General features: G+C 43.4%; 7 protein-coding genes across 9 annotated transcripts; 4 read left to right on the forward strand and 3 right to left on the reverse strand.

Annotated features, from left to right (window-relative positions):
• Positions 1–8,702: 8,702 nt before the first annotated feature.
• LOC311131635 (thrombospondin-4-like) lies at positions 8,703–29,475 on the reverse strand. The gene is made up of 19 exons (XM_084164723.1): positions 29,252–29,475; positions 27,677–27,750; positions 26,926–26,977; positions 25,715–25,860; positions 24,421–24,558; positions 20,846–20,923; positions 20,567–20,719; positions 20,245–20,349; positions 20,016–20,123; positions 19,743–19,902; positions 19,547–19,665; positions 19,378–19,430; positions 18,927–19,120; positions 18,627–18,805; positions 18,100–18,148; positions 17,797–17,993; positions 16,473–16,645; positions 15,429–15,568; positions 8,703–8,934 (listed from the first exon to the last, which is right to left on the reverse strand). Exons 1-19 carry the CDS (start codon positions 29,316–29,318, stop codon positions 8,876–8,878), a joined length of 2,244 nt encoding a protein of 747 aa, XP_084020849.1. The 5' UTR covers positions 29,319–29,475; the 3' UTR covers positions 8,703–8,875.
• A 2,720-nt stretch (positions 29,476–32,195) lies between these two features.
• LOC311131414 (trimeric intracellular cation channel type A) lies at positions 32,196–47,966 on the reverse strand. 2 transcript variants are annotated; one of them, XM_084164383.1, is made up of 6 exons: positions 47,639–47,966; positions 39,664–39,820; positions 39,230–39,414; positions 39,005–39,092; positions 38,469–38,586; positions 32,196–33,014 (listed from the first exon to the last, which is right to left on the reverse strand). In XM_084164383.1, exons 2-6 carry the CDS (start codon positions 39,768–39,770, stop codon positions 32,808–32,810), a joined length of 705 nt encoding a protein of 234 aa, XP_084020509.1. In that variant the 5' UTR covers positions 39,771–39,820; positions 47,639–47,966; the 3' UTR covers positions 32,196–32,807. The 2 variants fall into 2 exon arrangements, with proteins under 2 accessions (XP_084020509.1, XP_084020508.1); XM_084164382.1 differs by lacking the exon at positions 47,639–47,966 and adding an exon at positions 41,898–42,131.
• LOC311131013 (small integral membrane protein 7-like) lies at positions 42,461–45,512 on the forward strand (the record flags this gene model as incomplete). The annotated part of the gene is made up of 5 exons (XM_084163843.1): positions 42,461–43,400; positions 43,906–44,805; positions 44,940–45,000; positions 45,279–45,367; positions 45,500–45,512. The coding sequence occupies exons 2-5, from the start codon at positions 44,774–44,776 to the stop codon at positions 45,510–45,512; spliced, it is 195 nt and encodes a 64-aa protein (XP_084019969.1). The 5' UTR covers positions 42,461–43,400; positions 43,906–44,773.
• LOC311131412 (mediator of RNA polymerase II transcription subunit 26-like) lies at positions 46,688–56,163 on the forward strand. Of its 2 annotated transcripts, none has more exons than XM_084164379.1 (3): positions 46,688–47,032; positions 54,319–54,396; positions 54,495–56,163. In XM_084164379.1, exons 1-3 carry the CDS (start codon positions 46,961–46,963, stop codon positions 56,157–56,159), a joined length of 1,815 nt encoding a protein of 604 aa, XP_084020505.1. In that variant the 5' UTR covers positions 46,688–46,960; the 3' UTR covers positions 56,160–56,163. The 2 variants fall into 2 exon arrangements, with proteins under 2 accessions (XP_084020505.1, XP_084020506.1); XM_084164380.1 differs by having other exon boundaries at positions 54,322–54,396.
• A 928-nt stretch (positions 56,164–57,091) lies between these two features.
• Positions 57,092–67,763, forward strand: LOC311131413 (solute carrier family 35 member E1-like). Its single transcript, XM_084164381.1, has 6 exons — positions 57,092–58,642; positions 59,902–59,972; positions 61,812–61,949; positions 63,514–63,639; positions 64,053–64,298; positions 64,995–67,763. The coding sequence occupies exons 1-6, from the start codon at positions 58,315–58,317 to the stop codon at positions 65,229–65,231; spliced, it is 1,146 nt and encodes a 381-aa protein (XP_084020507.1). The 5' UTR covers positions 57,092–58,314; the 3' UTR covers positions 65,232–67,763.
• A 13,510-nt stretch (positions 67,764–81,273) lies between these two features.
• LOC311130726 (prostaglandin E2 receptor EP4 subtype-like) lies at positions 81,274–82,423 on the reverse strand (the record flags this gene model as incomplete). The annotated part of the gene is made up of 2 exons (XM_084163515.1): positions 81,274–81,549; positions 81,641–82,423. 2 exons carry the CDS (start codon positions 82,421–82,423, stop codon positions 81,274–81,276), a joined length of 1,059 nt encoding a protein of 352 aa, XP_084019641.1.
• A 43,520-nt stretch (positions 82,424–125,943) lies between these two features.
• Positions 125,944–132,235, forward strand: LOC311131014 (uncharacterized protein; the record flags this gene model as incomplete). The annotated part of the gene is made up of 13 exons (XM_084163844.1): positions 125,944–126,541; positions 126,903–126,999; positions 127,150–127,247; positions 127,495–127,529; positions 127,680–127,705; positions 128,162–128,297; positions 128,568–128,730; positions 128,883–129,048; positions 129,710–129,773; positions 129,940–130,102; positions 130,342–130,375; positions 130,526–130,566; positions 132,228–132,235. 13 exons carry the CDS (start codon positions 125,944–125,946, stop codon positions 132,233–132,235), a joined length of 1,629 nt encoding a protein of 542 aa, XP_084019970.1.
• Between the last annotated feature and the right edge of the window lie 11,944 nt (positions 132,236–144,179).

Raw genomic sequence — 144,179 nt, forward strand, 5'->3', positions numbered from 1 at the left:
AAATCTCTGGAAGACTGAAACAGGTTTCCCTCAAGAATTTCCCTGTATTTAGCGCCATCCATCATTCCTTCATTCCATTCCCAGTCCCTGCCGATGAAAACCATCCAACAGCATGATGCTGCCACCACCATGCTTCACTGTGGGGATGGTGTTCTCGGGGTGATGAGAGGTGTTGGGTTTGCGCCAGACATAGCGTTTTCCTTGATGGCCAAAAAGCTCAATTTTAGTCTCATCTGACCAGAGTACCTTCTTCCATATGTTTGGGGCGTCTCCCACATGCCTTTTGGCGAACACCATACGTGTTTGCTTATTTTTTCCTTTAAGCAATGGCTTTTTTCTGGCCACTCTTCCGTAAAGCCCAGCTCTGTGGAGTGTACGGCTTAAAGTGGTCTTATGGACAGATACTCCAATCTCCGCTGTGGAGCTTTGCAGCTCCTTCAGGGTTATCTTTGGTCTCTTTGTTGCCTCTGATTAATGCCCTCCTTGCCTGGTCTGTGAGTTTTGGTGGGCGGACCTCTCTTGGCAAGTTTGTTGTGGTGCCATATTCTTTCAATTTTTTAATAATGGATTTAATGGTGCTCCGTGGGATGTTCAAAGTTTTGTATATTTTTGTTATAATCCAACCCTGATCTGTACTTCTCCACAACGTTGTCCCTGACCTGTTCAGAGAGCTCCTTGGTCTTCATGGTGCCGCTTGCTTGGTGGTGCCCCTTGCTTAGTGGTGTGCAGACTCTGGGACCTTTCAGAACAGGTGTCTGTGTATGTATGTGTATATATATATATATATATATATATATGAGACACACACACACACACACACACACACACACACAGTGGGGAAAAAAAGTATTTAGTCAGCCACCAATTGTGCAAGTTCTCCCACTTAAAAAGATGAGAGAGGCCTGTAATTTTCATCATAGGTACACGTCAACTATGACAGACAAAATGAGAAAAGAAAATCCAGAAAATCACATTGTAGGATTTTTAATGAATTTATTTGCAAATTATGGTGGAAAATAAGTATTTGGTCAATAACAAAAGTTTCTCAATACTTTGTTATATACCCTTTGTTGGCAATGACACAGGTCAAACGTTTTCTGTAAGTCTTCACAAGGTTTTCACACACTGTTGCTGGTATTTTGGCCCATTCCTCCATGCAGATCTCCTCTAGAGCAGTGATGTTTTGGGGCTGTCGCTGGGCAACACGGACTTTCAACTCCCTCCAAAGATTTTCTATGGGGTTGAGATCTGGAGACTGGCAAGGCCACTCCAGGACCTTGAAATGCTTCTTACGAAGCCACTCCTTCGTTGCCCGGGCGGTGTATTTGGGATCATTGTCATGCTGAAAGACCCAGCCACGTTTCATCTTCAATGCCCTTGCTGATGGAAGGAGGTTTTCACTCAAAATCTAATTTTTTTCATTTCACTTCACCAATTTGGACTATTTTGTGTATGTCCATTACATGAACTCCAAATAAAAATCCATTTAAATTACAGGTTGTAATGCAACAAAATAGGAAAAACGCCAAGGGGATGAATACTTTTGCAAGGCACTGTGTGTGTATATATGTATGTGTATGTATATATGTGTGTATGTATATATGCGTTTGGGGTCACTTAGAAATGTCCTTGTTTTTGAAAGAAAAGCAATTTTGTTGTCCATTAATATAACATAAAATTGATCAGAAATACAGTGTAGACATTGTTAATGTTGTAAATGGTTATTGTAGCTGGAAACGGCTGATTTTTAATGGAATATCTACATAGGCATACAGAGGCCCATTATCAGCAACCATCAGTCCTGTGTTACAATGGCATGTTGTGTTTGCTAATCCAAGTTTATCATTTTAAAAGGCTAATTGATCATTAGAAAACCCTTTTGCAATTATGTTAGCACAGCTGAAAACTGTTGTGCTGATTAAAGAAGCAATAAAACTGGCCTTCTTGAGACTAGTTGAGTATCTGGAGCATCAGCAATTGTGGGTTCGATTACAGGCTCAAAATGGCCAGAAACAAATAACTTTCTTCTGAAACTCGTCAGTCTTATCTCAGACTGCCCATCTTAATCTTTTATTGTTATTGGCCAGTCTGAGATATGGCTTTTTCTTTGCAACTCTGCCTAGAAGGTCAGCATCCCGGAGTCGCCTCTTCACTGTTGACGTTGAGAATGGTGTTTTGCGGGTACTATTGAATTAAGCTGCTAGTTGAGGACCTGTAAGGCGTCTGTTTCTCAAACTAGACACTAATGTATTTGTCCTCTTGCTCAGTTGTGCACCGTGGCCTCCCACTCCTCTTTCTATTCTGGTTAGAGCCAGTTTACGCTGTTCTGTGAAGGGAGTAGTACACAGCGTTGTACGAGGTCTTCAGTTTCTTGCAATTTCTCGCATGGAATAGCCTTCATTTCTCAGAACAAGAATAGACTGACGAGTTTCAGAAGAAAGTTATTTGTTTCTGGCAATTTTGAGCCTGTAATCGAACCCACAATTGCTGATGCTCCAGATACTCAACTAGTCTCAAGAAGGCCAGTTTTATTGCTTCTTTAATCAGCACAACAGTTTTCAGCTGTGCTAACATAATTGCAAAAGGGTTTTCTAATGATCAATTAGCCTTTTAAAATGATAAACTTGGATTAGCAAACACAACGTGCCATTGGAAGACAGGACGGATGGTTGCTGATAATGGGCCTCTGTACGCCTATGTAGATATGCCATTAAAAAGCAGCTGTTTCCAGCTACAATAGCCATTTACAACATTAACAATGTCTACACTGTATTTCTGATCAAATTTATGTTCTTTTAGTGGACAACAAAATTGCTTTTCTTTCAAAAACAAGGACATTTCTAAGTGACCCCAAACTTTTAAACGGTAGTGTGTGTGTATGTATATCTATCTATGTACAGTGGGGAGAACAAGTATTTGATACACTGCCGATTTTGCAGGTTTTCCTACTTACAAAGCATGTAGAGGTCTGTAATTTTTATCATAGGTACACTTCAACTGTGAGAGACGGAATCTAAAACAAAAATCCAGAAAATCACATTGTATGATTTTTAAGTAATTCATTTGCATTTTATTGCATGACATAAGTATTTGATATATCAGAAAAGCATAACTTAATATTTGGTACAGAAACCTTTGTTTGCAATTACAGAGATCATACGTTTCCTGTAGGTCTTGACCAGGTTTGCACACACTGCAGCAGGGATTTTGGCCCACTCCTCCATACAGCCCTTCTCCAGATCCTTCAGGTTTCGGGGCCTTTCGCGGGGCAATACGGACTTTCAGCTCCCTCCAAAGATTTTCTATTGGGTTCAGGTCTGGAGACTGGCTAGGCCACTCCAGGACCTTGAGATGCTTCTTACGGAGCCACTCCTTAGTTGCCCTGGCTGTGTGTTTCGGGTCGTTGTCATGCTGGAAGACCCAGCCATGACCCATCTTCAATGCTCTTACTGAGGGAAGGAGGTTGTTGGCCAAGATCTCGCGATACATGGCCCCATCCATCCTCCCCTCAATACGGTGCAGTCGTCCTGTCCCCTTTGCAGAAAAGCATCCCCACAGAATGATGTTTCCACCTCCATGCTTCACGGTTGGGATGGTGTTCTTGGGGTTGTACTCATCCTTCTTCTTCCTCCAAACACGGCGAGTGGAGTTTAGACCAAAAAGCTCTATTTTTGTCTCATCAGACCACATGACCTTCTCCCATTCCTCCTCTGGATCATCCAGATGGTCATTGGCAAACTTCAGACGGGCCTGGACATGCGCTGGCTTGAGCAGGGGGACCTTGCGTGCGCTGCAGGATTTTAATCCATGACGGCGTAGTGTGTTACTAATGGTTTTCTTTGAGACTGTGGTCCCAGCTCTCTTCAGGTCATTGACCAGGTCCTGCCGTGTAGTTCTGGGCTGATCCCTCACGTTCCTCATGATCATTGATGCCCCACGAGTTGAGATCTTGCATGGAGCCCCAGACCGAGGGTGATTGACCGTCATCTTGAACTTCTTCCATTTTCTAATAATTGCGCCAACAGTTGTTGCCTTCTCACCAAGCTGCTTGCCTATTGTCCTGTAGCCCATCCCAGCCTTGTGCAGGTCTACCATTTTATCCCTGATGTCCTAACACAGCTCTCTGGTCTTGGCCATTGTGGAGAGGTTGGAGTCTGTTTGATTGAGTGTGTGGACAGGTATCTTTTATACAGGTAACGAGTTCAAATAGGTGCAGTTAATACAGGTAATGAGTGGAGAACAGGAGGGCTTCTTAAAGAAAAACTAACAGGTCTGTGAGAGCCGGAATTCTTATTGGTTGGTAGGTGATCAAATACTTATGTCATGCAAATTAATTACTTAAAAATCATACAATGGGATTTTCTGGATTTTTGTTTTAGATTCCGTCTCTCACAGTTGAAGTGTACCTATGATAAAAATGACAGACCTCTACATGCTTTGTAAGTAGGAAAACCTGAAAAATCTTCAGTGTATCAAATACTTGTTCTCCCCACTGTATATATGTGTATATATGTATGTATATGCATAGTTCTACAAAAAACTTCACTTTATTTGAGCCAAACTGCAATACACAAGTATGATACTTAGTGCCATTCAGATTAATTATCTACAAACAAATGTTTTTGTGTTCATTTTTCTTTGTCAGAACATTTTGTACATCCTGTACATAGGCTATAGCTGAAACAAATTGACTGCATGTCAAAAATGAAAGTGAACCTCAGAAAAAGGCCTTCATTTGCTAAGAAGGTTTGATTTAAATAATGCTCTACAATGTAAAAACAGTGAAACGCCCAGTCAAAAAGGATGCATGTGTCAATCTTTCCTAATAATTCACTTAAACGGTTTACTTTTCAGAGGACTGTGTTACCTCCATTTCTGCATAATGCTCATTGCTGAAATAAGAATGTATTTGTGTAACATTGTCTTGGAATTTGTCTGTTTCACTGAATGACATGAACCAAAAGCATTTTAATTGAGTCCCTTTTCCCACCATCCACTTCTTATTCAGTTGAATTGGCTGTTACTTGCTTTAGCACCTCACTGTGTGTGAGTCAAATTGGCAGTTGTTCCTATAATGCGAACCTGTTGAGAATCCCGTCTTCATAACACATCAGATGCCAAGTGTTCTGTAGTTAAGTAGTAGTTCACTCCAAAGTCTGTCTGAAGATTTCAGACCTCAAAGTTGTCTAATGTTGAGATGAATCTGTTTCAAAATGCGGGCTCATGAGTTTGTGAGACAACTTACGGGAATTTCCTGATCCAGGAAGAGTTATAGCCTAATCAAAAACAATGGCAACAAATCCTCCAACTCTAACCGGCTTCCTTGCAGGTTAACTAAACTTGTATCCTGAACTTGTAAATTCACATCCTTGTCACATTCTCCTACAAGGATGACATCAACATGATGGATGTGGATAAAATCCCAATAGTTTGTGATTATAGCATGTATACTGTATTTAGTTTGATGCACTGATAAACTTTCTGTCATCAAATGACCACCCAAATTACTGGGCTTCAAGTGTAAACTGAAAGCCAAAGATTACAACCATGATGGAATAAGACAGTACGCATCGTTTCCATTCATTTAAGACTGAAGCGTACCCTGAATATCTGGATCTACAGAACATAAGGCCTGGGGATGGACTCATTTTGACATAAGACCACTTTTGAAATATAAAAACTTCTGTTGATTTTGGAGTGAACTGACACTTTAACGATCTGGCAAGAGTAATACGTTTCACTAGCTACTTAAAAATTGCACTTATACAGTTGCGATCAAATATATTGACACCCTTGAACGATTCATTATTTATTCTCAAATAAGCTGAGATTGAAAAAACTGTTTGTGTTCACACGTGTATTTGTTTTAGAACTTAAAATTCTAATTAGTTTGGTTGGAGGCAAGTGATTCTTGTCTACGTTGTAATTTATCTCACCTGTGGTAAGTTGCAACCATTCAACCTGTTTTTAAAAGAGAAAACAGAACATTCTGCTCCATTGTAAAGTGCAAGGGTGCCAATATATTAGACTGCAACTGTACTCTGTATTGGCAGTAAAACTTGACTTGACTGTCAAGAGAGCTTACTGTCAGTTGCATGACATGACTGATGTTATAAGCAGTCCCTATTGTTGATGCTGGTTTATTGCAAATGATTCAACACTATCATGTTGACTTCAGCAGTATAAATATGAACTATGGCTAGCTAGCTAACATAAATTGAAGCATGTGTCATCATGACTGCCAAATGAAGTCTAATCTGATATCAGTTACTGTGACTGCATAAAACATATTTTAAGTGAGGTTTATGACAAACGTGTTTATATTATGTGTTGTTCTTATTCTGTTGCTTTTGCACTTTATTTGTGGCCAGCTGCCTTGTGAATGTGAACAGTGACTGTTCTGTCAATGCTGACTGTTGTACCCTAGAAAGCATATTCTCTTTTTTTTTAGCCTGTAACAATTTGGAAGCATATTGCTTATTTTGTAATGCAACACCAGAAAGGGCTTATTCCAATGCAGCTTGTTTTCCCATCATGTTAAAAAGGAATAGCACTCAGAATGTATACTTATTTGTCAATAGATGTACTATCCTGCTCTGCATATGCATGGGAAATGGCAATCAAATAACGTGAAGTGGACTCCTGTTTTGACAGTAATTATTGCAATACACTGACTGAAGTGAGCATGAAAGGAATTCAGCCTTGTGGGAATTGGTGAGCAGTATCTTGATTCTCACTAAGCTTACTGTCACTGCCAGAGTACCTGTCACCATAAATTCTCTAAACTAAAGGAACTTTCACTCATGTGAATGAAAGGGATAATTATATTTTCTGTCCCATAATTTAAATGGATTAATATGAATCTAAATAATTTCCTCCTCTAGAACAGTGCAGTTGAAGTTGGGTACCCTAAAATGCCACTTTTGGCAAGTATTCCAGTTCGTAATGTAAAGAAAATCTCTTCTTATAGGAATTCCCTGGTCAGCTTTAAGTGGGTATCACATTATATTTAACCATTGTCCTGTAAATCATGTTCTGAGATGTATAATAATTATTTGTTGCTATGTGAAACTCCTTTATGTGATCCCTTTGTAAGATGAAACCTGAATGTGGGAGGCATCTTTTCTCTGTACATAGTCTCGATTTGCAGAATATATCAATTAAAACTGTCCAATGTCATTTTCACCAAGGTTTACTAAGTGTGGACATGCATGACGTTTGAACTATATATATTTTATTGTCCTTGTTATGTTATATTTTGTCATCTGTATTTCTGTATGTGTTTTTAAAAGATTATTTTGAATACCTGTGCATGTTTGTGATTTCAGTCCCAAACTTTTGTTCAGTATTCAAAGCAGTTGCTCATGACTTCACAGTTTCTGTCTAGTTAGTAGTGAGGAGAAAGTGTAAAGCATTCCATTTTTCATTACAGCTTTGACCTAAAGGTAAGTCCTATATATTCAGTATATGCTAAAGCCGAGAACAGTTGTGTAGTTCAACATTTATTCCTAGGGCACTCTTAACAGTTGTAATTGATCACATGTAATCTAATGCATATCCCCCCCAAAAAGGTTATAGTCCCCTCACAATGTAATACACATTTTCTGGCCACACCCTGATTATTCAAAACACATACAGCTATCTTCACATTTCTATATTGTTGACAGAGTAGTAGTACACATAAAAAAGAAAAGTCCCCTGAGAACTGGAATTATTGGGGAGCGAATGTCAGACAGGAAAATGCTGTCATTGCTGGTGGTGACCAATATGGCAGCCTCCATTTTGCTGAGTCACATCTCACAGGGTCCTTCTAAAAATGGCACACTATTCAATATGGGCCCGATTCCGACCCGAGTTAAGTGTGCTTAAATGGAACGTTATTCCCTTTTTATGCACTTTTCTCTCTATGCGTATTCTGACCTTGAACTTAAGCATGACAATAGCATGCTATTCACCTGCTATTCGTTTTGGGTGGAGATCGAATAAATGATGGTGTGGCGATAGATACGCCGTATTCTGACCATGACTTAATTCCCTAATAATTCTACCACTTTTATACATGAGGAAACAATGAATGAGGTCTAGCGAACCTACCGGTTCCAAGTTGAAAAAGCATCTACTTTATTTTTTCCGGTAGAAATAACACCATTCTCAATGCACTGTAGTTTACAACTTGATAAGCGCTAGTTAAATTAGTAATCTGTCTGGATAAGGGAACTGTAAATATAAATTACACTTGTTTTAGATATAATTTACCTTCCAATTGCTGCAGACAAGTGTGAAACCAGTCATATGGCAGCAAACGGAAGCATATCAACTTTCCCAAAGTATTTGTACAGCCTTTTAACTTGCAGAGATGGGCACTCTCGAATGTCTTAATTATAGGCTACCTCGACTTTCTGTTTCCTATTTCTATCATGTTAAATATTAGCCACTATCAGTATCGACCGTCAGTAAGCTTAATAACAACACATATTCAACTGCCAATTTACTGTTAGTTCCCTTCAGTTGGTACAGCCTACATTATCATTCCATTTAATTACCTTGTTTTGTTCACCTGCATTTGCTTCCTCTGTAAACGCTGTCATGGCCATCATTAGTAACAGTTGACAATATAAAAAAAAGACGTAGGCTAATTCAAAGGTACACCATATTTAAAGGGATGGCTTAAGATAAATGTACTGAAACCCCTATTGAGTCCGAATTGGGCCCTATATAGGCTTTAATCAAAAGTAGGGCACTATATAGGAGATAGGGTGCAATTACAAACGCAACCATGCACTGTTCAGCTGGAAGCCATGCGTTCCAGAATGTTGGGGTTGTAGATGGAATGTCCTCCCAGTCTTCGTTTGGGCAGATGTGTGTGCATGCTCTATTAGAACTGCAGCTGAACCTGTTGGACTTGGTAAGAGTCAAAGTCCTCAGGGATTGTATCTAAAGGGAGAGGGAGATATGATAAGTCAATATGGAATCCTTGCATGGCAATAGGCTTACCTACATGAGTCATGTAAGTTAGTTGGTGTCTGTAAAGTACATCCAAATGTCTACAATACAATACCTATCATCCAATGGACCAATACAATTACGCCTCAAACTTCTCTCTCTAAAGCCTCAAACTAGTTGTATGTGTACCAAGAGGTCATTTAAATGCAGTCTACTGTATATACTGTATGCCTTCTGAAAGTATTCATACCCCTTGACTTATTCCACATTTTGTTTTTCAAAATGGATTAGATATTCTTCTCTCTTAGCAAATTTAGTGAAAATGAAATACAATACGGTGCTCCCAATTGAGCTCAGGTGCATCTAATGTCCTTTGATCATCCTTGACGTCGCTACAACTTGATTGGAGTACACCTGTGGCCAATTCAATTGTTTGGACATGATTTAGAAAGAAACACATGTCTATATAAGGTCCCACAGTTGACCATGCATGTCAGAGCAGAAACTGTACCATGAAGTCCAAGGAACTGTCTGTAGATCTCCAAGATTAGGTATATATCTGGAGAAGGGTATAAACATTTCTGGAGTGTTGAAAGTTTCCAAGAGCACAGTGGTCTCCATATGGAACTACCCAGACTGCCTAGAGCTGGCCATCCGACCAAACTCAGCAACCAGGCAAGAAGGACCTTGGTCAGGTAGGTGACCAAGAACCCAATGATCACTCTGACAGAACTACAAAGTTCCTTGGCTGAGATGGGAGAACCTGCCAGAAGGACAACAGTCTCTACAGCACTCAACCAATCTGCGCTTTATGGGAGAGTGGCCAGATGGAAGCCACACATGACAGCATGCTTGGAGTTTGCAAAAAGGCTTGTGAAAGACAGATTATAAGGCAAAAGATTATGTGGTCTGATGAGACAAATCTCTTTGGCCTGAATGCAAAGCGCTATGTCTGGAGAAAACCAGGCACAGCTCATCACCCATCTAACACCATCCCTACCGTGAAGCATGGGGGTGGTAGCATCATGCTATGGGGATGCTTTTCAGCGGCAGGGACTGGGAGACTGGTAAGGATAGCGGGAACAGTGAATGGAGCCAAATACAGGCCAATTCTTGATGAGAGCCCACTTCAGACAGTGGAGTCTCCTCAGAGGAGGACCATCCTCCTCAGTGACTTTCATAAAAATAGTGAAACATTAATAAAGTTATCCTTTTTAGATAAATCTATACTAAATATATTCACGTTTTGCAACAGCACTCTGTAGGGTAGCACCATGGTGTAGCCGGAGGACAGCTAGTGTCCATCCTCCTCTGGGTACATTGACTTCAATACAAAACCTAGGAGGCTCGTGGTTATCACCCCCTTCCATAGACTTACACAGTAATTATGACAACTTCTGGAGGACGTCCTCCAACCTATCAGAGCTCTTGCAGCATGAACTGACATGTTGTCCACCCAATCACAGGATCAGCGAATAAATCTATACTGAACAAAAATATAAACGCAACAATTTCAACGATTTTACTGAGGTACAGTTCATATAGTCAAATCAGTCAATTGAAATTAATTCATTAGGCCCTAATCTATGGATTTCACATGTATGGGCAGGGGGCGCAGCCATCGGTGGGCCTGGGAGGGCACAGGCCAAGCCACCTGGGAGCCAGGCCCACTCACTGGGGAGCCAGGTCCAGCCAATCAGAATGGGTATTTCCCCACAAAGGGGCTTTATTACAGACAGAAATACTCCTCAGTTTCATCAGCTGTCCGGGTGGCTGGTATCAGACGATCCCACAGGTGAAGAAGCCGGATGTGGAGGTCCTGGGCTGGCGTGGTTACACGTGGTCTGCGGTTGTGAGGCCGGTTGGGCGTACTGCCAAATTCTCTAAAACGACGTAGAGAAATGAACATTCAGTTCTCTGGCAACAGCTCTAGTGGACATTCCTGCAGTCTGCATGCCGATTTCACGCTCCCTCAAAACTTGAGACGTCTGTGGCATTGTGTTGGGTGACAAAATTGTTATTATCCCCAGCACAAGGTGGACCTGTGTAATGATCATGCTGTTTAATCAGCTTCTTGATATGCCACACCTGTCAGGTGGATGGATTATCTTGGCAAAAGAGAAATGCTCACTAACAGGGATGTAAACAAATTTGTGCACAAAAGATGAGAAATAAGCTTTTTGTGCATATGGAAAATTTCTAGGATCTTTTATTTCAGTTCATGAAACACTGGACCAACACTACATGTTGCGTTTATATTTTTGTTCAGTATAGTACTGAAATCATAAGCTACAACTAGCTATAAAATGTGGTGAGTAGTTGACTCAAAGAGAGAGAGAATATAGTTGAACAGTTTTGAACAAATTAATTTCTTCAAAAATTAAAGAGAAGCGAGAGCGAGAACTAGCTATGTTTCATATTTTTTTCACTTACAGTGGGGGAAAAAAGTATTTAGTCAGCCACCAATTGTGCAAGTTCTCCCACGTAAAAAGATGAGAGAGGCCTGTAATTTTCATCATAGGGACACGTCAACTATGACAGACAAAATGAGGGAAAAAAATCCAGAAAATCACATTGTAGGATTTTTTATGAATTTGCAAATTATGGTGGAAAATAAGTATTTGGTCAATAACAAAAGTTTCTCAATACTTTGTTATATACTCTTTGTTGGCAATGACACAGGTCAAACGTTTTCTGTAAGTCTTCACAAGGTTTTCACACACTTGCTGGTATTTTGGCCCATTCCTCCATGCAGATCTCCTCTAGAGCAGTGATGTTTTGGGGCTGTCGCTGGGCAACACGGACTTTCAACTCCCTCCAAAGATTTTCTATGGGGTTGAGATCTGGAGACTGGCTAGGCCACTCCAGGACCTTGAAATGCTTCTTACGAAGCCACTCCTTCGTTGCCCGGGCGGTGTGTTTGGGATCATTGTCATGCTGAAAGACCCAGCCACGTTTCATCTTCAATGCCCTTGCTGATGGAAGGAGGTTTTCACTCAAAATCTCACGATACATTGCCCCCATTCAGTCTTTCCTTTACACGGATCAGTCGTCCTGGTCCCTTTTCAGAAAAACAGCCCCAAAGCATGATGTTTCCACCCCCATGCTTCACAGTAGGTATGGTGTTCTTTGGATGCAACTCAGCATTCTTTGTCCTCCAAACACGACGAGTTGAGTTTTTACCAAAAAGTTCTATTTTGGTTTCATCTGACCATATGACATTCTCCCAATCCTCTTCTGGATCATCCAAATGCACTGTAGCAAACTTCAGACGGGCCTGGACATGTACTGGCTTAAGCAGGGGGACACGTCTGGCACTGCAGGATTTGAGTCCCTGGCGGCGTAGTGTGTTACTGATGGTAGGCTTTGTTACTTTGGTCCCAGCTCTCTGCAGGTCATTCACTAGGTCCCCCCGTGTGGTTCTGGGATTTTTGCTCACCGTTCTTGTGATCATTTTGACCCCACGGGGTGAGATCTTGCGTGGAGCCCCAGATCGAGGGAGATTATCAGTGGTCTTGTATGTCTTCCATTTCCTAATAATTGCTCCCACAGTTGATTTCTTCAAACCAAGCTGCTTACCTATTGCAGATTCAGTCTTCCCAGCCTGGTGCAGGTCTACAATTTTGTTTCTGGTGTCCTTTGACAGCTCTTTGGTCTTGGCCATAGTGGAGTTTGGAGTGTGACTGTTTGAGGTTGTGGACAGGTGTCTTTTATACTGATAACAAGTTCAAACAGGTGCCATTAATACAGGTAACGAGTGGAGGACAGAGGAGCCTCTTAAAGAAGAAGTTACAGGTCTGTGAGAGCCAGAAATCTTGCTTGTTTGTAGGTGACCAAATACTTATTTTCCACCATAATTTGCAAATAAATTCATAAAAAATCCTACAATGTGATTTTCTGGAGAAAAATAATCTCAATTTGTCTGTCATAGTTGACGTGTACCTATGATGAAAATTACAGGCCTCTCTCATCTTTTTAAGTGGGAGAACTTGCACAATTGGTGGCTGACTAAATACTTTTTTTCCCCACTGTACTTAGCTAGCGAATGCAGCTAGCTAGTTTAGCCTACTCAAACACCCGGCTGAAACAGAGAGGGATGCTATGTTACCTAGCTTACTATGGCTATCCAACACTAGAACGCTTCCAAGTCAAGGTACGTTTTTGGTTTTATTAATTTATTGCCACCGGGGCCCGCCGGTGTAAATGCTAAACTGCTTGCTAACTGTACACTGTACTGCATGATTGTAGCGGGTTTACTAAAACGTTAGTTCTAGTAGCTACACAACATGGCCAAAAGTATATGGACACACCTTCAAATTAGTGGCTTCAGCTATTTTAGCCACACGCGTTGCTGACAGGTGTATAAAATCTAGCACACATCCATGCAATCTCCATAGTCAAACATTGGCAGTAGAATGGCCCGTACTGAAGAGCTCAGTGAGTTTCAACGTGGCACCGTCATAGGGTGCCACCTTTCCAACAAGTCAGTTAGTCAAACTGTAAATGCTGTTATTGTGAAGTGAAAACGTCTAGGAGCAACAACGGCTCAGCCGCGAAGTGGTAGACCACACAAGCTCACAGAACGGGACCGTTGAGTGCTGAAGCGCGTAAAAATCCTCTATCTTCGGTTGCAGCAATCATTACCGAGTTCCAAACTGCCTCTGGAAGCAATGTCAGCACAAGAACTGTTCGTCAGGAGCTTCATGAAATGGGTTTCCATGGCCGAGCAGCCGCACACAAGCCTAAGATCACCATAAGCAATGCCAAGCATCGGCTGGAGTGGTGTAAAGTTCGCCGCCATTTGGACTCTGGAGCAGGGGAAACACGTTCTCTGGAGTGATGGATCACGCTTCACCATCTGGCAGTCCGACGGACAAATCTGGGAAAACGCTACCTGCCCCAATGCATAGTGCCAACTGTAAAGTTTGGTGGAGGAGGAATAATGGTCTGGGTGGGGCTGTTTTTCATGGTTCGGGCTAGGCCCCTTAGTTCCAGTGAAGGGAAATCTTAATGCTACAGCATACAATGACATTCTAGTCGATTCTGTGCTTCCAACTTTGTGGCAACAGTTTGGGGAAGGCCCTTTCCTGTTTCAGCATGCCCCCTTATACAAAGCGACGTCCATACAGAAATGGTTTGTAGTGATCGGTATGGAAGACAGCTGATGTGTTGTGCACTGATGTCGAAAAGGTGAAAAAAAGCTAAGGGAAAAGGTGAGAGGAGGAGAGCGCGTAGATGCGAGAAGGAATTATCCAACGATCAAAGGGATCAACTGTATTTGCGTGTGATCAGGGGTGTATTCATTCAGCCGATTCTTAAACGGAAAGAAACAGGGATAAACATACCTGAATTTGTTGAATAGAAACTCTCGTTTGCAACTTTTTGACTAATGATTACACCCTAGATCAGCTAGATGCAGGCAGGATTATGCAAGGCAGTATTGAAGGTGTCAATGTCTGTCACTTTGATTACACACATTTCTCTCTATCTGTGCACCTATGTTGTAAACTTTCATTCATAGGCTAGGTTGTAGCAACCTCATGATGGGTATAGGGACAATGTGAGTCATGTAGTAAGTAGCCTAAACCTATTGATGTTACATTGAGCTGGGTGAATGGAATATGAATGACAGTCATCCAATATGCTCTAATAGAAATAAGGCCATGCTAATAAAAAAAGAATCATCCTCCCTCATCTTAAACGGCACCGACCGCCACTGGCTTCAGATTGCAAACGACCTTTGACTAGGGAGAAGATTTACAAGCATACAGCCAAAGCAACGCTGGAATGGCTTCAGAACAAGAATGTGAAAGTCCTTGAGTGGCCCAGCCAAAGCCCAGACTTGAATCCCATTGAGAATCTGTGGAAAGACTTGAAGTTTGCTGTTCACCGCCACTCCCCATCTAACTTAACAGAGCTTGAGAAACTCTGCAAGGAAGAATGGAGGCTGATACAGACATACCCAAGACGACTCAAAGCTGTAATCACCGCCAAAGGTGCTTCTACAGAGTATTGACTGGGGTTTGAATACTTATGTAAATTAAATATTTCTGTATTTCATTTTCAATAATAAATAAAAAAATCTGCAAACATAATTTCACTTCGTCATTATGGGGTATTGTGTGTAGATGGGTGAGGGGGAAAATATATTTAATCAATTTTGAATTCAGGCTGTAACACAACAATATGTGGAATAAGTAAATGGGGTATGAATACTTTCTGAAGGCACTGTAAATGCAGCCACAGTATCACTTCATGACAATGTGAATGGATAGAAGCAGGCACGAAACACAAGTAAATGTAGTTCCTCTTTAGTCAGAGACCAGTATCATCCATTTCTCAATACAGGAATTATATTATCGGGATGCTGCAAGGCAATACTTCCCTAATTGATTCCCTATGGTCCCCACCCTCCTCTACTTCCTGCTTGTTAGAAGGGTATTCTAATAAAGTGGGGTGGGGGGTGGCATTAGTGTGCTGCTCACCATTGCAGCGGTAGCGTAGGTTAGCCCAGATGATGTTCTCTTGGGAGAAGCAGAAGACACCCAGTCTGCCTCCTCTCATGGTGGTGTCTATGATGGTACCTGTGTCTGCCACTATCTGAGGACCCTCATAGAAACGCACCCTGAACATGACACACACATGCATAGATCGAGACCAGTTAGGAACTCCAAAATCTGACAAAGGTTGCAATTACACAGGCAGTTCAATTCTGATCTTTTGCCCAATTATTTGTATTTTCACTAATCTGTGTTAATGCAGCCAATTTAAGACCATCTCAAACCAGAACAGTTGTGTTACGACTGGACGATGTAACCTATTGTGGTAAAGAATACCATATGGATAGTATGATGATGATAGAAAACATTCATGATAGTAATTTCATGTTGTTCAAGTTCAACAGTATGTGGTCACAAAAAGGAAAAATATGAATATCTTATCAAATGTTTTCAGTCCAATCAGTTGTACACAATGCCACAAATTGTAATTTAAAGTTCGAATGCAGCCGTTTTTTTATCTCAATATCAAATAATTTCTGGGTAACAATTAAATAGCTTACTGTGATTGTTTTCTGTTAAAATGGTTAAAAAAATTAACAAAAATAGCTTCTTAGCAAAGAGCAATTTCTCAAGCAAGAATTGAGCTAGGACTGTCTGGGAGTGGTTTGAGTGGGGAGGGGAAAATGGAACATTTGCTTTTATTGGCAGAGAGGATTGGAACTCTTATTGGTCTATTAACTAATTTACCGCATGGTGATGTCACCATGGAAGGCTAAAACTCCCTCCCACCAAAACAGGCGGAAGTTTCAGGCGGTCTTTTCAAAAAGCTCTTACACTAAAAGGGTATTATCATAAATTTCACAGTATTATTCCAACCCCATAGTGTGTAAATATATATAAAATACAGGAAAATCACGTTTTTGACTGCACTGGGCCTTTAATGTATTATGAAAGGAGAAGGTCATTGATGGCAAACTGCACCAAAAGCCATCAGACGCCTATGAGGTGTGTCTGATAGCAGCGTACTACCTTATGTAGCCATCTTGGGGCCTGTGTTGCAAGAACCAGCGGTAGGAAGTCTTGTCCTTCCAGCCCACATTGCGGGCGTCTTTCCACAGCAGCTTCACCTGGTCACTGGTGTCCCCAGTGTGCCACAGGGAGTTGCGTAGATTCTCCCCTGGTCCCGTGTTGGACTTCACAGCCTAGTCGACAACACAATTGTATAGGCAGCACTGTTACAGAACTGTAGATCTCTTCCAATGTATCAATCTGGGCAGGTGTATTAATATTTCAGATAAGAAACTGGAAAATGTATATATTCTCCGTTGAGCTGGTTTTTAGTCCAGGGGTAGACTTAATATTGGTCTAGGAAACTGGCCCTATGAGTATTACCTAGAAAGGGCTAGTCGTGTGTAGGTCAGAGTTGTGGCATGTTTGCATGAATTTGTACAGATGTGTATATAGGAACTTAATTTGATCACCCTGTAGTTGCAGGAATTCAAGGTTTAAAAAGGCTTCTAGAGTTTGTATTTTCCATTTAACATTTTATGCTTGATTTGCCCTAACTAAAAATGTCCATGAATTATAATTGGGAAAAAAAGAAAAATATGCACATCCAATTTATCAGGTGCAAGACCATCTCAAACCCAAATAGTTGTGTTAGACTGGAAGATTTAGCCTATTGTGGTAATGAATACTATATGGATAGTATGATGATAAGACATGAAGCCGGTTTTATCTCTATCAAATCCTTTCTGGGTAACAATTAAGTATCTTACTGTGATTGTTTTCAATTAAAATGGTCAAAAAGGGGAAGAAAATGCTTCTTAGCAAAGAGCAATTTCTCAAGCAATAATTTTGCTAGGACTCTCTGGGAGTGGTTTGAGTGGGGAGGGGAAAACTGAAAATTTGCTATAATTGTAATAGACAAAATAGAAAAATATGCACATCCAAATTATCAGGTGCAGGACAGAAGAACATATCAAAGAAAAAAGGAATGTCCGCAACTCTGGTATGCTCCCATGGTGATTTAATCAGACGCACAAAAACGTTGGGTTTATTGTACGTCTGATTTAAATCACCATAGGAGCATATCGGAGTTGCGGACATTTCTTCACAATTACATTGAACCAACGTGGAATAGACGTTGAATTGACGTCTGTGCCCAGTGGGGTTTTTTCTTCCATTAATTATAATCCACACAATATTTCACATTTCCGATTGCTGCAGGATTATTTTCCTAATGTGAGAACTGGTCAAATTAAGATCCTACATATGTATATTAACATAAGTGACTTTTACTACATGACTAGATAATAGTCATATAAGATGTGCGTATAGGATTTTGTTGTACCTTCAGTTGGATCCCTGGTTCTGCCACAGCTCTGAATGGATTGGCCTGCCAATAGATTTGCTTAACCTGTTTCCACATCACTACATAGAAGGAGGAAGAGTCCTGGTAGCCAAAGATTAACCCTGCATAGTCGTCGTCCGTTACGGTATTCACATGGAAAGTCCCTTCGAAGTCAACGCCGTTGAAAGCTGTGTAACCTTGAAGGAATGGCGTGAGTTTGGGTCAGGATGCGTTTGAGAATGTCACATACAACTTGATTTATTGAATGAATCCAACGTGAGACCGCGTGATTGTTGCTCTTACCAACAGCCAGTCCAGGGTCACTGTTCATAGTTTGGACGATCTCTCTTCCCTGTGGAAAGAGAAACAGAGAAGATTATGGAACTTAAGCAGTTAACATGTCTCTTGCCACTGGGCACACACTGGTTGAATCAACGTTGTTTCCACGTCATTTCATCGAAATTACGTTGAACCAACGTGGAATAGACGTTGAACTGACATCTGTGCCCAGTGGGTTGGCACTGATTTGTATATACTGTAACACCCTTGGACTTATTGTATTAGATGTAATGCATGCATCAATACAGATGTAGGATCTTAATTTGATTACTTTTTTGTTGCTGAGAATTTTCCTGCATAGCAGGAAATGCAAACTTGAAGTGTTTTTGAGTTTTAAAAAGGCTTCTAAAGTTTGCAATTTCCACTTTGACATTTCAAACTTGATTTGACCTAACGAAAAATGTATCAACCCCTACAAAAGTTGCTACAGGATTATTTTCCTGCTATAGCAAACTGGCTTAAATTAAGATCCTACATCTGTATACACATACCTGATCGAGCACCACCCAGTTAGGGTCTATCTGTGCGTCTCCCTCTGGGTCCAGCACCACTGTCTGGTAGGCCCTGAAGTCTGTGAGAGTGACCTCGGCGTTCTCCGGGCACACATCGATGCTGTCAATGATGGTGTCGTTGTCAAAGTCGTTCTCACACACGTTCCCAACACCATCACCTGTAACAAGGAGATTGATGCAATATGTGACTTTTAAGACACCGGATAATATTACTGTCAACATTACACAGATATATTGGATAACTTTTTGGAAACTGGACTGAAAAAGTGCTGAACTCACCGTCAGAGTCCTCCTGCAGAGGGTTGGGGATAAGGCGACAGTTGTCCGGTCCTGGGGGCAGAAGGTCAGGAATACCATCATCATCATCATCATCGTCACACTCGTCCCCCAGGCCGTCCTTGTCCGTGTCCAGCTGGGAGCTGTTGATGACTGCAGGGCAGTTGTCCTGAGAGTCCTGGTGACCGTCACCATCACTGAGAATAGTAGAGAAAAACACAAGGAGACCAAGACCGAGGGGTAGGATTCAGCATTGGAAACCATTTTACAGTTGTCCTCACTGTTGTGGGATTCTGAAAGTTGATGTGTCAAACCAAAGTCATTACATAACATATAAAATAAGGAGTGTTAGGTCATTTTTAGTAATGGCGTACCAATAGATTGGAACACCACGCACAGGTCTACACTGGTTAAAGGCAGGGAGGCAACAAGAAAGCTAGTAACACTCCTATACCTGTCCTTATTGGTGTCACAAGGGTCTCCAATCAAATCGTTGTCCATATCCAACTGTGTCAAACACATAAAATATCACTCGAACATCGATAGTTGTCATTCTGGTACAACATGCCGTAATGATTAGGATGAGTACAAGTACAGCCAAACATGGAAATCAGAAACCAGACCTGGTCAGGGTTTTGAACGTAGGGGCAACTGTCACAAGCATCTCCGACTTTGTCCCCATCTCGATCCTTCTGGTTAGCATTGGGAACCCTTTTGCAGTTGTCCAGATTATTGGGGATTCCTGGAAGTAGGTAACAGTAGTTGACATGTCAATTGACATGAATGACCGATATGGCAGAACTCTACATGCACACTTACTGTCGCCATCAATGTCTTCGTCACATTCATCACCCAGTCTATCAACATCAGTGTCTTTCTGGTCATTGTTTTTGATCATACGGCAGTTGTCGCAGGCGTCTCCAAAGTCATCTTCGTCCACATTTCTTTGGTTGACATTTGGTACCAGCACACAGTTGTCCTACCAAAGAGGCATCAGAGCCTGTCTTTACACTAAGATACAAAATCAGTGAAAAGACCTGTCGTAAACATGACACAGCAAAACATCAGTTGCTGGAGAAAGAGATCAGTAACCTGTGTATTTAGGATTCCATCCCCATCTGCATCCTCATCACAGGCATCTCCTTTGCCATCCTTGTCTGCATCCTCTTGGCCAGAGTTGGGTACTGTTAGACAGTTATCCTAAAAGTAAGTATATAAAGCATATAACAGTGACTTAATTTTCTGCTTTTTTTCCGTTCACATTCAAAATAGTATAGTCATGGATTTTCGTAGTCTTTTCAAGGATATACAAATATATTACCTTGGCACAGTTCCTCTCGGTGCATTCCAGTTTCTCATCAGGGAAGCCATCAATGTCAATATCAGAGCCGCAGAAGTAGCCATTGCCAGCCCATCCCACCCCACACTGTGAATCAGGATAAAGTCAGAGTTATGGACTGTACTGTATTGTATATGGAATGTCAATTAGCATTCAATTCCATTTCAGCTACAGCAGCTGAATCAATAGAGAGCAATCTGCATCCAAAAGAAAGCTATAGACAAAATATGTTAAAGGAGCAGTATACATTTAGGCTGTATTCAAATTCATATTGATCCATTGCAACAGAATTGTATCCAATTACCTGACACACAATTTTCCGATCTCGTTGGACAATGCACTCTCCGCTGGCATGGCAGGGGTTGGGCTGGCCATTACCACACGCTCTCTCAGGCTTACAGCCCTTGCGCTGATCCCCAACATAGCCTGCCTTACAAGGGCCACACTTAAACGAGCCCTGACAACAACACACAGCCACCACAGCAGAAACTTAGTTCCCCCCTCAAAACCTCAGAGAGGAAAGACCTCTGGATTTCCTAATGAGATATATATTTGAGTGGCATCGACTTTTAATGATACTTACAGGTGTGTTCACACAGTTGGAATTTTCCACACAACCGCCATTCTTGGGTCCTTCGCATTCATTGATGTCCTTACAGACCTGGGTAGGATTCAAATACAAAAGAAAGCCCTAATGCATAAATCTTCCATCTTCAAGCAAAACCTTACAAATGCCAGCGAGTCGTTCCATGTCATTTCAGCAAGCCATGACACCCACTATCTCAGATCGTTCTGAAATTGCTTCTGTAGTTACAAACAGATAAGATTGGCATTCCTGAAACATTATTTTGTTGAAATGTAATTTTATCTCAGAAATGTTGCTAATTGATTGCATCTAAATTGGCCATTTTAATTTATAAGATTCAGATAATTCAAATAAATATAGTTCCCAACATCCGATTTGGACCAAACTTCTTCCTACCAAAAAATTGTCAAAAGCCACCCACGGACCCTCTACACCCCATATCAAGCCCACCCCAACAACCAGTATACAGTATCAGTTCTCTGTTTGACAAGTAGTATGAAGCTGCATATTGGCGTATTGCTTCTCCATACTATGTAATGTATTCCCTGTGAATCTGGTGATGTTTTCTTCCCCTGTTCAGATAAATTAGTAATTGAAGTCGCTTGCATTATTTACCATAAAGTAGTGTGAAAGTACCAGGTTTTTACTACTACACTGAACAAAAATATACACGTGACATGTAAAGTGTGGGTCTGAGCTGAAATAAAAGATCCCAGAAATGTTCCATACGCATAAGGGTATTTCTTTCAAATGTTGTGCACAAATTTGTTTACATCCCCGTTAGTGAGCATTTCTCCTTTCCAAGATAGTCCATCCACCTGACAGGTGTGGCATATCAAGAAGCTGATTAAACAGCCCTCATTACACTGGTGCATCTTGTGCTGGGGACAATAAAAGGCCACTCTAAAATGTGCCGTTTTTTCACACAACACAATGCCACAGATGTCTCAAGTTTTGAGGGAGCGTGCAATTGGCATGCTGACTGCAGGAATATCCACCAGAGCTGTAGCCAGAGAATTGAATGTTCATTTCTCTACCAATGTCGTTTTAGAGAATTTGGTGGTACGTCCACCCGGCCTCACAACCGCAGAGCCTGTGTAACCACGCCAGCCCAGGACCTCCAAATCTGGCTTCTTCACCTGCGTGATCGTCTGAGACCAGCCACATGGACAGCTGATGAAACTGCTCAAACTGTCTGAAACCGTCTCAGGGAAGCTCATCTGCGTGGTCATTGTCGTCACCAGGGTCTTGACCTGACTGCAGTTCAACTTCGTAACCGACTTCAGTGGGCAAATGCTCACCTTCGATAGCTACTGGCGCGCTGGAGAAGTGTGCTCTTCACGGATTAATCCCGGTTTCAACTGTACCGGGCAGATGGCAGACAGCGTGTATGGCGTTGTGTGGTTGAACGGTTTGCTGATGTCAATGTTGTGAACAGAGTGCCCCATTGTGGAGGTGGGGTTATGGTATGGGCAGGCATAAGCTACGGACTACGGACCACGAACACAATAGCATTTTATCGATGGCAATTTGAACGCACAGAGATACTGTGACGAGATCCTGAGGCCCATTGTCTTGTCATTCATCTGCTGCCATCACCTCATGTTTCAGCATGATAATGCACAGCTCCATGTCGCAAGGATCTGTACACAATTCCTGGAAGCTGAAAATGTCCCAGTTTTTCCATGGCCTGCATACTCACCAGACATGTCACCGATTGAACATGTTTGGGATGCTCTGGATCGACGTGTACGACAGCGTGTTCCAGTTCTCGCCAATATCCAGCAACTTCACACAGCCATTGAAGAGGAGTGGGACAACATTCCACAGGCCACAATCAACAGCCTGATCAACTCTATGCGAAGGAGATGCGTCGCGCTGCATGACGCAAATGGTGGTCACACCAGATACTGACTAGTTTTCTGATGCATTCCCCTACCTTTTTTGTAAGGTATCTGTGACCAACAGATGCATATCTGTATTCATGTGAAATTCATAGAGTAGGGCCTAATGAATTTATTTCAATTGACAGATTTTCTAATATGAACTGTAACTCAGTCAAATCTTTGAAATTGTTACATGTTGCGTTATTCAGTATAGATGCCACTGTTCCTGCTATACCGCCACACTTTTAAAAAAATCAATTTTGCTGGTCTCTTGTGTTTATCAAATAGATCAGCCCCCCAAAAAGTGTAACCTTGGGTAGAAAACCAATAGATTTGGCTCATGGTTAAAATAAATTGTGTGGTCATCCTCACAACTCAAGCCAATCCTGCATGAAAGTAAATAATTGTGTTGTTCTTTTACGCTTAATATGTGTCCCCTTCAAAAAAGGGCTGGATTAGTTACTGTTAAACCATACCTGGTGAACAAGCAAACCATTGGTTACATCAGTTCAATGTTATGGTCTCTAATGGTCTTCAATAGTAAACGTCCCAAACACACATTTTATAGTGTTTTTACAATTGTAATGGTATTGTATTGCGTTGGGTTCAATGGTGAATGTCACTAATGGTCCTCTGTAGCTCAGCTGGTAGAGCACGGCGCTTGTAACGCCAATGTAGTGGGTTCGATCCCCGGGACCACCCATACACAAAAAATGTATGTACGCATGACTGTAAGTCGCTTTGGATAAAAGCGTCTGCTAAATGGCATATTATTATTATATTATTATTATTATATACTAATCACAATACATTTAGAAATGTTTACTGATCATTTTATTGAAAAACAAAGACTGCCATGCAATTCATTATTTGATTAGGGTTGTCACAACATTTTAATCCCTAGCCCCTTTCTCCATTATAGTTTTGGGCTTGTAGGAAAAGTCTTCATATGAGAATTGCATAGGAATAGCCCTCTCAAAAAGCAGCCACTTGTTGGACTATTCAAGGAGAGTTGGGTAGAAGCATTAGGTTGCTATTAGCACAAACTGAATTGCTTTCATTAAGGACTGGCTTGAATTGTGAGGATGACCACACAATTTTCATAATGAGACAAATCTGTTGGTTTTCTACCCTAGGTTGCAAAGGAAATATCTTTAATAAACACAAGAGACCAGCAAAATTGATAAAAGAGTGTGGCGGAATAGCAGTAGCAGTGGCATCTAGTGGTGAAAACCTGGTACTTTCACACTTCTTTATGGTAAATAATGCAAGTGACTTCAATGACTAATTCCTATGAACGGGGAAAAACCATCACCAGATTCACAGGGAAAACATTTACATAGTATGGAGAAGCAATACTGCAAGCCACAGCTTCACACTACATAGAAAACTGATACTGTTTACTGGTTGTTGTGGTGGGATTGGTGTGGGGGGGTCCGTGGGTGGCTTTTGACCCTAAAATTAGATTTAGTTTAGTCCAAATCGGATGTTGGGTACTATTTTTATTAAATATCTGAATCCTATAAATTAAAATGGCCAATTTGGGTGCAATCAATTAGCTTAATTTCGCAGAGAAAATTATATTTCAACAAAATGTATGTTTCAGGAATGCTAATTGTATCTGTATCTATTGAAACGATTTCAGAACAATCTGAGATGGTGGGTGTCGAAATTCAAAATTGCTACCTGTTTGTTTTTAGTGGCGTAGGAGAGGCCTACACCCTGCACCTGGGGGCCAGTGTAGCCAGTGGGACAGGGGCCACAGCGGAACCCTGGAGAGGTGTTGATGCAGCGCACACCCATGTGGCAGGGCTTCACAACACACTACACACACAGGAGAGAGGGCAGTAGTATCCATGTTCAAATTTGACTGTTCAATAGGTATTTGAATTGGAATATGCCATTGAGATAATCTAACAGTTGATTTAGAGAGCGAATGCCTTTAAAAAGCAACGAATCCCTTTGAAAACGGCCTATGTGGCATCTATATGAGCCAGAAACAGTTATTCTACTGTCAAAATTGACTACAAAGTGTAAATAGGATAATTTTGGTCATAAAGTCAGTCTCATCTAAAACGAAGTTTGGAACATCCGTGCATCACAACGGGTAAATGAAGGTTGGGTTTTGATTTGACAGTGTCCATTTGCCCATTAACATGGGGTGAACAGCTGCTGTTTATCCAATAGCATAGACAGTGAGAAAGACCTACCCTGCAGCTCCGACTTTGTTTACATAAGACAACATGTCGTGCATTTTCTAACTTGAGAAATACTGCACCAAACACCATAGTTAGATGTAAAATTGCACAACTAAAACATCCTCTGCAAAAACATCAAAATTAATTAACTGAAGAAATCTATATCTTAGAATCATTCTGGGGATTTTGAGGAAGTGAAATAGGCTTCCGCGTTTACAGTGTGTCATGAGGGACAAACATCATTAACCAAACGTGGAATCGGTCAGGAAACACCGCCAAGGCTGAAATCTCGTTTTTCTAATGAGCAACAGCAAAACACACATGCCAATCCGGGTGTTCAGTGGCTCTTTAAAAACCAAACAACATACACCACGCATAACAGAAAGACGTGATTGTATACAAATGTAAACAAGGTTTGAAATTATTATGTTTTAGTCAAATTATTAGTTATATCTGTTTGGGCTTTTGCAGTCTAAAAATTATTTGTAAATTATGTTCTGGCCCCCCGTCCATCCGCTCAAGAAGAAAACAGCTTGGTCCACGGGACCCCAAGGAGTGCATGTTTTGGTTTTAGCCCTAGCACTACACAGCTGATTCAAATAATCAACTAATCATCAAGCTTTGAATTTGAATCAGCTGTGTAGTGTTAGGGCAAAAACCAAAACGTGCACCCCTTAAGGTCCCGAGGACCAAGTTTGGGAAACGCTGATACAGTTGATCCCTGCACTACAGAATACTATGTGACATTTTGGGGTGCCTTTTGCTCAAGAGTCCTGTCCTACCTCATCCACATTAGTGCAGTGGGTACCATTGCCCACCATGCCTTCAGGGCAGGGGCCACACTTGATGCCCCCGGCGGTCTCAATGCACTTTACCCCCGGGTGGCAGGGGTTAGGGTCACAGGATGTGCGAGGGGGACCTCGCATGCCTAGGGGGGAGAGGATGATACATCAACCCAGTAGACCTGGAGCACTCTCCTGTACAATGTCTCCATCTTCTGCAGGTTATGAAACATGGCATATTCTATTTGTTTACATTTGCCATTGCAGATCCATTTACCATGACATATTCATACGTTTATGTATGTGCTGGATAGATTTTAAAAAGTACATGAGAGCACAATGGTATGATTAATGTACCATATTTACATGCAATTGAAATAGCAATCATGGTGTTGATATTGATGTCTGTACTATGTGTAATGTACAGTGCCTTCAGAAAGTATTCACACCCCTTGACTTTTTCCACATTTTGTTGTGTTACAGCCTGAATTTAAAATGGATTACATTTACACTACCGGTCAAAGGTTTTAGAACATCTACTCATTCAAGGGTTTTTCTTTATTTTTACTATTTTCTACATTGTAGAATAAAAAAGACATCAAAACTATGAAATAGCACATATGGAATCATGTAGTAACCAAAAAAGTGTTAAACAAATCAAAACATATTTTATATTTGAGATTCTTCAAATAGCCACCCTTTGCCTTGATGACAGCTTTGCACACTCTTGGCATTCTCTCAACCAGCTTCACCTGGAATGCTTTTCCAACAGTCATCAAGGCAAAGGGTGACTACTTTGAAGAATCTCAAATATACACTTTTTTTACTACATGATTCCATATGTGTTATTCCATAGTTTTGATGTCTTCACTATTATTCTACAATGTAGAAAATAGTAAAAAATAAATAAAACCCTGGAATGAGTAGGTGTGTCCAAACTTTTGACTGGTACTGTATGTAAATTAGTCATTTTTTATAAATGTGCAAAAATGTCTAAAAACATGTTTTCACGTTGTCATTATTTGGTATTGTGTGTAGATGGGTGAGAATAAATATATTTAATCAATGTTGAATTCAGACTGTAACACAACAAAATGTGGAATAATATTTTGTGCCTGAAAGAGCTCTAGCTTGATTAATAGATGTTTACACAATGTTTACTGACATCCAACTGGAATATCTATTTCTGCAGGCTGGCCAATGCTACTCACTACAGGCTTTACACTCCATCACTGTGTTCTTCAGGAAAACAAGCTCTTGGATCTGCATGGAGGTACAAACAGTGGTGGAAGAAGTCCCCAATTGTCATACTTGAGTAAAAGTAAAGATACCTCAATAGAAAATGACTCAAGTAAAAGTAAAAGACACCCAGTAAAGTTCTACTTGAGTAAAAGTCTAAAAGTATTTGGTTTAAAATATACTTAAGTATCAAAAGTAAATGTAATTACAAAAATATACTTAAGTATCAAAAGTATCAAATTCCTTATAATAAGCAAATCAGACGGCACCATTTTCTTATTTTTTTTTTAAATTTACGGATAGCCAGAGGCACATTCCAACATCATTTACATACTAAGCATGTGTGTTTAGTAAGTCCGCCAGATCAGAGGCAGTAGGGATGACCAGGGATGTTCTATTGATAAGTGCGTGAATTGTACCATTTTCCTGTCCTGCTAAGCATTCAAAATATACTTTTGGGTGTCAAGGAAAATATATGGAGTAAAAAGTACATTCTTTTCTTTAGGAATGTAGTGAAGTAAAAGTAGTCAAAAATATAAATACTAAAGAAAAGTACAGATACCCAAAAAACTACTTAAGTAGTATTTTCAAGTATTTTTACTTAAGTACTTTACACCACTGGGTACAAATACACTATTAGTTCACATTATACTGCATGGGACCATTTACTGAATCTAACATCCTCAATAAGAGTTGCCCTGTATGTCCAAAACGTGACTTTACCTGTTGCTTCAGCAGTTCTTTAATCTCAGCCAGAGCTTGATTCGTTCCCTTGATCTGATTAATGATTTCCCCATCTGAGTTTGAAAATGAAACATTTCACAATACTTTATTAGCGATGGATGTGCACACAGCTATGGTTGTTTCATACATTAGCAATGGACAGATCATCTTTGAAAACATACTCCCACTTGTATTCCTATTCCAGCACACTCGGTTTCAACCAAAGTCAAAATAACTCAAGTCAGCAGACAGGATATACATTTTAGGTAAATGGAGTGTTACCATTATAGGATGGCAAGATAAACTCTAACTAATGTCAACCCCACCAAAGTCCTCCTCATGTTGAAACTGAACGTCAGGCGGGTCACAAACCTCCTGCTCGTACCTCATTACTCTTCCTGTGACATTGTCTTGGATGCACATCTGTGGCTGACGCAAGTCATCATTATGCAATGAGTTGGGGATGCACTATGCAGATGTCCCTTTATAAAACAACATCATCCACTGCCCATTCATCATCTTTACTACCTGCACTACTATCCCCCTGCCACAGGAGCTGGCATTCCAAGACTATCTGTGGGCCTGAATCACATGCATACATAAATACAGAGACTAAGATGTTGTGGGTTTTGTGCCAAATCGTTTTTTAATACCGCTACAATACCAATTTTCTCAAATATGGGATAATAAAGACTTGATTGAAATTGAATTTCTTATTTTTCACACTCACTGCAACGTGAAAGATATAGAACAGGAGCTTGGAAAGAACAGAGCAGCCACAGCCTGTGGTTTGGTTTAACAGTTGATGGCAAGAATCATGGCATCGTCACTCACTTTAAGTCTTAATTTATGGACTCCTGTGGAAGTTAGATTTACAGGCCCTGGGGTCTGGGCCTTTCCAAGGAAGAGGTGTCCCAGATGAATAGGATGCTGGGATAGCCTGGTGTGATTTAGTCACATTGCCTGACTGACAAGTTGCTCAACAGCATAAACTGCCAATTTGTTTTTCAAAGTGTGAAAGTGAATCAGCCCATTGGCCATGTAGATGATAGGACTGACGAATTCAGTTTAGCAAATTGATGCTGAATTAATTTGTGTTCTATTTCAGGAATATGCTAAATGAAAATAGTTACATTGAATTGGGATGATTGTCAAATAGACTTTGCATTTTAGACTAATATGATTTTACGTGCCATTGACAGGACATTTATTTGACATTTATCATAGGCATAAAAGTGCAGGCTTCAAACAAATATTATCTCACGCCTCTGAAGTTGGTAACACTTTATAATAAAATGTATTAATAAGCATTAATAAACAATTTAGTATTTCATTATTTGTAAACATTTAGATAAATGTATAAGCATTATAAGCATTACAATTCATAAGCATTTATAATAATTTATGAAGCATTTATTATCATTTATAAATGACTTATTCAGGACACTGTTATCAGTGTTACCAGACCCACTTGAAATAACTTTTGAATCTCTCCAAACATTTTTGACATAAAAGTATACATTTTGTGCTATTAAGTTTTTTTCACTAAAGATACTAAAATAATGATAGACATACCTCTCTGACCAGCTACTAGGTCACTGCTCACACTCAGCGAAATCACCAACACCAGGATCCGCAGCATGTTCTCATTTGCCCTTCGACGTCTCTACAGCGACAGACAGGTAAAGGTATATGAAGTCTGGTGCCACTGTGTGAAGTCTGGTGCGGTTCGACCAGGTCCTTCATCCAAATTCTGCCCTCTGTCTTTAAGAAGGATCAGGGAAGGCTCCTGTAGCAGGGTTAGGAGAGTCTGAGAGAGAGTGGGATCTGGCTCTTCTCCTGCCTGCCTTTTATACATGTCTCGTAGAGTGACATCACCTCCACCCAGGAGGTCCTCTGGTAGCCTTCATTTAGGAATGTCCACGTAACATAGAAGCCCATCACTGGCCCAAAAACATGGTCCTCTTAACTTTGTTAATTGATAATGATGATACACACACAATGGTTGTCATTTTCTGGTTGTAAGATGGTTTTCTGACAGAGAAGAAGTAATGTAACCAGATTACAACTAACTTGTCTCTATTACAACCAGGTTAAGATATCTTTGTGACACTTTATTTGGATAGTCCATCTATAAATGCTCTACAGACTATCAGTAACATTTCAACTAACTATCTACTAACCCTAACCCTAGCTCTAACCCTAACCTTATCCTAACCCTAAACTTAACCCTTACCCTAACCCTAGCCTTAACCCACCCTAACTCTTATTCTAAACCTAACCCTAAACGTAACCTTAGCAAGCAGTTGCTTGTCAACAGATAGTTTGTTGATTGTATGACCATCTGTAGAGCATCTATAGATGGAAAATCCAGACTATCCAAATAAAATGTGACCAATATCTCAACCAGTATACACTGAGTGTACAAAACATTAAGAATACCTTCCTAATATTGAGTTGTATAAATACATAGGAAAACAATATTAGGGGAACCAAAATGCAGCACGAACTGAAACTAACCATGCCTCAACTCTTCAATCATCTATCCAATTTGTAAGTCGCTCTGGATAAGCGCGTCTGCTAAATGATGTAAATGTATAATGTTAGAAAATGTACTTGAATGATGAGTATGTTCCTCATCAGGTTGTCTATTGGGTAAACCTCTTGTGTACATCACACCTTTTGTAAAAGGAAAAAGGGATTCAGATCCATTCCAGATTTTGCTTGAACTCTGATTTACCACTGACTGCATGGAAAGCTGAACTCATTTGCGTTGGTGGATTTGTGTGTTGTATGTCTTGTTTGCCAGTAATGGAACCAACAGATGTTGGTTACATTCCAGTGCAGGCACCCCTGAGGCTTTGTGGTGCATGCACCTTGACTGGATTTCATGACTTCCAGTACATTTATCCTAGCTCCCTGCCTAACCCTCAGCATCAGAGAAGCCTCCTCCTGGTCCCTCGCTGGAAAAACAAATCAAGAATCACTGACTTCTGTCTTCGCTACTGGCTTGAACGCTTCGCTGGTCAGAAAGGAAACAAATGACACTACATTTGACTGTCTGTTCGACTCTCCCTACAGTTATCTATCAGAGGGTAAATAAAAATGGATGGCTTGGTGTTGGGTGAGGCTTGTAGGCATCTCTTTCCCAAGATGTTGACGTTTCCTTGTTTTTTTGGACATGGACTTGAAGGTTGGCAGGAAACAAGGTGATGCATGACTTGTTTCCTTGCAAGTCACCTTTTATTGTTGAAATCCAACTCTGGAAAAACATTGCTACTTTCCTTAAACTGTGTGTTTAAAGTCTTAGCCAAGTTGAAGAAACTGAGAGTACACTGAATCTGTCAAGGTGTCCACAATACACTGAGTATACCAAACATTAGGAACACCTTCCTAATATTGAGTTGCACACGGGAAACTGCTGAGCGTGAAAAACCCAGCAGTGTTGCAGTTCTGGACACAAACCGGTGCGCCTGCCACCTACTACCATACCCTGTTCAAATCTTTTGTCTTGCCCATTCACCCTCTGAATGAAGGGTGGATTTAACAAGTGACATCAGTAAGGGGTCATAGCTTTCACCTGGATTCACCTGGTCAGTCTGTCATGGAAAGAGCATGTGTAATGTTTTCTATACTCAGTGAAGCGTCCTTAGTGATTACTTTTGGTTTCAATTGAAAAACAGCATTGTTTATGTATTTGAGATGTGATTGAGGTACATACAAAACAAGCTAGCATTTCTATGAGAAGGGAAAATAAAGGGAATGCTTGTGCTTGGTCAGTGATCTCATCTACTGCTGAGATAGTGGAGGCTGCTGAGGGGAGGACAGCTCATAGTAATGGCTGGAATGGAGTCAATTGAATGGTATCAACCACATGGAAACCACGTTTGATACCATTCCATTGACTCCATTCCAGCCATTATTATGAGCCGTCCTCCCCTCAGCAGCCTCCACTGTCTGAGAGGACTGTAAGGTCAGAGGTCAGGGGTTGTGACCTTCTGTAAAGTTAATTAGTGATGGTTCATTAGCCATACTACAAAGGACAGGAAGTAGGACTAGGGCAAACAAACACAGAGGTAGCTTCAGGTTACAACACAATTTTGAATTCAGTATGACAACCCCTGAAGATGCTTTTGTAATGACACTGCACTTTTGAATATGTTCAACTTCTTCATGGAAAAGTATATCAAGACATGCAACTTTCTCCTTAAATACCTACATCTGTTGTTTCTTTGAAATGGTTACTTGTTAAAAAATGTATTTATTTTATGAACCTTTATTTTGTCAGGGAGTCATTGCATGTGTTGTATGTGGGTACAGTGGCAGTTTGCCCTCATACTATTTGGCTCTGTCTGGTATTGTGACCCTCTCTTTTGTAAACAAAATGAATTGTAATTTTATATTGCACATTTCTGTATGAATGTCCAGCAGCCTCATACTTTCTTTTTTTTACAGTAACCATTAACAACATATAGCAATATCATTGTAAACAACTGAATCAAAAACTCTCACCACATAAGAATTTTGACTTGCCTTTATTAATAAAGGACATTAATCTCACTTGTTTTCTTTGTAAAAAGCAGCCATGTGTTATTCACATTATATTTTTGTCTGATTGATTCTGTTGTCTGATCATCTGATCTAGTGTCAGATTGTGCTTTTGATCCAATTTCTTTACATTACTAAAATAGGTCTGACTGGGTTTAAACCAAAAACATTGATAACTAACAGCAGAAGCACTTGAAACAAAGGCCATCCTAAAACAATCATGTAACTTGCAGTACACTGTTCACCACATGCTGTTGCACACAGTAGCAGAGATGTTCACAGAAGAAAAGTAAATACATAAATAAATAAGTAGATATGTACTGGCTGGGATGATGATTTAAGTGTGAGACTGGTGAGCTATTTACAGAATCCACATACTGTGTAATATGACATAGAAAGCACCATTTGCTTCAATAGAAAGGGCCTCATTTGGTAAACATCAAACTGCACCTTTCCCCAGCAAGGAATGGGAGACTCCATCATGTCTACTGTAAACAGAAGGCTGGACCATGAGGGGAGATCAGATGCATTTTGGGGATGGGGGGACCTTTTTCCCCCCTTCACTGGTGTAGTAGTTTGCATTCTACTCTGCTTTCTTGGACTTCCTCTTGCGGGTGCCTTCGCTGAGCTCCTCCTTGGTTTTGACTGGTGAGACAGGGGCGACGGGGGCAGGGGCAGCATGGTGCTCCTCCTCACCACCTCCAAGAGGGGAGCCAAAGAGCAAGTGGCACACCCAAGACTCGATGAGGACGAAGGGAGACCCATGAGAGTGGCGGGTGGTCAAAATCACCTGAGTGAAATAGAAATCATAAGTGTGAAAATATTTACTTAGTTTGTGTAATTTCTAGTTGAGACAACTAAATTGCCATAGAGTAGGATCACTATCAAGTTTGTTTAATTGCTGATACTAATAGCAAACAATAGGAAGGGAGAGGTATGTAGTACTGTAGTAGGGTCGAGATCAATTCCATTTAAAAATCTGTTCAAAATATTAATCTACATTCAATCCATGAACTGGGTATTGACAATTATTTTCCATAAGGATTTTTGTTAATTAATTTGCACAATTTCTTGAGTGTCACGGATTCTGCCGAGGCTGCTCCTCCTCCTAGTTCGGGCAGGCTTCGGCGTTCGTCGTTCCCGGAGTACTAGCTGCCACCGTTGAATGTTTCTATGTTTGATTGCTTTTGTCTGTCTGTTACACCTGTGTCCGTTTGTGTCTGATTACGTGTTCTATAAGTTGCCTGAGTTGTACTGGTTAGGTTGTGTGTTGTTTTTCTCCTGTCCGTAGTGCTGCGTGTTTTTTCTCTGTTTTGTTGTTTTATTGTTTTATGCATAGTTTGCGTAATGGCTCGCCTCTGTTTTGTTTGAGGCCGATCGTTGTATCTTTGCCTTGTGGTTCACAAGTAAACTTTGTTGGACTAAGCTTCGGTGTCCTGCGCCTGACTCCCACACCACATACACCTCAGCCTTGACAGAACAACACACCAGTATGGAGTCAGCAGGAGCAGCGGCGGCACCCAAGTCGCTGGAGGATCGGATCAGCGACCAAGACACCATGATCCGGCAACTTGGGGCCGCCATGAACGAGGTGTCCAACACTCTGCGCCGGTTGGTTACGGGAGAGGTGCCCACGCCTTCCCACACCATACCATCACCAACGGCCAGTCCTCCTCTCCCAGCACCGGAACCCAGTGGCATTCGGCTCTCGCTCCCGAGGGCATATGATGGTTCTGCAGCCGGGTGTCAGGGGTTCCTCCTGCAGGTGGAACTCTACCTGGCCACCATACACCCAGCGCCCTCGGGATACGAGAGCGTCTCCGCCCTCATCTCCTGTCTATCCGGCAAGGCGTTGGAGTGGGCCAACGCCGAATGGAGGGGAATAGACGCCGCTACCATCACCTACGCGGAGTTCTCCCGCCGCTTCAGGGCTGTCTTCGATCATCCACCTGAGGGGAAGGCGGCGGGGGAGCGTCTGTTCCACCTCCGACAGGGGAAGAGGAGCGCACAGGAGTTCGCCCTGGAGTTCCGGACTCTAGCGGCAGATGCGGGGTGGAATGAGAGGGCCCTCATCGACCATTACCGGTGTAGCCTACGAGAGGACGTTCGTCGTGAGCTGGCCTGCAGGGACACCAACCTATCCTTCGACCAGTTGGTGGACATCTCCATCCGTCTCGACACCCTGCTGGCTACCCGCGGACGTCCCGAGTGGGGGTCGTCCATTCCACCCTCCAGCACCTCCGAGCCGATTCCCATGGAGCTCGGAGGTGCTGGCGCTAGAGAGAGGAGGAGAGAGAACCCGAGGGGGGCCATCCCCTGCACCAACTGTGGCCGTGGAGGACACACCGCGGCCAGGTGCTGGGGAGGGTCTCCTGGGAGAGGGGACGACAGGTCACGCACTGGGGAGTCATTTCAGGTGAGTAGGCGCCCCACTTACCCAGAGCTCTCTGTTGGTCACATGAGTATACCTGTGAGATTTCCACAGGTGGCACCTCATTCCCAGCACAAGGCGCTAGTAGATTCAGGCGCAGCTGGGAATTTTGTTGATCGTGCATTTTGTTATAGGTTAGGAATTCCCCTTCGGCCGGTAGAAGCCCCCTTTCCTGTTCATGCCCTAGACAGCCGGCCGTTGGGGTCGGGGTTGATCAGAGAAGTCACAGCACCACTTAAGATGACGACGCAGGGGGGTCATGAGGAGATCATTCAGTTTTATCTGATTGACTCTCCTGCGTATCCCATGGTGCTGGGGCTTCCCTGGTTAAGCACCCATGATCCTACCATTGCGTGGCAACAGAGGGCTCTTATGGAGTGGTCTGCCCAGTGTGTAGGGAGATGTTTAGGTGTTTCCTTAGGGGCGATTTCGGTGGAGAGTCCGAACCAAGTGCCCGCACTGCGCATTCCCCCTGAATATGAGGATTTAGCACTTGTGTTCAGCAAAACGAGGGCAACACGGCTACCACCTCATAGACAGGGGGATTGTGCGATAGATCTCCAAACAGGAGCGGCACTTCCACGGAGCCGTGTGTATCCCCTGTCTCAAGAGGAGACAGCGGCTATGGAGACTTACATAGCCGAGTCCTTGGCACAGGGATACATACGGTTCTCCACTTCCCCGGTTTCTTCGAGTTTCTTCTTTGTGAAGAAGAAGGACGGGGGTTTGCGCCCGTGTATTGATTACCGTAGTCTCAATCAGATCACGGTTAAGTACAGTTACCCTCTTCCACTGATTGCGACTATGACAGAATCATTACGCGGAGCGCGGTTCTTCACAAAGTTGGATCTCAGGAGCGCGTACAATCTGGTGCGCATTAGGGAGGGGGATGAATGGAAAACAGCATTTAGCACCACCTCGGGTCATTACGAGTATCTCGTCATGCCATACGGGTTAATGAATGCTCCTTCAGTCTTCCAATCCTTTGTTGACGAGATTTTCCGGGACATGCATGGGCAGGGTGTGGTAGTATACATCGACGACATCCTAGTGTACTCTTCTACACGAGCCGAGCATGTAGCCCTGGTGCGCCGAGTGTTGAGGAGACTGTTGGAGCATGACTTGTATGTCAAGGCAGAGAAATGCTTGTTCTTCCAGGAGTCCGTCTCCTTTTTGGGTTATCGGTTGTCCGCGTCTGGTGTGAAGATAGAGGTTGACCGTGTGTCGGCCGTGCGTAATTGGCAAACTCCAACCACTGTAAAAGAGGTGCAGCAGTTTTGGGGTTTTGCTAATTACTACCGGAGGTTTATCCGGGGCTTTGGACAGGTTGCAGCTCCCATTACGTCCCTGCTAAAGGGGGGTCCGGTTCGCTTGCAGTGGTCAGCTGAGGCGGACAGGGCGTTTGTCAAACTGAAAAACCTGTTCACCTCGGCTCCGGTGCTGGCGCATCCGGATCCCTCTTTACCATTCCAAGTAGAGGTAGACGCGTCCGAGGCCGGTATTGGGGCAGTCCTGTCGCAACGGTCCGGCACGCCACCTAAGCTCCGCCCCTGTGCGTTATATTCTAAGAAGCTCAGCTCGGCGGAGCGTAATTATGACGTAGGGGACAGGGAGCTGTTAGCTGTAGTCCAGGCCCTAAAGGTGTGGAGGCATTGGCTTGAGGGGGCTCAACACCCTTTCCTCATTCTGACTGATCACCGTAACCTGGAGTACATCCGGGCAGCTAGGAGATTGAACCCTCGTCAGGCTAGGTGGAACATGTTCCTGACCCGGTTTGTTTTTAAGATCACATACATCCCAGGGTCCCAGAACGGTAAGGCAGACGCCCTGTCCCGGCGGTATGACACAGAGGAGAGGTCCATTGAGCCTACTCCCATACTGCCGGAGTCTTGTCTGGTGGCTCCGGTGGTGTGGGAGGTCGATGCGGAGATCGAGCGGGCACTGCGTACTGACCCTACTCCCCCCGAGTGTCCTGTGGGGCGGACGTACGTTCCGCTCGAGGTTCGTGATCGCCTTATTTATTGGGCTCATACATCACCCTCCTCTGGACATCCAGGTATTGGCCGGACAGTGCACTGCCTTAGCGTGAAATACTGGTGGCCAACGTTAGCTAGGGATGTGAGGGTTTATGTCTCCTCCTGCTCGGTGTGCGCCCAGTGTAAGGCGCCTAGACATTTGCCCAGGGGAAAGTTACATCCCCTGCCCGTTCCACAACGACCATGGTCCCACCTCTCGGTGGATTTTGTGACCGACCTACCCCCCTCCCAGGGGAATACCACCATTTTGGTCGTTGTGGATCAGTTTTCCAAGGCCTGTCGTCTCCTCCCTATGCCGGGTCTCCCTACTGCCCTACAGACCGCTGAGGCCCTATTTACCCACGTGTTCCGGCACTATGGGGTCCCCGAGGATATTGTGTCTGACCGAGGTCCCCAGTTCACCTCCAGAGTCTGGGGGGCGTTCATGGAACGCTTGGGGGTCTCGGTGAGCCTTACCTCGGGGTACCACCCAGAAAGCAATGGGCAGGTTGAACGAGTCAACCAGGATGTGGGTAGGTTTCTGAGGTCCTATTGCCAGGGCCGGCCGGAGGAGTGGTCTAGGTATATCCCCTGGGCAGAGATGGCCCAGAACTCTCTCCGCCACTCCTCCACCAATTTAACACCTTTCCAGTGTGTTTTAGGTTATCAGCCGGTCCTGGCACCATGGCACGAGAGCCAGATCGAGGCCCCTGCGGTGGATGAGTGGATTCGGCGCTCGGAGGAGACGTGGGACGCTGCCCATGTCCATCTGCAGCGGGCCATTCGTCAACAAAAGGCGAGCGCCGATCGCCACCGCAGTGAGGGACCGGTATACGCACCGGGAGATCGAGTCTGGCTCTCGACTCGAAACCTGCCCCTCCGCCTGCCCTGCCGGAAGCTGGGTCGGTGGTTTGTGGGGCCCTTTAAAGTCCTGAGAAGATTGAACGAGGTGTGTTACAGGTTACAACTGCCTATTGAGTACAAGAATATTAACCCCTCGTTCCATGTGTCTCTTCTCAGGCCGGTGGTAGCTGGCCCACTCCAAGAACATGAGATAGGAGAGACCCCTCCGCCCCCTTTGGACATCGAGGGGGCCCCGGCGTACAGGGTCCGGACCATCTTGGACTCGAGGCGCCGGATGAGTGGTCTCCAGTATCTCGTGGAGTGGGAGGGGTACGGTCCGGAGGAACGGTGCTGGGTGCCTAGGAGGGACATCCTAGATCCATCCCTCCTGACGGAGTTCCACCGTGGGCATCCCACGCGCCCGGGTCCGCGTCCTCCTGGCCGTCCCCGAGGCCGGGGTCGGCCAAGGGGGGGGTACTGTCACGGATTCTGCCGAGGCTGCTCCTCCTCCTAGTTCGGGCAGGCTTCGGCGTTCGTCGTCCCCGGAGTACTAGCTGCCACCGTTGAATGTTTCTATGTTTGATTGCTTTTGTCTGTCTGTTACACCCGTGTCCGTTTGTGTCTGATTACGTGTTCTATAAGTTGCCTGAGTTGTACTGGTTAGGTTGTGTGTTGTTTTTCTCCTGTCCGTAGTGCTGCGTGTTTTTTCTCTGTTTTGTTGTTTTATTGTTTTACGCATAGTTTGCGTAATGGCTCGCCTCTGTTTTGTTTGAGGCCGATCGTTGTATCTTTGCCTTGTGGTTCACAAGTAAACTTTGTTGGACTAAGCTTCGGTGTCCTGCGCCTGACTCCCACACCACATACACCTCAGCCTTGACATTGAGTTAAAGCATATTTGCCCAAACCCTGAGTAAATGTTTGATGCACACTCACTAGTATGGACTTCAGCACCTACCTTTATAGTAGCCATGAACAGAGTGAAAAGACAGATGAGGGTGCTCTTGGACACGGGAAGCAAGTGTGCCTCCTGAAGTGTAAACAGAATGGATCCATACAGACTGGCTTTAGTAGGGCTGGAGAGGGAAAATATTATGAAAATCAGACAGTCACAACATTTCTCTTGAAAGAAAATATCCATTGTTATCCATTTGTCAGCTTTAAAAGGATAGTTCAGCCCAATTTACAAATGTATCATATCTTTTAGATACCTAGAGGGTCAATAAATGCATTTGAATGCCTTCAAATCCAGTTGTGTAACTACCTGATACCTTCAGAAGTTGTAGATGTAAATATCAATATCAGATTATTTGCTGTAATAGGAAAACATTGTCTTGCTGTCAAAAACTAGAACTGGGACCTCCTAGGTCGTCCTGAAACAGCTTAGATTTCTAACAACCAGACATTAAAAAATATATATATCCTGCTTGAGGAGGCTGCAACAAATGTCGACAGCTGACATCAACCACAGAGTCGTGACGAAAACCAACTCACAATGACATGTTGAGGATTTCATTGGTCTCAGGCCTCCACACACCACGCAGCAGTTGCTCAAAATTGGAAATGAGAGCCACTCCTGACCCTAGGAGGATGTAAATAGAATGTCTAAATAATTAGGACAAAGGTCTGTATCTCGCTTCTTTACAAAATGGACACTCACAAGGAAGGTCCTACAGGTTGCAGCAGTAGCAAAGGGAAGAAGTGCAGGGAGACACCAACCTTTGACATAGCCGATGATGACCATGATGAGGAAGCCGTTATGGTAGGCATGATGGGCATGGTGCACGCCAGCGGCGATTTTACGAGTGCGGACAACCTCCTTTAAGGCTACCAGCACCAGCTTTACAGGCAGGAATGCCACACATTTGTAGAACAGGTTAAGTGGGCAGAAAAATATGAGGTACCTATTGTTACATTTTTGTGAACGAGAGAGAAACAAAAGAGTACATTTTAATAATGTTGTGGCGGTTTTGTTATTTGACAACAACATTTCTAAATAATTTTGAAATAATTACTATCAATGTTACTCCAAATTCAATTTGGCCTATTTCAACAATCCTAGGCATATACAGACACAGGTTTTGCACTTTCTAAAAAAACACTAAACCAATAATGTATGAAGATAAGCACATTAACCATTTAAACAATCTTACCAAATAATGGAGGCTAGGAGGATGTGGCTGTTGTATTGAAAATAGTCCAGGGGGCAACCGCCGAGCAAAACGTCTGCTAAGATGTAGCTCCCAAAGCAATACAGCATGGCACAGAGCCAAGAGGCCACAGGGCTCTTGCGAGCCACCTCTACTGACCCTGCAGAAGAATCAGGATTTAGATATATTCCCCACATTAAGTCAGATTATACATTGGTAACGCGTTTTAGTAACATTCATTAATAACCCATTATAAATGTTTCATAAATCATTTGAAATATAATACATTCTCATGATTTGTAATGTTTATAATGCTTATAAATGTTTCTGGACAATAGTAAATCTTTTAATTTTTTTAAATAATATTATAATATAATATATAATATGCCATTTAGCAGACGCTTTTATCCAAAGCGACTTACAGTCATTATATTGTCACATTTTTTCATAAACAAAATCCCCACACCAGATACAAACATACACATACGTACAACAACTTACAGACGCACACAAACTTGGAGGTTAGTAAATCATGAAGTATACATTTATTAATAGTTTATCAATTGTTTAATAATGCTTATTCATCAAAGTTATTATAAGTGTTACCGCGCGCGTGTGTACTATTATGTTTTGGTTAGTTCTTCCTTAGCTCTCATCAAATGTATACCAGCAGTTTACTATTACAGCAATGATCCACTCATGTCACTCCCACCATTGAGTGAGTTACTCAAGGGCAAAGTTACAGTACCCACCACACGAGAAAGTCTCTGAATCCTTTTACTCATCCATTACTCAATTATTAATTAACTTGACTCATTTGTGTTACTGGTCACGAGGAAAGAGAAATCAAGTTTTTCACTACAACCAAAGTAATTTTAAAAAGCCAAAGCTACTATAATGAAGTGTTTTAAACATCTATGGATCGTTGTAACATTGTAGAGTAAATCTGGATGTGTGAGTCCCCCTGCTGGGCGCCAGAACTGTCAAGATCTAAAAGAACAGGTGTGATTCTGGGTGTAGGACCAATTAGCTTGCTGTTTGACAGAAAACTGATCCAAAGAAATGCACCCTAAAAATACACGTTGCTCTATTGCTTTTCCTGCCTCACAACGCAACTGGCAGGCCTGACATAAACTTTTACCCTTAACACCCCAGCCCCCAAACTCATTCATGGGGAACCAGGGAACCACTGCTAACATGTGACTCAGAGATTGGTTTACATAGGTCTAGGAACTCATGCGGCTTCTCTGAACCATTACTGGAGAGAAAAAAAAACGTTCCACCTGTCTTTACTAAGATTTTACTAACATTTGGCCAAAGAGGCAAGGTAGGGAATGAGAGTATTTTGATACCAGGTTTTATAGACCACTATCATTTACTTGTAACACAAAAATGTGTCAATGAGTAAGTAATTTCAAACTTATTTCACAATGAACAAATGCAATTTCTTCATTCAGTTTACCTTTATTTGTGTGAACAAGGGAATGCAGAAGGGTACAATAGTGCTGGGATTTTATTAGACATGTTCATTTCGAGGCCAACATCAGTGCTTTTGGCCATATTTTTGGTCTCTAAGAGGCTTGGCTGAAAATATTATTGAGTATTGTAAGCTTCACCTTTGATTAATACAATGTCAATGAGGTCTTACAATAACCATTACAAATGGGCTGTGAACAATCCTACTCCGAAACAGAAGAGACTTTCTGTAGTGTGTAGCTAGCCCACTGACATCTATTTATAGGACATTCTATTTATTGCATGGGGGCCAAAGCTTTGGTATGCAACGGGTCTCATCCGATTTCATACAGGAGACCATTTCTGTTTAAAGGGCTAAATGTTGGGAAATGTGAGGTATTAAAGGAAACTGGATTAATCTAACTCCTGTAGGGGTTTCTTACTTCTTCTCTCAAAGTAGGCCAAGCTGCTGCTGCAAATGTTATTCGTTGGACAAATTAAAATTCCATTCAAGTTATCAAAAGTTTATAATGATTTCCATAGTAGGCCTATGTATAAATTGACAAATTATTACTTGCATAGGTACATGTATCTATTGGTGTTATACTTTTCAGGGGTTGACAACGCATATAGCCTAGGTTATAACCTATTCAACATACCCATCTATTTCAAAGTTGACCTGTATTATATTCAATAGCCTACCTAATTAGAATTATAAATCCATTACAACTATTGATTTCATTTTTTGAACATGAATGTATAGGGAAAAAAATGCCACTAACCTGGTTCATACTTGAGGTAGAGTATGGACACGATGTAATAAGCAAGATCAAAAACGGGAAACATTCCCATTTTTGAGAACGTTTGGGCTACATCGCCCAAATTGAGGACTTCCAACACGTCCATGATTTAAGATTTAACACTACCAAATGTATTTTATGATCACTGCGTAACTAGAACGTTAGTTGTCCGGCGACTCGCCACGAAGCTCCGCGTCTTCACGAGTAAAAAGACTGTGACAGTCAAGCCTTCCTATTAATATACCTCATCTGCACAGCTTTATAATTTGTTCTCGGCCGAGCGTTTTTTCTATGCCAACTGGTCTTATTTGTCAGCTCCCCATGCAACTCGTCCCTACTGTTGAAAAATGACAGGTAGGCTTTTCTTTTTGAGTCCCCAATTTTTATCAGATATGCAGCTATATACATTATTTAATCAAATTTTTTAACGTTAGCTGGCAAAAGAAAGATATTTACGCTTTGCCATAGTGCTCTTTAAATAACACAGACAGAGAGAGAGGGAGAGAGAAAGAGAAGACACGATGCGCATGTCACTATACAGGTTTACGGTTTATTTTACGATAATACGTTTTTATATAGGCCTAAATCGTGGGTTAGGTAGCCTAAATGAATTGGCATTGGAACCCGATGTGAAAAATCGGGTGCAGAATCGTATCTTGACAGGCTAATGGAAACGATTACAGATTAATAATAATATTTGTATTGATTTAGAGACACAATTCCACCTGGCACCTGCATCTGGTAGCCTAAAATAAAGACATTTGCAATAAATCAGGTAGAATAGAATAGGCTTATGATGTATTCTATTCATGGAACCTCGGTCATTTAGTATTGTATTTGTTTAACAAATTGGCCAAATGATGAGAAATGAAGGGGCTGAAACCTCATTTCATTAATCAAAAGCCTCCTCAAGCCTATGGGGTGGCTGGAAGCTTTCCCGTGAATATAGTGCGGAATGTGTTTATTGTGACCAACGGTGCGATAGCTAGTGTAGGCCTACACATTGGCACACGGGCTTCCCCTAGTGGCTAGTAAAACAGATGTTCATAATCGATTAAATTAGGTTACACGTAGATTTATGAAAATGCTGTCAAAATGGTGCTGAATATAAAATAGGAGTCTATAGGCCTATGTCCAAAGCTGATTGTTTCCATTTATTACCCCCTATGTGGGTTGATTATATTTCCATGTGGCTGCCTACCCCTTTCAAAACGTTCTCTCTACTGAACATATCCCATGGGTGTAATCATTAGTCCAAACTGTTGCAAAACGGAACGTTTTACAACTAAAACGAGAGTTTCTATTGGACAAATTCAGGTAGGTCCCTCTCCGTGTTCTTCCGTTTAAGAACGGTTTTGCAACCGAATAGGCGTAATGAATACGCCCCAGGATTTCCCTTCAGCCATTCGACAATTTTTTATGACGTTAGCGGAAGTATAGCGCCTGTGATGTGGACAACATTATCGGGGATCTCTTAATATTCGGGTAATGCTGGCCTTTTTATTATGAAACCAAAGAAAACAACTACGTAATAAAGAGACTAATTATATTTTAACAACGAGGAATGTGACAATAGTGGTCTTTTGTTTCAACCAGCCAGTGTGTAGTTTGATTGTTGTTGTTAGCAAGCTAGCTAATTTCCAGTGTTGGGGAGTAGTGAACTACATGTAGTTCAACTATACTGAACACAAATCAATATAAACGTAACATCTAAAGTGTTGGTCCAATGTTTCATGAGCTTAAATAAAATATCCCAGAAAATGTCCATATGCACAAAAATATTATTTCTCTCAAATTTTGTGCACAAATTTGTTTACATCCCTGTTAGTGAGAATTTCTCCTTTTCCAAGATAATCCATCCACCTGACAAGTGTGGCATATCAATAATCTGATTACACAGCATGATCATTACACAGGTGCACCTTGTGCTGGGGACAATAAAAGGCCACTAATTTTTATTTTTAACCCCAATTTCGATCTTGTCTCATAGCTGCAACTCTCCAATGGACTCGGGAGGTGAAGGTCGAGTCATGCGTCCTCCGAAACATGACCCGCCAAACCGCGCTTCTTAACACCCGCCCGCTTAACCTGGAAGCCAGCCGCGTCAATGTGTCGGAGGAAACACTGTTCACCTGACGACCGAGGTCAGCCTGCAGGCGCCGTGCCTGCCACAAGGAGTTGCTAGAGCGCGATGGCCAAGTAAAGCACCCCCCGGATTACATTTTTTGCCATGTAGTGGTGTAACCAACTACTGGAACTACAATATTATTTTTTGTGCAAAAATATGGGTGAAGTAGGCAAACATTTTCTTTTTTTTTTGGCATCAGACCTGCCTAATTCTCACTTGAAACACTTTTTGTGTGCCTAATTCTCAGTTGTTGTGTTTAATAGGCTAAATCATTCATTCTGTTAACATCTGACTACAGAGTGATCTGTCTTGCAATTTGCAGTCTATGACATTTTAGATTTAGAGATATTTTTTCACCAAGAAGTTTGTGAAAGTATTTTTTTTCAAAGTAACTTTAGTTAAGTAAACTATATTTTTCTTAAGGGTAGCTTTAGTGTAGCTTAACTTCCTCAAGTGTTAAGTAGTTGGCAGCTTGGTAAATTATATTTTCAGAGTAGCTTTCCCAACACTGCTAACTTACCAGCAAAGCCTATGTGTGGCTGAGCAAGCCTAGCTAGTACCTTCTTTGCCAGCTCACTAACGTTAGCGAGCTACAGTAGCCCAGTTTAGACATAACTACCAGCTATCCTCATTGCCACATACCTGACTTGCTTAATGCCAAAGTTGGAGTGCTGTATTAAAAGTGATAATTTCCAACAATTTCTAAGTCATCCTTTTTAGGACCTTACTCATGAATGCTGGTGCTGTGTTAAACTTCAAACTGTGAGTATGATACAATTTTTGTCTTGCCCTGAAGACGTTGTGCCCGGTAACACTAAACAGAGAATATTGCTGGACCACATATTATTTTTACTAGCTCATCAACACAAGACAATCAACACTGTCCTCTATTACAGGAAGAGAAAGGAATCACAAGGAGAATTTGGAGATGATCCTCGTGGACCAACTACAGGTGTGGTGCATTAAAAAAACCTCACCTTAGAAAAGTTCAGAGTGACTATTCATGAAAATTAAAGAAGGGACACTCAAGAGGTCTGCATTGAGATAGATCATCTATTTTTCAAGAACATAGGCTGCAGGCTATGGCTGATGTTACTGCATCGTTTTTACCCCGTCCTCTGAGCATTTGAGTTGGGCTGAAGCACTTATTGGTACGCTGCATTGAATGATGGTGCATGAACACACAATGAAGGTCTCTATAAATCTGAAATGATGCCATAGCATATTTGTTTTAGGTGACAACATCAGAGTTCCTCCTAAGTCTACGCTACTTCCGGATCTTCATTGCCTTATGGAACATATTCATGATGTTTTGCATGATTCTGTAAGTATCTGCCATCTTGTAGAGGCTAATCTACTCGTATTGTCATACTGATATGCTTCTGTGCCTCAAAAGGTATACCATATTGACTATAATGTATTGTGTATTAATTGCCCATGTCTATTACGTTTACAGATTGTTTGGATAGTGATCAACTTCATTGTTGGATTGGGAACCCCTGCAAAAAAAACACAAAATATTCAAATTTTTTGAGTTGAGATTCGTGTCGGATCCTGTGACCTGCGACCATTCTGTGCAATATCTTTGCGCTAGTTAGTTGTACCTGCACCAAAACTACAGTATTTTTCCTTCATAGCTTTTTAAATAGGGAGCCAATTTAGCTATTTTATTTCCATGACTGACCAAAACTGGTTCTCATGGCTCTCTCGTCCCTCTGCAGCAGACATATGGTTAGCAATATGTTTGAAACATCGAATCGCAATAAAATCACAGTATCGAATCGCAATACATATAGAATTGTGAGAATCGCAATACATATTGTATCGGCATCTCAGTATCGTGTTAATATCGAATCATGAGGTCCCTGGCAACTCCCAGCCCTATTGCTGACCTGTTATCTATAGTCCTCCTTTTCTTCAAAACCTTGTGAATAGAATGAGAAAATATTGAAATCCACAACCATTTGATATGTTTGATGTTTGTCTTACATAGGCCTTCTGATGTTAAGAGCAGTCAGACTTCATTTTATCATTGCTTTGTTGCGTACTTTTGTCTATGATCTAGTTTTGTATAATAAACCTTTACTCTAAAATGCACTTGGTGTTTTCATCAGTACCGTTTTCATCTCTTCTTTTCTTTTCCTTTCCTAATTTAGGATTTGAGTAGTGTGTCATCTGATTCAGTGGTTCTCAACCTTATTTGGTTCCTGCACTCAATCACATTGTGCATTGTTTGACACACACTAGCTCATCTGTGTAAACATGTTATAGTTTAAATACAATTAAACAAAATCATAAAACAGTTGTGTATCAAGTCTTGATTCATCAATGAAATTAATAAGCATACGGTATATAGGCTACACAGTACAGTTTTGAAATGTATTAGAATGTATGTGTTGGGCTTCACCATTCATGTTAAATGTATTGAATTAAGACCAATTTAATGTTTCAGCTAAAGTGTTTGGTTACACACCCATAATGTAACAGGATAACCAAGTAATATAACTGGAGACTCACACAAAGAATTTCTGATCAATTCAGTCCGTGGCAGTGCACGTGCAGTCGTGACAACAACGTACGACGTTTCTGTGTTACATTTCCCACGATGCACCAGGAGAGCGTTTGTCAATAGCTCAGTGTTTTGAACAGCAGAGAAACCGATGTTGATAAAGGCCACAGCGTTGGCTGCTGCCGAAGAGGCAGTCGGGCACGAGTATTCGGAAGATCCTCTATCTGGAGATACGTATTCATTACGAAATACATGAATACACTTTCATGGACAAACAAAGCTCCATAGAATATGGGGCTTTATTTACTAGCACATCTCCCGAAAGGTCTGTGAGTGTCTGCAAGTCACCCACCCGTGTCTTCGGAGGATTCTCTCCCCCTGCCAACTGATCCGCACCACTGCCAGGCAATGACAGCGGCCACGGCAACGCCACAGCAGATGAGAGACCGGCTGATGCAGGCCATCGATGGCCAAAGCAATGTGAGTTAATGTTTCCACGTATTTGAAGTGTCTCTGTCCACACTATTGCAATGATCCCCTACTGTGAAATCTCATGACAAACATCGACAGCGAACATTAGCTAGCTAACTAACTTAGCTAACGTCGTTATCTGAGCCAGTGCAGTGGTAGTTAACGACGCGGTAGGTAGCTAGCCAGCCATGTTAACTAATGTTATCTAGCTGGAAGCCTGCCTGTTAGATAAACAAAGTAAATACTAGGAATTTAGTAACTAGGCAACAATAGTTAATTAACTCTGTAGTAGTTAGCTAGCTAACGTACGGTTACATAAACCCACGAGTCTGGACTGACCCCAAACATGTTAACGTATTCTGTTCTCAACCTGTCTGTTGTTCTATGCTAGTTAACTAGCTACCTGCCTGTCATTTAGCTAACTACTGTACCTAACTTTGCTAGCTAAAGTTGACATTCGAAACTTAACCTTATCAAACTAGCTAGTTATTCTGTTGCGTTGCCACTTAGCTAGGACTGTTGTAGCTAACTAAACCAGAGTTCGACTTTGCCATTACTTTAGCTAGGCCCAATCACTGTAGCTAGCTAGCCAGCAAACTGGAAGGATGATCTTACCTCTCAAAACCCAGCACCAACGTCAGCAGTGTTTTGGAAATTAGTAGCCAGCAGATCCGACCCGCTTGCTGGCAGCTGCACTAGTGTCGGACAGGCTTCCTGTGTAGATTATCACAGCGGAGCCGGCGCGAGATATGGATCGGAAAACGTACCTCATCCAGGGATGAGAAATGCGTTGTACTCCGAATTGTGCCATTATCCCAACTGTAACACTGAGAAGATTGAACGCCTACTAGTTTAAGTTTTATCGGAAAACTGTCCTTTTCATCCTCGTGTTAGGTAGAAGAAGCCACAACAGCCATTTTGGAATGGCAGTGTCAGCCAATCAGCTCTTTTGTTGTTCAATGTGAATGCCATTCCATAATGGCTGCTGTGGCTACTGGTTGCTAACATGGGGCCATCTGACACAAAGGCACAACAACTTTCATTATATGTGATTAACAATGTTTTCTCTTGAATTAAATGGCTGAGGCAACCAAAAGTGTTAAACTCTTGAAGAAGTGACGACACAGTACAAGGACACTTGCTTTCCTCCAAGTCTGTTGGTCAAGGTGCACTCTTTCTAGCCTACAGTCTGTACCTGTCATCATAGGCATACTTAGCCCTTGATCATGACTCTCAGTTCCATTACATTACACTAGTGTTGCCAACTCCTCAGTAAGGAAAGTAGCTATTGGCTAGAAGTCGCTAAATGACGTCATCGCCTAATTTGCATAATTGGCCATGTGCATGTAATTGTGATGGACGCTGTAGGAGAGCGGAATAACGTTGTGGGAGAGACAAAAAGTGAGTAAAAAAACACCCTAAATATGTTTAGAACTACAACAAGTCACAGTAAAACATGAACATTTTTAACCATAACATTTAAAACATTTTTTTTGTATACAATCTACATTAACAATCTAAATAGACCAAAAAGAGACAATAGAAAAAACTGTCAATGACAATGTGAGAAAATGATGGTAACTAGTCTTGCCCTAATTCAGGTTGATTGTTTTTTTTTCTTCCAAAACCCCCTCCACACACACACAGGCTGTGCTGGCTCACAGAAAGAGTGGGTCATCGTCATTTTGGTCAAGGCTCTCTATGGCAGGTTCAGCAACTGAGGGAGCTGACTTAAATGAGTAAGCAGCTGATGTGCCAAAAAACTGCAAAACATTATCAGGCAGCTGTTGCTCATAGCAAGCCTCACCAGACAGCTTCAGTCCATATCGAATGTACAGGATGGAGTTAAGGGTCTGCAAGGACATCCGATTTCTAAGTTTGCTTTTTATCACACTCATCTGGCTGAATACTCTCTCGACTTCAGCAATCGAGTGTGGTAAGGACAACAAAGACACAGCAGCCATGGCAAGTTCTTGAAACGGGTTGATATCAGCTGCATCCCTGAACTTCCAAATCTCACTCCAGAAGCATAGTGTGTTTTTTGTCTCATTCCATTTACTAAGATGGATGGCACGCCATTGCTGGACAATCTTGTCTATCTCTGCAGGGGAGTAGCCAAGGAGCTTGGCTATTTTTTTCTATTTCTTATTGTGCTTTAGAGTTTCCTCCACATTGAAAACTGACATGTACTGCAATGCTTCGATGTTGTCCGGCAGTCTCACCCTCAACTCATTAGTGAGGGAGATGGTGAAGGCTACACACCGCTTTCGGACATTGTTTTCATTCTCAGGCGCAAGGTGGAGCTCAGCTGCCTTTGACTCAAAAAGGTAACCAAGGTACGGTTTGGGACTGATTTATCCATCTATTGGCCCTTTGAGTACATCAACATTTGCCAGTGGATTCAGCACCCTGCTGCTCACAGACTTGATCAGGCTAACCAAGCTGTCAAGTAGCTTAAGAGTATCTACTTGCTCTCCCTCAAAAGCCTTGATGGCCAACTGTACCTCACCCAGCACTGACTTCAAAAAAGTCAGATACAATATGTTTTGAGGATCACTGTACATGGAGTATAAAACCTCATCCATGTAGCAGTGTTCACTGGACTTGGTGACTGTGAAATCCAGCCTAACCTCCTCCCACTGGTCTAAAATGCATGAAACTGCAGGTTCAATGGAGAGCCAACGTGTGGCACACACCTTGGTTATCTGTAAAGGTTTCTCCCCACAGTTGGTCTCATATATGGCCTTGTAGGCCTCCCTGCGCTTTGGAGACACTGAAAACCAGTTATAAGTCTCTTGTACCAAGTACTCCACACTACAGGGGATGGTGTCATTGGAAGCATAACTTACAGCAAGCTGCAGAGAGTGGCACACACAGCGAATAAGAACCAGATCTTTGAGGCCATACTCCTCCTTCAGCACTTTATGGACCCCATTGTTAATCCCCGTCATAACAGAGGCATTGTCAGTCCATATCCCCAGGAGTTTCTCTTTTTTAAGACAACACTTTGAGGAAAGCCACAACAGCACAGGCTATAGATTTGGCATCTCCTCCCTCCAACTCAACAAGCCCCAGAAATGTTGATACAATTGTCTGCTTGGTGTCACTAAAGTACCTTATCACAACCCCCAGGTACTTAGAAACACTTACATCCGTGGACTCATCGAGGAGGAGGCTGAAATGCTGGTCACCCACATCTGCGACCAACTTTTTCAGAAAGTATGGTGCTAGGACACCATTAAGGTAGCAGCAGTGGAGTCTGAGAAAACAGCTCTACATGCTTCTCCAATGTGATCACATGCCAGCATGGAACAGTGTTCAGCGATAGCTAATGCCATGGTGGCCTCAGCCTTTTTTGCAGAGTCAATTTTTTAAGCCATAAATGGCAGCCTTTTTTGGGTGGAACTGTTAAGGCTTTGTGTTTTTTTTTACATCACTAAGTAAGGAGTAGAAATCAGCCTTACAATACAGGCAGTATGTCCGTGTATCATCTCCAATAAACGGCTTCAACCAGCCTTTGAATTCAGGGTTTGATTCCCACTTCTTTCTGTATTTTTGAGTGTACAGTTTAGACTGGTACATGATGAGCTAGCCAGCTAGATGTTTAGCTTATGTCACAGAGAGGCACACACACAGTGGACGAGGTGAGTAAGTGACTGAGGCTGTGTGAGTCAAATGCAGTGATTTATTTTAGACAAAGAACATTTTACATTTACATCCCGCCCTGAATGTAAGCCAGGGCGGGATCAGCCAGCGGCGGCTTCCCACATGCGCGATTAATTTGCAGTCTGGACGCGGAGGGGTGAACATCTCCTGCTCTGACTGCAGCTGGGAGGGACTGCTGTGCGAGGACTGGGCTGCCTGTGAGTGCTTTGGGACGGGGGTGGGGCCCACGGCAGCACACGCTGCTCGTTGAGAAGAGTAAGAACGATACGTACTTTCACGTCAGTCTCAAGTCTCCAATAACACCAGAAAAAGTAGCTCGATTTGTCACTAGTCGATGTTTTGAAAATGTGTCGCTAGAATACTCGCTAAATATAGCGACAAAATCGCTAAGTTGGCAACACTGCATTATACGTCATTGGACGAAGGTTTCTTCTGTACGGGGGAGTTTTGTTAAGAGCTCTGACGCTCTGTCTGAACATTAACACACATCACTTGCGTTACGGTATTGGAAGCATAAGGACGTTATCTTTCATATCAGCAAAAGAAGGTTCAATTGATACATACCTTTTTATAGGGTTAGGGTTCCCACACGGCCATATTTCCATGTTACAGCGCTTGTTTACGGAAAACAGACGGAAGACCGAGTGGACTATCTAAGCTAATTAGCTATCAGCGTCTCCAAACACCTGTGTGTAAACGGAAGGCGAACGCCACAAACGTGTTGTCACTGGAAAACACTGTCAGCTGCAACTGTTAAAACCGGTTAAAACAGTGTATAGGAGTGTGTATTTTGAATTTCTGAAATAATTATGTGATATGAGAGGGATTTATGTTTCTAGAACCGTACCTCAATTGAGAATCGATTCACGTTTAGATTGAGTTTTTGGCTTTCAGAGCCAATTCGCCTTTAAACAGAACATCCTTGGAGTATAATGAGTAACGTTAGGCTCCTTTGGTCCATTATTGGGCTAAGGCCCTCCAACTCAACACTGGACCTCGAAGCCAGTTCCACTGCATTCTTTAATTGTTCCCCTCTAATCAGGGACTGATGTGTGCAATTCATTATCAGGTATATCAGAAAACCAGCAGGCACCGGACCTCGTCGGGTAAGAGTTGAGTACCCCTGGGCTAAGGCATACACTGCTGAAAATAACCTTTAATCTCTGCCACTGCTTACAGCATAATTCATTGATCCAATTCAGAGCACAGATTTGATCTGGGTTGTTTTATATAATACCGTATTAACAATTTTAGTTGAACATGAACATATCTGGAACAAACCCCTCTTATTGTTGAGCCAAGTTTGTTGAATAAACCTAGCCTGTCTGTTTTAGTGGATTGGGTTTAGCCTAATGCATTACTGGTTTGAGTAGAATGGTTAACAAATTGCATGTACAGTTGAAGTCGGAAGTTTACATACACTTATGTTGGAGTCATTAAAACTTGTTTTTCAACAACTCCTCAAATTTCTTGTTAACAAACTATAGTTTTGGCAAGTCGGTTAGGACATCTACTTTGTGCATGACACAAGTAATTTTTCCAACAATTGTTTACAGACAGATTATTTCACTTATAATTCACTGTATCACAAATCCAGTGGGTCAGAAGTTTACATACACTAAGTTGACTGTGCCTTTAAACAGCTTGGAAAATTCCAGAAAATGATGTCATGGCTTCAGAAGCTTCTGATAGGCTAATTGACATAATTTGAGTCAATTGGAGGTGTACCTGTGGATGTATTTCAAGGCCTACCTTCAAACTCAGTGCCTCTTTGCTTGACATCATGGGAAAATCAAAAGAAATCAGGCAAGACCTCAGTTTTTTTTTTTTTTTTTTTTGTAGACCTCCACAAGTCTGGTTCATCCTTGGGAGCAATTTCCAAACACCTGAAGGTACCACGTTCATCTGTACAAACAATAGTAGGCAAGTATAAACACCATGAGGCCACGCAGCCGTCATACCGCTCAGGAAGGAGACAGGTTCTGTCTCCTAGAGATTAACGTATTTTGGTGCGAAAAGTGCAAATCAATCCCAGAACAACAGCAAAGGACCTTGTGAAGATGCTGGAGGAAACGGGTACAAAAGTATCTATATCCACAGTAAAACAAGTCCTATATCGACATAACCTGAAAGGCCGCTCAGCAAAGAAGAAGCCACTGCTCCAAAACCGGCATAAAAAAGTCTGATGAAACAAAAATAGAACTGTTTGGCCATAATAACCATTGTTATGTTTGGAGGAAAAAGGGGGTGCCTTGCAAGCCAAAGAACACCATCCCAACTGTGAAGCACGGGGTTGGCAGCATCATGCTGTGGGGGTGCTTTGCTGCAGGAGGGACTGGTTCACTTCACAAAATAGATGGCATCATGAGGAAGGAAAATTGTGGATATATTGAAGCAACATCTCAAGACATCAGTCAGGAAGTTAAAGCTTGGTCGCAAATGGGTCTTCCAAATGGACAATGACCCCAAGCATACTTCCAAAGTTGTGGCAAAATGGCTTAAGGACAACAAAGTCAAGGTATTGGAGTGGCCTTCACAAAGCCCTGACCTCAATCCTATAGAAAATGTGTGGACAGAACTGAAAAAGTGTGTGCGAGCAAGGAGGCCTACAAACCTGACTCAGTTACACCAGCTCTGTCAGGAGAAATGGGCCAAAATTCACCCAACTTATTGTGGGAAGCTTGTGGAAGGCTACCCGAAACGTTTGACCCAAGTTAAACAATTTAAAGGCAATGCTATCAAATATTAATTGAGTGTATGTAAACTTCTGACCCACTGGGAATGTGATGAAAGAAATAAAAGCTGAAATAAATCACTACTATTATTCTGACATTTTCACATTCTTAAAATAAAGTGGTGATCCTAACTGACCTAAGACAGGGAATTTTTACTAGGATTAAATGTCAGGAATTGTGAAAAACTGAGTTTAAATGTATTTGGCTAAGGTGTATGTAAACTTCCAACATCAACTGTATATTCTTAGTTTCTAAATCTCAAACTCGAAACTGCTTTCGGTTTAAGCCCCCGGTATATGATACAGGTGTACATCTGAAAGTGGTGTCTATGCGAGACTAGTGGGCTAAACATCAGTATCTAACTACTCTTGTATATTGTTTTTTGAGAGAAGGGTATGTTATTAAAGCTAAACAAATTGTCAAGGAAAGGGGAACTACCAAGAAGCTATCCAAAGAGGCTCATTCTATAAATAAGTTAGCTAAAGGTATTTGAGTCCTGCTGCCTGCAGACAACATGACCTGTTGGCGAAAGTTATTTATATTCATACCGTCGGTACCCATAGGTCAGTAAGTGGCTGTAGTGTGAACCATACATCCATTGAACCGTTAGGCCTATTCATGTAAACCACTGACTATGGCTGTCAGTGTGGGTTTTTTAATCCAATGGTTCAATTATTTGAATGTATTGTTCTGAGTGAAGAGAATTCATGCTCAGAGCCTTGGTTTTATCTGCAAAACAGAAGTGGCGTAATTGAAGTTCATATTCTACAATCTGGCCCCTACCAGATTTGATTGAATTGTTGTATACACTCATCTGTCATTATAAATTAATTGAGTTTCTCTGACCATTTGTCTCTTTCATAGTTTTAACATGATTTGTTCTTTACTCTCCAGCAGATCTGCAACATGGTGGCTGTAATGGATGTCATTTCCTATTTGGAGAAATATCCAATCACCAAAGAAGCACTTGAGGTAGGTAATGCTGGGGACAAAAATGGATATGTCAGCTCTTGGAAATATGTTGCCAAGAGGGTGTTGTACTAAAAAAAAACTTCCTGTTCTTCTTCAAGGAAACCCGCCTTGGCAAGCTGATCAACGACGTAAGGAAAAAGACAAAGGATGAGGATCTTGCCAAGCGTGCAAAGAAGCTCCTGCGCACCTGGCAGAAGCTGATTGAGCCTGGGCAGAGTGAGGCACGGTCCAAGGGGCATAGAGGGCCGCCAGGCGCTGTCAACGGTGGTACCAATCCCTGCCGGACGGATGTCTCCCCTCCAGCTGCCATCCCGCCTTCGGATAAAACGGTTTCGGAGCTCAAGAGTAGAAATGACTTCAACAACTGTTACTCCCCTAAAGCGGAAAAGTCAGGCAACAGAAAATGCAAGGGGGAGCAGAGGGATGGACAGCACTTACCAGCGAAAATCTCTAAAAAAACTGCCAATGAAAGAACACGAAACTCACGGCTGCCAATAAATGGAATTGGGGCCAGCCCCAAGGCTTTTACGGACACACTTGATGCTCATGCACATCCAAAATCAGACAATGATAGTGCTGATCATCTTGACAACGACAGACTCAACAAAATTCCCATCAACGCCGTCAAACCTCACCCTAGCTCACCGGGACTTGCCAAACCTCCAAGCACTTCCGCATTGCTCAAAACAGCTGTGTTGCAACAGCAAGCTAAAATGGACCTGGCTGCCTCAGGAAGGGGGCCGCATCAGCCCAAAAGCCCACATAGCAACTCGTATAGTCCCAGAAGTACGAAACAGGACGTGGTTGTTAAACTGTCTGCGCCCAAAGCAACAACTCTACTGAGCACGGCTCAGAGCCCCACGGTTATGGACAGCTCTGGACTTGGGCCCTCTCCTTTGCCTTCTCCACAGCCTTTAACCTCATGTATCCAGGGTTCCCTCACTGTAGGGCCTCCGTCTGCAGAGTCCGCCCTTCATCAGGACGGACCGGCAGACGTGGACCAACGCCTTCAGCACAGTACCATGAGACCTGACTCTCTGCACAACTCAAAAGCCACGTCACACAGCGAGGTGAAGGCGGAGGGCTATGGTGCTGCCACTAGCACAGTGAGAAAGAGGAGGAACAAATACAGGTCCAGAGACTATACAGTGAACTTGGGTGGGCAGCCCACGGAAGAGAGCACAAAACCATGTAGATTAAAAGACCGTAGACTTACGTTTGACCCTGTAACAGGGCAGATCAAATCCTGGACCCACAAAGAGTCTTACCCGGAACGGGAGGCTACAGTGTGGCCGGTCACGCCAGAACCTCCTCGGACAGAACTGCTGAAGCAGAATCAATATGCACAGAATCCCCCTGTTAATCCCAGTCCCTTCCAACAGACCAACTGGACAGAGCTGTCGAGGAACGAAATCATTCAGTCCTACCTTAACCGTCAAAGCAATGTGCTCACATCGTCTGGGGCTCAAACCTCCGGGGCACACTTTTTCATGAATGAGTACTTGAAACATGAGGAACATCATATCAAAGAGGCCAGAAAAACACACGTGCTTGTACCAAATATCCCTGACATGGATTTACCAGGGGTGAGCCGAGAGGTCACAAACAAGGACCTCAACAGAATACACAAAGAGCACTGGCCTGGGGTGAACGGTTGCTATGACACCAAGGACAACTGGTATGATTGGACAGAGTGCATATCCTTAGACCCACATGGGGATGAGAGTAAGCTGAACATCCTGCCATATGTCTGCCTAGACTGAGAGTTTAATGAGCTGTGGTTTCAGAATTAAGAGGGATATATAGCTCCTTCCTTTGCTCCCTCCTTGAGGGTTGTGTAAAGTCGGCGTGCAAAAAGGCACTTGTCGGTAGGAGAACCTGCTCACTCCCTTGCAGAGTTGGTGTAAGAGAGGCCTTGCTAATTGTGCTGTCTATAAAAAGCAATAGCTGATCAGTGTTCGATGGGAGACAGCTCAGCTGTAGCATCACTGAAGTTCTTTGAGTGGAAGAGTTCCATGCATTGTCTGCAAAATGCAAAGAGTTTAAGGTGCCCAGTAACTTTAAGGAACCTGTTTGGCAGGTACAAGCTGGCAAAGAGAATGAAATGTGTGGTTATGTCATGTATGCATTTATTTATCTCGACTTATTCTCTTTATTTTGTTAGTTACATAAATGTGCAAAAAAACTTTCATCGAAGTCACTTATTCAATCAGTTCTGCTTGTCAGATATGGTAAACCTGTGCTTCGCACATTCTCACAAAAATGGTTGGTTAACGCAGTAGCAGCATTCCATACCACCATACAACTAGAACGGTTCTTGTCTGACCACCAACTTATCTTAATGTACTGGGAAACAATCTGCAAAATTACACAAAAATTAGTTAATAGCATTTTCTTTGCCTTTTTTCCCTCTTGTTTCTAGGTTGTAAAATATGAATTCTAATGGCAAACCAGATTATGCTAAAACATTGCAACTTTGTACTGTGAGGAAAAACAGAAAAATAAATTGTTTATATGCTGGAAATATACTTGTTACCATTCCTTTAGATATTGTTTGCCTTATGGAAACCAATGTGTTTCCTAAAATGGAGCCTTAGTGAATGTATAGAAATGTGCCTTTTGTGTTCAGTTGAATGCAGAAGAGAACATATTTGATACTTAGTCATTTTAAATGGACACATTGATACAGTGTGTTAATAAATAAATACAAATGCATAAATTGTGAATGTCTTTCTCCCTTTCAGTGGAACAGTGTGCCTCAGGACACACTTTCTAATATGTCCTGAGATGTTTGCAACAAGATGAGAGCCTCAGCAGTGGCTTGACTTTTACCCTCAACATCCACATTTTAAGTAGATAAATGAGTGCTCTTTTGAGCCCATCTTTCTAAAAGTAGTTTACAACATACCTGTGACTAAATATAATATTTAATGCGCTATCCAGATGATACATTTTGATAATTTCCCTGGTATATAACGCCCTCTGGTGTTAATTAGGAGCCACTATCGCTCAGCACTTCGCAGGTGGAAATGTTTATGTTGGGGCCCATAAACTCTTTATGTGCCAAATAATTATTCTGAAATATGTTAAATAGAAAAATGGATTTCCCTTAACAGTCAATGTGAATAGATTCCAGTATTCAGCAACTAACTACGACAACACAATCGAATGAATTGAAAGAAGTTAAACAAGTTCATAATTCTTTCAGTCGCCAGGTACACAGCTATTGATCTACAAAATATGATAAAACGTGAAAGAGTTTAATGGCGCATGGTAAATATGTCTATGAGCCGTATAGTTTAAATATTTAAATTATGAGGGACCTCTGCTGTAAAGGGGGGGGGGAGTGACGCAATCAGCAAATGCCGTGTTCACATGCTAGTTGGAACTAGGAAACTCCGACTTGCTATCTGGTTGTAGTTATACACGTGCTGCGTTCAAAAAGATAGCAAGTCGGACATTTCAGAGTTTCCTAGTTCCGACTAGCACGTGAAAACGGCATATATTCTTAGTGTTGTACGTAGCAGAGCCATATATATGACTCTGGTACGTAGTAGCTGCAGAGACGGAAGAGGAAGCGAGATATCGCATTCGCTGTTTCAATGAAAGTCATGTAGACCAGTCCCAGTTGCTATTGCATCGGTGTCTATGGGAGACACACCCAGTTAAGTAGACCGGAACTTAATTTTTTTGTCCAATGGTAAACGGCCTGAGTGAACTGTCTTCATTTATCCACCATCTTTGGTAGCTGCTCCACGTCTCACTGCTGGCCTTGCTACACTGCCGCCGGTGACTCCGAACTGGAAGATAAATAAACGGCCTGAGTGAACTGTCTTCATTTATCCACCATCTTTGGTAGCTGCTCCACGTCTCACTGCTGGCCTTGCGACACTGCCGCCGGTGACTCCGAACTGGAAGATGGCTGCGGTGGAACGTCCCCCAGTCAAGGAAGGGGTCCGGATAGCTTTACTCTGTTTCTGTTGGTACACTGTTAGTTCGGGAGGCAACGTCGTTAACAAAATTATTCTAAATGGATTCCCTTATCCTGTCACCGTTTCGCTCTTTCATATACTCTCAATCGTCGTCTTCCTTCCTACGTTGTTGAAGGCATGGGGAGTCCCCAAAACAGAAGTACCAACTAGATACTACAAATGGTATATTCTCCCTTTAGCTTTTGGGAAATACTTCGCTTCTGTGTCGGCCCACTTCAGTATATGGAAGGTACCTGTTTCCTACGCACACACTGGTAAGAATTGCACGAGCTCTGAATCAGGCTACAGTAGCTGGCTCAGAATCATTGGTTGACGTTTTAACTAACGGAATGTTAGCTAGTTAGCTCGCAACAGTAGCACATTTTTAAATACATTAGTTTGCTAGCAACGACATTAATTGGTATCTTGTGCACGTAATTTTGGCAAGCTTTGTTTAGGTCACTTTACGATTAGCCGAGGAGCTTGCGTCTCCCCTTACCAACATACTGGGGTTGTTTGAATACCTTTTTGTTTGGGGGAGGGGCCAACCTTACCAAGTAGCCTACCTCAACTCCTTCACGGAGTTGAGTGTAGACTAGAGTTTTTGAAAGGAACCTCCTACTCCTTCGAGTCGCTATGCGTCGATACTTAAAAAAATGTACATTCTTAATCCCTTACCTTGTACCTATGTTTGTCCTCTGTTGTTGCGTGCCTTTCTTTGTTCGCTTAAATTCATGCTTTTTAATTAAACGTTAATCAAATACAACCACCGACTGTTTCCTCATTGCTGTTACTTTAAGATGGCAACTCGGCGCGAATGCGCATGTGCCAATTGAATCTCAACAAGGAAACAGTCGGAGCGTCACCTTTCCTGACTTGGTCGTCACTAGTTGCCACAAAGTCATAAACCCAGCCTATTTTTACAATTTCTCTATATAAAATCGGATTTTAAACCTAACCTGAACTTTAGCCACACTGCTAACCTTATGCCTAACCTTAAATTAAGAACAAAAAGCAAATGTTTGTGTTCATGAATTTCTAACCAATTTTGACTTTGTGGCTGTGGTCACTAGTGGAAACCTGACAGCTCAGAAACTTGCCCCTGGCAACATTTAATGTCAATCCCTTTGTATTATACTATTCACTTCGTAATTAGCTAGGTACCTAATGTATGATGTAAGCCCTTATAAAGTTTAACTGTAACTCATTGCTGTCTTACCTCAATAACTGGCACGTACAGCTAGGGTTGATGGCGCAGGGTCATACGGTTATGATGCGATATGCAAGTTCCACGTTTTGTGTTGACCAGGGGTGTGTCTGTGACGCACAAGACACAATGAGACTTAAACTCTAGGTGTGTTGCACAATCGCATGGGCCCTAAGTCTTTAAACCACTGTATCTCAAAAGTCATGCTCCTTACCTTTTGTAACCTATGCTCGTCCAACTCAAGCCCTTGCCCTCAATTCAAGCACTGAACAGGATCCTTTTATATTTTTTCCAATCTCACATTCTTTGTTTCTTTTCACTCCACAGTCAAAGCCACAATGCCAATATGGGTTGTGTTGTTATCAAGGATTATCATGAAGGAGAAGCAAACAACAAAAGTGAGTAACTCCGAGAATTGATAGTGTACAAGCTGCTTTCGAATATATTTTGTCCAAGCAATGATGATGTGGCACAATGTGACCCTGTCTGTTGGCTCATATTACTGCCAGCCTTGCAGGTGTATTTACAGGTAGCAGCTTTGAGGCAGGAAAAAGTGCATCCTGTTAACACTGTAGGGGCCATAGTAGTGTTGCACAATAAAAAAGCTGTTTACAGTGCATTCGGAAAGTATTCAGACCTCTTGACTTTTTGCACATTTTGTTACGTTACAGCCTTATTCTAAAATTGATTACATTATTTTTTCCCTCATCAATCTACACACAATACCCCATAATGACAAAGCGAAAACAGGTTTCTATAAATTTTTGAAAATGTCTTACAAATAAAAAAACGCCTTATTTACATAAGTATTCAGAACCTTTGCTATGAGACTAGAAATTAAGCTCAGGTCCATCCTGTTTCCATTGATCATCCTTGAGATGTTGCTAGAACTTCATTGGAGTCCACCTGTGGTCAAGCCATGAGGTCGAAGGAATTGTCCATAGAGCTCCCAGACAGGATTTTGTCGAGGCACAGATCTGGGGAATGGTACCAAAAATGTTCTGCAGCATAGAAGGTCCCCAAGAACACAGTGGCCTCCATCATTCTTAAAGGGAAGAAGTTTGGAACCACAGACTCTTCCTAGCGCTGGCCGCCCGGCCAAACTGAGCAATCGGGGGAGAAGTGCCTTGGTCAGGGAGGTGACCAAGAACCCGATGGTCACTCTGACAAAGCACCAGAATTCCTCTTTGGAGATGGGAGAACCTTCCAGAAGGACAACCATCTCTGCAGCACTCCACCAATCAGGCCTTTATGGTAATAAATAAAGGTTAAATAAAATGGTAGAGTGGCCAGACAGAAGCCACTCCTCAGTAAAAGGCACATGCCAGCCCCCTTGGAGTTTGCCAAAAGGCACCTAAAGGACTCTCAGACCATGAGAAACAAGATTCTCTGGTCTGATGAAACCAAGCACCATCCCTACGTTGAAGCATGGTGGTGGCAGCATCATGCTTTGGGGATGTTTTTCAGCGGCAGGGACTTGGAGACTAGTCAGGATCGAGGGAAAGATGAACGGAGCGAAGTACAGAGAGATCCTTGATGAAAACGTGCTCCAGAGCGCTCAGGACCTCACACTGGGGCGAAGGTTCACCTTCCAACAGGGCAACGACCCTAAGCACACAGCCAAGACAACGCAGGAGTGTCTTCGGGACAAGTCTCTGAATGTCCTTGAGTGGCCCAGCCAGAGTCCGGACGAAAATAGCTGTGCAGCGACGCTCCCCATCCAACCTGACAGAGATTGAGAGGATCTGCAGAGAAGAATGGGAGAAACTCCCCAAATACAGGTGTGCCAAGCTTGTAGTGTCATACCCAAGAAGACTCGAGGCTATAATCGCTGCCAAAGGTGCGTCAACAAAGTACTGAGTAAAGAGTCTGAATACTTATGTAAATGTGATATTTCCATTTTTTTTTTTTTTTATACATTTGCTAAAATGTCTAAAAACCTGTTTTTGATTTGTCATTATGGGGTATTGTGTGTAGATTGATGAGGAAAAAAATAACAAGTTAATCCATTTTAGAATAAGGCTGTAACGTAATACAATGTGGAAAATGTCAAGGGGTCTGAATACTTTCCGAATGCACTGTGTGCCACAGTCATTTAGAGGTTGTGTTCAATGTGACAATGTCCCACAAACAAATTAGCAAAACAACTGCATGTGTATGGATGGTAATTGTTTCAACCATACTTTTTGACTTTGGCCTACTTTCTCTTTTGCACTCTTGTCCCGTGCCTGTCTCAGGTGTACGTAGCTCTCATCCCCATCATCGGAGGAGTGCTTCTGGCCACAATGACAGAGATGTCCTTTGATGTGTCTGGGTTAGTCAGTGCCCTGGCCGCCACACTCTGCTTCTCTCTGCAAAATATATTTTCCAAAAAGGTACGTCTTACCAGTCTGCACCCTTTTGAAAAGGACTATTGTTTGTGTTTTATTAGATGATGGATACAAGTATAGCTGGAGAGCACTTTTGTACTTATGTGTTTGAATGAAGTATGTGTTTGAGCAGAGGTTGTAGAATAAGTTCAAGATGCTTTCCTTTTAATAGAATACTGTATTATTTGAAGGAATTAATCTTGCACCCTGTAAAAGCACTCCTTGCAATATTCAATTGCACACATAGTAGACATCACTCATACTAAACATGAAAACACTCAAAAAAACTCAAGGGCAAGGCCTATTAGTATGAAGCCTTGTTAATCCTTGCAATGCATTTGCTCAGTACATACTGTAGATGTGCTGTGTCATCTCTCCTGCATTTCCCTGCTGTTTTGAGTGGCCTCCCTTAAACCAATATTTGAGGAGGACATGCACTCAACGGCCAGTTTATTAGGTACATCACCCGTTCACGGAAATTGATCTCTTCTACAGACGGGAGTCAGGTGGCCGTGGCTTGCTATATAAAGCAAGCATCGAGGCATTCAGTTACTGTTCGATTGAACATCAGAATGGGCAAAATGAGAGACCTAAGGGACTTTGAGGGTGGTATGATCATCGGTGCCAGACGCGCCGGATCCAGTATCTCTGAAACGGCCGCCCTCCTGGGCTTTTCATGCACGACAGTGTCATCTAGGATTTACAGAGAATGGTGCGACAAACAAAACATCCAGTCAGCGGCAGTCCTGTGGGCGAAAACAGCTCGTTGATGAGAGGTTGAAGGAGAATCGTGCAAGCTAACAGGTGAGCCACAAACAGACTAATAATGGCGCAGTACAACAGCGGTGTGCAGAACGGCATCTCGGAATGCACAACTCGTCAATCCTTGTCACGGATGGGCTATTGCAGCAGACGACCACACCGGGTTCCAGTCCTATCAGCTAAAATCAAGAAGGAAGCGGCTCCAGTGGGCACGCGATCACCAACACTGGACAATTGAGGAGTGGAAAAACATAGCCTGGAACATGACAGCGAGTTCAGTTTACTTGATTGGCCTGCGCAGTCCACAGACCTCAACCCAATAGGGCATCTCTCGGATGAAATGGAACAGGCTGTTCGCAGCATGAACTAGATGGGTGTACCTAATAAACTGGTCGGTGAGTGTATTTACCCCATTGCACATTACTCTGTGACATGTTATGAATGACTTTTGATATTACTAACCCTGCAGTCAAATTACTGTGTAATAATTTGTAGTGTTAGACTTAAACAAGCATGTCTTGTTAATTACCAACTGTGATTAGTTACCTGTCTCATGCTTGTTGATGAAGATTTATCCAACGTATGCATCAAATTGTATGCGTAGACTTGACAGAAATAGTAGGTGAATGTTGAACTTTTGTTGCACACACATCCATTAACAATTTTGAATTACATAATGGAAAAAGTTGGACTGCATAATTTATTACGCAGAATTGATGTTGGTCTGATCGAGGCGTAAGGTCAACACAACAGTTGTTTTCTGCCTAAGAAATGACAAGGCCATGAATGAATATGCATTTATTTTTAGGTGCTGCGGGACACGAGGATCCACCACCTGAGACTTCTCAACATACTGGGCTTCAATGCAGTTTTCTTCATGGTGCCTACGTGGGTTCTGGTGGACCTCTCCTCATTCTTGGTTGAGGGGGATTTTGTGAGTTAAAAAAGGATAGGATACGTTCTTCAGTTTCGTAAAGTGTATGCGCAGGTTCATACATTACACGTCAAATAATGTGCTCTAATTGTTGTCTGGCTTATAAGATAGTGTTTATTCTACTGCTGCTGGAGTGTGTGTCCGTCTTCTATCCACATGATATATTCACTGTACACGTCTACAGGATGTCACACAGTTTGTACCATACATTTGTTATCTACTTCCTTTTCCTAATCCTCAATTTAACTTCACACACAACAGAATCGCTAGTATCCGGTTGCCTTTTATTCAATTGTCACATTGAGACTACAACCTGGATACATTCTATTTTCCTAGAAAGTCATCACTAAACCCATTGTTCTCTCCAGAAATCCAAGTAATAATTTCCTCCCTCCTCTGCATAACCCCTCCAGACAGGCATGTCTGAATGGACCGGCACCTTCCTTTTACTCCTCGTCAGTGGCTTTTGTAACTTTGCCCAGAACGTCATCGCTTTCAGCGTCCTCAACCTGGTCAGCCCGCTGAGCTACGCTGTGGCAAACGCCACCAAGAGGATCATGGTCATCAGCATATCGCTCCTGATGCTGCGCAACCCAGTTAGCTCCACCAACATCATGGGCATGATGACGGCCATTGTGGGCGTCTTCCTGTACAACAAGGTGACTCCCTCTGACACGCTTACATTAACTTTTTTGACATTTATCCAGTCAATACAATCACTCCATTCACCTAAGATGGGTAAACCAATCACATATCACAATTATTGCAATGTAAACCTTGAATATAGTCGCTATCTGCTAAATCAGTGCTACTAAGAAAGAAGTGCAAGTGTGAAGGACTCTTTGCGTCTCCCATTTATGCATCTGCATGCTTAATGCTGAGTTTGATTTAATTGTTCATCTATTTCATGAACTTAGTTGAATTATTAGTTGGAAATGTTCAGATACTATTGTACTATGTGGCGCGAAGTCTGTAGAGCTATGTATTTTTTTTGGTCATCCCAGATGCAAATTTAATAAATACCCAAAATACTACGGGTACACTCCTCACACCTTGCAATTTTGATATTTAAACTCACTCAACTGTCTTACAATGTGTTAAAAGACAACCAAACGTGCAATTGTGCTTGTTGCTGCCATGGTGCTTGCCCTGCGCTGCATGGGGGGGAATAGGTTTCTAACAGTGGTTCTGTAAGATGCTCTGAATTCCTCCCCCACTGAAGAAAGTTTACATGCAACTTTATAACTACATAGAACTTTGTGAAATCACACAGTGGTAATTTACATCAGTGTGTATTTTTGTCATCCTTTGTTATGTGCTACGCTAAGCTATTCCCTTCTCTTCACTGCCAACAGGCGAAATATGATTCCAATAAGGAAGCTAAGAAGAAGCTGCTGCCTTCCTCCAAGCAGGACACGATGTCCTTCGACAATTTGGGACTGGACAAGACGCAGCCCAATGGTTCAGTGCCTTTCTCCCAAGGTTCAGACATTCAGTATGGTCGAAGCAATGTGCTGACCGACCACTTCCAGTACAGCCGGCAGGCCTACACAATGAACTACGGCGCCTCCAACCACCAGTATGTGGTTTAGGCTGGTGGATGCCTCCATGGACATATTGTATTTGTTTCCCGCAGTGTTCTTAAACCACCTCCAACAGAAAGGAAGGCACGTGCTGTCGTATTGGCGGGAGAGGGAAGTATCAATCGTGAGTTGGCCAGCGTTTTGTCCCAAACATTTTCTCTAACATATTTTCTTCACCTCTGCGTGTTTGATTTATTTTGATATGAACACTTAAAGATAGTTCAGTCAAAATCAAAGTTTGTCAGATGTTTTCAAACCTTAAAAGCCATCTGACGTCGAGATGAGCCCATGTCAACTATTGTAGATCAAGCTGTATGTCTCAATCATAAATTAATGAGAAAGATTGGCACCATCTAATTTCATAATTTTTAATGGTGTCAATATTTCCAGTTGAGGTGTACCATTGGATCTACACAAGATGGCTTGGAACATGGACTCCTCTGGCATGTTGATTTTGGAGTGAAGTTAAATATGCAGTCCAGGATCTGAAGCACATATTATATGAATTGAGAACGTTTTTTTGCTGGACGGAACTTATCATACGAAATAGTTGACATGGTGCACAATTTCCGAGGACGCATTTTGGCTCGTGATCACTACTTTCAAAACTACTGGCTGAAATTATACAAAAGGTCTGGAGCATCACTTTAACTATCAGTTTTTTGTTTGAGGTTTGCTTGCTGAGGAAGGGATGTTGCTGTATTCTTTTTACTGTGGAAGCTTGCTAATGTGGTAATAATTGTTACTGTAGCCACAATGACGTAGGTTCAAATAAATCGAATATAACTTTTACTTTATATCAAAGACCATGAAATGTTTTGCATAAATTACCATGACCATAATGCTTTGTGAATCAGGCTTGCCCTCAGTTATATTGACCCCACTTTTATTATAGAAGACCTGAGAATTTTACACTGTTTTGTGTTTTTTTGTGGAGATTGGCAACATTTGGTCCTATACATGTAAAAACGTTTGCCCAGAAGACATTTTCTCATTGGTCTTTAACTAGTGATTGAGGCATGGCATGAAAATGTATGTAAACGATCGTAGTTACAGATAAATTGAGAATCATTCATTCTGTGGTTCCATATTTACATTTTAGTAATTTAATCAATTCATATCTGATCTGGTAATAGCTTTGTGATATGGGGTTACATGGTCAAGTAACTGAAATGCACCTAGTTTTATGTGGCAGACCTACTTGGATCACGTATGTTAGCTCTAACTGTATTTATAGCATGTTCAGTGACTAACGTATATTTGACAGCAACAAACTACATGTTAAGATTTAGAAACAGCATTTTTGCTGTTTACCATAAATACAAATAATAGTATTTATTTGAATATCTTCTCCTACGGTATGTGCTGAATAGCACGTAGTTCTGGTTGGCTGCACAGAGACGATCCATGTGGATTTACACATTTGTGGAACTGTGTATGGATGAGCTTGTGTGGAATTCTCAGGTAGTTCCAAGCATATTTCATTTAGTGAAACTCCCATATCATTTAGTTCAGTAGGTTTGGTCTGTTTTACGTAATGAAATTCATACTGGTGTGGGGATTAGGCAATGGGGATTTTAGTACATTTATGTCTGTTATCTACATGTCCTCATTAATTAGAGTTTTGAATTTACATATCATCTATTGGATAGTGTTACAAAGTAAACAATAATTTGTAGAAATCCAATGACAGTGGATAACTTGAATATTAGGGTTTGATTTCACCTTGGCTTATAAAGTAAGCCAATGTTTATTTGTGGATGGAAGATCAAATGTTGGAGCTGCGATGGATTCTACTAAATCCCATTTGTCACCTTTAACATAAGATGTTATGAAGAGCTGTGCGTGGTAAACTTTGAGCCCATTGTTGTATTATTTTCCAACTTATTTTTTTACTGTGCTGACATTCTGTTAAACTGTCAAGGTTTCCTCTTAAATCTATGGTTGAGTTTGTCACTTCCTGATGCGAGGTGCCAAATGAAAGGAGCTACGTGGCTCAAGTCAACGTTTATTGGTCGCTTACACCCTTTTCACAGGTGCAGCGAAATGCTTATGTTTCTGGCTCCAACAGTGCAGCAATATCTAGCAATACAATAACAATACACACAAAAAGAAGGATTTTGACTCGTCTTAAAATACTTGTTTGACGCAGTAGCACGGAGTGATGGAATCTGATGTGCATTATGTATGTTTAATGTAAAGCCTAATATTTGTCTGTACAGTAAGCTAAATAACATTTTGAACATGAGATTTAGAGAAACTATTTTAGTTAAATCTGGGAGGGCATTTGAGGTTATGACGTTATTTACTGGAATGTACATTTGGATGTGTGGGGGTTTGCTTTGTAAAAGTTGTATAAATTCACATTTTCCTGTTTTAAAGGATCTTGAAAAACAATTTTTACTGAACCAATGTTTATAGATTTTTATGGTGTCTAGGTACAGAAAAGTGTACATAAGTGCAACCGTGCACAGTCTTGTCTGCTTACGTTTAGTAAATACTATTTTAAATGTCAAAAAAATAAATGCATTGTGAAATGAATGTATGACTTTCACTGACTTGGGACAGGTGGGTGCTTACATTGGTAAAGGATAAAGATGAGTCCCAAATCTCAAATATATTACTATAACTTATAAGTACTATTGTTGACAATAATCAGGACTAGTATGAACTTTAACTCAGCTCTACAGCCTATCCAATGTAAAGTTCTCAATATTTCCCTTCCATTTCTTACTTTCAGGCATGGCATGGGTATTTGAAGATTGCTTGGATGAGGACAATAGAGTACCACCGAGTCATAATACCAATAACACCTAGCGGTGAAACAAGGAAATGGTTCAAACCATTTTTCCACCATTCATTTTCCCCATAGGGGATTTTAGAAACACTTAAAATAAAAGTTGTGTTTTGTATAGGCTTACCCTGGCGTGACATTTTGATAACCGTGTAAATCTCTCTAGGACAAGGTGACTTTTATCAATATATTTACCTGTATTTACCCCCCCCAAAAAATGAAACGCTAATTAGCTGCTAACGTGGTTATCATAAAGAACTACAAATGCCATGATGATCTGGATGAGATTGCAGAATCAAGGCAAAGGAAAACATCTCTGGATTAACTATCTGGTTAGCTAAATTTAGTAATGAATAAATTGGCTAAATGTCTTTAAATTGACCATTCTGTGAATGGTCTTGTGCAAGTTTTAAATTGACACAATACTTGTTAGAAAAGGTGTCGGCTAGAGATGATGTGCGAGCTTGCAGGGATTTGTAGTCTTGCATGATGTCCACTTTGATGCTAATTAGCATTTTCGAATCTGAGAGTAAATAGACAACGACTATATTGATAAAAGTAATCTTGTCCGAGTGAGATTTACATGGTTATCAAAACGTCACGCTAGGGTAAGCCTACACGAAACACAGTCCTTATTTTAAGTTTCAAAAATTACATATGGGAAAAATAAATGATGGGGAAATGATTTGAACCATTTCCCTGTTTGACCGCTAGGTTTTATGGGTATTACGACACCTCCACTGTGGGGCTCTAAAGGGCTTCGTATTGGTGGAAATAGTGTCACCTTGCCTTCTGATGTCCAATGTTTACAGTGCCATAGGGGCTAGGACACGAGTTAAACTCATTCCACAGAGGGCCAAGTGTCTGCAGGTTTTCGCTCCTCCCTTGTACTTGATTGATGAATTAAGGTCACTAATTAGTAAAGAACTCCCCTCACCTGGTTGTCTAGGTTTTAATTTAAAGGAAAAACCAAAAACCTGCAGACACTAGGCCCTCCAAAGAAGGAGTTTGACACCCCTGAGCTAGGGCTATGGACTTTCCCTCACATTTGTCTAACAAACTATTACACAAAGACTTGGGCTGCTTCCATATGGAAAATTAATATATGGCCTTATATATCAAAGAACGTGACATATATTTTAAAATATATATAAACGTGACATACATTTTAAAATATGATCATATATTTTAATAACATAAATTTCGCACCCCCATACAAAAAATAATAACATGGATATGTATTTACATCATGCAAAATGTACTCGGAACATTAGGTTTTTTTGTTCATTGCATTTATTGCAGAATTATTTTTTTTTACATGGCATGTATTTAAAAACCATACATACAGTGGGGGAAAAAAGTATTTAATCAGCCACCAATTGTGCAAGTTCTCCCACTTAAAAAGATGAGAGAGGCCTGTAATTTTCATCATAGGTACACGTCAACTATGACAGACAAAATGAGAAAAGAAAATCCAGAAAATCACATTGTAGGATTTTTAATGATTTTATTTGCAAATTATGGTGGAAAATAAGTATTTGGTCAATAACAAAAGTTTCTCAATACTTTGTTATATACCCTTTGTTGGCAATGACACAGGTCAAACGTTTTCTGTAAGTCTTCACACACTGTTGCTGGTATTTTGGCCCATTCCTCCATGCAGATCTCCTCTAGAGCAGTGATGTTTTGGGGCTGTCGCTGGGCAACACGGACTTTCAACTCCCTCCAAAGATTTTCTATGGGGTTGAGATTTGGAGACTGGCTAGGCCACTCCAGGACCTTGAAATGCTTCTTACGAAGCCTCTCCTTCATTGCCCGGGCGGTGTGTTTGGGATCATTGTCATGCTGAAAGACCCAGCCACGTTTCATCTTCAATGCCCTTGCTGATGGAAGGAGGTTTTCAATCAAAATCTCACGATACATGGCCCCATTCATTCTTTCCTTTACACGGATCAGTCGTCCTGGTCCCTTTGCAGAAAAACAGCCCCAAAGCATGATGTTTCCACCCCCATGCTTCACAGTAGGTATGGTGTTCTTTGGATGCAACTCAGCATTCTTTGTCCTCCAAACACGACGAGTTGAGTTTTTACCAAAAAGTTATATTTTGTTTTCATCTGACCATATGACATTCTCCCAATCCTCTTCTGAATCATCCAAATGCACTCTAGCAAACTTCAGACGGGCCTGGACATGTACTGGCTTAAGCAGGGGGACACGTCTGGCACTGCAGGATTTGAGTCCCTCGCGGCGTAGTGTGTTACTGATGGTAGGCTTTGTTACTTTGGTCCCAGCTCTCTGCAGGTCATTCACTAGGTCCCCCCGTGTGGTTCTGGGATTTTTGCTCACCGTTCTTGTGATCATTTTGACCCCACGGGGTGAGATCTTGCGTGGAGCCCCAGATCGAGGGAGATTATCAGTGGTCTTGTATGTCTTCCATTTCCTAATAATTGCTCCCACAGTTGATTTCTTCAAACCAAGCTGCTTACCTATTGCAGATTCAGTCTTCCCAGCCTGGTGCAGGTCAAACAGGTGCCATTAGTTCAAACAGGTGCCATTAATACAGGTAACGAGTGGAGGACAGAGGAGCCTCTTAAAGAAGAAGTTACAGGTCTGTGAGAGCCAGAAATCTTGCTTGTTTGTAGGTGACCAAATACTTATTTTCCACCATAATTTGCAAATAAATTTGTCTGTCATAGTTGACATGTACCTATGATGAAAATTACAGGCCTCTCTCATCTTTTTAAGTGGGAGAACTTGCACAATTGGTGGCTGACTAAATACTTTTTTCCCCCACTGTAAATCTCACACGTAGGGATTCATTATTTCTAATTGCATTTGGCAACATTATGACTACTTTATTGTTTCTTGTTGCTACTGTAGATGATACTTGCCATCTCATTTTGAGATTAGATTGAGATGGCGTAGATAACTATTGTAGGTTTAGAATTTGTTTATGTACAAGTTTTGAAAACGCACAGAAACCTATCTAAGTATGAATGTTTATTTTCATACACTATAGTTGTGGTTGCCCATAAGGTTATGGCATCACATTGTATTTCTAATCAATGACTGTATATGGTTGTAACCCACTATTATTTTGGGCTGAGTCCTCCAAGGATTTCCATTGGGAATCATTTATGCGTATTTCCATCAGCCCTCCCCTTAACAACTCTAACTGTTTCTCCTTCTGTCTCCTTTTTCTTTGTTCTGTTAAACAGGTGTACACAAGCATATTATCTATAGAAAATGTTAGAGGAAATGGTTGTCTGAGTGATACTTACCTTTTATGTTGAAATTGTAAAGTTTAAATGTGTAAATTGATCGAGTGAAACCGTTAGCGATCTTGACATAGAGATGACTGTGCTAAGCTAGCCCATAGAATAACACAAGAAAAAATGGCGCCAGCTAATATTCTGGTTTGAACTTATTGATTTATAGCTGAGGTATTGTGGTTTCTTTTCTACTCCGTTTATATTTTCTAGGCCCTGACATCTCCCCATCCAAGTGTTATATATTACAGAGTTGTATTTGTTTAGCAAAACTGTATACGCTAACGCTAAGCTAACTGCTCTAATGCTAGCCTGTCAATCCTATAGGGTTGCTATTAGCTTAGCAGCTACCGTTACCTGGCTCAGTATTGAGATGGCTGCACTGGTTTATGGTTAATTTAGCTATGAAGGTTAAAACAGGCTTCCTTATATGTGTATTTATTTGTATTGAAACAGTACATGATTGTTAACTTTTATATCATCTGAGGTTAAGATAAACACTGAGAAGGTATATTTTTAAATACAAGTCAATGTTTTAGCTAGCATGATTATTTTAAATACATAGGATGTACTATGTTACTGTACTTACAGTACTTTCTAGTTTTTTACAGCATCTGATTGAATTATTCATGTTTTGCAGATCGAAATTCACCCAGTTTCGAACGTTACGGTCCCAAAGAACGTCTGGAGGGCGACCATGCAAACAGGCCAACAGTTCCACTGCGATGGCAAGAGCGCTGTTGGGTGCTTTTGATGTTGACATGTTGCTGAATAGCAACCTGAGAGGTATGTACAGAGATTGTATAGACCGTAGAATTATAATTACTTGAAGGGGGAATAGGCCCTTAGATCATGGCTAGAAGGTCCTTAGGGGTGGGGGATGAGCTTTCTCAGGCTCAATATAATTTTGTTGCCAAGTTTGAAGATCCAATCACATTGGGTCATTTTTGGAGGGTTTCTATTTCAGAATGCACATATTAGGATAACAGGTAACCGGAGATACCTCGTCTGTGAAAAGAGGCTAGTTGCTGTTCATCCAAACTAACACTATTTCGGATGAGAATGTCCGTTCTACTCATTCTAATTCTATGGGGCAATGGCTGCGGTATAGTATGTACACTGCTGAAACAAATAAAGGGAACACTTAAACAACACATCCTAGATCTGAATGAATGAAATAATCTTATTAAATACTTTTTTCTTTACATAGTTGAATGTGCTGACAACAAAATCACACAAAAATTATCAATGGAAATCAAATGTATCAACCCATGGAGGTCTGGATCTGGAGTCACCCTCAATATTAAAGTGGAAAACCACACTACAGGCTGATCCAACTTTGATGTAATGTCCTTAAAACAAGTCAAAATGAGGCTCAGTAGTGTGTGTGGCCTCCACGTGCCTGTATGACCTCCCTACAATGCCTGGGCATGCTCCTGATGAGGTGGCGGATGGTCTCCTGAGGGATCTCCTCCCAGACCTGGACTAAAGCATCCGCCAACTCCTGGACAGTCTGTGGTGCAACGTGGCGTTGGTGGATGGAGCGAGACATGATGTCCCAGATGTGCTCAATTGGATTCAGGTCTGGGGAACGGGCGGGCCAGTCCATAGCATCAATGCCTTCCTCTTGCAGGAACTGCTGACGCACTCCAGCCACATGAGGTCTAGCATTGTCTTGCATTAGGAGGAACCCAGGGCCAACCGCACCAGCATATGGTCTCACAAGGGGTCTGAGGATCTCATCTCGGTACCTAATGGCAGTCAGGCTACCTCTGGCGAGCACATGGAGGGCTGTGCGGCCCCCCAAAGAAATGCCACCCCACACCATGACTGACCCACCGCCAAACCGGTCATGCTGGAGGATGTTGCAGGCAGCAGAACGTTCTCCACGGCGTCTCCAGACTCTGTCACATCTGTCACATGTGCTCAGTGTGAACCTGCTTTCATCTGTGAAGAGCACAGGGCGCCAGTGGCGAATTTGCCAATCTTGGTGTTCTCTGGCAAATGCCAAACGTCCTGCACGGTGTTGGGCTGTAAGCACAACCCCCACCTGTGGACGTCGGGCCCTCATACCACCCTCATGGAGTCTGTTTCTGACCGTTTGAGCAGACACATGCACATTTGTGGCCTGCTGGAGGTCATTTTGCAGGGCTCTGGCAGTGCTCCTCCTGCTCCTCCTTGCACAAAGGCGGAGGTAGCGGTCCTGTTGCTGGGTTGTTGCCCTCCTACGGCCTCCTCCACGTCTCCTGATGTACTGGCCTGTCTCCTGGTAGCGCCTCCATGCTCTGGACACTACGCTGACAGACACAGCAAACCTTCTTGCCACAGCTCGCATTGATGTGCCATCCTGGATGAGCTGCACTACCTGAGCCACTTGTGTGGGTTGTAGACTCCGTCTCATGCTACCACTAGAGTGCAAGCACCGCCAGCATTCAAAAGTGACCAAAACATCAGCCAGGAAGCATAGGAACTGAGAAGTGGTCTGTGGTCACCACCTGCAAAACCAGTCCTTTATTGGGGGTGTCTTGCTAATTGCCTATAATTTCCACCTGTTGTCTATTCCATTTGCACAGCATGTGAAATGTATTGTCAATCAGTGTTGCTTCCTAAGTGGACAGTTTGATTTCACAGAAGTGTGATTGACTTGGAGTTACATTGTGTTGTTTAAGTGTTCCCTTTATTTTTTTGAGCAGTGTATATGAAAGTATTATCTGTAGCGTTGTACAGCTAAGCCAGAGTCATTATCTTTAGACCTAACTCAAATTTAAATATCTGTCTGTGTCATTATGATTTTGGATAATTATTTATGACACATTTAACTTATTTCATTTGAACAATTCTAGATGGCAAAACCCTAAGGGGAGAAGATGGGGAGAGAAAAGACAGATTGGATCCTGAAAAAGTGACCGCAATAACTGGTGAGTAGGTTTTTGTTCATTGATTGCAAATAGGCATTTAACAGTGTGCGGGTATTGTCATGATATACTGTATATATAAAAAAGAATATGATTTATAAATGACTCATGGCAGAAAGAATGGTGAATATTATTCCAGTCACTGACATGGCTTAAAGGGATACTGCGATATTTCAAGATTTAGGTTGCTTTTCTATTTACCCAGAGTCATACGAACTCATGGAAACCATTTTTATGTCTCTGCGTGCAGTTAGGAGATTATTGAAGTTAGCATTTTGTTAGCTTAGCGCAACAACTCGAAGTCTCCCACAGTAGCCAGCTCCTCTCAAAAACAGTGAAATAGACCTTCTAACTACTCCAAAGCTGGGTGGGTGGTCATTTATAGTCTTACAAAGCTTGACATAGTAATCAATACTTTATACATGTGTTAATTTGACTAATAATCATTAGAAACATGATTCTATCCACTTCCTCATTATTTGTCCCGTTGGCACACACAGATCGCAACATTGTATCTGTCTCATTATGGCGTCTGTAAGCACAGGGGCAGCGCCATTGAGACAGATGCAACGTTGCGATCTGCTGGCTACCGTACCAGGAGACTTCCAGCAATTGTGCTAAGCTAACGATATGCTAACTTCAATAATCTCCGAACTGCACGCAGAGACATAAAAATAGTATTGATGAGTTCATCGAAATCTCGCAGTATCTCTTTAAAACTGTATACCCCATAACAGGGTTAGGGTCAATTTCACTTTTTTACACCTTATAGTCAGATGGCTAACAGAAAAATGATATGGGTTAGGGGGGCAATTACAAAATGCAATGTTTGTGGCCAAGATCTCTCAAGTTAACAACTCTAAACCATGGATTACAGTTTCTACTTTCAGGGTAAGGAACCATATGATTGACTATAAGGTGTAAACATTTTTACAAACCCTTAATTTCATTTATAAATCAGTCATTGCAAATAGGGCATTAATGGTCAAGGATTTCTTATTACACTGAATCTGATAAGCTTTTCACATAAAGGTTCTTCAATTTAAAAAAAAGATATATACAGTTGAAGTCGGAAGTTTACATACACTTAGGTTGGAGTCATTAAAACTCGTTTTTCAACCACTCCACAAATTTCTTGTTAACAAACTATAGTTTTGGCAAGTCGGTTAGGACATCTACTTTGTGCATGACACAAGTAATTTTTCCAACAATTGTTTACAGACAGATTATTTAACTTATAGTTCACTGTATCACAATTCCAGTGGGTCAGAAGTTTACATACACTAAGTTGACTGTCCCTTTAAACAGCTTGGAAAATTCCAGAAAATGATGCCATGGCTTTAGAAGATTCTGATAGGCTAATTGACATAATTTGAGTCAATTGGAGGTGTACCTTCAAACTCAGTGCCTCTTTGCTTGACATCATGGGAAAATCTAAAGAAATCAGCCAAGACCTCAGAAAAAAATTTGTACACCTCCACAAGTCTGGTTCATCCTTGTGAGCAATTTCCAAAAGCCTGAAGGTACCACGTTCATCTGTACAAACAATAGTACGCAAGTATAAACACCATGGGACCACGCAGCTGTCATACCGCTCAGGAAGAAGACGCGTTCTGTCTCCTAGAGATGAACGTACTTTGGTGCGAAAAGTGCAAATCAATCCCAGAACAACAGCAAAGGTCCTTGTGAAGATGCTGGAGGAAACAGATACAAAAGTATCTATATCCACAGTAAAACGAGTACTATATCGACATAACCTGGAAGGCCGCTCAGCAAGGAAGAAGCCAGTGCACCAAAGCCGCCATAAAAAAGCCACACTACGGTTTGCAACTGCACATGGGGACAAAGATCGTACTTTTTGGAGAAATGTCCTCTGGTCTGATGAAACAAAAATATAACTGTTTGGCCATAATGACCATCGCTATGTTTGGAGGAAAAAGGAGGCGGCTTGCAAGCCGAAGAACACCATCCCAACCGTGAAGCACGGGGGTGGCAGCATCATGCTGTTGGGGTGCTTTGCTGCAGGAGGGACTGGTGCACTTCACAAAATAGATGGCATCATGAGGAAGGAAAAGTATGTGGATATATTGAAGCAACATCTCAAGACATCAGTCAGGAAGTTAAAGCTTGGTCGTCCAAGTGGACAATGACCCCAAGCATACTTCCAAAGTTGTGGCAAAATGGCTTAAGGACAACAAAGTCAAGGTATTGGAGTGGCCATCACAAAGCCCTGACCTCAATCCTATAGAAAATGTGTGGGCAGAACTGAAAAAAGTTGTGCGAGCAAGGAGGCCTACAAACCTGACTCAGTTACACCAGCTCTGTCAGGAGGAATGGGCCAAAATTCACCCAACTTATTGTGGGAAGCTTGTGGAAGGCTACCCGAAACGTTTGACCCAAGTTAAACAATTTAAAGGCAATGCTACCAAATACTAATTGAGTGTATGTAAACTTCTGACCCACTGGGAATGTGATGAAAGAAATAAAAGCTGAAATAAATAATTCTCTCTACTATTATTCTGACATTTCACATTCTTAAAATAAAGTGGTGATCCTAACTGACCTAAGACATGGAATGTTTACTAGGATTAAATGTCAGAAATTGTGAAAACTGAGTTTAAATGTATTTGGCTAAGGTGTATGTAAACTTCCGACTTCAACTGTATATCTTAATTTATGACCCCCAACCCATAACTGTTCTTTGTGCTCTTTATCTTCTATTTGTTGCTTTCCCCCCACAGATGCTGTCATGAATCACTTCCCGGGTGCAACAAAGGGACAAGTGGGAACAGTTTACAACAGTAAAATGGCTGAATTGAGAAGCGATGATGGAAAAAAATTATGAATAGGATTAAATTCAGTTTTTAGTGTTTTGTGTTGTTTGTTCTAATGTTTTATTACCATGACTACAAGTATCACTGAAATAATGCTGCCGTAACATATATGTTAACACATATTGTTAACATGTATTGTGACATATAAGGGACATGTACAGTATCTTCAGAAAGTATTCACACCCCTTTACTTTTTCCACATTTTATTGTGTTACAAAGTGGGATTTAACTGTCATTTTTGTCAACGATCTACAACATTTGTAAAAAAATAAAAAAAAAACATGAAAAAAGTCCCACTAATATATATTGATTAGAAAGTATAGACATGTTTCGCCTGCTTCGAGGAAAACAACACTGAGCCGACGACATGTGCACCCGCTGCTCACGAAGACTGCGGGCTCCCGATCTCTGTAGTCAACGTGAGTAGGACCTTCAAGCGTGTTAACCCTCACAAAGCTACCAGCCCAGACGGCATCCCAAGCCGCATTCTCTGAACATGCGCAGACCAGCTAGCTGGAGTGTTTACGAACATTTTCAACCTGTCACTATCCCAATCTGTCATCCCAACTTGCTTCAAGATGGCCAAGAGAAATACCTATGTGAGAATGGTGTTCATCAACTATTGCTCAGCTTTTAACACCAACTTGTCACCAAGGTCAGGGCCTTGGGTCTAATTTCCTCCCTGTGCGACTGGACTGTCCGACCACTGGTGGTGAGGGTAGGCAACAACACCTCTGCCACGCCGTGCACATCACTGAGGACCTGAAATGGTCTCAGCACACCAACACCGTGGTGAAGAAGGCACAACAGCGCCTCTACAACCTCAGGCGGCTGAACAAATGCGTCATGGCCCATACGACCCTCACAAACTTCTACAGATGCACCATTGAGAGCATTCTGTTGGGCTGCATCACTGCCTGGTCTGGCAACTGCACCACCCTCAACCGCATAGCTCTCCAGATGGTGTTGCATTCAGCACAACGCATCATCAGTGGCATGCTGCCTGCACTCCAGGACATTTACAGCACTCGGTGTCAAAGGAAGGCCAAGAAGATTATTAAGGACCTCAGTCACCTGAGCCATGGACTGTTTACTTGACGGAATCAGTACAGGTGCATCAGTGCCAAGATCGAGAGACAAAAAAACTGCTTCTATTACCAGGCCATCGGACTGTTGAACAGCCATCACTATCAGGTGATGCACACTCACTCACACAAAACACACACACACAAGCTATCACTCACACACCTCATACTCACAAACACGCACACACACATAGCCGACGCTGCTGTCCCATGTCATAGAGACATTGAACCACTGGACACATATACAGTATTTAAATACTGTATATCCCCGGCATAGGTCATTCTAATATTTCTACTACTGTACTTTGTATTTGGTTACACTGTTTATACACACCGCATATTTATTTATATACTGGATTCTTGACATATGTCACTATATATCTACTGCTGTACATATCATTCTTAGTATATCTTGTGTCCATTTTTCCGGTGTACATACCTGGTTTTAATGTCTATGGTACGTACGTATAGATTGCATTTTGATTACTGTTACAGTGCTATTTGGGTTGTTAATTGGATTCTTCCCAACGTTCTTGATTTCTTGTTTTTTTTGCTGTACTTTTTTACAAATATTTTTAATTATTTGGGTACTTGTTTGACATTTACCTGCATTGTTAGGAACTATTAACATAAGCATTTCGCTTCACCCGCTATAACATCTGCTAAACTGTGTATGTACGCGACCAATAAACTTTGATTTGATTTGTACCGGTACATTCCTTTAAAAGGAAGGGGTGGAAAGTCCCTCCAGCCGCTTTCACCAATCCAATACTTTTAAATGCATGAGGAGAAGTGAATAAGTGCACACTTCTGGGTGAAGGGTAGAAAATGGGAACACAACCTAGGGGAACTAGTCATCACCCTGGGGGTGAGTCCCTCTCTCTCCCATGACCTCCATGACAAAGTTCAACGCCTGTTTTCTGAGAGTAACTGCACTTGCAAGTATAGCTGCTGGACAGTGTTAAGAATTCAGTCCAATCAAAGTTTTGGAGAGGAGAAAAACACGTGGACACATCCTGCTCCTCTGAGGTTGTTTACATCTCTGCAGAAGAGACACCCTATGTGAGTGGAGTCCCCACTTCCGTTTTTCAGGGGGAACGGAAGTTAGGTTCCAAATACAGTATCCCTGAAAATACTGTATCCCTGAAAACTGGCAACATCCGCTTTCTGCCAACACCGCTAAGGGTGATGACACAGTAACTCTATTAACAAGGGTCTTGGTGTCACGATCGTCAGGGTAAGGAGTAGACCAAGGCGCAGCGTTGCAGGCAAACATACTCATTTATTAGCGAAACGTGATCAAAACAACAAAAGACGGTAACGTGACAGTACACGGTCTAACACAACAGACTAGAAACAAGATCCCACCAAGACTGGACCAAGCAGCAAGTCCAGGAGCCAGCGCCTGAGAGATCTCTAGCGGATCTCCTTCGCCTCCTCGACTGGGTCAAGCCATGTGAGGAAGAGAGGGGCTTGACGTGGAGGCAGAAGGGCGAAAGGCTGGCGAGAAGCATGGAGACCTGGTCCACGGGTAGGAGTGAAGCCCATACATTTTTTAGGGGGGGGCTAACGCCGTGGACGACGGGGCAGCAGGAGGCCGCCAGGTTACGGGAGTCACTGGTCACCAGGGGGAAGGAGGATGTAGAGGCACGGCGAGAAGTACTGGCGTGTGTTGCCAGTCCGGTCCGGCCTGTTCCTGATCCCCACGTAGGGCCAGTGGTGTGTGTTCCCAGTACGGTCCGGCCTGTTCCTGCCACTCGCACCAAGTCTACGGTGCGCGTCGCCAGCTCGGACCGGCCTGTTCCTGCTCCCCGCACCAAGTCTGTGGTGCGCGTCGCCAGCCCAGTCCGGCCCATTCCTGCTCCCCGCACCAAGTCAGTGGTGCGTTTCGTCAGCCCTGTCCGGCCCATTCCTGCTCCCCGCACCAAGTCAGTGGTGCGCTTCGTCAGCCCGGCACGGCCCGTTCCTGCTCCCCGCACCAAGTCAGTGGTGCGCTTCGTCAGCCCGGTCCGGCCCGCTCCTGCTTCCCGCACCAAGTCAGTGGTGTGTTTCGTCAGCCCGGCTCGGCCCGCTCCTGCTCCCCACACCAAGCCAGTGGTGTGCGTCGTCAGTCCGGCACGGCCCGTGCCTGTTCCACCGGTGGCTGGTCCGGCACTGGTCAGATGCTTCACGCCGGAGCTAGAGCAATCCGCTCCACCAGTGTGCAGTCCAGCTCCGGCCAGCGGGGCCAGACCGGACCAGGGGTACTTTGGGGGGTTGGAGAGGGAGCGGGGATCAGGCCCGGAGCCGGATCCGCCGCCTAAGCGGAGTGCCCACCCGGTCCCTCCCCTGTGGTATTTGGTGGGCGCGGTCGGAGTCCGCGCCTTTAGGGGGGGTACTGTCACGCCCTGGCTCTGGGGACTCTAATATGTTGAGCCAGGGTGTGTAAAGTCTGTGTTTTGTTCTAGGTTTCACTTTCTAGTATTGTTGTTCTATGTTGGCCAGTGTGGTTCTCAATCAGAGGCAACGTGATTCAGCTGTTGCTTGTTGTCTCTGATTGAGAACCATACTTTAGCAGCCTGTTTCCCCGCAGAGTTTGTGGGATCTTGTTTCTAGTCGGTATTGTTAACCGTGGACTTCACGAGTCGTGTTTTGTTAGTACTTTAATTAAATAAAGTCATGTTTGTTTCACACGCTGCGCCTTGGTCTACTCACTCTTACGACGATCGTGACACTTGGTTAGAGGCCCAGTGCAGACAAAAACTAGATGTTCTGTGTTTTATATATACACTGCTCAAAAGAATAAAGGGAACACTTAAACAACACATCCTAGATCTGAATGAATGAAATAATCTTATTAAATACTTTTTTCTTTGCATAGTTGAATGTGCTGACAACAAAATCACACAAAAATGATCAATGGAAATCAAATGTATCAACCCATGGAGGTCTGGATTTGGAGTCACCCTCAAAATTAAAGTGGAAAACCACACTACAGGCTGATCCAACTTTGGGTGACCTGGGCGCATTGGGCGACTGTGGCGGGCAGGTGAATTATGTTTTTTCTGCAAGGCGCTTCACGGAGGTGTGAATACATAATATAATAAAAAATATAATATGCCATTTAGCAGACGCTTTTATCCAAAGCGACTTACAGTCATGTGTGCATAAATTTTTACGTATGGGTGGTCCCGGGGAGTACATGGGTGTTTGTAATGTCTCCTTGGTAGTGGAATGTCCTTTGTGATGATTTGACTGGCAACGTGGGTGCTTTGCCTTTGCGACTACTGTAAACCACTTTAGAGAATCTCCGAATCTTATGGAACAAAGTCCTTCTCAGGAGGATGTAGATCCAAGGGTCAAGGATGGCGTTGACTGAGGCAATCCGAATAGCGATCAAATCTGCATGGGAACTCTCTGTCCATGTTATCTGGTTAGCCAATACACGTACCTACAGCAGAATAACAAGAGATGTTAGGCCTACTGCTTCCCTCTTAGATAAACTATACGAAAACATAATATTAAGACAAAATGTTTCTTACCACCAGCGGCGCTGAGCAACCTAAAACAACCACGGAGGTCACCATGAGCACCGTCATCATTTGCGCTTCCACACCGGAGGAAAGCACTTTCCAGCGCGCCCGTGTGCTCACTCTTGTAACTGGACTTAGGATTTTCCTGCGACGCATTATCAACAGAGTCCCACAAACTGCAAAGTTGAGTACCATCGTCATCAATATCAGTAAAAAACTCACACTCGCATATAAAAACGAATAGGTTGCAGGCAGTGGCTCATGAGCCCTCCAGTTGATGAAGCACCAGGTTTTGGAGGGCTGACAAATGCTTCCAGCCATGCCCATCACTGGGAGACAACAAAATACAATGTTGCTGAGATAAATGCAAAACAAGCACTTGCGTGCAAAATGTTGGTCAATTCCCCATCTTTGGTAAGTGTAAGGGCAGCATATCGCGAGGTAGCGCTCAGCAGACATTGTGCATATAATACTTAGCCCAGCCACTCCGAAGAACAGCAACAAAAATGAATGGAATTCACAAAGGTTATGGTCATATAACACATTTTCATCGAGGTAAGTGGCTATAGTGATTGGGCTGGCCAAACAAGTCCCAAGCAGATCTGTAACAGCCAAACTACAAACTAGGGCGAAGAACGCGGACGATTTGCGCTCCTGCTTAGATCCAGAAAGAGCGGCTATTGCTATTATATTTCCAACGACACCAACTGCAAACATTAATACAGGTACAGCCAACGCTTCAGCTGTCTTGTCAGGCAACGTGTGTGTAGAGGAATTACGTGTATCGTTCATGTTTCCAATCCAAAAGTAGGCTATCCAATGCACGCTATTTGTTCCTTTTTAGATAGCCGTTCTTTAGGCTACTTTATAAGTCCATTCAAATCCAAGCAGATATTGCGAAAGATGTTCCTCTTGTAAATTCCATGTTTCATGTTTGCTGTTGTTCAATAGCCTAAATTGTCCTCAACCTCGCCAAATGTCCAGTGGATGGAAAAACCTGAAAATGCTCTTGACTCACAGCAAGCTGGTCATATACCCAGCAGGACGTCTGTATTGATGTTAACGTCTCATCAGCAAAACCCAGATTGTAGATGGATGGTAAGAAAGAACACTGCATCCTTTTTATGGCCCATCATCACTAACAGTTGTCACTTGTCATCACCAGACTCGCCCAAAACGTGCGTAATCTCCGGTGCCCTTCTGGGTCAGTATTAATGAAGTTCTCGAGAAAAACCTTTAGGCTTACCCCCAACCAGCATCATGAGCTTGTTGAAATGTTTTACCAAAATTATGTGATTTAATTGTGATTTAATTTAGCTCATAAATAATTTATTGAAAGGATTTGTTCTCTTGGTTTTAACCATTCAAATGTCACAACTTCCAAATTGTGTAAATAGCTTGAAGTTAAATGAATAACTAACTATCCAATACAATAAAAAACTAATGAGTCTTATACAGTCAAGTCAGTGGTAAGACTCATCACTTAGCTTTGTCATGGTAGCTGCCCAGTAACATGAACACAGTTTATACAAAGTCTGAGTCTCAGCTGTGCACCTCAACCAAAGATGACTGTAAATGGTAGTGAAGTGACATCTATGATGGAAGGAGAGAACGTGCACTTATTGGATGACAAATTATGTTTATAGATGGGGCCCCATGACCAAGGGTGAATGTCTCAAACACTTCTTAAAAGACAGAACACAACACCTCTGAGAGGGATGACTTCACTGGCACACAACTGGCTTTGTTTTTAAAAAAAGCCCTCTCTTATATACAGTTTATATCAGCAATACACGAAGTTGGCAAGCCTTAGCACTCAAGTAGGCCTTTTGTAAACTGTTCACTCAAGTATTCGAAGCTGGGTCCCACACTGTGGGTCAAATCGTGTGGCTCCTAAACACCTGATCTATGCACCCAGTGGAATTCATAAACAGCCCAAACATTTTCAAATTCACCTCAGAACAACACTTTCTCCTTTAACTGGAAAAAAAAGACTTGTATGATGGAAACATTATGATTTTCTGTCTTTGGATTAATGTGTCCACTGTGACTCTCATTAAAATATGATTTTCTCCTAAAATACCCAGCTAGCACATAACGTTCTGAGAACCATATGTTTCTTAGAGCTTGGTGAGAGCGTAGTTGTCCTATGGTTATTTTGCATAGAACCTTCCCACAACTTTCTGGGAATGGTGCAGGTTAATTGCTTGGCTTTGGAACAAACATTCTCAACACATTTAAGGAACTTGACAAAAAAATGTTATTTTCTTGGTATCAAATCAAATCCAATTTTATTTGTCACATGCGCCCGATACAACAGGTGTAGGTAGACCTTGCCGTGAAATGCTTACTTATAAGCCCTTAACCAACAATGCTGAGTTTTTTTTTAAAGTAAGAAAATATTAGCAAAAATTACTTTTATTTTTTTATAACACAATAAAATAACAATAACGAGGCTATACCGGTAATTGAGGTAATATGAATATGTAGGTAGGGGTAAAGTGACTATGCATAGATAATAAACAGTGAGTAGCAGCAGCGTAAAAAAGGGGGTCAATGCAAATAGTCCAGGTAGCCATTTGATTAACTGTTTAACAGGGGGTAGAAGCTGTTAAGGAGCCTTTTGTACCTGGACTTGGTACTTCATTACTTTAACAGAGCATTTCCTAAAAGTTCAAACATGGTTACATTTAATTTCCATTTTGGTAATGTTCTATGAACGTTCTCCAACTGGTTTGACTTTGGGAATGTTCTCAGATAATTCAGAGAACTTTAGTTAATAATGTATTTCAGTCCTTCAGCATAACGTTTCCTACAGGTTTCCTAATGGTTCATTTAAAGTCATGTTCTCAAATAGTTCAGAGAACAATATGAAAATTTTCCTTAAAAACCACAAGAAAACTTTAGTAACATTCTAAAAATGTTATAAAAAAACATACGTTCTGTTTTCAGGACTTTAAAGGCCCAGTGCAGTCAAAAACGTGATTTTCCTGTATTTTATATATATATTGACACACTATGAGGTTGGAATAATACTGTGAAATTGTGAAAATTATGATAATGGACTTTTAGTGTGAGAGCTGTTTGAAAAGACCGCCTGAAATTTCTGCCTGTTTTGGTGGGAAGGAGTTTGGCCTTCCATGGTGACATCACAATGCAGTAAATTAGTTAATAGACCAATAAGAAATAGTTCCAAACCTCTCTGCCAATAACAGCTAATTTTCAGTTTTCCCCTCCCCACTCAAACGACAGTCCTAGCTAAATTCTTGCTTGAGAAATTGATCTTTGCTAAGAAGCTATTTTTGTTTATTTTTGTTTGAAAACAATCACAGTAAGGTACTTAATTGTTACCCAGAAATGATTTGATATTAAGAGAAAAATGCTACATTGGACCTTTAAGAAAGGTATACATAAAAAACACAAGAAAACTTTAGTAACATTCAGAGACCATTTTAAGAATGTTATAAAAATATATATACAGTGCCTTCAGAAAGTATTCACACCCCTTGACTTTTTCCACATAATGTTGTGTTACAGCCTATATTTAAAATTGATTAAATTGAGATTGTGTGTCATGTCTAGAGTCAATAAGTATTCAACCCCTTTGTTATGGCAAGCCTAATTAAGTTCAGCAGTAAAAATGTGCTTAAAAAGTCACATAATAAGTTGCATGGACTCACTCTGTGTGCAATAATAGTGTTTAACATGATTTTTTTGAATGACTACCTCATCTCTGTACCCCACACATACAATTACTATATCTTTAAGGTCCCTCAGTCGAGCAGTGAATTTCAAACACAGATTCAACCACAAAGACCAGGGAGGTTTTCCAATGCTTCGCAAAGAAGTGCCCCTATTGGTAGATGGGTAAAAATATAAAAAGCAGACACTGAGTATCCCCTTGAGCATGGTGAAGTTATTAATTACACTTTGGATGGTGTATAAAAACACCCAGTCACTACAAAGATACAGGCGTCCTTCCTAACTCAATTGCCGGAGAGGAAGGAAACCCCTCAGGTATTTCACCATGAGGCCAATGGTGACTTTAAAACAGTTGCACAGTTTAATGGCTGTGATAGGAGAAAACTGAGAATGGATCAACAACATTGTAGTTACTCTGCAATACTAACCTAAATGACAAAGTGAAAAGAAGGAAGCCTGTACAGCCTGTACTAAAGTAAAACTGCAAAAATGTGGCAAAAAACTAACTTTATGTCCTGAATACAAAGAGTTATGTTTGGGACAAATCCAACATAACACATCACTGAGTACCACTCTTCATATTTTCGAGAATGGTGGTGGCTGCATCATGTTATGGATACTGTATGCTTATCATTGGCAAGGACAAGGACGTTTTTTAAATAAAAAGAAATGGAATAGAGCAAAGCACAGCCAAAATCCTAGAGGAAAACCTGGTTCAGTCTGCTTCCCAACAAACAATGGGAGACAAATTCAATAACCTAAAAAACACAAGGCCAAATATACACTGGAGTAGCTTACGAAGAAGACATTGAATCTTCCTAAGTGGCCTAGTTACAGTTTTGACTTAGGGTGCGTTTGTAAATTCACTCTGGCTATCTACTCCGATTTCAGAGTACTCTCATCTGTGTGCCAGAGCGCAGAATAACTGATGAATTTATGAACGCTCAACACCCGTTGAATATGGCCGGTGTCAGTAAACGTTGGCAAAAAAGCGTAATTAAATTGTTGCCAGCAGCACAGTTACAGTCACCAACGCTCTGGATAACATGAAAACAGCCTAACCAGCTCTGCTATGGTGAGTAAAATGGTCAGAGTGAAGTGTTCTCTCATTTGTGTCTGGAAGTAGCTAGAAAGCTAGTCAGCTTGGGTGCTTGACTGCCGTTGTGAGGTCAGAACGCTCGGATCAACCCTACTCCTCGGCCAGAGCGTCCAGTGTGCGCTCTGAACGCTCAGAGAGTGAAACACTCTGAATTTACTAACGGACAATCTGACAGCACTCTGAATTTACGAACGCCCAGAGCGCACTCTAGCACTCCAGATTGAATTAACGAACACACCCTTAAATCGGCTTGAAAATCTATGGCAAGACTTGAAAATGGCTGTCTAGCAATGATCAACTACCAACTTGACAGAGCTTGAAGAATTTTTAAAAGAATAATGTGAAAATATTGTAAAAGATGTTTCTGTATTTTATTTAAATAAATTAGCAACATTTTCTAAAAATATGTTTTCACTTTGTCATTATTGGGTAATGTGTGAAAAAAATCAATTTAATCCATCTTGAATTCAGGCTGTAACACAACAAAATGTGGAATAAGTCAAGGGGTATGAATACTTTCTGAAGGCACTGTACATTCCGTTCTCAGCATCAACAAAACTCTCTATCCTCTATCTTGTTAAATGTGTTCAGGTGTTGGCCGCACAGACTAATTGGCCACACCCGAGCTTAATGAGTGCTTGTTTCCTTTGAAAATGGGGTCCGTTTGAATAGACTAAAACAAACAGTTTTGTTTTTGTAAAAAAACACTAGCTCCATGCTGGTTGTGCAGTGGACTAATTCCATGCCTAGAGAACAGAAGATTATTGATTTGAATCTAATTGACGCTGTGTCACACTAAAAAAGAAATGTGCTTGAAGTTCATAAAAGTTAACCCAAAATAAGCTAGCAGTGCTATTAAAAGTCTTATTGAAAAATTCAGTGACGTTTTAAGGAAGTTTAATTTAATTTCAGTTCTCAGAGGATTAATAAAACCTCCTAAGAAAACTTTCAAGGAACCATAGTAAAATATTCTCAGAACCTCCCTGCAACCTAAAAATAAACGTTCCCAGAACAGGCAAAAAAAAAAGGTTCAGTTTTACTGGTCAGGAAACGTATGGCTTCATTCCCACAAGGAACAAAATGTGCAACCCTAATATTGATACTAGAGCCAAGTACCACAACATGTCTTGTCATTGGTTTTTGACATTTCCTGGGGCTTCCCATATCACAAGCATGTAGTTCAAGAGTTCAATCCACTCTGTTTACTTAACCCATATTATGTTTACTTAACTGCTATACATCATAATTATGTGTGAAATAATGGGGAAGAAGACTTGAAGAATGATTTCTTTGAAGTCGGCCGGCCAGGAAAATTATGTTGTAGTCTCTCCACTAGCTTGACTTACAGTAATACTTCCTGCGTAGCACCCTTCACTTGCCACAGACATGCTCTCCATCTCCTATTAGGTATAACGCTATGAAGGAGGTTATGCGTATTGAAATGGTTCAAATATTTATCCTAATGTCATTCATTGACATTATTGTTGTAAAGCAAGCCTCTACAGTTCTTTTAAAAAGATTATCGTAAATGTAAATATATTTTCAAAGTTTGTATTATATAGACATAAGCTAGGCTACTGATAATTTGCCAGTCTTTCATTTTATACAGTTGAAGTCGGAAGTTTACATACACTTAGGTTGGAGTCATTAAAACTTGTTTTTCAACCACTCCACAAATTTCTTGTTAACAAACTATAGTTTTGGCAAGTCGGTTAGGACATCTACTTTGTGCATGACACAAGTAATTTTTCCAACAACTGTTTACAAACAGATTATTTAACTTATAATTCACTAAATCACAATTCCAGTGGGTCAGAAGTTCACATACACGAAGTTGACTCTGCCTTTAAACAGCTTGTAAAATTCCAGAAAATTATGTCATGGCTTTAGAAGCTTCTGATAGGCTAATTGACATAATTTGAGTCAATTGGAGGTGTACCTGTGGATGTATTTCAAGGCCTACCTTCAAAATCAGTGCCTCTTTGCTTGATACCATGGGAAAATCACAAGAAATCAGCCAAGACCTCAGAAAAATATTGTAGACCTCCACAAGTCTGGCTCATCCTTGGGAGCAATTTCCAAATGCCTGAAGGTACCACGTTCATCTCTACAAACAATAGTGCGCAAGTATAAACACCATGGGAACACGCAGCAGTCATACTGCTCAGGAAGGAGACGCATTCTGTCTCCTAGAGATGAACGTACTTTGGTGCGAAAAGTGCAAATCAATCCCAGAAAAACAGCAAAGGACCTTGTGAAGATGCTGGAGGAAACAGGTACAAAAGTATCTATATCCACAGTAAAACGAGTCCTATATCGACATAACCTGAAAGGCCGCTCAGCAAGGAAGAAGCCACTGCTCCAAAACCTGCCATAAAATGCCAGACTACGGTTTGCAACTGCACATGGGGACAAAGATCGTACTTTTTGAAGAAATGTCCTCTGGTCTGATGAAACAAAAATATAACTGTTTGGCCATAATCACCATCATTATGTTTGGAGGATAAAGGGGGTCGCTTGCAAGCCGAAGAACACCATCCCAACCGTGAAGCACGGGAGTGGCAGCATCATGCTGTGGGGGTGCTTTGCTGCAGGAGGGACTGGTGAACTTCACAAAATTGATGGAATCATGAGGAAGGAAAATTATGCGGATATATTGAAGCAACATCTCAAGACATCGGTCAGGAAGTTAAAGCTTGTTCGCAAATGGGTCTTCCAAATGGACAATGACCCCAAGCATACTTCCAAAGTTGTGGCAAAATGGCTTAAGGACAACAAAGTCAAGGTATTGGAGTGGCCATCACAAAGCCCTGACCTCAATCCTATAGAAAATATGTGGGCAGAACTGAAAAAGCGTGTGCGAGCAAGGAGGCCTACAAACCTGACTCAGTTACCCCAGCTCTGTCTGGAGGAATGGGCCAAAATTCACCCAATTTATTGTGGGAAGCTTGTGGGAGGCTACCCGAAATGTTTGACCCAAGTTAAACAATTTAAAGACAATGCTACCAAGTACTAATTGAGTGTATGTAAACTTCTGACCCACTGGGAATGTGATGAAAGGAATAAAAGCTGAAATAAATCATTCTCTCTACTATTAGTCTGACATTTCACATTCTTAAAATAAAGTGGTGATCCTAACTGACCTAAGACAGGGAATTTTAACTAGGATTAAATGTCAGGAATTGTGAAAAACTGAGTTTAAATGTATTTGGCTAAGGTGTATGTAAACATCCGACTTCAACTGTATATGTGTCATGTAAATTTCCTCAGTGCACTGTAAACTCTTGGCCTTGTTATTTTACATTTTAGTTATTTAGCAGACGCTCTTATACAGAGCGACTTACAGGAGCAATTAGGGTTAAGTGCCTTGCTCAAGGGCACATCAACAGATTTTTCACCTAGTCGGCTCGGGGTTCCACAGGGATGCTGTTCTTAATGTTTTGTACACGCATTGTATAGTCATACTACATGTAGGGCTACGTGTCTTTTGTTTACGGTTGCTCTACAGATCAGATTGTTTCGTCTGAGTGGTATTTACTCTATGTATACCAGTATGGCATGGTGTTCAGTTTAGTACTTAAAATTAACCATTTGCATGCCATTTCATGTTCTTTGTCAGATTGATAATATTGTATTCTGTATAGGTCTCCCTAGAAGAGTTTGCATGCTCTGATACTGACCATTGCACTGTTTGGACTCATAACCTTCCTAACTGTAACCATACCCCTAACCTGATGCCCAACCATAACATGAGTTAAGACCGGACAGTAGATTTTCGTGTTCATACATTTGCACAATAAAGCCAATTTTAAGATGTCACCACCACTTGAAATTGATACAGTGCATTTGGAAAGTGTTCAGACCCCTTGACTTTTTCCACATTTAGTTACGTTACAGCCTTATTCTAAAATTGATTTTTAATTCAATCAATTTTAGAATAAGGCTTTTACGTTACAAAATGTGGAAAAAGTCAAGGGGTCTGAATACTTTCCGAAGGCACTGTAAATGCTGTATACTCTGTGTATGAGTAGTATGGGAGATGGGCTTCATTATTCCAGTGTGTTTTTGAGCTGACCACCTGACATTTTCATTCTATTTAATATGTGGTAAGACTAGCTTAGCATTGCTACACCAGTTTAGCCCTTATTACCTTTTGATTGTTACTTCTTTCATTACTGATATCAATATCACCTGAGAGATTATGCTGTTGGTGGGAATTACAGCAACTCCATTGAAGAGTATTTTATTGCAATGCAAGCAGATGTTAATATATCACCAGTGAGGCATCTTTCTGACCTTTGGCTCCAAGACATTTCACACAGCTTTGAGGCTCGAGTCGAGCCAAAGAGTAGAAAGGAGCAAGATCCTTAGCAGGTGAGATGTGTGTCTTTCTCAAGGCTTGGACAGGGAGAAAGAGATTTACATTGTTACATGACTAATGAAAGGTTTTGTCTCTAATGAGGTTTGTTGAAACAATCCTTCATGTATGTTTTTATTGCAAATGTTCTATTGACTTATAAGTACAACTATCTACTTTCAGCATTTACCTAGACTGAATTAATTTGCCCAATCTCTACTTTTTTGGCAATGTGCAGGTTTTGTTCTGAAAATGTGAATACCCCAATGCACCTAGTATAATGTGTAGCCTTCCACTGAATTACATATGATGTGTTTTTGAAGCAGATTGAGCTTCTCTCGTAATATCTCTATCCCCCATTAAATTCGTAAATATTTGCAAGCAGCACATCATTATGGAGACAGACCAAGAGGCTTGCAAGGCAGCTGTGAGTTGTCCAGCTCCAAGCCAAGGAGCCGTCAAGACTGGCTGGCTGTCCTCCAACAAGAGAGGTAAGGGACTGTGTCCATTCTAAGTATCATGGGTCCCATCTACCACCGCTGAAATTAATCTAGTTTCTAGTTTCTTCTAGAAAGTAATTTACCAGAGTAAATAGATGTTACGTTTTTTTCTGAAATGTATTTTTCCAGTTAGCATGCATAGTATTATTGAATATTACGTAATACTACTTGAATGCTTTACAAACAAGTAGGGTATTTACAAGAGGCTGATAGATGGCTCTTTAGATTAATAAACTGATAAATTACTGGTCTTTGAGGGTCCCTTTCCGGGACACAGAGTTAAGATTAGTCCTGAACTAAGTGGAGATTCTAAACTGTGTCCGGCAAACTGGCCCTGAATGTTTTAAAATCAACATAGATCTCGTTAGGTGTTTCTGAATACAGAAAAAGTTGTTTAGGCAAACACACATGACTAGGAGAATCTTAGCCAAAATGTAAACCTAAATGTTGCATTTACTACATTGTTTGTTATTCATAAACCTCAAAAATATGTTAAAAATTAACCAATAAGAGCAAAGTTATTTTTATAGAACTGTATAACTTTTGATGAGTTAGAATTTTGTGCTGCCATAAAAAGCAAATTGGATCATTCTCACAAATAAACGCTCAAGAAATGTGTACTAGACAGTTCTATGCAACCAATGTTTTTAAGAATCCTCAAGACTTAGTAGAATATGGTACAATATTTTCAACATTGTAACCAGACCCTCCATTGTCTACCAGTAAGCATCATCAAATGGATGCAGTAACAGGGCTTGCAAGTGTTACATAATTTCATTAAAGCTGTTGTTGCAACCTGGACTCAGGGGTAGACGTAACATAGTAAACAAAAATCTGGGAGATGCGAATTAGTATTATATGTTATGTTTGGTATGGTATGTATTAATTTGTGGATGTCCATCATCCATTTTGTATTATATGTTACAAATTACAAATCGTATGATATGTTATGAATTGCAATTTGTACAATATGTTACAAATTTGCAATTCGTACAATATGTTATGAATTCCAATTTGTTGTGGCTAATGTTAGGTGGCTAACGCTAATGTTAGCTAGGTGGCTAACGTTAGATAGGCTAGTGTTTAGGGGTTAAGGTTAGGTTTAAGTTTAAGTTTAGGGTTAAGGTTATGGTTAGGAGTTAGGTTAAAAGGTTACATTTAGGGAAGGGTTAGCTAAAATGCTATGTAGTTTCAAAGTAGCTAAAAAGTAGTAAGTAGTTGCAAAGTTGCTAATTGGCTAAAATGCTGAAGTTGTCTGTGATGAGATTCGAACACACAACCTTTGGGTTGCAGCAACCCAGTTGCTAGACTTTCGAGTTATACGTCCACCCATCAACCCTGACCAACCACCCTACTTTCATTTTTGCCTTAAGTAACATTCTGCTTATGTAACCATACTAAACGTAACATATCACACTCATTTGAGTGTCCCGGATTGTTGTTTACTATGTTATGTCTAGTCTATGAGACCAGGCTGGTTAAAAATCCCACCTTTGTCACAAATACACTCTCTCTCACACCCATAAACAGGCAATTGCCATTCCAGGAAGCTTGACAATAAAACATTGACTACTAGGCTACTAGGATAGTCAGGAGCTCTCTGTTGGATGAGCCAAATGCTGCCTCAGCATCAGCATAGACCTCTATAGTACTCACTGTCTGTGGGCGCAATCTGACTGACTCATGTTGTGGTGAGTTAAATTCACTGACCCTGTGGTAAATTCCACTGTCTTCCCTGTTATGCCTCATTTCCTCCCTCATGTTCTCAGGCCCCCCAGTGGCCAAGCCGCCATCTGATGGGACCTCTCGTTTCCAAGGGGACGGGGTTCGCTATAAGGCCAAGCTGATTGGCTTGGACTACGTCCCAGCGGCCCAGGGAGACAAGATGTGTTTTGACTCCATGATGAAACTCAAGGTAGAGCCGCCTGTGGGAAAGAGTCCACTCTAATACTTACTGTACATTGCCATTTCTTGAAAGTAATGTTATCTTACTGTCACGATCGTCTAAAGGAGCGGACCAATACGCAGCGCGTGGAGTGAACATGATGACTTTATTAAATAAAGCACAACACGAGAAAACAAAACAAATGACGATACGTGAAGTCCTCTGACACCGACAGAAACATAGAAACACTGCAACAACAGGAACAATGGAACAAAAACCCACCAAAACAAAGGAGAAAACACACAGAATATATATGGCTCCCAATCAGAGATAACGAGCCGACAGCTGACACTCGTTACCTCTGATTGGGAGTCATATGACTAAACAAGCACAAAACCCAAACATAGAAATGAAACAACTAGATCCCCAACATAGAAATACCCTCAAACAAACGAAAATGAACAACCCTGGCTCAAATATCAAAGTCTATGGAGCCAGAGTGTCACAGTACCCCCCCCTAAAGGTGCGAACTCCGGGCGCACCAACATCAGGACTAGGGGAGGGTCTGGGTGGGCGTCTGTCCACGGTGGCGGCTCTGGCCCCGGTCGTGATCCCCACCCCACCACAGTCACAACCTGCTTCGGTAGCCTCCTCCCAATGACCACCCTCCAACTAACCCCACCTGGACTAAGGGGCAACACCGGACTAAGGGGCAGCATCGGCCTAAGGGGCAGCACCGGGATAAGGGGCAGCACCGGGATAAGGGGCAGCACCGGGACAAGGGGCAGCACCGGGCTAAGGGGCAGCACCGGACTAAGGGGCAGCACCGGACTACGGGGCAGTACCGGACTAAGGGGCAGTACCGGACTAAGGGGCAGTACCAGGCTAAGGGACAGCACCAGGATAAGGGACAGCACCAGGATAAGGAGCAACACCGAGCTAAGGGGCAGCACCTGACTAAATGGCGGATCCTGGCTGGCTGGCTCTGGCGGATCCTGGCTGGCTGGCGGATCCTGGCTGGACGGCTCTGACGGATCCCGGCTGGACGGCTCTGGCGGATCCCGGCTGGACGGCTCTGGCGGATCCTGGCTGGACGGCTCTGGCGGATCCTGGCTGGACGGCTCATGGCTGGCTGACGGATCTGGCTGCTCATGGCTGGCTAACGGATCTGGCTGCTCATGGCTGGCTGACGGATCTGGCTGCTCATGGCTGGCTGACGGATCTGGCTGCTCATGGCTGGCTGACAGATCTGGCTGCTCATGGCTGGCTGACGGATCTGGCTGCTCATGGCTGGCTGACGGATCTGGCTGCTCATGGCTGGCTGACAGATCTTGCTGCTCATGGCCGACTGACGGATCTGGCTGATCCTGTCTGGCGGAAGGCTCTGGCTGATCCTGTCTGGCAGAAGGCTCTGGCTGATCCTGTCTGGCAGAAGGCTCTGGCTGATCCTGTCTGGCAGAAGGCTCTGGCTGATCCTGTCTGGCGGAAGGCTCTGGCTGATCCTGTCTGGCGGAAGGCTCTAGCGGCTCCGGTCTGGCGGACGGCTCTGATGGCTCATGGCAGACGGGCGGCTTTGCAGGCTTTGGGCAGACGGGCAGTTCAGGCCCCGTTGGGCAGACGGCAGACTCTGGCCGTCTGAGGCGCATCGTAGGCCTGGTGCGTGGTGCCGGAACAGGAGGTACCGGGCTGAGGACACGCATCTCAGGGCTAGTGCGGGGAGAAGCAACAGGGCATGCTGGACCCTGGGGACGCACCGTAGGCCTGATGCGTGGTGCCGGAACTGGAGGTACCGGGCTGAGGACACGCATCTCAGGGCTAGTGCGGGAAGCAGCAACAGGGCATGCTTGGCCCTGGGGATGCACCGCAGGCCTGATGCGTGGTGCCGGAACTGGAGGTACCGGGCTGAGGACACGCATCTCAGGGCTAGTGCGGGGAGTCGGAACAGGGCATGCTGGACCCTGGGGACTCCCATAACGCCTAGTGCGGGGAGCCGGAACAGGGCATGCTGGACCCTGGGGACTCACCTCACGCCTAGTGCGGAGAGCAGGAACAGGCCGGGCTGGGCTGGCGACGCGCACCGTATCCCTGGTGCGAGTGGCCGGAACAGGCCGGGCCGGGCTGGCGAAGCGCACCGTATCCCTGGTGCGTGGAGTAGGAACAGGCCGGGCTGGGCTGGCGAAGCGCACCGTATCCCTGGTGCGTGGAGTAGGAACAGGCCGGGCTGAGCTGGCGACGCGCACCGTATCCCTGGTGCGAGTGGCCGGAACAGGCCGGGCCGGGCTGGCGACGCGCACCGCATCCCTGGTGCGAGTGGCCGGAATAGGCCGGACCGGACTGGCGTAGCACACCGTGGACCTGGTGCTTGGAGTAGGAACAGGCCGGTCCGTACCGGGAACACACACCACTGGCCTCAACCGAGGATCAGGAACGGGCCGGACCGGACTGGCAACACACATCAGTCCTTCACGCCGTGCCACACACACTTCCCTCCTTCCACTCGCCAATGGCTCCCGTACTCCGTTAGCCTTCTCTCCTTTTCTCCCTGTGGCAGCCTCCTGCTGCCCAGCTGCCCAAGCCATGTGCCCCCCCAAAAAAATTTCTTGGGGTTGCCTCTCGTCCTTCCGACGAAAAACCTGCTGCCGCCGTTGCTCCTCTCGTCGTCGCCTCTCCACCGTCTCGCTCCATGGTCGGCGATCCATACCGTCCAGGATCTCCTCCCAAGTCCAGGACCCTTTACCGTCCAACAGTTCCTCCCATGTCCAGACCCTTTGCTCCTGGACGCGCTGCTTGGTCCTTTTATGGTGGGTTATTCTGTCACGATCGTCTAAAGGAGCGGACCAATACGCAGCGCGTGGAGTGAACATGATGACTTTATTAAATAAAGCACAACAAGAGAAAACAAAACAAATGACGATACGTGAAGTCCTCTGACACCGACAGAAACATAGAAACACTGGAACAACAGGAACAATGGAACAAAAACCCACCAAAACAAAGGAGAAAACACACAGAATATATATGGCTCCCAATCAGAGATAACGAGCCGACAGCTGACACTCGTTACCTCCGATTGGGAGTCATATGACTAAACAAGCACAAAACCCAAACATAGAAATGAAACAACTAGATCCCCAACATAGAAATACCCTCAAACAAACGAAAATGAACAACCCTGTTGGAGCCAGAGTGTCACACTTACATGTGTCATCAATCACTAGAAAGAGGAAGTTGTGTGGTCAGTCAGTGGCAGGGATGATATGAGAAAACTATGTCCTGTTCGTTTCCAAAAATATCTTCTCATGTCATCATTTGGAATGTATCATTCATCATGCGAGTAAGACGAATACAGCAAGCTTGTGATTAGTCAGAAACACAGTTTCAATGTAGAAAAGACTGATTGAAGCTGCATGTGTGTTTTTATTTTATTTTATTAGGATAACCATTAGCTGACGCCAATAGCGACAGCTAGTCTTCCTGGGGTCTGACACATAACGAAAAAGACATCACAGACAAAAACACTTGACAATTTACATACATTTTAAAACATTCACATAGACATTAAAGACTATATATATATATATATATAGATATATATATATATATATATATAAATATATATATATATATATATATATATATATATAGTACCAGTCAAAAGTTTGGACACACCTACTCATTCAAGGGTTTTTCTTTATTTTTACATTGTAGAATAATAGTGAAGACATCAAAACTATGAAATAACACATATGGAATCATGTAGTAACCAAAAAAGTGTTAAACAAATATATTTTATATTTGACATTCTTCAAATAGGCACCCTTTGCCTTGATGACAGCTTTGCACACTCTTGGCATTCTCTCAACCAGCTTCACCTGGAATGCTTTTCCAACAGTCTTGAAGGAGTTCCCACATATGCTGAGCACTTCTTGGCTGCTTTTCCTTCACTCTGCCATCCGAGTCATCCCAAACCATCTCAATTGGGTTGAGGTCGGGGATTGTGGAGGCCAGGTCATCTGATGCAGCACTCCATCACTCTCCTTCTTGGTCAAATAGCCCATACACAGCCTGGAGGTGTGTTGTGTCATTGTCCTGTTGAAAAACAAATGATAGTCCCACTAAGACCAAACCAGATGGGATGGCGTATCGCTGAAGAATGCTGTGGTAGCCATGCTGGTTAAGTGTGCCTTGATTTCTAAATAACTCACAGACAGTGTCACCAGCAAAGCACCCCCACACCATAACACCTCCTCCTCCATGCTTTACAGTGGGAACTACACATGCTGAGATAATCAATTCACCCACACCGCGTCTCACAAATCTCCAATTTGGACTCCAGACCAAAGGACACATTTCCACCGGTCTAATGTCCATTGCTCATGTTTCTTGGCCCAAGCAGGTCACTTCTTATTATTGGTGTCCTTTAGTAGTGGTTTCTTTGCAGCAATTCAACCATGGAGGCCTGATTCACACAGTCTACTCTGAACAGTTGATGTTGAGATGTGTCTGTTACTTGAACTCTGTGAAGCATTTACTTGGGCTGCAATTTCTGAGGCTGGTAACTCTAATAAACTTATCCTCTGCAGCAGAGGTAATCATAGTGCTTGATGGTTTTTGTGACTGCACTTAAAGAAACTTTCAAAGTTCTGGACATTTTCCGTATTGACTGACCTTCATGTATTAAAGTAATGATGGACTGTTGTTTCTCTTTGCTTATTTGAGCTGTTCTTGCTCTAATATGGACTGAGTCTTTTACCAAATAGGGCTATCTTCACAACTGATTGGCTCAAATGCGTTAAGAAGGAAATAAATTCCACAAATTAACTTTTAAGAAGGCACACCTGTTCATTGAAATGCATTCCAGGTGACTACCTCATGAAGATGGTTGAGAGAATGCCAAGAGTGTGCAATCCTGTCATCAAGACAAAGGGTGGCTATTTGAAGAATCTCAAATATAAAATATATTTTGATTTGTTTAACACCTTTTTGGTAACTACATGATTCCATATGTGTTATTTCATATTTTTTATGTCTTCACTATTATTCTACAATGTAAAAAATTGTAAAAATAAAGACAAATAAAGAAAAACCCTTGAATCAGTAGCTGTGTCCAAACTTTGGACTGGTAGTGTATATAAATACAACTATAGGCACACAAATATACATTCACATTTTTCTAAATTGTGTGTGTGTTTGTGTTTGCGTTTGCGTGTGAACACAGGGCCAGGAGGTGGCAGGCAGGAACCAGGGACGACACAAGCAAAGGGTTTGGCTGAAGGTGTCCATTACTGGTGTGAAAATCTTAGATGAGAGGACTGGGGTAAGTCAGTGCTGCTACTGCAAGACTCCACACACTCTAGGATCTAGGCTGCCATGTGTAGTTTAATGCTTTAATGGTTCAACTCTTAGGTCTTCATCAGATCAGACCTAATCTTGCAGCATATATTCGTAAATCTGGCATCAGCATCTGAGATTTAGGTCGGACCTAATGAGGCATTGATTGCAGGGCGCGAGGTCTTCATCCAGCCTGCTTTCTGATTTAAATGTGGCCCGTGTTGTAAAACATTATGATTTTCGATTTTAAAAAACGACCCCAGACCTCACTCGAACGTCTAAAACCTGATGGAAAGTATGTAGAAATTATAATGGATATATATTTTGAAAATCATTAAAATCCCAATGTGGCCCTCGAGATGTTGCCCTTCCCTGTTCTCTAGGTGCTGACACTCGCACACACTCCCAGTTTTCCCTAAACATTGGCATAGCTGCCTGGGAGGCCCACAGAAGATAGGATGGGAACTATCCCATCTGCTGAGGGCCAGCCAGGCCAGATGTATACTATCCAGATAAACTGAGAGGATGCAGGGGGACTAAACTAAGGACTTTAATGTCTCTCTTAGGCAAGATAACATGAAGCAGGACATAATCAAATCCTATCAGATTGAATTATGAGGAATGGGATTGAGTTCTGGGAAAGTAAAAAAAAAAAAAAGATGATGGACCTAATCCAGGTACGTTTGGGTATGTAATGCTGTAGGTAATGCTGTGGGCACATTGATATTATAGATAATATTAAGAACCATTTCAGAGAAATTGCTTCTTTTTCAATTGTATTATTTATTATATATAATGAAAAATGACCATGAGAGAAACTAGTCTTCTGCTATTTTGAGGTATATCAATAATAATGTTTGAAAATTACAGATATCCCAAATTCCTGACCTTCAAATGGCTACCTTGTCCTTTTCTCTTGAATTGACTAGTACACTCTTGGGATGACAGAGGGCCATTTTAGCACACTAGCCTTTGCCTTCTTTACACTGCTATAACCACTTTCACCAAGAGATGCTCTCTAGTTGCAGACCACATGATGTTTATATCGCTGACTGTCTGGTTGCTATATCCATTCCACCGTCATCCTGTTGTGTTCACGATATAGGTTGTGGAGTATGACCACGAGAGGGGGAAGATAAACTCCCTGACAAAGGATGAGTCCGACCCTAGAGCCCTCTCCTACATCTACGATCATGAAGGCACCTACACCCTGTTCTACATCAAGATGGCTAATTTGGTAAGGGGTTTTGATCTGATCAAAAGATCCAGACATTATTCATAATCACAGCAAATAGATGTATTGTTAGTAATTATATAAATTATGACTATGTATTTGGGACAATACACCATAATTCTGTCCGGAATTCAATCATTTGCGGGATTTTTAGAAGTGTGTTTAATTTGTACAGCAGTGCAACGATTGAATTGTTAGATAAAATCCAACAGTATATCAAATCAAAAGTGTAACTGACGTTTGGTTGCTTATGGAACAGGCTGACCCTGTCCTTGATGATATCAAAGAAGTCTGCCAAAGCCCAGTAACACAAGAGGACCAAGACATAAAAGTCAATAAACCAGTAGAGGTGAGGATAAAGTACACTTACTGTTGTCCAAAGGTTTGTATAGGCAATTCTTCTGCTAACCATTTTAGGGATGTCCTGGTATACATACATACAGTTGAAGAAAAAATTTACATGACACATATACAGTTGAAGTCGGATGTTTACATACACCTTAGATAAACACATTTAAACTCAGTTTTTCACAATTCCTGACATTTAATCCTAGTAAAAATTCCCTGTCTTATGTCAGTTAGTATCACCACTTTATTTTAAGAATGTGAAATGTCAGAATAATAGTAGAGATAATTATTTATTTCAGCTCTTATTTCTTTCATCACATTCCCAGTGGGTCAGAAGTTTACATACACTCAATTAGTATTTGGTAGCATTGCCTTTAAATTGTTTAACTTGGGTCAAACGTTTCGGGTAGCCTTCCACAAGCTTCCCACAATAAGTTGGGTGAATTTTGGCCCATTCCTCTTGACAGAGCTGGTGTAACTGAGGCAGGTTTGTAGGCCTCCTTGCTCGCACACGCTTTTTCAGTTCTGCCCACAAATGTTCTATAGGATTGATGTCAGGTCTTTGTGATGGCCACTCCAATACCTTGACTTTGTTGTCCTAAAGCCATTTTGTCACAACTTTGGAAGTATGATTGGGGTCATTGTCCATTTGGAAGACCCATTTGCAACCAAGCTTTAACTTCCTGACTTATGTCTTGAGATGTTGCTTCAATATATCCACATAATTTTCCTTCCTCATGATGCCATCTATTTTGTGAAGTGCACCAGTCCCTCCTGTAGCAAAGCACCCCCACAGCATGATGCTGCCACCCCCGTGCTTCACGGTTGGGATGGTGTTCTTCGGCTTGCAAGCAACCCCCTTTTTCCTCCAAACATAACAATGGTTATTATGGCCAAACAGTTCTATTTTTGTTTCATCAGACCGGAGGACATTTCTCCAAAAGGTACGATCTTTGTCCCCATGTGCAGTTGCAAACCGTAGTCTGGCTTTTTTATGGCAGTTTTGGAGCAGTGGCTTCTTCCTTGCTGAGCGGCCTTTCAGGTTATGTCGATATAGGACTTGTTTTACTGTGGATATAGATACTTTTGTACCTGTTTCCTCCAGCATCTTCACAAGGTCCTTTGCTGTTGTTCTGGGATTTAGTTGCACTTTTCGCACCAAACTACGTTAATCTCTAGGAGACAGAACACATCTCCTTCCTGAGCGGTATGACGGCATCGTGGTCCCATGGTGTTTATACTTGCGTACTATTGTTTGTACAGATGAACGTGGTACCTTCAGGTGTTTGGAAATTGCTCCCAAGGATGAACCAGACTTGTGGAGATCTACAATTTATTTTCTGAGGTCTTGGCTGATTTCTTTTGATTTTCCCATGATGTCAAGCAAAGAGGCACTGATTTTGAAGGTAGGCCTTGAAATACATCCACAGGTACACCTCCAATTGACTCAAATGATGTCAGTTAGCCTATCAGAAGCTTCAAAGCCATGACATCATTTTCTGGAATTTTCCAAGCTGTTTAAAGGCACCGTCAACTTAGTGTATGTAAACTTCTGACCCACTGGAATTGTGATACAGTGAACTATAAGTGAAATAATCTGTCTGTAAACAATTGTTGGAAAAATTACTTGTGTAATGCACAAAGTAGATGTCCTAACCGACTTGTTAACAACTATAGGTTGTTAACAAGAAATTTGTGGAGGGGTTGAAAAACGAGTTTTAATGACTCCAACCTAAGTGTATGTAAACTTGCGACTTCAACTGTATGTAGTCTCTATAATGGCCAGGGTGCCTTTTGATAACAATCCCTTGCTTCTCAATTATTATTTGTCTCTAGAATGCTGCCGCCTTACTGCTTCTTGATGAGAATATAGCTTCTCCAAAGGTAAGGAGAGCGAGTAACTACAGGAGGCCTCTTCCTAATATGGAACAAACCAATGTTGTAGTTTTTGCATGGTAAAACCAAGTTAGATCGATTGAGAAAGAATATTCTTGCATACTCAAATATTCTAGCTACTGTACATCATCTCAACTGCCAACATGAGATATATAATGAGATCGTCTTTGGACATAATGTTAACTTCTCATTTGAAGGGCCTGGATGATATGGAAATGTTCAATTCCATGCCTAGCTCTCCTTCAGGGCAACCAAAGCAGGTAATGGACACATTTGATGGTCTCTCATCAACTTTAACAATGTATATGCTTTTATATGGTAGGCCTAGGCAAACCCACCAGTCGTTGACTTTCAGCAGGTGGCAGACTTGTTCTTTGTGAACTTTACATTGAGCAGCGATGACATAATCCTGTCTACTTGTTGTGGTTTGTTCCCACAGATCTCATCCAGGGACGAGCTGATGGACATCTTCTCTTTCACCAGTCAAAACTCTGACATGAATCAACCAGGTGAGTTATTACCCAGCAAACATATCGTGGTTCCCTATTCTTTCTCAGAATGTTAACGCTTTAAAAAGATACAAGTGGTAAGCTAAAAAAGGTTTCCAAATATGTTCCCATTACATCACTAATATGTCACCTTTGACATATAGAAAATGCATTGAAGGGGCAAATCTGACAAATATCCTATTTTTTAAAATATCTTTCATGGGATATTCTAATGGTAACATTTGCTGCCTGAGGGCCATGTTGGGACTAACCTGGTCTCAGAACTTTTCGTATTATTCTGTTCGTAAATCCGAGATATACATTTAGTATGATATGTTATGTTTCGTATGGTATGTATTAATTTGTTGATGTCCATCAACAATTTCATATGATATGTTAAGAACAAGCAAAACGTACAATATGTTACAAATTAGAAAAACTTACTATATGTGACCCATTTGCAAAACATATGATATGTTACGAATTCTAGCTAGGTGCTAGGTTGCCAATTTAGCTAGCTGGCTAACGTTAGCTAGGCTAAGGGTTAGGGTTAAGGGAAGGGTTAGCTAAAAGGGTTAAGGTTAGGGTTAGGGGAAGGGTTAGCTAAAAGGATTAGGGTTAGGGTAGCTAACATGCTAAGCAGTGGTGGAAAAAGTACCCAATTGTCATACTTGAGTAAAAGTAAAGATACCTTAATAGAAAATGACTCAAGTAAAAGTGAAAGTCACCCAGTAAAATAGTACTTGAGTAAAAGTCTAAAAGTATTTGGTTTTAAATATACTTAAGTATCAAAAGTAAATGTCATTGCTAAAATATACTTAAGTATCAAAAGTAAAAGTATAAATAATTTAAAATTCCTTATATTAAGCAAACCAGACAGCACTATTTTCTTGTTTTTTAAATTAATGGATAGCCAGGGGCACACTCCAACACTCAGACATAATTTACAAATGAAGCATGTGTGTTTAGTGAGTCCGCCAAATCAGAGGCAGTAGGGGTGACCAGGGATGTTCTATTGATAAGTGCGTGAATTTGACAATTTTCCTGTCCTGCTAAGCATTCAAAATGTAACGAATACTTTTTGGTGTCAGGGAAAATGTATGGAGTAAAAAGTATATAATTTTCTTTAGGAATGTAGTGAAGTAAAAGTAAAAGTTGTCAAAAATATAAATAGTAAAGTACAGATACCAAAAAAAAACACTTAAGTAGTACTTTAAAGTATTTTTACATAAGTACTTTACATCGCTGATGCTAAGTAGTTGCAAAGTAGCTAAAAAGTAGTAAGTAGTTGAAAAGTTGCTAATTAGCTAAAATGCTAAAGTTGTCCGTGATGAGATTTGAACTCACAACCTTTGAGTTACTAGATGTTCGCCCACCCATCCACCCATCCAGACCAACCATCCTACTTTCGTTTTTGTCTTATGTAACCATCTGTCTTCTGTAATAATACCAAACGTAACATATAATACTAATTTTAGTGTCCCGGATTTACATTTACTATTTTATGTCTAGTCTATGAGACCAGGCTGTGGGACTACACTGCAACATTACCTATATTCAAGGAATGTTGACTGTTTGCTGGGTAGTAACATTGGAATAATAAAAGTCTTATATCATTGGCATTGTAACATGGCCTCATTTCAACCCTTGACTCATTAAGAATTGAGGTAGAATTTGAGACATAAATATCCATCCAGACCACCGCCATTAAACAACCTGCTTCTCTGACATACATGTTTTAAGCTTTGTCCACATTGTAAGCGGACAATAATTCCATTCTTGTTCATATGCCCAGCGCAATAATAGACTCCAATCCTATTTTTTTAACCGGAAAGTGTAGTGTGGACATAGCTAGCATCACAAGGAGAATGCTTTGCCACTTTTAATATACCTTCTGATTTCTTCAAGGATCTCCACAGTCTCTGTCAGTTCCTCAGATAGTTCCCACCTTCCCTGGTCAGCCGGTCGCTGTTGCACCATTCATCTCACCTGTTTCAATACCTTGGGGCCAGCAAGGGCCCCTCCCAACTCTCTCGCCCAGTTCAAATAGAACCTGGGGGGCTCCGGCCCCCTGGCTTTCCAAGCCCAGCATGACCGGATGGGTTCCGGGGCCGGGTGGCATGATGCCCTATGGAGGCCCCCAGCTGCAGGGGTATGGAGTGAACCCACAGCCAGGGGTTATGTGGGGTCAGAACACAATGAGCTTTCCCACCTCTGCCCCAAACTACACGCCCTACAGGGCAGAGGGACTTCAGCAGCAGCCCGGCTCTCCCACCACCAACAACAAACCAGCCCAGGGATGAACTGGCTTAGAGAGGCACTGAAATGTCCCTGTTGTCTTCATGTCTGTATGCTTAGCATTGTCAGGGCCGGATTACAGAACGGGCATGCAGGGCACGACCTTGGGGGGGGGGATTGGGGGGATGTGGGGGGTTCTATGCCCCCTGAAGGTCGGGGTTCCCCAGATAGCATATAATAGCAAAATGTGTAGAATTGCAGGAAATCAGCTTTAAAAATGTTAAATTCTCTCTCAGCCTCAGGGCAAAATGTGTACAATTGCAGAAAATGTGCTTTAAACTGCAACATTTTCTCTCAGCCTCATGGCAAAATGTGAACCATATCATGAGATGAGCTATAAAACAGCACATTCTTCTCTCTGACCCATGGCAAAACGTGTAGAATTGCAGGAAATTAGCTTTAAAACTGCAAGATTTTCTCATAGCCTCATAACACAATGTGTATTTTTTTAAGGACATTAGCTGTTTTCCTATACAAAATCTGGAGGCCCCAAATGCAGGGCGCCCAAATTCAGTAATCTGGCCCTGTGCATTGTCTTTCCAGTACTTAGTAGTGGCTTTTCCATATAGTGGGTATGTATGAATCTGTTTAGTAGGGTGCAGTTCTACATTCCTTTTTGATAATGTACATTTGGGAACTTGAGCTCAACAGCAATTATATCTGTAGATTGTTCAGTAGTCTTAACTTTTTTTTTGACAGAATCATTTAGATGAAGAAGTAAGACGAAAATGAAATTCAAATGCTGTAGCTTTGGAGGGATCTCACAGAGCTGAACTTGCTTAAAATTCTGAGAATTCACATGAAAGACAAATTTGATATTCTTTTGAACTTTATTTTCTTCATCTATGTAAAGATAAAGTGGTTATGTTTATGTTCCAGAAAGTGAATTCCATGCATGCTGTGGATCTCATAATGATGGGACGTGTGCTCATAAATCATGTTTGTGTAGATATTTAAATCAAGTAATGAAGGTCGAAGAAATGTATGAGGAGCATAACACGTCAACCTTGTTACCCATAGATTAACCTAACATAGCAGGCATAAAATAAACGCATGAGCGGCGTTTCTTTCTTTCTGGTCCTGATGAGAAGAAAATTACTGTCGGGGGAGGTTCTCTTCTGCCCTGTTGAACCAATTCAGTAAATGTGTAGGAGGAGTTAAGATGGAGGATCGCCAAAAGGTTGTTTATAATATTGACAAGATACCAAGTGACCGCTCTAACAATGCAAACAGAATGAAAATGTATGCACTCACTAACTGTAAGTTGCTCTGGATAAGAGCGTCTGCTAAATGACTAAAATGTAAATATAAATGTATCTCAGCTCCATTTTGGATTAAATGGGTATTAGGCCGACTGATAAAGTCAAACAAATAAAACTAAATAAAAAAATCGTTTTTCAAGAGGAACAGAAACGTTGTAATGGTAATCAAATCAAAAGACAGTCAATTGTGTCATATGGATTTCATGATAAAATGCATATCTTACGGTAATTTAGCCTACAGATGAATCTTCTTATGATCTAAATGAACTCTTCCAGTAGCCTTTTTGTCACCCCCACCTATTTCCTGATTTAGCATTGGGGATATCCATTGAGTAACAGACAGAACAATGTAGCGCAGCATCCTTGAATGGCACACTAAATACCAGTTCAACACGGGCAAAGATGGTAAGATAGCACTTAAATATTGATTAAAATATATAGTAAAACAGACAAAAGAGTAATACTATTGGACAGCCTATACATAGGCTATAACATAGGGATATAAGTTTGCTGTAGCGCATTAATAGCTGCGTGTCCACAGGCAGACCCAATTCTGATGTTTTGCCCAATTATTGGCCATTGGTCAAAAGACCAATTATTAGAAAAATATAGAAATTGGGCTGCCTGTTTAAACGCAGCCTTTGTAGGGCATATTCTCTCTTTCTCTGTAACCCGTCACGGTTTCATGTTTATTCTAATTATGGCACTTCTACAAATACATTGCTGAGATGGGGTTTCGATGTCATGGTATCCATAAACCACGTTAAACCTGAAAAAATATTTACATAACATCTATCTCTGGATGGCAGTGGTCGCCAATTGGTCGGTCGCGATCGACTGGCCGATCTCCAAGGCATTTCTAGTCAATCACCTAAAAAACCCAACGATAAAGCCTTTTTTTTTATTCGTTTCGCGCTGTTGACGGTAAGTGTACTTGATTCAGCAGCCCTTGCTCCTGTGAAGGCAGTGTTCCCATTTTGATCCATTTCATGTGTCTGAAGGTAGAACGCTGCCTACCCGCAGGCCAATCAGATAGCTCAGATCACCGTGTCTGCACAATTTCCTCGAGCCATAGACTGTAAAAAGAAGCCTCGATACCACAGCATAGCTGATACTGTGAGATTTCAAAACGTGTAAAACCATGACTAGAGAGAGACTCAACAAATACAACAAAGAGCTGCATATTTTATGAGTAAGTTCATGTTTAAGTTGTTATTCAGCACTGTCAACTTTGTTCAACACTTTTATAAGCCATAAAATGCACTGCAGCTGCAATGAAGGACTACAGCAAAGTGAGTCGGGTGAGAGGCAGCCTCACCGCTGCTCCCCTCAGACTGACCATCAGATGCAGGCCATCAGTCCATGAAAAAAGCCAATTATAATGCTCCCTCAGCTGTGCTTCACAAATACAAGGTCGAATCATGACGTCAGTGATCTTCAGGTCGGAGCTCTAGAAAGAGGTCAGAGTTCCTGACTTGGAATTCCGAATTGGATAACCGTTCAAAACATATTTTCCCAGTTGGACCACACAGCCAATATACTGAATAGCAGACTAGTGATTGCTTTGTAATGCTTGGAGTTAGCCACTGATTCCTTCCAAACCACTCATTGTTGAATTTGCGATTTCCAACTTGTTGTGTAATGTTTATGTCCAATGACCGATGAGCACCGATACGTTTTATCTATAATTTCTCTTCATATGACAAGGATTGAAAAGGATTTGCCAGTAGATTGTCGACTTGATTCATGATGATGACTGCTTGTCTAGCTTGCTAGCTAAGATTTTGAAAGTATGATGTTGACATGATCAGTCCAATCAAAGCTACGGTAGATATAACGTGATTTAATGTCATTTTATCTGTGGCCAATGACCTTGTGCCTTCTTGGATGGGCACTTCTAAGGTAACTGTATGGCAGCACCCAAGGGTCTTGAATTTACAACTCTCCCCAAAAGATTTCTGTCACTCATTGTCCCCATGAGTGACAGAACACTGAGCCAATCACGGCGCAACTAGAGAATATTAACAACCCCTACGCGCCTTATTTTCCGCTGGCTGCCCCACCACCACAGAAAGCACTGAGCTAGGCTGAAACACCTTTATTTTGGAGCTGCCTTACTCAAGAAAGCAAAAAGAGACCATGTTTGTATTGAGGCTTTATTAACTCAATGTTGTTGTTTTTTACATTGTTTGCAAACTGATATATGACACGTATTAATGCCAAAAATAACATGCAAAAAAGGCAACATTATTTTCTTTTTAATGTAATTTCTATATTTTTGGAGCTAAACAGGTGGGGCTCAAAACAGGCGGGGCATTGCCCCACCTACCCTGAATGATGGGTCGCCACTGTGTATTGGGCATATAGCCTACTGCACAAACCTCATTACTACAGAATTGTTTTTAATTGGTTAATGTTGCATGTTTCATGAATCTGATGGCGCCCGGAGGGGATGGCTGCCATTTTATGGACTCTTAACCAACCGTGCTATTTTGTGTGTTTTTTTCGCATTGTTTGTAACTTATTTTGTACATAATGTTGCTGCTACCGTCTCTTATGACCGAAAAGAGCTTCTGGACATCAGAACAGTGATTACTCACCTTGAACTGGCCGAATAATGTTTCTTTAATGAGTCGGACAAGAGGGATTTCCTCCAGACACCGGACAGGGCCCTCATCCCCGTCATTCGCAGTAGAAGAAAAGGAGATGTTGCGGAAGAGGATCTGGGTGCTTGGTAAGGAGCCAACGAGCCGGCGACGAGTGGCTAATCTGCCTTTGCCATCGATACTATTGGCCAACTTACAATCGCTTGATAATAAAGTGGACGAACCACAGGCACGAATATCCTACCAACGGGACATGAAAAACTGTAATATCTTATGTTTCACCGAGTCGTGGCTAAACGAAGACATGAATAACATACAACTGGAGGGTTATACACTGTATCGGCAGGATAGAACAGCAGCCTCTGGTAAGACAAGGTGTGGCGGTCTATGTATATTTGTAAACAACAGCTGATGCACAATATCTAAGGAAGTCTCAAGGTTTTGCTCGCCTGAGGTAGAGTATCTCATGATAAGCAGTAGACCTCACTATCTACCAAGAGAGTTTTCATCTATATTCTTCGTAGCTGTCTATTTACCACCACAAACCGATGCTGGCACTAAGACCACACTCAATGAACTGTATACGGCCATAAGCAAACAGGAAAACGCTCATCCAGAGGTGGCGCTCCTAGTGGCCGGGGACTTTAATGCAGGGAAACTTTTAATTCAGTTTTACCTCATTTCTACAAGCCTGTGAAATTTGCAACCAGAGGGGAAAAGGTAGGTAGGTAGCTTAGTGGCAGGTAGCTTAGTGGGTAAGAGCGTTGTGCCAGTAACCGAAAGGTCGCTGGTTCTAATCCCTGAGCCGACTAGGTGAAAAATCTGTCGATGTGCCCTTAAGCAAGGCACTTAACCCTAATTGCTCATGTAAGTCGCTCTGGATAAGAGCGTCTGCTAAATTACTAAAATGTAAAAATGAAAAAAACTCTAGACCACCTTTACTCCACAAACAGAGACTCGTACAAAGCTCTCCCTCGCCCTCCATTTGGCAAATCTGACCATAATTCTATCCTCCTGATTCCTGCTTACAGGCAGGAAGCACCAGTGACTTGGTCAATAAAAAAGTGGTCATATGAAGCAGATGCTAAGCTACAGGACTGTTTTGCTAGCACAGACTGGAATATGTTCCGGGATTCTTCCGATGGCATTGAGGAGTACACCACATCAGTCACTGGCTTCATCAATAAGTGCATCGATGACGTCGTCCCCACAGTGACTGTACGTACATACCCCAACCAGAAGCCATTGATTGCAGGCAACATCCGCACTGAGCTAAAGGGTAGAGCTGCCGCTTTCAAGGAGCGGGACTCTAACCCGGAAGCTTATAAGAAATCCCGCTATGCCCTCCGAACCATCAAACAGGCAAAGCGTCAATACAGGACTAAGATCGAATCGCACTACACCGGCTCCGATGCTCGTCGGATGTGGCAGGGCTTGCAAACTATTACAGACTATAAAGGGAAGCACAGCTGCAAGCTGCCCAGTGACACGAGTCTACCAGACGAGATAAATTACTTCTATGCTCGCTTCGAGGCGAGTAACACTGAAACATGCATGAGAGCATCAGCTGTTCCGGATGACTGTGTGATCACGCTCTCCATAGCCGATGTGAGTAAGACCTTTAAACAGGTCAACGCTTGTCTGGAAGCGAGACTTGAAGGCATTTGCCTGTGGTAGATCACCCTCTTACTCCCTGATCACGTGACTTCCGTCTCGCTTCCGCATTGTCTCCGTGCTGCTGTGCTGTTTGTTGCTACTTGGCTACCTGCCAAACTATTCACGTTTTACTTTTAATAAACGTTTAATCAATCTCTGTGTTCAACAAATTTACCAACTTTTTAGTTTTGTCCTCACTCATCTTTTTTCGTTAAACTTTTTCACCCCGGACGTTTTATCCCGAGACAGAAGAGTCATTTTCCTGTGCGTTTTTGCTGCCAACTTTACTTTATTTTCCTTTTTTCCATCACAACTTTTTTCCCTTATTCAACTTTTTCACTCCGGACGCTTTATCTGGACATGGTTCGTCAACATCTTCAACAGCCGAAGCTAAGTAGTAACATTAACATGATGTCTTCTAATTGCAGTCGCTGTACTCATAATATACAGGAGAACGATCGCCTTACGGCGAGAATAGCTGTGCTACAAGCCCAGCTTCAGACGCAATCGTTAGGCAAGGGTAATCTCAGTGTAGGAAAGGAAGAAACAGCGTCTGTGCCACCAGTAAGTACAGATAGTAACGTTAGTATAAATCCCCCCGCACAGTCCCCGCAGCCGGACAACTTTCTCATGGCTTCTGGAGGGAAATACTGTTGGAATGCTCAACCGGTGTCGCTCATTCAGCCGACAGAAACTTTCAACCGGTTTTCCCCATTATGTAGCGAGTCGGAGTCTGAGTCTGAGTCTTCTCTTGTCTCTACTCCTCCCGTTACGGGGTCTGAGACGCCGAAGGCTCCCACCATTAGCTCTGACAAATTGAAAACCCTAGTCATTGGCGACTCCATTACCCGCAGTATTAGACTTAAAACGAATCACCCAGCGATCATACACTGTTTACCAGGGGGCAGGGCTACCGACGTTAAGGCTAATCTAAAGATGGTGCTGGCTAAAGCTAAAACTGGCGAGTGTAGAGAGTATAGAGATATTGTTATCCACGTCGGCACCAACGATGTTAGGATGAAACAGTCAGAGGTCACCAAGTGCAACATAGCTTCAGCGTGTAAATCAGCTAGAAAGATGTGTCGGCATCGAGTAATTGTCTCTGGCCCCCTCCCAGTTAGGGGAAGTGACGAGCTCTACAGCAGAGTCTCAGCACTCAATCGCTGGTTGAAAACTGTTTTCTGCCCCTCCCAAAAGATAGAATTTGTGGATAATTGGCCCTCTTTCTGGGACTCACCCACAAACAGGATCAAGCCTGACCTGCTGAGGAGTGACGGACTCCATCCTAGCTGGAGGGGTGCTCTCCTCTTATCTACCAACATAGATAGGGCTCTAACTCCTCTAGCCCCACAGTGAAATAGGGTGCAGGCCAGGCAGCAGGCTGTTAGCCAACCTGCCAGCTTAGTGGAGTCTGCCAATAGCACAGTCAGTGTAGTCAGCTCAGCCATACCCATTGAGACTGTGTCTGTGCCTCGACCTAGGTTGGGCAAAACTAAACATGGCGGTGTTCACCCTAGCAATCTTATTAGGATAAAGACCTCCTCCATTCCTGCCATTATTGAAAGAGATCGTGATACCTCACATCTCAAAATAGGGTTACTTAATGTTAGATCCCTCACTTCAAAGGCAGTCATAGTCAATGAACTAATCACTGATCATAATCTTGATGTGATTGGCCTGACTGAAACATGGCTTAAGCCTGATGAATTTGCTGTGTTAAATGAGGCCTCACCTCCTGGTTACACTAGTGACCATATTCCCCGTGCATCCCGCAAAGGCGGAGGTGTTGCTAACATTTACGATAGCAAATTTCAATTTACAAAAAAAAAAATGGCGTTTTCATCTTTTGAGCTTCTAGTCATGAAATCTATGCAGCCTACTCAATCACTTTTTATAGCTACTGTTTACAGGCCTCCTGGGCCATATACAGCGTTCCTCTCTGAGTTTCCTGAATTCCTATCAGACCTTGTAGTCATAGAAGATCATATTCTAATTTTTGGTGATTTTAATATTCACATGGAGAAGTCCACAGACCCACTCCAAAAGTCTTTCGGAGCCATCATCGACTCAGTGGGTTTTGTCCAACATGTCTCTGGACCTACTCACTGCCACAGTCATACTCTGGACCTAGTTTTGTCCCATGGAATAAATGTTGTAGATCTTAATGTTTTTCCACAAAATCCTGGACTATCGGACCACCATTTTATTACGTTTGCAATCGCAACAAATAATCTGCTCAGACCCCAACCAAGGAGCATCAAAAGTCGTGCTATAAATTCTCAGACAACACAAAAATTCCTTGATGCCCTTCCAGACTCCTTCTGCCTACCCAAGGACGTCAGAGGACAAAAATCAGTTAACCACTTAACTGAGGAACTCAATTTAACCTTGCGCAATACCCTAGATGCAGTTGCACCCCTAAAAACGAAAAACATTTGTCATAAGAAACTAGCTCCCTGGTATACAGAAAATACCCGAGCTTTGAAGCAAGCTTCCAGGAAATTGGAACGGAAATGGCGCCACACCAAACTGGAAGTCTTCCGACTAGCTTGGAAAGACAGTACCGTGCAGTACCGAAGAGCCCTCACTGCTGCTCGATCATCCTACTTTTCCAACTTAATCGAGGAAAATAAGAACAATCCAAAATTTTTTTTTGATACTGTTGCAAAGCTAACTAAAAAGCAGCATTCCCCAAGAGAGGATGGCTTTCACTTCAGCAGTAATAAATTCATGAACTTCTTTGAGGAAAAGATCATGACCATTAGAAAGCAAATTACGGACTCCTCTTTGAATCTGCGTATTCCTCCAGGGCTTAGCTGTCCTGGATCTGCACAGCTCTGCGAGGGCCTGGGATCGGGAAAGACACTTAAGTGTTTTAGTACTATATCTCTTGACACAATGATGAAAATAATCATGGCCTCTAAACCTTCAAGCTGCATACTGGATCCTATTCCTACTAAACTGCTGAAGGAGCTGCTTCCTGTGCTTGGCCCTCCTATGTTGAACATAATAAACAGCTCTCTATCCACCGGATGTGTACCAAACTCACTAAAAGTGGCAGTGATAAAGCCTCTCTTGAAAAAGCCAAACCTTGACCCGGAAAATATAAAAAACTATCGGCCTATATCGAATCTTCCATTCCTCTCAAAAATTTTAGAAAAAGCTGTTGCGCAGCAACTCACTGCCTTTCTGAAGACAAACAATGTATACGAAATGCTTCAGTCTGGTTTTAGACCCCATCATAGCACTGAGACTGCACTTGTGAAGGTGGTAAATGACCTTTTAATGGCATCAGACCGAGGCTCTGCATCTGTCCTCGTGCTACTAGACCTTAGTGCTGCCTTTGACACCATCGATCACCACATTATTTTGGAGAGACTGGAAACCCAAATTGGTCTACACGGACAAGTTCTGGCCTGGTTTAGATCTTACCTGTCGGAAAGATATCAGTTTGTCTCTGTGAATGGTCTGTCCTCCGACAAATCAACTGTACATTTCGGTGTTCCTCAAGGTTCCGTTTTAGGACCACTATTGTTTTCACTATATATTTTACCTCTTGGGGATGTTATTCGAAAACATAATGTTAACTTTCACTGCTATGCGGATGACACACAGCTGTACATTTCCATGAAACATGGTGAAGCCCCAAAATTGCCCTCGCTAGAAGCCTGTGTTTCAGACATAAGGAAGTGGATGGCTGAAAACTTTCTACTTTTAAACTCGGACAAAACAGAGATGCTTGTTCTAGGTCCCAAGAAACAAAGAGATCTTCTGTTAAATCTGACAATTCATCTTGATGGTTGTAAAGTCGTCTCAAATAAAACTGTGAAGGACCTCGGCGTTACTCTTGACCCTGATCTCTCTTTTGACGAACATATCAAGACTGTTTCAAGGACAGCTTTTTTCCATCTACGTAACATTGCAAAAATCAGAAATTTTCTGTCCAAAAATGATGCAGAAAAATTAATCCATGCATTTGTTACTTCTAGGTTAGACTACTGCAATGCTCTACTTTCCGGCTACCCGGATAAAGCACTAAATAAACTTCAGTTAGTGCTAAATACGGCTGCTAGAATCCTGACTAGAACCAAGAAATTTGATCATATTACTCCAGTGCTAGCTTCCCTACACTGGCTTCCTGTTAAGGCAAGGGCTGATTTCAAGGTTTTACTGTTAACCTATAAAGCGTTACATGGGCTTGCTCCTACCTATCTTTCCGAGTTGGTCCTGCCGTACATACCAATACGTACGCTACGGTCACAAGACGCAGGCCTCCTAATTGTCCCTAGAATTTCTAAGCAAACAGCGGGAGGCAGGGCTTTCTCCTATAGATCTCCATTTTTATGGAACAGTCTGCCTACCCATGTGAGAGACGCAGACTCGGTCTCAACCTTTAAGTCTTTACTGAAGACTTATCTCTTCAGTAGGTCATATGATTGAGTGTAGTCTGGCCCAGGAGTGTGAAGGTGAACGGAAAGGCTCTGGAGCAACGAACAGCCCTTGCTGTCTCTGCCAGGCCGGTTCCCCTCTCTCCACTGGGGTTCTCTGCCTCTAACCCTGTTACAGGGGCTGAGTCACTGGCTTGCTGGTGCTCTTTCATGCCATCCCTAGGAGGGGTGCGTCACTTGAGTGGGTTGAGTTACTGACGTGATCTTCCTGTCTGGGCTGGCGCCCCCCCTTGGTTTGTGCTGTGGTGGAGACCTCTGTGGGCTATACTCGGCCTTGTCTCAGGATTGTAAGTTGGTGGTTGAGGATATCCCTCTAGTGGTGCGGGGGCTGTGCTTTGGCAGAGTGGGTGGGGTTATATCCTTCCTGTTTGGCCCTGTCCGGGGGTTTCTTCGGATGGGGCCACAGTGTCTCCGGACCGCTCCTGTCTCAGCCTCCAGTATTTATGCTGCAGTAGTTTATGTGTCGGGGGGCTGGGGTTAGTTGGTTATACCTGGAGTACTTCTCCTGTCTTATCCAGTGTCCTGTGTGAATTTAAGTATGCTCTCTCTAATTCTCTCGTTCTCTCTTTCTCTCTGAGAACCTGAGCCCTAGGACCATACGTCAGGACTACCGGGCATGATGACACCTTGCTGTCCCCAGTCCGCCTGGCCTTGCTGCTATTCCAGTTTCAACTGTTCTGCCTGCGGTTACGAAACCCCTACCTGTCCCAGACCTGCTGTTTTCAACTCTTAATGATCGGCTATGAAAAGCCAACTGAGAGACCTGAGCCCTAGGACCATACGTCGGGACTACCGGCCGTGGTGACTCCTTGCTGTCCCCAGTCCGCCTGGCCTTGCTGCTATTCCAGTTTCAACTGTTCTGCCTGCGGTTATGGAACCCCTACCTGTCCCAGACCTGCTGTTTTCAACTCTTAATGATCGGCTATGAAAAGCCAACTGAGATTTATTCCTGATTATTATTTGACCATGCTTGTCACTTATGAACATTTTTTGAACATCTTGGCATGGTTCTGTTATAATCTCCACCCGGCACAGCCAGAAGAGGACTGGCCACCCCTCATAGCCTGGTTCCTCTCTAGGTTTCTTCCTAGGTTTTGGCCTTTCTAGGGAGTTTTTCCTAGCCACCGTGCTTCTACACCTGCATTACTAGCTGTTTGGGGTTTTAGGCTGGGTTTCTGTACAGCACTTCGAGATATTAGCTGATGTAAGAAGGGCTATATAAAATACAATTGATTGATTGATTGATTCACAGACGGTTTACCAGAACGTGTACTCCAAGCATGCGTTGACCAACTGGCAAGTGTCTTCACTGACATTTTCAACCTCTACCTGTCTGAGTCTGTAATACCAACATGTTTCAAGTAGACCACCATAGTCCCTGTGCCCAAGAACACTAAAGTAACCTGCCTAAATCACTACCGACCCGTAGCACTCACGTCTGTAGCCATGAAGCGCTTTGAAAGGCTGGGCATGGCTCACATCAACACCATTATCCCAGAAACCCTAGACCCACTCCAATTTGCATACTTCCCCAACAGATCCACAGATGATGCAATATCTATTGTGCTCCACACTGCCTTTTCACGCCTGGACAAAAGGAACACCTATGTGAGAATGTTATTCATTGACTACAGCTCAGCGTTCAACACCATGGTGCCCTCAAAGCTCATCACTAAGCTAATGACCCTGGGACTAAACACCTCCCTCTGCAACTAGATCCTGGACTTCCTGACGGGCTGCCCCCAGGTGGTAAGGGTAGATAACAACACATCCGCAACACGGGGGCCCCTCAGGGGTGCATGCTCCGTCCCCTCCTGTACTCCCTGTTCACTCATGACTGCATGGCCAGGCACGACTCCAACACCATCATTAAGGTTTCTGATGACACAACAGTGGTAGGCCTGATCACCGACAACGACATGACAGTCAGAGACCTGGCTGTGTGCTGCCAGGACAACAACCTCTCCCTCAACGTGATCAAGACAAAGGAGAAGATTGTGGACTACAGGAAAAAGAAGAGCACCGAGCACGCCCTCATTCTCATCGACAGGGCTGTAGTGGAGCAGGTTGAGAGCTTGAAGTTCCTTGGTGTCCACATCACCAACAAACTAACATGGTCCAAGCACACCAAGACAGTCGTGAAGAGGGCACGACAAAACCTATTCCCCCTAAGGAGACTGAAAAGATTTGGCATGGGTACTCAGATCCTCAAATGGTTCTACAGCTGCACCATCGAGAGCATCCTGACTGGTTGCATCACTGCCTGGTATGGCAACTGCTCTGCCTCCGACCGCAAGGCTCTCGGCATCCACCTCCCACACCACCGGGGCAACCAGACAAGACTCCGGTAGTATGGGAGTGGGCTCAACAGACCTCTCCTCCGTGTCATACCGCCGAGACAGGGCATCTGCCTTCCCGTTCTGGGACCCAGGGATGTAAGTGATTTTAAACACAAACCGGGCTAGAAACATAGTCCAGCGAGCCTGGCGAGGATTCAGTCTCCTAGCTGCCCGGATGTATTCCAGGTTACGGTGGTCAGTTAGAATGAGGAAAGGGTGTTGAGCCCCCTCAAGCCAATGCCGCCACACCTTTAGGGCCTGTACCACGGCTAACAGCTCCCTGTCTCCTACGTCATAATTCCGCTCCGCCGGACTGAGCTTTTTAGAATAAAAAGCACAGGGACGGAGTTTAGGGGGTGTGCCAGACCGTTGGGAGAGAACGGCCCCTATACCGGCCTCTGACGCATCTACCTCTACCTGGAAAGGTAAGGAGGGATCCGGATGCGCCAACACCGGCGCCGAGGTAAACAGGTCCTTCAGTCTCCCAAAAGCCCTGTCCGCCTCAGCTGACCACCGCAAGCGCACCGGACCCCCCTTCAACAAAGACGTTATGGGAGCTGCCACCTGTCCAAAACCCCGGATAAACCTCCTGTAATAATTCGCAAAGCCCAAGAACTGTTGCACCTCCTTCACAGTAGTTGGAGTCTGCCAATTACGCACAGCTGACACCCGGTCTACCTCCATCTTCACCCCTGACGCAGACAACTGATAACCCAGAAAGGAGACCGACTTCTGAAAGAACAAACATTTCTCTGCCTTGACATACAAGTCATGCTCCAACAGCCTCCTCAATACTCGGCGTACCAGGGCTACATGCTCAGCTCGGGTGGGGCTGTACACCAGAATGTCGTCTATGTACACGACCACTCCCTGTCCCTGCATGTCCCAGAAAATCTCATCGACAAAGGATTGGAAGACTGAGGGAGCATTCATTAACCCATATGGCATGACGAGATACTCGTAATGTCCGGAGGTCGTGCTAAACGCTGTCTTCCATTCATCTCCCTCTCTAATACGCACTAAGTTATATGCGCTCCTGAGATCTAATTTTGTGAAAAACTGAGCCCCGTGCAATGACTCCGTCATAGTCGCAATCAGAGGAAGTGGATAGCTGTACTTCACTGTAATCTGATTGAGACCGCGGTAATCAATACACGGGCGCAAACCTCCATCCTTTTTCTTCACAAAAAAGAAACTCGAGGAAGCGGGTGAAGTGGAGGGCCGTATGTATCCCTGTTTCAGAGACTCAGCGATGTACGTCTCCATAGCCCTCCTCTCCTCTTGAGACAAGGGATACACGTGGCTCCGAGGGAGAGCTGCACCTGACTGGAGATTTATCGCACAATCCCCCAGTCTATGAGGTGGCAACTGCGCCGCCCTGGTCTTACTAAACACCTGTTTCAAATCCTCATACTCTGGGGGAATATGCAGTGCTGGCATAAGATTCGGACTTTCCACCGAGGTCGCCCCTAAGGAAACACCCAGACACCTACCCTCACACTGGACAGACCACCCTTTTAGAGCTTTCTCTCGCCACGACATAGTAGGGTCATGGGTTATTAACCAGGGAAGCCCCAGCACCACCGGATACGCAGGGGAGTCAATAACATAGAGCTGTATAGTTTCCATATGACTCTCCTGCGCTATCATCCTAAGAGGCGCCGTGACCTCCCCAATCAACCCAGATCCTAAAGGACGGCTATCTAGGGCGTGAACGGGGAAAGGCTTGTCTACTGGAAGGAGAGGAATCCCTAACTTATTACAGAACTGGCGATCTACAAAGTTCCCAGCTGCGCCTGAATCTACTAGCGCCTTATGCTGGGACCGAGGTGCAACCTGTGGAAAACAAACAGGCAAGGTTAAGTGAACGACAGAAAGCTCTGGGTAAGTAGGGCGCCTACTCACCTGGGAGGACTCCCCAATGCGTGGCCTGTCTTCTCCTCCACCGGGGAACCTTCCCCAACACCTGGCCGCGGTGTGCCCTCCACGGCCGCAGTTAGTGCAGGGAACGGCCCCCCTCGGGTTCCTGTGCCTTCGCTCTCTAGCGCCAGCACCCCCGAGCTCCATAGTGCTCGGCTCGGAGGTGCTGGAGGGTGAAACGAACGAACCCCCTCCGGGACGTCCACGGGTAGCGAGCAGGGTGTCCAGCCGGATGGCCATGTCGACAAGTTGGTCGAATGTCAACGATGTGTCCCTGCACGCTAACTCTCTCTGGACGTCCTCCCGGAGGCTACAACGGAAGTGGTCTATTAAGGCCCGCTCGTTCCACCCTGCATCTGCCGCTAGGGTCCGAAACTCCAGAGAAAAGTCCTGGGCGCTCCTCATCCCCTGTCGGAGGTAGAACAGACGCTCCCCCGCCGCCTTCCCTTCGGGAGGATGGTCAAACACGGCACGGAAGCGGCGGGAGAATTCCGCATAGGTGGTAGTAGCGGCGTCCATTCTCCTCCATTCGGCGTTGGCCCACTCCAACGCCTTGCCGGACAGACAGGAGATGAGGGCGGAGACGCTCTCGTGTCCCGAGGGCGCCGGGTGTACGGTGGCGAGGTAGAGTTCCACTTGGAGCAGGAACCCTTGACACCCGGCAGCGGAGCCGTCGTACGCCCTCGGGAGCGAGAGCCTAATTCCTCTGGGTTCCGGAAGTCGGACAGGAGGTTCGACCGATGGGGCTGGTCCGGTAGGTGGAGTCGTGGGTACTCCGCTGGTTTCCCATCGGTGGAGAGTGTTCATCACCTCCCCCAGTGCATGACAGACCTAGTTGATGCGGTCCTCCTGTCCACGAAGGCGGTCCTCCATATTGGCTGTTGGCGTCGGTGATCCTGCTGATTCCATAGGTGGTGAGTGATTCTGTCACAAGAGCTGAGTGTGTATGTGGTGGAGGAATCAAACGCAGGCACACGAAGTCTTGGTCAACAGTCAAATCTGTATTGTAAATAGGTAATCCAAAACAGGAAATAATGTCCAACCTCATCAGGGGCAAGGAACACTATAACGCACAAAACAAACCCGTGCGTAAAAGAGGGAAAAATGCGCACACAGTGCGGAAACGAAAAACACACGCACGAGCACAAAATCCTAAAACAAGAAACGAACACTGCCGACAGGAAATAATCACTCACAACACCTGACCCCAAACACAGAAACTAAATAGGCACATAATCAAACACTAACAAGGGTCAGGTGTACAAACAGACAAAACCAAACAAACACGAAACATCGAACGGTGGCAGCTAGTACTCCGGAGATGACGACCGCCGAAACCTGCCCGAACAAGGAGGAGGGGCAGCCTCGGCCGAAACCGTGACAATGGTAAAGACAAAGAGTGACTTTCACATGCTGTCTACTCTGTGACACAATCATCACTTGTTTAGAATCACTTGGCCATGATTCATTCATTTCACTGTTCTCTGATTCAGTGAAAAAAATATATACTTTTTAGATTCAAATCCAATTGACAAACAATGCTGCTGATTAGTATAGAATTACGCTAGATTTAGGTACCTAAAGAACAAAATAATGTCTGCTATAATGTTATTTCAAGGGAAGAGTATACATTTATCATCAGGATGTAGTGTGGAAATAATCTGCTTTTCAGTTTGTAAATGTCTCAATTAAGTGGAACATTTCAATTTGTACTCAAGCCATTTGATTGGTTGTTATTTATCTGTTTAAGAAGTAGTGGTTCAGTCAGTGATGAGAGGAATCATTGACATCTCTTATCACCAGTTAATTATTCACATACCTGTGACATATACGCAGGGAGTAGGTGCAGAAGGTAAGTTTAATAATAATAAACATTAAGATAATATAAAACAGGAGAAGCGTACTGAACGTAACCAAAATTAATACTGCCTGATTACAGAGGCTACTGAGGGCTATATGAAGGGATAGTAATCAGGGTGGTGATGAAGTCCAGGTGTGCGTAACGATGGTTGCCAGGTGTGCACAATGTGGGTTGCCAGGACCGGTGGTTAGTAGACCGGCAACGTCAGGCGCAAGAGGGAGGGAGCACGAGTAGGCGTGACAGTAACCCCCCCCCCCCCCCCATACGTGGCTCCAGCCGCAGGATGACGCCGGCAGGAGGAAGGCCCCGAGGGCAAGGAGCGGGGCGGGGGACGGCATCAGCCAGGGGACCAGGAACCACCGGCCTGAGGAGCGAAACATAAAAGGAGGGTGAGATTCGGTAGTTAGTGGGGAGTTGTAATCTGTAGGTTACCTCGTTGACCTTCCGGAGGACTTTGAAGGGCCCCACAAACCAGGGGCTCAGCTTCCTACAGAGCAGGCGGAGCGGGAGGTTGCTGGTGGAGAGCCAGACGCAATCACCAGGATGGAACACGGGAGCCTTACTGCGGTGGCGGTCCTTCTGCTTCTTCTGACAGTGGACGGCGTGCTGGAGCCTGACGTGGGCATCGTTCTAAACCTCCTCTGCGTGCCTGAACCACTCGTCCACCACAGGAAATTCGGTCTGGCTTAGGGTCCATGGAGCCAGGGCTAGCTGATATCCCAGAACACACTGGAAGGGGGTCAGCCCGGTGGAAGAGTGACGCAGTGAATTCTGGGCGTAGTCCGCCCAGAGAAGGAACCAGGCCCATTCCCCTGCCGGTCCTGGAAGTGACTCCTAAGGAACCTCCCCAGCTCTTGGTTCATTCTTTCCACCTGCCCGTTGGACTGAGGCCAGTACATGGAAGTGAGGCTGACCGTGACCCCCAGCTTCTCCATAATGGCTCTCCACACCCGTGATGTGAAATGGGGCCCACGGTCGGAGACGATGTCCTCCGGAACGCAATAGTGCCAGAAGACCTGCTGGAACAGTGCCTCAGCGACCTGGAGAGCAGTAGTGAGACCAGAGAGAGGGATAAAACGGCAGGATTTAGAGAATCTGTTCACAATAACCATAATAGTAGTGAAACCATCAGAAGAGGGGAGATCAGTGACGAAATCAATGGACAGATGAGACCAAGGCCGTTGAGGCACGGGAAGGGCAAGGAGTTTCCCTGCTGGAGTGTGCGGGGGGATTTAATTTGGGCACATACGGAGCAGGAGTTGACATAGCGAGTGACGTCCTACGCCAAGGTGGTCGGTATGACAGGGTGAGTTTGAATCTAGTGAAGAAAAGGACCCACCTTGCTTGGCGTGGGTTCAGCCGCCTCACTGTCCATATGTACTCCAGGTTCTGATGGTCGGTGAGGATGAGAAACGGGTCCTTGGCACCTTCCAGCCAGTGTCTCCACTACTCTAGTGCAAACTTCACCGCCAGGAGCTCCCGGTCGCCAACATCATAGTTCCTTTCTGCAGGAGACAGTTTTTTAGAGTAGGGCAGTGTAGGATCTGGGTGTTTCAGCAACGGGGCGGAGGGGAAACACCCCTTCAATAGGCGGAAGGTCTCATCGGCTGCAGGAATCCACACCGACTTACGGGGAGCACCTTTGAGAGGAGAGGTGATGGAGCTGAAGTTTGTTATGAAGCGGCGGTAGAAGTTGGCAAACTCCAAAAACCTTTTTAGTCCCTTTATGGTGGTTGGGACTGGCCATGACCTGACTGCATCGACCTTCCTCTCCTCCATAACCACTCCCTGCGGGCTGATCCGATATCCCAAGAAGGAGTCAGCGGCCTGATGGAACTGGCACTTCTCCACTTTGACGTACAGATGGTTCTCCAGGAGGCGTCCCAGGACTACCCGGATTTGGGCGATGTGATCCTCCAAGGTGGCCGAATAAATCAGGATGTCGTTGATATACACAACCACCTGACGCCCAAGCATGTCTCGGAACACCTCGTTCACGAATGCCTGGAACACCGACGGCGCATTGGCTAATCCATATGGCATCACCAAGTACTCGTAGTGCCCAGACATAATGCTGAAGGCCGTTTTCCATTCATCCCCCTCCCGGATGCGGATGAGATTGTAAGCGCTAAAAAAACGGGCCCCGCGGAGCTGTTCGATGGCGGCCGGCACCAATGGGAGAGGGTAGCGGTACTTGGTGGTGATGGAATTGAGACCTCCTTCTTGGCCATGAAGAAGGTGGATGGGCGGATTAAACCCTGTTGGAGAGCCTCCTGGATGTACTCCTCCATGGCCTTGGTTTCAGCCACCGACAGAGGGTAGACGTGGCTGCGCGGAGGCGCAGAGTCTGCTAGCAGGTCGATGGCACAGTCCCAGGGGCGATGAGGAGGGAGACAGGTGGAGTGGGTCTTGGCAAAAACCTCCTCGAGATCCTGGTAAACCTCTGGGATATTGGGCTGGAGGGCAACTACAGGACTCTCAACCGACGTGGAACCACAGTGTAAGGGAAAACAGGTCTTCAGATATCCGGGTGCCTAGGCAGTGATCTCGATCCTCGACTAGGAGATGATGGGGTCGTGACGTTGAAGCCATGGGAGGCCGAGGATTACTTTATGTACAGGTGCCTCTGTGATGAGGAATGGAAGGCTTTCTTGGTGCAGGGGTCCCACAGTGATGGTGAGTGGTGCTGTGATGTGCGTGATAGTGCCGGATCCCAATGGTCGATTATCCAAAGCTTGGACCGGAAAAGGAGAGGAGAGCAGGTACGAGGTGATGTTCAGGGAGGAGGCGAGGGCCTGGTCGTTGAAATTCCCTGCGGCACTGGAGTCCACTAGAGCTGTGGAGACAATACATGAGGGACAGCCAGCCAGTGAAATGGAAACCAGGAAGGGTTTGGCGGAAAGCGATGATGATGGAATACTCATGCCTACCCCGGGAGATGGATGATCACGGGGCCGTCCCTCTGTATCTGTGGACCTCGGGTTGGAACGCACCGGACACAGCTGAAGCTGGTGCCGCTCCTGGCCGCAATAGGAACACAGCCCCAGCCGTCTCCGGCGATGGCGCTCTGCCGCGGATAGGTGAGTGGCCCCTACCTCCATGGGTTCAGGCTCTGTTTCAGGACGGCAAAAGGAGAAAGGCGAGAGACGAGGAGGGTGCCGGCGCTCTCGAAGTAGGTTATCCAGACGGATGGCCATCACCATGAGTGCTGCCAAGGAAAGGTTGTCGTCCTGACACGCCAACTCTGTCTGGATCTCGTTGCGCAGTCCTGCTCGGAATAAGATGCCGGCTAATTCCATCCGCTGGAGGCTGCCACAGTCCGGAAGGTGAGAGCGTACTCCGCAGCGGTCTGGGCACCCTGCCGGAGTTGGAGTAGTCGCTCACATCCCTCTCTGCCCTCAGGTGGATGATCGAAGAACGCCCTGAACAGAGCCATGAACCTCTCATAGGAACCCAGCTCCTCCTCTCCTCTCTCCCAGATGGCTGTAGCCCACTCCAAAGCAGTCCGGTCAGCCTGGAAATTACTGTGGCAACCTTGGAACTCTCGGTGGTGGGGGCTCCTGTCTGATGGGCGAAATAAAGAGAGCACTGGAGTAGGAAGCCACAGCATTTCGATGGAGTCCCGTCATATTTGTCCGGGAGGGACAATAGGGCATCGCTGTCCTGGGGGGACTGCTGGATGGGCTGGGGGACTGGCTCGCTGGGACAAATCAGTGTAGAGGGTCCTCCGCTAGTTGGTGATGAATCCTCTCGGGTGTTGTCAAGGTGGTGGAGAACGTGGAGGACCTCATCCATAGCCGTACCCAGTTGGCGGAGTAGGTGTTCCTGTTCGTCGACCATCTGGGAGATATCCTTAACTTCTGCTGCTTCCATGTTTTCGTGAGGCAGTATTCTGTAACGTATATGCAGGGAGTCAGGAAGCAGGTGCAGAAGGTGAGTTTAATAATAATAAACATGAAGATAATATAAAACAGGAGAAGCATACTGAACGTAACCAAAACCAATACCACCTGATGACAGAGGCTAATGAAGGTTATATGAAGGGAGAGTAATCTGGGTGGTGATGAAGTCCAGGTAGTTTCCAGGTGTTTGCCAGGTGTGCGCAATGTGGGATGCCAGGATCGGTGGTTAGTAGACCGGCGACGTCGAGCGCCGGAGGGAGGGAGCACGAGTAGGCGTGACAATACCACACAACGGATACACTCACTTTCTCCTATTTGATTTGATATTTGTTTAAATCTGGTTTTTATTATTTGGTAACCAATTTTGCTTTAGCCTTGATACACCTCTGCCATACACAAACTACGCCTATATGTTAATAATACAACTTGTGAACTCTTTCAGACAATTTTGGAATGTTCTATCTAGAGGCAATGAAAATGTCAAAGGGCATGCAGTTCTGTTTTGAGTAAGCAAGTGCTAGAGAACAATGCCAGATAGGCCTGTCTGTACCACAACAGACGGAGCCTTTCTCATTTCCTCTGCGTGTCCCAATAAAAATATCAATAGCAAAACATGCACCTCATTGGCCAACTTATGACTGTGACTGCCATTTCTATGGCAACCACTGCAGAGGGATACATGAGGTTCATAGGTGTGTGGTTATTTCCTGCATCTCTTCATTGTTTCATTATTTTAACCCTTCAATCAGCAAGATCTTTGCTCTTGAAGTAATGATTTTTCAGTGTGTTTTTTAAAAAGTTCTCCCAATTTTTTCAGCGGTAACATTGATCATACAAGTGCATTGTCTGTGACAATCTGACCTACACTTGATAGCCGTACCATGCCCTCCATCTCAGAACATCTGCCCTTACTGGTTCTATGGTAGTTTGGCTTGTATGTGACATGTGGTATGGTTGCACCTAACATGTTAAATGTCAGGAGCCCTGTAGTGTTTTGATGTACAGTATGCATTCCCTCATTTGAATGATTATTTGGCATGGGGTGGTTGCTCTGTTTTTGTTATTCTGCAAACTTCCTGCTTACTAACTAAGCAGCCCCATTCTCACCTTGCTAAATCTGTGTCAGGGGGAGAGTGTGGATGTTCGTGCATTGAAGGCCAGGTTCCATGCCAAGGCTGACATGGCAAGTAGTCGAGACAGCACTTCTCCAAAATCTCCACTGCAAGGATTTGGGAGAGGAGGCTCGTGGTTGGCAGACGTCGGTGTTACAGCAAACGGAGGGGTCCGAAATAAACTCATGCCTATGGTTCCCACACCACCAGTTCCTGGATCAAGCTCCTCCCCGGACCTTCAGAGGCTACCACCACAACATGTAAGGGCTGAACTGGAGGGCATGTCCACCAGCCCCAAGCCTCATGGTGTCTTCCCCCACCTTCCACCATCACATCGCCCCCACATCGCCGCCAAGGAGCTGCCCCGACCAGCACCCCCACCCACAGACACAGACCGACAAGGCAGGGTGAGAGTCACTGGGGAGCTCCTGCAGAACATGATGCTGAAGCATAAGGGAGTACACCCCAACCCTACCAAGCCGGTGCCCCCCTTCCTGCCCAGACAGAGAAATCTGACAGAGGTGACACCCCTGAGAAGGGCCCTGCCCCCTGAGGGCCCCAGACCCATAAAGCCCAGACGGCCCCCCCACATCAACCTGCAGGCCCATCAGAGAAACACCAGGGCACCACACCTCGCAGGGCGACCAGGGTTAAGGAAGACTGACGGTAAGCAACTTGATTTCCTTTGAAAAAGCACCCCCTCCATTACAAGTCTAAAAGGGAAAACTGACTGAACACATGTATGGACTTACTGTAAGCACCATAGTAACACAGGAAAGTTATCTGTTAATTTACAACCTGTCAAGGTCAAATATGCTGTGTGCCTTATCTGGTTACCAGTTAAAACCTCTACATATCTCTTTCTAAAACTTTTTTTTTTCTTATCTTCTGTAAGAAATGAATCATCAAAAGAAATGCTCAGACTGCTGCTGCTGGTGCAGAACACTGCCCTGTAATAAATCTGTTAATACTGAATTAATTGCAGACCTACTGTAGACCTACAGTACAGGTTGTTTCTTCTCCTCAGGTGGCAGTAGTCAGTCTCTCCCAGGGCTAGTCAGTCCCTCTCACCCCCCAAGACTTCCAACCAAGCCCAGCAGCCTACCTCGGCAGTGTATCACAGTGTGAGTGTGCTCACTTGAAATGCTAAGTGTTGAGTGTTAAAGTGAAAGTATGAACCAAGATTGGGACATCATTGTTATATTTTTGCATCTTTTAATTACTCGGTAGGCAAATTTCTGTATTATTCCCTCTGATTCCTGTTGTCTCCTTAGACATTTCGAGGATGACCAGGGGGAATATGATGACGTAGGCCTAGATGTGAAACCACCTCCTCCACCCCCAAATCACCCAGGGAGCTGGGACAAGAGTGGTATGTCTGAAAATACCTGCTATTTAACCATGAACACATGCAAGAGATTCACTAGCTATTGTGAATTTAGTGCTGAATCATGATGACTCTGAAATCTTGAGTTGACGTGAATGTATGATTTATGTGAAAGCTTGAATTATATACACATACTGTACCTCAATCCATCATTCCATAATGCATGTATTTTACATGTTTATCACTTGTTCATGCATGTCATCAATTGTCTTTTCTGCTATTTCACACACAGACTGGAATGACAATAGTTCTTCACAAGTAGATGAGGTAAGAACATTCTGTGAGAAGATTCTATGTTTACCATCAGTGAGCATTGATGCAGAACACTGCTTCTGAATTACTTCTGAAATACTGTTCTTGAAAAACATGCTTTTCATGACATTTACCTTGAATCTATATTTTTATTCCTGGCTGCAGGGGGGCGATGGAAGTGATGTCTATAAGTAAGTATAGGATAGCAATACAACTTGGATCCCCTGCCTACATACTGTATTTTGAGTTCAAATATCTTGGGTTTATGCTTGTCTGACAAGTAGACATCGCAATGCCTGTCATAGCATACAGTGGGGAGAACACATAAAATGCAAATTCATTACTTTAAAATCATACAATGTGATTTTCTGGATTTTTGTTTTAGATTCCGTCTCTCACAGTTGAAGTGTACCTATGATAAAAAATTACAGACCTCTACATGCTTTGTAAGTAGGAAAACCTGCAAAATCGGCAGTGTATCAAATACTTGTTCTCCCCACTGTACTTGTAACAACCCATATCACAAGGCTAATGGAAAACATTTGAATAGTCACATATCTGTTATAATATGTTTATATGGGCGTAATAGCTTTCCACTGCAAATAGTATTACTGACCACTCATGTCTCTTGTCTTTTGAAATCTCAGAGGCAATGAACAGGAGGTGAAAAACACAAGTTCTGATAAGAAGAAACAGAAAGAGTTGAGGTGGCAGCAAGAGCAGGAGAGGAGAAAACAAAATGAAAGACTGGAAAGGGACAACAAATACAGAAATACATTTAAGGTGATACACTACATTTCCATGCGCTAACCACTCACGAGTCCAGAAATCCCCCCAAACAGTAACCTGTTTGTCATAACTCACTTGCTACACTTTTGAATATGCTCTTTTGGAAAACACCTGTTATTATGAGTATTTTGTGTATGGTGTTTTGCTTAATATGGAAATACAGTAATGTAATCTCATATGCAAAACAGAGATCTCATTCATCTCTGTAGGCTAGAAACACCACTTTACAACCCTCTGTATGTATTTATTTGTACCCTTCCACAGCTGGGGACTGGGGACATAGAGGTCCTTCACATGGCCAGGGTTCGACACGACTGGCAGGGGGGCAAGCACGATCTAAGTGTTCAGCAGGGAAACAGATTGGAGATCATACGGGTTAAGAACAACCCCGGCGGCAGGTGGCTAGCCCGCACACTGACTGGCACCTGTGAGTAAAACACTGTTTAGTTCCATAGAACTAAACAGCCCATATTTGTTCCATATTTTATAGTAGTTCGATATTTGCTGTGACAATGCTGAAAACCACCCATTTTGTGTACCTAAAGCACCTAAAGCCAGTAATGAAGTGTTGCTTTGCAGATGGCTACATCATTAACACGTGTGTGGATGTGGATTATGAGGACGTGAAACGTAAACTCAAACTGTCCACAGCGCCTGACCCCTCACTGCCACCACCACCACCTCCCGTCCCTTTTGATGACAATGACATCTATTGTGACGTTGACTCCTCAGAAAACATTAACAGGTAGCTCTCCCACGCACAAATACGCAAATACTCTCTCTCTCTCTCTCTCTCTCTCTCTCTCTCTCTCTCTCTCTCTCTCTCTCTCTCTCTCTCTCTCTCTCTCTCTCTCTCTCTCTCTCTCTCTCTCTCTCTCTCTCTCTCTCTCTCTCTCTCTCTCTCTCTCTCTCTCTCTCTCTCTCTCTCTCTCTCTCTCTCTCTCTCTCTCTCTCTCTCTCTCTCTCTCTCTCTCTCTCTCTCTCTCTCTCTCTCTCTCTCTCTCCTCTCTCTCTCTCTCTCTCTCTCTCTCTCTCTCTCTCGCACAGATGACTATGATGATCCACCTCTTGTAATTAGGTATTTGGCATTTGAATTTAACAGAAAAATATATATACTTTTCAGATACACAGGAGGGTTAGTCAATGCCTTTCTCCGTCTGTGGTTTTTCTTGATGTGGTGTTGCTTTGATAGCTTGCCACATTTGGCCTGTATGTTTACTTCAAACATGAAAATGAAAGTTTGTATACAGTTTAGCTTGTCTGTCTGTTGCATGCATTGCACTGAATATAAATAAAGTAGTTGCTAATGGCTACAAATAAGAAATAATAAATACATTTAGCTACTGAAAGAGGACAAAAACTACTTTTTGTGATCACACAGAAGGATGTTCGTCTTTATGTTCCAGTCTAGATCCAATAATGAGAAAGACGCTGGAGAAAAACGAAAAGGAGTTTAGAAAAAAGTTTAAGGTAAATCTTTTGCTCTTCTTGCATATCTTCAAGAAACTGTTGAAAATGGCCTTTACCGCAATTCATGTGCACACTGAAAAGCTTGATCACTCACTATTAGCCTACTCAATGATTACCAAGTCATATGAAAAAAGAAGTAAACATAACTTTTATTTTGTTCTGTCAGTTTGAGGGACCGATTTTCGTGTTACACAGCATGATGGTTGACCCGAACGCAAGCATCAAGAAGGCAGGAGGGATGGATCTAGCTGTGGTTCAAGGAGAGATCCTGGAGGTCATTCAAGTCACCAGTGACAACAAAGCCCTGTGTCGCAACAAGCAGGGGAAATGTATGCGAATACGTCACCTTCTTGTGACAAGTCTGTAAAAGTCTGTTTTATATCTGATTAGGCTACTGGGCAATGTATGTTTGTAGTACAGCCAAAGATACTGGTAACTAACTAAAAAGTTTCCCCTTTTGTCTGTGGTACAGCCTAATCAATAAGAGATTCCAGAAAATGACCTGTTTTGATACATTTTGTTAGCATGCCATTCTTTTAATTGTTGATTCATTTTCTTTCTCTCACAGATGGATATGTGCCCAGGGTTCTTCTTCTTCAGGTGTAGGTTTCTTATATATATATATTTATTCAACACAATTATTGATAGAATATGAATCCAGAATCCCTGGTATTCAGTCACAGGTATCATGTTTTGCTGTCGACAACTGTCATAATACTCTGGTTAATACGGTTTTCAATATTCCTTTTCAGGGAAGGGGACGATGTTTATGACGATGTCGATCATATCAACAGTATGTTATTTTGAGTGAATCATGCTGTAAATAAGTGTATATTTGAAGTCTAAAGTGATATGAGTTCATGTAATATACACTGAATATACCAAACATTAGGAATACCTTCCTAATATCGAGTTGCACCCCCCCCCCCCCCCCGTCTTCAGAACAGCCTGAATTAGTCAGGGCATCGACAAGGTGTCAAAAGCATTCCACAGGGATGTTGGCCCATGTTGACTCCAATGCTTCCCACAGTTGTGTCAAGTTGGCTGGATGTCCTTTTGGTAGTGGACCATTCTTGATACACACGGGAAACTGTTGAGCGTGAAAAACCCAGCAGTGTTGCAGTTCTTGACACAAACCGGTGCGCCTGGCACCTACTACCATACCCTGTTCAAAGGCACTTAAATGTTTTGTCTTGCTGTGCCAGAGCCTGGGGAGAGGCCACGGACCAGAGCTAAGTGGGTCTCAGGGTACAGAGACTTAGTGAGGCAGAGTAAACGGTTCAAACTTAGGTTTTATTTCATAATTGACCAACAGAAATGCTTACAAATAAGACAATTTAAGTATAACTTCACATAACAAAGGTTAGCTTAAACTGAGAGTCTTTCAGCCCCAACATGTCTGCTTCTGTCGCCAGCCCTCTCCCTCAAATGGGAGCAGCAGCAGCCTAATCAACTGTTGGGGCTGATTGTCCAGCCAATCACACACTTGATTGACTTATTACCCTCAGCTGGTCTCCATTAGCCTCGCAACAGGGAAGGTGCCGGAAAGCTGCTGGAAGGGCGCGGCAAGAGGGCTTGCCTCCTCCAGCGCCACATTTGCCCATTCACCTTCTGAATTGCACACATACACAATCCATGTCTCAATTGTCTCAAGGCTTAAAAATCCTTATTTAACCTGTCTCCTCGCCTTCATCTACACTAATTGAAGTGGATTTAACAAGTGACATCAATAAGGGATCATAGCTGTCACCTGGTCAGTCTATGTCATGTTCTTAATGTTTTGTACACTCAGTGTATTTACATAAAAGTTGGACTTCTAAGGATTGCAGTGTGATTTTGATCCACATTTCTGAGTTGATTCATCATATCATCTTCAATAATTGTAACAAGTCTTCAATAAGCCTCCAAACACATAATATAATAGTATGAAAAAAAAAAAAATTATGCACTCACTAACTGTAAGTCGCTCTGGATAGGAGCGTCTGTTAAATGACTAAAATGTAAAATGTAAATAATATGTCATTATAAGTTATAACAAGCCCAAGAGTTTACAGTGCACTGAGGAAATTTACATGACCGACATATAAAACGAAAGACTGGCAAATTATGTCTATATAATACAAACTTTTAAAATATATTTACATTTACGATAATCTTTTTAAAAGAACAGAGAGGCTTGCTTTACAACAACGGCAATTAATTACATTAGGATAAATATTTTAACCATTTGAATATGCATAACCTCCTTCATAGCGTTATACCTAATAGGAGATAGAGAGCATGTCTGAGGGGAGTGAAGGGTGCTACGCAGGAAGTATTACTGTAAGTCAAGCTAGTGGATAGACTACAACGTCATTGTCCTGGCCGGCTGACTTCCTAGAAATGTTTTGTATACTTAGTAGGAAAAGCATAAGGAGTTTTAACCCCTTTCTTGACCTCCTCTCCTCCTTACAGATATTTAGGACAATGACAATGTCTATAATGACACAATCCACTGATGCCCTGTTCCTTTCCTGACCAATGTGGATCACCAATACTGGACTAACAGTAATGCGTCTTCCATGGAAACACACACACACCTCCTAAGAATTAAAATAACAATCGTGGCATGATTGTTGTTTGCTCCAATTTGAGAACTATATACTATGCTTTGTTCATATGGCTGGGCTTCTTGAGAGGATTTTGATAAATACATACTTTTTTGTCAATATTTATTGTGTGTTATCATGTGTTATTACATCTTTATGAGTGTTGAGTTGGAAAAATGATTCTGACAAGAATTGATTTCTGACGAAAGTGTATTTTATTGTTAAGCTGCAGAAGGCTCATGGAAATGAATCTTAAACACTTTATAATAACTTTTATGGATAGAATCAATTCATAAATAGTTAAGATACTACTACTAGTAAATTTGTATTTCAAAATTTAGTATTACATTTAGAAGCATTCATTCATGAATATTTATAACATTTATTAATTTATCAAACCAATTAAAAGATTGTTTGATAAATTAATAAATGTTATAAATATTCATAAAGCATTTATACTCATTTATAAGCACTCATGGAAATTATCAAGTGAAATATTTTCCTTAGCTTGCCTACTACCCCTTTTCACAAAGTACATATTTGAATTGGTGTTCTATTATTACTGCCTGGTTGAAAATTACTGCAGCACTTCCTGTTCAAAGTACAACAATGGTCCATGCTGTGCGGGATCCTTGGGACTCCTTGAAGTTGAAATGTTGATTTTGTCCATCCACACCAGACGCGATCAGGACACGCAGGTTGAAATATCAAAACGAACTCTGAAACTACTATATTAATTTGGGGACAGGTTGAAATACATGAAACATTCAATGCAATTTAGCTAGCTAGCTTGCTGTTGCTAATTAATTTGTCCTGGGATATAAACATTGGGTTGATATTTTACCTGAAATGCACAAGGTCCTTTTTTCTGGATCTTTGTAGAATTTTGAACCATTTTGGGGCACACAAAATCATGTGTTCTCTACTCCGACAATTAATCCACAGATAAAAGAGAAAACCTAGTTAGTTTCTAGTAATCTCTCCTCCTTCAGTCTTCTGCTTCTTCTTCTTCTTCTGAGGACTTTTATTTGGCGGTGGGCAACCAACTTTAAGGTGCATTACCATCACCAACTGGACTGGAGTGTGGACCTCAGGTCATCTTTCAATCACCCACGTGGGTATATGCTGCTAAAAACCAATTAGGAGATGGGAGAGGCGGGATTTGCAGCACATCACGCATCAAAAATAGAACCAAATGATATTTTAACTCAGATGCTGGTTGACGCCCGCGAGCAGTTTGGATGAAATGATCAGTGGTGACCTGTCATTCAGGGAAAACATTTTTATTTTGTTTAATTGTTGTTGTTTTTTTTGGCCTGTTTTGCATGTTATTTTGGCATTCATATCTGTCACATATCAGTTTGAAAACAATGTTTAAAAAAATCATTGAGTTAATAAAGCCCCATACAAACAATTTTTTTGCTTTCTTGAGTAAGGCAGCTCCAAAATGCAGGTGTTTCAGCCTAGCTCAGTGCTTTCTGTGGTGGTCCGGCAGCCTGCCGAAAATACAGCGCATAGGGGTTGGTAATGTTCTCTAGTTGCGCCGTGATTGGCTCAGTGTTCTGTCACTCATGGGGACACTACATAACTGCAAAATCTACAGGGAGAGCTAGAAAGTTCAAGCACCTTGGGTGCTGCCATAGATTTACATTAGAAGTGCTCATCCAAGAAGGCTCAAGGTCATTGGCCACAGATAAAATGGCGTCAAATCACGTTATATCTACCGTAGCTTTGATTGGACTGATCATGTCAACATCATACTTTCAAAATGTTAGGTAGCAAGCTAGACAAGCAGTCATCATCATGAATCAAGCCGACAATCTACTGGCAAATCCTATTCAATGATTGTAATTTGAAGAGAAATTATAGATAAAACGTATCGGTGCTCATCGGCCATTGGAAATAAACATTACACAACAAGTTGGAAATCGAAAATTCAACAATGTGTGGTTTGGAAGGAATCAGTGGCTAAATGCAAGTGTTGCAAAGCAATCAAGAGCCTGCTATGTTACGGTCCGGCACTGTTGGTCCTGTTCCTGCTGGTTTTCCTTTCCCTTTTTTCCCCTGTGTGTGTTGTTTGTGTCTGTCTCCCCCTGCTGTGCAGCCCAGTCAGAGGATCTAGGTCAGGGGGCGTGGCCATTCTCTCACAAGATCAGTTACATCAAGCTGCAGCTCATTGTCACCAATCAAGCAGCAGTTATCTACCCGGGCTGGACACCTCTCCAGCGCCAGTTCGTTCCTACACTACCTGTGATCCCGTCTGTTCCTGCTGCCTGCCTGCCTGCCATTCCCACGCCGCAACCTGCTCCTCTGTTGCCTGATATCCTCGTCATCCAGCTCTCAGGACTACTGGCTCTCTACCCCACTCAGCTCCTACCCCGGCCTGAAGCTACTCCACCCAGAACTGCTTCTCTCTGCCAAAACACGTTGAATAAACTACATCCTAATTCACTCTCTTTGTCCGTGTGTCCGTCTCTGCACCTGAGTCCCCCACCCAACCTAATAGAACGAACTGGCCAAACATGGACTCAGCAGAGATGCCACATGAAACAACGGGTGATGGCGTACAACACGCCCTCCATTCACAGGGAATGCTATTGGGACAACACGACCAACTCATCCGGACTCTATTGGATAACAACCAGCAGTTGTTGGATCAAGTATCTCATCTCACCTCTCAGGTAGCTAACCTGGTAACACTCACTACCCTTCCTCCCTCTGCTTCTCCTCCGCCTGTTCCTCCTACAGTGGCTCCAGGCTCGGCTTCCGCTCCTGCCCTTCGGGAACCCCCTACAACCGCACCCGAACCTTTCACCGGGGACCTGAACAAATGCCGTGGTTTCCTGCTTCAGTGCCGCTTGGTGTTCCAACAGAAGCCCCTGTCTTTCTCCACGGAATCCTCCAAGGTACATTACGCACTGGGGTTAATGAGGGGCAAAGCTTTGATTTGGGCAGAAGCGGCTTGTTCTACTCAGCAGATTGCCAGCCTGTCGTTTGACGATTTTTCCTCTCAATTGAAAGTTGTGTTTGATCACCCGGACCATGCCGGGACCGCCACAAAGAGACTATTGAAGCTACGACAGGGCACGGGTAGCGTGGCTGAATACGCCATTGAATTTTGGACCTTGGCAGCCGATTCCAAGTGGAACGACGAAGCTCTTCAGGGAGCGTTTGTTAACGGTCTAAGTGACACGATTAAGAATGAACTAGCTGTTCGTGATGAGCCTGCTAACCTTCATGTTCTCGTTTCCCTTGCTACACGAATAGACAACAGGCTACGGGAGAGGAGACAGGAGAGGGGCGGTCGGGTCCACACCTCTAACGGGGCTCCCTCGCTTTCTGCAGCCCGAGCTACACCACCACTCGGACACCGCCCACACACCTCAGCGGATCCCTCCACGGAACTAGACGAGCCCATGCAGCTGGGCCGTGCTCGTCTGTCCCATGTCGAAAAGGAACGGCGCATACGGGCTGGTGAGTGCATGTACTGTGGGGACCGCACTCATTTCCTGGTTAACTGTCCGGTTCGCCCAAAAGACCAAGCTCGCAGGTAAAAGTGGGCGTACTTGCGAGTGCTATACCTGATTCAATGCCCACAACACCCCGTCTAGTGATCCCAGTTACAGTCCAGTTCAGGAATCTATCTCTCCCACTAGCTGCTCTCATCGACTCTGGTGCTGAGGATAGTTTCATTGACGCTAACCTGGTCACTCAGGCTGAGATCCCTGTTAAGCCCCTGCCTAAGCCTATAACAGTAACCGCTATTGACGGCCATCAGTTTGCCAACATCACCCACCAAACTGTCCCCGTTTCTCTCATGCTGTCCGGCAATCACAAAGAAACCATCCAGTTTAAAGTAGTCTCCTCCTCGGCCTCCCCCCTTATCCTCGGTTTCCCCTGGCTTAGCCTTCACAACCCCCATATTGATTGGCAAAACCACAAAATACACAGTTGGAGCACTCATTGCCATTCTGTTTGCCTTGGGTCGGCTATTCCGCCCTCGGTCGGCTCCCCTGATTCCCCTGTCAAAACTCCAGACCTCTCTTCAGTCCCTGAGGAGTACCTGGACCTGGCCGAGGTATTCAGTAAGTCCAAGGCACTTTCATTACCACCTCATAGGCCATACGATTGTGCTATTGAGTTACTTCCTGGAGCCCCTTTGCCGTCCAGTCGGCTTTTCAATCTGTCCCGTCCTGAGAGAGAAGCTATGGAAACCTACATAGGCGACTCCCTAACCTCTGGCATCATTCGTCCCTCATCGTCCGCTGTTGGTGCTGGGTTCTTTTTTGTAGAGAAGAAGGACAAAACATTACGCCCCTGCATTGACTACAGAGGATTAAATAACATCACAGTCAGAAATACATACCCCCTGCCTCTCATCAACTCAGCATTTGACTCCCTTCATGGTGCCACTGTGTTTACCAAACTCGATCTACGGAACGCTTACCACCTCGTTAGGATCAGGCAGGGAGACGAATGGAAGACTGGGTTCAATACCCCTCTCGGACACTTTGAATACCTAGTCATGCCATTCGGTCTCACTAACGCCCCAGCAGTGTTTCAGGCCATGGTTAACGATGTGTTGAGGGATTTTCTACACCGTTTTGTGTTTGTCTATTTGGATGACATTCTTATATTCTCTAAGTCACAGGATGAACACGTCTCCCACGTCCGTCTGGTTCTCCAACGCCTCATGGAAAACAAACTGTATGTGAAAGCAGAAAAATGTGAGTTCCACCGGCAGTCCGTCCCCTTTTTGGGCTTTATTATCGAGCGGGGACAAGTGTCACCAGACCCTGACAAGATCAGAGCGGTTGTGGAGTGGCCCACACCCACGTCTCGGAAGCAGCTACAACGCTTCCTGGGCTTCGCCAACTTCTACCGCCGCTTCATCAGGGGTTTCAGCCGAGTGGTTGCCCCCCTGACCAAGCTCACCTCCCCTAAGGTGCCATTCCTGTGGACGCCTGAGGCCGAGTCAGCCGTGAGTACATTGAAGGAACTGTTCACCACCTCACCTGTTCTTATTCATCCAGACACTAGTTTGCAGTTTATTGTGGAAGTGGACGCCTCTGATTCGGGGGTGGGGGCTGTCCTGTCACAACGTTCCCCCACGGACCAGAAGCTCCATCCTGTGGCTTTTTTCTCCAGGAGATTGACCCCTGCTGAGAAGAACTACGACGTGGGTAACCGGGAGTTGCTTGCTGTCAAGTTGGCGTTGGAGGAATGGAGGCACTGGCTAGACGGAGCAGAGCAACCCTTCATAGTCTGGACAGACCACAAGAACCTGGCTTACATCCAGTCGTCCAAGAGGCTGAACTCCCGTCAGGCCAGATGGGCTCTGTTCTTCAGCAGGTTCAAGTTTATTTTAACATATCGTCCTGGCACACGTAATGTCAAGCCTGATGCTCTCTCTCGCCAGTTTACAGACAATGAAGACTCCAGCAATCCTGAATCTGTTCTGCCCGCTTCCTGTTTGGTGGCGGCTGTTCATTGGGAAATCGAGTCCCTCGTCCGATCGGCACAAGAGTTGGAACCTGGACCGGCCGATGGCCCCCCCGACCTTCTCTATGTTCCCGCAGCCGTGCGGCCGCAAGTGCTCAACTGGATCCACACCTCACGCTTCTCCTGCCACCCTGGTATGAAACGTACACTATCGCTACTGAAGAGGCACTTTTGGTGGCCATCCGCCGAGGCTGACGTCCGGGAGTACGTGGCGGCCTGTTCCATCTGTGCCCAAAATAAGGCTTCCCACAGGGCTCCTTCGGGCCTGCTGCGGCCTCTCCCAGTCCCGAGTCGTCCTTGGTCTCACGTGGGCTTGGACTTCGTCACTGGACTTCCTATGTCTGAGGGTAATGACACCATACTCACCATCGTGGACAGATTCTCTAAATCTGCCCATTTTGTTGCATTACCAAAATTACCATCTGCCAGTGAGACAGCCGACCTCTTTGTCCTACATGTATTCCGTCCCCATGGAATACCTGTGGACATAGTGTCCGATAGAGGTCCACAGTTCATTTCTCGGGTATGGAAGGAGTTTTGTTCGGCTCTGGGTGCCTCTGTCAGTCTCTCATCAGGTTTCCATCCCCAGTCCAATGGCCAGACTGAGAGGACCAATCAGGACCTGGAGGCTGCTCTACGCTGTGTGACATCCCAGAACCCGTCCACCTGGGCCAAACATCTCCCGTGGGTCGAATATGCCCACAATTCCCTCACCTCATCTGCCACCGGCCTCTCACCATTTGAGGCGGCTTTGGGGTACCAACCGCCATTGTTCCCGTCTCAGGAAAGGGAGTTAGCCGTCCCGTCAGTTCAGGATAACCTTCGTCGCTGCCGCAAGGTGTGGGTGGACACCCGTGAGGCCCTTCTACGGACAGCAGAGCGTAATAAGAGGGTGGCGGACAGGCACAGGGTAGTCGCTCCACAGTTCCAGCCTGGTCAGCGAGTCTGGCTCTCCTCCAGCAACATCCCCCTGCGCACTGACTCCCGTAAGCTGTCGCCCCGGTATTTGGGTCCTTTCGAGATCGAATCCATCATCAACCCTTCGGCTGTTCGGTTGAAGCTTCCCCAGGCCATGAGAGTCCATCCTACATTTCACGTGTCCCAGCTGAAGCTGGTCTCCTCCAGCCCTTTGTGTCCGCCTGTGGATCCCCCTCCGCCACCGCGCATTATTGACGACCATCCAGCCTACACGGTGCGGAGACTGCTGGACGTCCGGAGGCGTGGTAGAGGGCTTCAGTACCTGGTGGACTGGGAGGGATACGGTCCCGAGGAGAGGTCCTGGATTCCCCGACGATTTATTCTGGATCCGCAGCTAGTGGCTGACTTCCATAGGGACCACCCTGACAAGCCGGGTGGGTCGCCGGGTGGCGCCCGTTGAGGGGGGGGTACTGTTACGGTCCGGCACTGTTGGTCCTGTTCCTGCTGGTTTTCCTTTCCCTTTTTTCCCCTGTGTGTGTTGTTTGTGTCTGTCTCCCCCTGCTGTGCAGCCCAGTCAGAGGATCTAGGTCAGGGGGCGTGGCCATTCTCTCACAAGATCAGTTACATCAAGCTGCAGCTCATTGTCACCAATCAAGCAGCAGTTATCTACCCGGGCTGGACACCTCTCCAGCGCCAGTTCGTTCCTACACTACCTGTGATCCCGTCTGTTCCTGCTGCCTGCCTGCCTGCCATTCCCACGCCGCAACCTGCTCCTCTGTTGCCTGATATCCTCGTCATCCAGCTCTCAGGACTACTGGCTCTCTACCCCACTCAGCTCCTACCCCGGCCTGAAGCTACTCCACCCAGAACTGCTTCTCTCTGCCAAAACACGTTGAATAAACTACATCCTAATTCACTCTCTTTGTCCGTGTGTCCGTCTCTGCACCTGAGTCCCCCACCCAACCTAATATGCTATTCTGTGGAGAGGATGTGTGGTCCAAGTCTGGGTTTAAGGGTCTCTTTTCCAAGCTTAAAATGATAAACATTCACATGCAATACCATGGGCCAGAAAATGTAGAATACATTGGCCATGCTGTCAATCCAGCATGACCTGTGCCTCATTCAAAACAACTGGAAACTCGGAACTGGGAATTCTCAGACTTCAGTGAGTTCAAGACAACTGGGAACTCGGAAAAAAACGAGCTCAGACAGGGAAAAAACTTTTTGAACGGTCATCCAACTCGGCATTCCAAGTCGGGAACTCGGGCCTCTTTCTAGAGCTCCGACCTGAAGATCACTGACGTCATGATTTGACCTTGTCCCAGTTGTCTTGAAAGCACCATAAATCCAGAGAATGCCAGACTTTGATGAGAAAGTTTGATGACAAAATTTGCTCACGAGAAGGACCGCCGCGCCACCTTCCTGTTCAAGTGAGTACAGCACAACAAGGTGAGTCCAAAAATGTATTGTATGCTGCTGCATAAATTATGTAATATGCCAGGGAGATATGTATACTGTAGCTAAGAAAGTCATACTAAGTGTATGTTGTGTAGTAAGCTGTTAGTAGCCCATGTGCCTCACCCTAATAATTTGGTCCCTTTCCCCCTCATAATTTAGCCTACTGTTCTGACTTGGTGGTGCACATGTAGCCTATAGCCTGTTTTAGAGAAATGTCATCATCGAGTATTGTAAGAGCTTTCATTGTCTTCTTATATGCCCCCTTTATTTATCCTACGGTTCTGACTTGGTGTACATGGAGAATACTGTAAGAACGGCCGATGTTCTGAATTCTGTCACTGTACATTTCAAAAGTGAAAGATGGCTCCGACAGACATTGCAGCTCTGCTTCTAGCTCCTAAGCAACTTTGCAGTATTTTGTTTTTTTGTGTGTTATTTCTTACAAGCATTTCGCTACACCCGCAATAACATCTGTTAAATATATGTATGTGACCAATACATTTGATTTGAAGTGCTGAACAAATAGTTATATTGACTACATCCGTCCTAGCTCGCTCACTAATGTCTTAATAGAAATTACGGATTGCCTCTTATCTGCTCATCGTTCCCATATGCCATAGTTTGTACATCTCAATTGTCAGTAGCAACCACATTTGTTTAAGCAAGTCAGCCATATCAGCTATGTAAAAAGGCAGTAAATGAGGCTGAATGAACAGTTTTTCTGCCAGACAAGGCTCCGCTGATAGCCAGGTGTAGCAGTGGTAAGGATTCACTCCATGGTGCTGAAAAGAAAGCTCTGCTGTTGGGACAGCTTTATGTAGGTCCTAACAGTTTGTGGGCACTGTTTGTCACCATTAGTCACCATTATAGTGCAATTAATGTATTGTTTAGTGTTGTGTTGTGTAGTGGCTTTGCTGGCATGCATCAACAAAAAAAAGTTGAGTTTGCCCCACCAAGATTTACATGCTAAAATCGGCACTGGTATGTGTACATTTATTTTGATTTAGGGTAGGGACGTCCCAAGGCACTCACCGTACAACATTTGCTCTGTTGCACAAATTGTTGAAGAAACCTGTATGAGGCTCTACCTTGGATTGTATTTCACTCAACGTTGTGACTTGTGTAAACCTTCATCCTGAAAGAAATGACATCTGTCACGTGCATTTACAGATCGTTACTTTGACTCTTTCAACACGGGCGTGTTACAGGAGGGGGTCGCAGTTCCGGAGCAACCCATTAGGTGTCATCATCCGACAACCTTAGGCACCTCCTTACTCATAACAGAACAGCGCCGGAGAAGATGGCTGCCGTTTTACAGCCCTCTAACCATTTGTACTATTATGTGTGTTTTTCCGCGTTATTTGTAATTTATTTTGTACATAATGTTTCTGCCATCGTCTCTTATAACCAAAAAGAGCTTCTGGATATCAGGACAGCGATTACTCACCTCGTATTGGACAAAGATTTTTTTTTCAACGAGGCGGCCGCGATGGATATCATACAGACACCCGACAAGGCCCAAATCCCTGTCATTCGCGTGAGGAAGAGACGGAGATATCGTGGACGTAGATCGGGGTGCCTTGTAAGGATCCGACGGCGAGCGAGTAAACTGCCTCTTCCATCAATCCTATTAGCCAATCTTCAATCATTGGATAACAAATTGGATGACCTAAGATTACGGTTATCCTACCAACAGGACATTAAAAACGGTAATATCTTATGTTTCACCGAGTCGTGGCTGAACGACGACATGGATAACATACAGCTAGCGGGCTATACGCTACATCGGCAGGATAGAACGGCTGACTCCGGTAAGACAAGGGGTGGCGGTCTGTGTATATTTGTAAACAACAGCTGGTGCACAAAATCAAATACTAAGGAAGTCTCGAGGTTTTGCTCGCCTGAGGTAGAGTATCTTATGATAAGCTGTAGACCACACTATTTACCAAGAGAGTTTTCATCTATATTTTTCATAGCTGTCTATTTACTACCACAAACCAATGCTGGCATTAAGATTGCACTGAATTAGTTGTACAAGGCCATAAATCAACAGGAAAACGCTCATCCAGATGCAGCGCTCCTAGTGGCCGGGGACTTTAATGCAGGGAAACTTAAATCCGTTCTACCTAATTTCTACCAGCATGTTAAATGTGCAACTAAAGGAAAAAAAACTCTAGACCACCTTTACTCCACACACAGAGACGCATACAAAGCTCTCCCTCGCCCTCCATTTGGCAAATCTGACCATAACTCTATCCTCCTGATTCCTGCTTATAAGCAAAAACTAAAGCAGGAAGCACCAGTGACTCGGTTAATAAAAAAGTGGTCAGATGACGCAGATTCTAAGCTACAGGACTGTTTTGCTAGCACAGACTGGAACATGTTCAGGGATTCTTCAGACAGCATTGAGGAGTACACCACATCAGTCACTGGCTTCATCAATAAGTGCATCGATGATGTCGTCCCCACAGTGACCGTACGTACATACCCCAACCAGAAGCCATGGATTACAGGAAACATCCGCACTGAGCTAAAGGGTAGAGCTGCCGCTTTCAAGGAGCGGGACTCTAACCCGGACGCTTATAAGAAATCCCGCTATGCCCTCCGACGAACCATCAAACAGGCAAAGAGTCAATACAGGACTAAGATTGAATCGTACTACACTGGCTCTGACGCTCGTCGGATGTGTCAGGGCTTGAAAACTATTACAGACTACAAAGGGAAGCACAGCCGTGAGCTGCCCAGTGACACAAGCCTACCAGACGAGCTAAACCACTTCTATGCTCGCTTCGAGGCAAGCAACACTGAAGCATGCATGAGAGCACCAGCTGTTCCAGATGACTATGTGATCACGCTCTCCGTAGCCGATGTGAGTAAGACTTTTAAGCAGGTCAACATTCACAAGGCCGCAGGGCCAGACGGATTACCAGGACGTGTACTCCGAGCATGTGCTGACCAACTGGCAAGTGTCTTCACTGACATTTTCAACATGTCCCTGACTGAGTCTGTAATACCAACATGTTTCAAGCAGACCACCATAGTCCCCGTGCCCAAGAACTCTAAGATATCCTGCCTAAATGACTACCGACCCATAGCACTGACGTCTGTAGCCATGAAGTGCTTTGAAAGGCTGGTCATGGCTCACATCAACAGCATTATCCCAGAAACCCTAGACCCACTCCAATTTGCATACCGCCCCAACAGATCCACAGATGATGCAATCTCTATTGCACTCCACACTGCCCTTTCCCACCTGGACAAGAGGAACACCTACGTGAGAATGCTATTCATTGACTACAGCTCAGCATTCAACACCATAGTGCCCTCTAAGCTCATCACTAAGCTAAGGATCCTGGGACTAAACACCTCCCTCTGCAACTGGATCCTGGACTTCCTGACAGGCCGCCCCCAGGTGGTAAGGGTAGGTAACAACACATCTGCCACACTGATCCTCAACACGGGGGCCCCTCAGGGGTGCGTGCTCAGTCCCCTCCTGTACTCTCTGTTCACCCATGACTGCATGGCCAGGCACGACTCCAACACCATCATTAAGTTTGCCGACGACACAACAGTGGTAGGCCTGATCACCGACAACGATGAGACAGCCTATAGGGAGGAGGTCAGAGACCTGGCCGTGTGGTGCCAGGACAACAACCTCTCCCTCAACGTGACCAAGACAAAGGAGATGATTGTGGACTACAGGAAAAAAAAGAGGACTGAGCACGCCCCCATTCTCATCGACAGGGCTGTAGTGGAACAGGTTGAGAGCTTCAAGTTCCTTGGTGTCCACATCACCAACGAACTATCATGGTCCAAACACACCAAGACAGTCGTGAAAAGGGCACGACAAAGCCTATTCCCCCTCAGGAGACTGAAAAGATTTGGCATGGATCCTCAAAAAATTCTACAGCTGCACCATCGAGAGCATCCTGACTGGTTG

Source organism: Coregonus lavaretus (assembly GCF_964263955.1).
Source record: "Coregonus lavaretus genome assembly, chromosome: 6".
Lineage (NCBI taxonomy): Eukaryota > Metazoa > Chordata > Actinopteri > Salmoniformes > Salmonidae > Coregonus > Coregonus lavaretus.

Coding starts and splice junctions, on each gene's coding strand:
- LOC311131413 (XM_084164381.1), top strand. CDS start 58,315: ATGGCTGCGGTGGAACGTCCCCCAGTCAAGGAAGGGGTCCGGATAGCT. Junction 58,643..59,901: donor TGTTTCCTACGCACACACTG/GTAAGAATTGCA, acceptor TTCACTCCACAG/TCAAAGCCACAATGCCAATA. Junction 63,640..64,052: donor TCTTGGTTGAGGGGGATTTT/GTGAGTTAAAAA, acceptor TAACCCCTCCAG/ACAGGCATGTCTGAATGGAC.
- LOC311131412 (XM_084164379.1), top strand. CDS start 46,961: ATGACAGCGGCCACGGCAACGCCACAGCAGATGAGAGACCGGCTGATG. Junction 47,033..54,318: donor CCATCGATGGCCAAAGCAAT/GTGAGTTAATGT, acceptor TTTACTCTCCAG/CAGATCTGCAACATGGTGGC. Junction 54,397..54,494: donor TCACCAAAGAAGCACTTGAG/GTAGGTAATGCT, acceptor TTCTTCTTCAAG/GAAACCCGCCTTGGCAAGCT.
- LOC311131635 (XM_084164723.1), bottom strand. CDS start 29,318: ATGCTGCGGATCCTGGTGTTGGTGATTTCGCTGAGTGTGAGCAGTGAC. Junction 27,751..29,251: donor CCTAGTAGCTGGTCAGAGAG/GTATGTCTATCA, acceptor TTTCAAACTCAG/ATGGGGAAATCATTAATCAG. Junction 19,666..19,742: donor CGAAGACATTGATGGCGACA/GTAAGTGTGCAT, acceptor ACCTACTTCCAG/GAATCCCCAATAATCTGGAC.
- LOC311131414 (XM_084164382.1), bottom strand. CDS start 42,021: ATGGACGTGTTGGAAGTCCTCAATTTGGGCGATGTAGCCCAAACGTTC. Junction 39,415..39,663: donor CTCCTAGCCTCCATTATTTG/GTAAGATTGTTT, acceptor ATGTAACAATAG/GTACCTCATATTTTTCTGCC. Junction 39,093..39,229: donor CATCATCGGCTATGTCAAAG/GTTGGTGTCTCC, acceptor ACATCCTCCTAG/GGTCAGGAGTGGCTCTCATT.